At 33.2% G+C, this 144,179-nt stretch overlaps 2 protein-coding genes across 4 annotated transcripts; one reads left to right on the top strand and one right to left on the bottom strand.

The window, feature by feature from the left end:
• Positions 1–27,520: 27,520 nt before the first annotated feature.
• Positions 27,521–111,187, bottom strand: LOC146997585 (uncharacterized). Of its 3 annotated transcripts, none has more exons than XM_085815110.1 (5): positions 110,885–111,185; positions 93,570–93,833; positions 42,550–42,679; positions 38,389–38,483; positions 27,521–28,268 (listed from the first exon to the last, which is right to left on the bottom strand). In XM_085815110.1, exons 3-5 carry the CDS (start codon positions 42,667–42,669, stop codon positions 27,791–27,793), a joined length of 693 nt encoding a protein of 230 aa, XP_085671236.1. In that variant the 5' UTR covers positions 42,670–42,679; positions 93,570–93,833; positions 110,885–111,185; the 3' UTR covers positions 27,521–27,790. The 3 variants fall into 3 exon arrangements, with proteins under 3 accessions (XP_085671236.1, XP_085671237.1, XP_085671238.1); XM_085815111.1 differs by lacking the exon at positions 110,885–111,185 and adding an exon at positions 107,882–108,052; XM_085815112.1 differs by lacking the exon at positions 93,570–93,833 and having other exon boundaries at positions 110,885–111,187.
• LOC118202276 (B-cell lymphoma 3 protein-like) lies at positions 98,435–135,487 on the top strand. The gene is made up of 4 exons (XM_085814352.1): positions 98,435–98,459; positions 110,325–110,516; positions 126,790–127,037; positions 134,826–135,487. Exons 1-4 carry the CDS (start codon positions 98,435–98,437, stop codon positions 135,099–135,101), a joined length of 741 nt encoding a protein of 246 aa, XP_085670478.1. The 3' UTR covers positions 135,102–135,487.
• Positions 135,488–144,179: the final 8,692 nt, after the last annotated feature.

Raw genomic sequence — 144,179 nt, 5'->3', positions numbered from 1 at the left:
AGGATTGGCACACAAAATAAAAAAACTGCTAGCTGATAGAAAGAACGTTTGTTGCAAATCTTGTATGCAAATGGTCCAGTAAAATACATGCAGAACCTTATCTTGAATAACCCTTTTTCCATGTTAAATAATTGCCTATATTTCAACGTGACGGTAAATACCTTTGAAATAATATCCGAATTTACTAGATGAGCTGGAAACTCTCCCATACATTTAAGACTAAATTCTCTAATTTTAAAAATTTCAAAAAATTATTATTCTGTTTTCCAAACCGAATTTTTGATAGTGGCAATTGTTTCCAAAATTTGTACCAACGCGAAAGCATACGAAGACCGTTTATCTTAAAGATATTAAAATATCGTAACTCCTTTATTAATAGAAACTTTTAGAATGTTGAACAAAAGCAATTTAACAAGATTTCGGATGTTTCCCTCTTACACACTTACAATAATATTAAAAGAGTATTACAAATCGCGACAGCGAAAAAATTTCTAAAGCATCTCATTTTACAAAACATCTCGTCTAATTATACACGAAATTTTCGAAACAAGTGGAAAATAAAAAGTGTGTAATGCAAAAATATCAATTGCAATTACATAGTTAATGACAGATTTTCACCATCTCTACTTTATTGATGTTGTTAGTGAAATAAATTACGAAAATAAATTATATATATTATGTTGCTACTGACAAACCAACATGGTCTGTATGTGCTGTATTTCAGAATACGTAGTTATTTCATACATATATTTCAATGCACAAACACATTCTAGATTTCTTTAAAAAACATTCAGTTAATGGTTCGATCAATGTTATTTTGTAACCTGGGAAAATAAAACACACTCCTACTTAATTATTTGGGCAAATCTCGTGCACAATTAATGCATTGAAATCAGTACATGTGCACAAAAAAAGATAATTAAAATATTCTCTGGTTAATTAAGAACAAGAATTTCCACGTTGCATAAATTTACGATGTAATAAAGCAAAACAAATTTTCCACGGTTTTAAGTTATTGTTTTAAAGAATAACATTTAAGTACACGATTTAATATTCGTAATTATTAGAGTTTTTCATTTGGAAATTCAACAAGTAAAATTAATCGGGCGAATAAATTTCCCTTTTATTTCCGCGAACTATTGAGCGAATCAATTTACTAACTAAATCTAGTACATTTGATAAATTATACAAGAATGCTACACTTCCTTTTTTAAAATTCGCTTGATTAATAAAGACAGGAACATTTAGTAATAAAGATATAATTAAAAAATAAGTTAATGTAAAACTACAGCAAAACTCATATTTGAAAACTCAAAATGACAGCCAATTTCTACACAGACATATGTATTTTACTAATAAAATGTAATATGTAAAACATACCATGTTGAATTTTCTCTATCTATAACAGTTCTTTCTGAAGTTTGGAAGCACTGAATTTCCTAATGACACGCCTCAGATTGTAGGTACGGGATAAAATGCCTTTATCAAAATAAGGCAAACTATTTCGTGCAAGTCCCGGAGTAAAGTAGGACCAAAGAATATGAAGTATCAATTCAAATTCTTTGTTCAAACCTGGAATGTCTTCTTTTGTTATGCGGAAGAGTCCAAGATTTGTAGGTATGTTAAGCAAGGAGGTAAGAAAGGAAGGAGGGTCTAAATCCACGAGTGAAGCCGTCACCATCGAGATAGATAAGGCCTGCGCACTGAAACGAAACTGGCTTGTGACGTCACGGTTTAGGGACCTCAGCAAACTTTTTGTTGGCTTTTATAAGTTGTAATTTTTTATTCATTATGTTTTAAGAATTGAATTTATGTTTACTTTTGACATCTGAAGCATCATCCCTTGTAATAATTACTAACACTAGTAATATAAAAATTGTCAGCAAAATTTATGATTATTTAATTGGAAACTAATTTTATATGAAATAACTGTCCTAAAGGGTTAAAAGCATTACACTTATTTCATTACATAATATGTAGAATATCAAATGAAGAGTAAATTTGATTCTTGACAGAGTACTGTGTTTTTAAATTTAAATATCAATGTTTTTTGCAAATCGTTAAATATCATTTTATCATGATGAAACTTAAATGCATATGTTTAGCTAATATAGCTTCTGTTCACTTTTATATATGTTATTATCATGCAATCAGTTTGCTTAAAATTTTTATGCAATATAAATCTTTCTGAGAATGACAGAAAAGTTTCTGAAGTAATGTATGTAAGATTCATATTAAGGTAATTAAATTGCGAAACTGCAAAATGAAATTTTAAAAATGTACAGTTATTGAAGAAGCAGTAGTAATTGAATTCATATGTAGACATACTTGTTTTCATTGTATTTCAATTCAATGCAATTTTAAAAACAATTTTTTTAATTATCTTTTAAATTACAATCTTTAATTTTAGTACGTGGCACCACCAAAAGCTATGTTAGTTAAGTTAAAAAATTGCTTACATTATACAGAAAAGTTTTGAACATGATGTTAGGATTTATATTTTCTTTTCATGTGGATATTAATAGAAAAAAATATTTTCAGAACAGAGTAACGCTTATAGTTAAATAGGTATGATGTAAATATTTGCAAGAAATTTCAGTTTCTAAAAGTTTTTTAAGTATTTTGTATATTTTAAAAATACTTTCAAAAAAATTGTGTATAACTTTATTTAAAAAACTTTTTTCCTGTCTTATTTGGAATTTTAATATTGATAGGCTTCAGAGCTATGTAATAAACATTATCTCAATTTAACTACAGATTCTGTCGAATAATTATGTAGCATTAAGAGGAAAACATTAACTGTAATCTGATTAACATACAATATGTAAGTAAGAAATAATTTTAAGACTAGACTATTTAGTAATTTATTACATTCAGAAAAATTTTCTGACTGATATAGGGCATTTAAATGTTAGTCTAACTATTAAGTAGTCTCTTGCATTCGTTTGATGTTTTATAATCTTGCTACATTAATATGATAGATATAAAAAATATGCAATAATTATAGAATGAGAGATAACATGTGTTCCCACTGGCAAACATTTTGTTAAAGTAGTGGGTGAAGCAAAAAAATTTGATGCGGTGATGAGAATCAACGAGAGACACAAGGACAGTGCAGAAAAATCAAAGTAAAAATTTTAGCTACTTGAATTTTAAAACCAATTTTTCTTCAAAGAAATGATTTGCTTTTAAAAGCACCACACCATTCTCAAATAATTTTGTTTTGATAATAAATACCAACAAAAGAAAATGAAAATATTTCATATTCGTATAAGCTTTGTAAAACATTATATTGCCGCTTGTAATTTTGTTTTAGACTGATTTTATAGTATGAGATACCAATTTCATTGTTTAGCAAGGAAGCTAAACTGCGCGAAGACCGGTCCTCTAGCAGTGACGTAGTAACTCAGCGCGCAGGCCTTATCTATCTCGATGGTGACGGTGAAGCACGGCTTCCAGCTTCGGCATTCGGTCTCCAGATGTGTGTTTTTTGTTCACAGTCAGAAGCTCCCTTGACAGTGCTTTGGCAGTATTTCGACACACGAAAGTTCCAGACAGATAAGAAAAACAGGACACTTCCGCATAAAAGAAATATTCATTGTGTGATGGATGATAGCAATTTGTATAGTTTAGTGACATTTACGCAAAATCACAACTTGATTAATTTTGGATAACTAACAACAGCGATTTTGATTATGAATTTGTTTTATATAATTCTAAGCTGATGAACTACAAAAATATAGATTTTAGCAAAAATGTTATGCTTAAAGAATGAAAAATACCTTACGGTACCTTTAAAATTGTATACGTCTTTCGATATCCTTGATAAAGTATTCGCTACTTTTATTTTATGCTCCAAACGCCAAAATATAAATTTTTTTGTCATCCGCATATTATTGTAACATGTACTTTTTAAAATTTTTTAGAGGAGAGGCTTTATATTTGTTCATTTTAAACTCATCATTTTATTTTTATATAACTGAAGAATAATCACTGCACTTTTTACTTATTTGGGCTAATCGAAAAAATAAAATTACCACCAAATGCTTCAGTCCTAGTCAAAATTAATAAATATACACACAGATATGCCAATATGTTAACTTTTCCTTGATTTGTAACCACACATTTGTGTAAAATTATGTACAGTTTTACACAAATGTGTGGAACAGAAGACAGATACATTTGCCAATTCGGTGACTAAAGCAATATTACGCAGAGTAAGGCAATCAAGATTGCGATCTGATGACAATGCGGTTAATCTTTAAATATGAACTGGATAGTTATTATTTATTCGCAATGCCCAGCACCCTTTTTCCATCACTGCACTATCGACACGCCCAGCATTTAATTGCACAGCCCCCAGCGAAATCACCCCATATGCGGTCCGGTCGTAAATTTACAATCCCTTTTTTCAGGGGGAGAGCTGACAAGGACGGGACAATCTTGCTCGGGGTCTTGAGAAAATGTGGGGGTTGTTTAAACAACTAACTTCTCTACATTCAGTTTTATACAGAGGAAAATACAAATTGAATTCTTCGAATGAATGCAATTTTGTACCATGAAAATGTATTACTTAACGATAAACTGTAAGATAGATAACATCTTTTTTTAAAGCCATGGGTGTAGAAAGACAGATATTTGTTACACGAAGGAATTTGTAGTAAATATTGAGTTTTTCATTTCGAATGCTATGTTCCATGTATGCGAAGTAGTATGTGAGATAATAGACATAACCGAATGGCTTTCAACCTTTTCACGGCTAAAGGACTGTTTCTCAATTACATTGTGGTCGCTGCTTTTTGGTTAATTTTCTAATGACATATAAACAACAATTGTTTTGATTTGAGACTTATGAATAAAATAACGCAAACTAGACTTCAGAAAATTCTTAAGAATGAAATTAAATAATTACTGAAAAATACATTATTGATGCACTTTTGGGTTTTATATGTAGTAGTATTAGCTACTACTATAATCCTTAAATGGAATCCTTAAATTATATATATCTACGTATAGGTATATATAAATGCAACCAAATATAGAAAAAGGTATAAAATATCTTTATTATACAATGTTCATTACCATACGTATATTTACGTAATATCAATATAAATAGTTAATTAGGTTTCGTACATATATAATTTATTTTTATATTTTGTATTTTTTGTATTATATTCAGTATTGTATACGTATCTGAAGTTTAATTTTACTTGTTCTCTTTTTGGGTTACGACTTTAAGTGAGAAAGAATTGTTAGGGCCTTCATAGGAATTACATTATATACAATCAGTTAGGATCCGACTTTTCCTTTCTTTTAATCATTATATATATTTAAATACTACTTGTTAAGTATACATAAAATATAGCAGTTTTTTAAGCTACTTATTTATATATCTATTGTTTGGTCTGGTTTGTTTGATTATAGCAAAGCATTCGACGGTTATTTGCTTAAGTGTGCCTCGTGGAGAACTTTCTAAGCAAAACTGACTCTTATGCACGTTACACGTGGGGAAAACCTCGAAAACGCCAATACAGCCATCCCCGTCGAACCGGATTCGAACCCCGGATCGACCTGCCAGAGTTCAACGACTTTACAGCTCAGCCGCTGGTGAGCCACACACATACACACACACACACACATCCACACATATACATTAAATAGTATTTACATGTCGTTTATAAAGTATAATTGAGTGCAATTTAATTAAGAGTTAGAAAATATTCTACGGAATTACTTCACTTCGTAGACTTTTTGTTAAGCTTCACCATATTTCTTAAAGAGAATCTCAATGCTAGTTGCATTTCCAAGCTGTTTATGTACCTTATTTTTCATGCTTTTAATTATATTTAGAAAAGTATTTCACTTGGTTATAGCTGAAAATGCAGTTTTTTTATTGAAGAATTTAAGGGTAAGAAGAGAATTATGCCCTTTTCTAATTATTCTTGAAGCATTAAATTTTTTTTTTTTAAAAAGCGCACATAATACGGATCACTGAACTAAAGTGCTCGATACAGGACAGATTAATTAGCTACTAAATTTTGATTTTCATTGAGTAAAAATGAATTCATCTGCATTCTATAAGAAAGTAAATATTAAAAAAAATGTTTTCTTTTTCCTATTCTCGCAGTCATAATATTTTTCTTAAATATTCAGCTAATTCATATTCAAATATTCCAATCCATTACAATTAGTAATAAATCGATAAAGTAAATAAATAATTAAAATCAATTAAAATTTGCCATTTTCCCTCTGATAAACCCCTCTTTAGAGTTCAATAGCAGTCGATCAGCTTTTGTTGGGGTTCATTTTTCTTTATGGATATGCTTACGTTACATATGTATGTATTATGCATTGCTCATACTCGTCAATTGTAGCTTTTAATATTTTTTGGAAAAAAATCAATATGAGAATCCAGAAAATGATTCTTAGCGACGCTAAAACTATTATTACTAGGCACTGTCATGCCACAGTGTTTAAAAAAAATCCCATTGTTTAAAGGTAGATTCTATGCTCATATCCTAGTCTAAAATTAAAAGCTGCGAGTCAAAATTAAGGGGGTTGCTCTTAGAAAACCTCAATTAGAAGTAGTTATAGGAAATACTTAAACACTTATTCCCTATTTGATCACGTATATGGCAAACAGATATTCGTCATTCATAAAGAAAAGAAAGGTGAATCAAAATGAGTTTTCAAGCCCTATTGCGTACATTAGCAATACTTATTCTCGTAATAACAGATACGTATGTGTTATTCTCTTCGTAATTTTCAGTACATATATTTATATTTATAATTAAGAAATCTTTTGAAAGCAGCGTCAAACAGCTGTCAAAATTATATTTTAAAATTATTATTTAGAAATGCGCTTATAATGGTTTTTACATTTACGAAAGATACTTCCCGTTTACTCAGGCTCACTGTATTCAAGTCGATAGGACCAATTGAATGGAAAGATCGATTTGTTAATTCATTTCCAAGTTTCAAATCTTATGAATGGACTCGCGAATAAAATGGCACATTAAAATACGGTCACTGAACTACAGTGAGCTATGAAAATTTTAACAAAGGTTTCGTACTTTATCTTATGAAAACAAAATATCAGAATCTAATTAAATGTTTCACTAATTAGAAAAATAGAAAATATAAATATTTGTGAATAAAAAGAAATTATCTTTAAAAAATAAAATTTAAATGAAAAAAAAAATAAAAGAATTACAAAATATTGCAGAAATTACATTGAAGGAACCCTACTGCAACGTACCACTTTGCGTAAGCATTTTCGTGGATTTCCATAAGGTATGTAAATATGAGCCCATTTTCCTTAGAAAATTCTCCATGAAATTATGCCTAGCCAACCCTCATATGTTTTGCCATATTCAACACAAAATCATTTTTAAGATGATTAAATTAATTAATTTTATGTTAGATGATACGAAGCTTTTCAAAAACTAGGATGCTTTCCGTAAACAATTAGTATTAATAAGCGCTGTTCAACTGGAATTGGGTTGGATTATTTGTTTATAGCAGTGCTTTTCAGCCGACTTACATGTACCTGTATGTATTGCTTAGAGGGGGGTGGATGGAAATTCCTGAACGAAAACAATGTAATAATGAAATGTTAATAAACAAATAAATATAACTTTTCGTATCTTACGTAATTTGTCTCCATTCTGATACCATGTGCATAATTTATTTCTGATATACTAATACTGAATGAGACCTAGAAACACTTTTTTGTAAAATATATCTCCCCTTATGATCCCTGACACAGCCGTTTACTTTCCCCTTCCGTAATTAACGTCAGTCTCCTGCTCTTGACCGCATTTGCCAAGCCACCCCAAAAAATCTAGGTACAAAATTTATGAACTTAATTTTGCGTACAAATAACGTAAAATTCAATAAGATTGATAGTACGTGATGCTCTGAAATAAACAAGGTAAAATTAAACAAAATCTGATAACATTATTTTTTTTTAATTTAATGACCATTTTCAGGCAGTGATTTCCAAAACTATAATAACATTACAAAACAATGATTTATTTGATTATATCATCATTAAACTATTAACATTAAAGTGGAATATTTATTTTAGTAATTTATAAAATTCGAAGCATAAAATTTTCTGAGTGTAATGAAGGGTAGGAGGTAAAATAAAATTTAGAAGCACTCAGATTTTATATTACGCCCAAAAGGAGCCTTTTTTAACGTTTTGTGTGTTTCCTATATTTATTGAATATCATGTTCTTCTCCCGTAAACCACATACATTTGAAAACAGCATATCTTTAGAATTTCCGCACTGGAGATAAAAATATTATCTTCCGTACAGTGTTACGATTCCTCGCTTTGAACTCGTTGAGCTTATTAATCAAAAATTCGTTAAAGTTTACAAAATATGAAATAGATTAAAACAAATTTGAAATTCAACCGTCCAGATGCCCATGTTCGAGTGGAGAATTACATTATTCAAAATTTGATGGCTCTAGATACTGTCATTTTTGTCACAGTGCGAGGAACATACATGTATTTATGCAGATTCTTCATTATTTAATTTCTTTAAATATAATACAGGGCGATAATATTTGGTAAGAACAATTTGCAAGGAGACACGCACATTTATAGTAAAACAGCGCAAAATACCGCTTCGATATTAACAGCCTTTCTAATTATGGGTGCATTAGGAAGTTAAAAGTTTACTATTTTTTTTCTTTTTAGCCATAGTTTAACGAGTTGCTTATAAGCATAATTAATATAGAATTGATAGCAAAAAAGAAGTAAGTGTGGTGAAATTGTGCGGAGAGAACTCTGAAAATGCACATCTGGTCGAGATCAGAGCGAGTTGGTGACTGACATCCTGAAAGATAAGCAATAGCATTGAAACAAATTTGGTGAGAGGTTATCAAAAAGTAAAAGGCCTGCAAAATCTAAAATGTGAGATGGTAAACATACACTAATAATAATGCAATTAGGATACAAGAACATTGATGTTGAGGACAAATAGTCCATCGGTATGCATTCGTAGGAACAATTTGAGAGACAGCATTACCGAACAGATAAGGTAACCATACAAAATTATTGTGTAAGGTGAGGTAAGCAAAATTTAAATATAAACAATAACAGTTAAATAATATTGTCACTCAGAAATGCCATAGGGCGTTTTACATTTTCTGGATCGTTAACATTGTAATTACAGATTTTCGTCACAGAGTTTTGAATATTTCTTTGCCTTTCGAAGAAGTTACGTGCAAGTTTACAGTAGACAGTCCTAAGTTGATCAATTCTAAGTTCAATGTGAATACGGTTGTTGCGAATGTACCAGGGTGAATTGGTAATTTGTCTTAAAATACGGTTTTGTGCAATTTGAAGTTTTTTGCGAACAGTTTTACAGGAGTACGCCCAGACTGGGCAGGCATAATGAAATAAAGTATGAGACGCAATACGGATTTGTAAATGAGGAACTTGTTGTCAATAGATAAAGTGCTGTTTTGAGCAATTAAGGGGAATAGTTTTGCTTTACGAGCTCGAAACTTATGCAAGATAGATGTTACGTGTGGGGTCCGTGTGAAAGAATTACTGAGGATCACCACGAGATAGGGGACCTTCTTAGCCCAGGGGATTGAAGCTCCATAAAATTGCAGATGTTTCTCGATTTTCTTGTTCGTAAACATGATGGCCTGAGTCTTTTCAACATTGACGAGAATTTTCCATCTGTTCAGCAACCTCTCAAGTATGTTTATGTGTTCTTGTAACCGTTGGATGATTGATCCAACAAATGCACATTGCGTCAGGAACGCAGTGCCATCTGCGTGCATTGGGAGTGTCTGGTTGAGTGTAGTGGGAATTTCGTTCATATATATATTAAAGATTGTGAGTACCAAGAGGGCCCCCTTGAAAACCCAGCCGGTATAGTGATTAGTGATCTTGTCTGCCATAGCGATGGGCCCAAGCTCAAATCACGGAGGAGGCATGCTTGTAATTATCCATCATTTCGTAGGATGTAACGGTAGCCACTTAGTAGGGCCTTTCACAATGAAATGGCCGCCAATTCCAGACCACGAAGTGGCGCAACGCTAATGGCTATTTAATGAAGTGCCCGGCATTTAAAAAAATGCTTGCGATGTGTAGCTGCAGCTGCAGTCTGCCTGAACTGGAAATTTAAAAAAAAAAAAAATTAATATTCCATAAGTAAGTTTGATTGTAATTTATGTTATTGTTATTTTTATTGATCTTCTGTCCATTTTACTTTCTTGTACAAAGCAAATGAAGTATTGTAATCGTGAAAAATTTCGAGTATCATATTTTAAAAGAAATATCAAATTTAACCGCTCTTGAATCCAAGTCCAAAAGACTTTTTGATTATCAACGATTGAATCATCTTGTAGAGAAATTAGGTATTTTTGGAATTAGGCAAGATGAAAAATTAGCAACGCCTTAGCCGGAAATCGAACCGCTGACCGCTCAATTACGCGCTGAGCGTGCGGACCACTACACCACGAACGCTCGCTAAGAAGGCGGGAAAAATACCTTATAATCTAACTAATCAAAAATTCTTTTACTGTTAATTTTCAAAATCTCTAAATCTTCAATTTGTTACACATCTAAATCAAGAACTGAAAACTGTGCACAAGACAGATATTAAATAATTTTAACTAATTAATTAAAACAAACCAGTGCCTGCTTTAGAGATGACTGGGCTAAAAAATAAAATAAAATATAAATAAATAAATAATGTTTTATTATAACGTTATCATATTAGCAGTAAATATTAAAAGTATCAAAAGTTTAGAGTTAACATATCTTAAATATAAGTAGATAAAAAGATCTGAAAGCTTTCAGATTTTATATTACACCCAAAGGGGTGCTTTTTAACGTTTTGTGTATTACCTTTATTTATTAAATATCATGTTTTTTGCACTTAAACCATAAAATTGAATTCAGCAGCAAAATATTTAAAAGAGCATCTTTAGAAATTCCGCGAGCGCGGAAGATAATTCCCCCCCCCGTACAGTGTTGCCATTGCTCTCTTCGAAATCGTTGAGTTTCTGAATCAAAGACTCATAAATACTTTACAAAATATGAAATAGATAATAAAACAAATTCCAAACTTGGGCTTCCAGATGCTCATATTCGGGTGGAGACGTACGTGATTCAAAATTTGATGGGTCTAGGTAACGTTGTTCTATTACGATGTGATAAACATACGTACATTTATGCAGATTCTTCATTATTTAATTTCTTTAGATATAATACAGGGCTCTAATATTTGGTGGCAACAATTTAAAAGTGATTCGCCGTTTATAGTGAATCAATGCAAAATACCAAAATGAAATTAATAACCCTTCTGGGCTAACGCCCCTTGGCCTAAAAACTTTACAGTTACTTTTATAGTAACTGACTTCATGTAATACTTAGTCACTATACCAAAATAAGAGTTTTAGTAAATATTAGATTAAGATTATGTAATTTCGCCAAAACGTTATGCTTTGACAAAATTTTAAACAAGCATACAATGCATAAAATTTTGCATTTTGAAGTATGAATTTCTCTTCGAAATATTACTTTTATTTCACTAATTGACAAAAATAAATCTGTGTTCGATAAGATGGCGAGCATAAATATAAGTCGTTGCACGATTTAAGGAATAAGCCAGCGGAGCATATCTAGATACCATTGAAAACCATACCATGATTAAATTCTTTCCTTTTGAAGACATTCCGGAATCCTTCCTTTTTATTTCTCTCACCTCCGTAATCTGAACTCGCCGAGCTAACAAAAAGGAGCCGTTCCAGGAATGACGATCAACTCTCAGAGCGATCGGAGAAATTTTCTTTCAGTTCAAATTTTCATACATGCGGTCAGCGACAAAGAATGTGTATTGTAGACATGGACGCATATTGCAGACATTGACGCATGACCAAAGTACATAGACGTTCTTTGGTCAGCGAGTCCTGTTGCAGAATGCATGTACAATACGACCTGCCGCTTTTGTTACCAATCAGCGTTGTTATCTGAGCTGTCTCTGAGTGTTATTCGGAGATTTGCGATGATTTTCATGGTTTTGGAATTATTCTCCATCATTTCACATACATACACATACACACAAGCAAAACAAAAGAAAAATAATGTGCATTGCAGTTAAAACATACAGAATTCTGTATATGTTTTAATCGAAGACACATTACTAACGATCATATAACACATTGTTACGAATTTTGTCCATAGATAGACAATTTTAATGAAATTATATGTGAAATTGTGTTTTTCTGTGTAATGTAATATGAAAAGTTGAAAGAAATGATGCTCTACGAGAAGAAAGCGAATGCAGTCTATTTATTATTGATTAAATGGTTATCTCGCCAATTTGGCAAGATATCGCCATGCTGGCAATAGTTTTGGCGACTGTTTTTTGTCACCAAATTTAGCGAGAAATCGTCCAAAGTCGCAAAACTTGGCGACATTTTGGTCCGGTCCTTGTATAACTGTACATAGTCATATGACCGACACCAGCGTTCCTTTGACCACGTCTGGCATGAGGGGCTTATTTACAGGCTGATAAACTTTGATATTGATAGAGATATTATCGAACTTATTGTCTCTTTCATTAGCAATCGAAGTTTCGTGGTCTCCATTGGAATGGATATTACTAATACACGAAAGATTAATGCTGGGGTCCCCCAGGGGACCACTTTAGGACCCATTTTGTATCATCTATATGTTGCTGATTTTCCCCGGACACACCTGGACCGAAATAACTCCTTAGGCTGTTACGCAGACGACACAGCTCTAACTGTGAGGTCTGCTAACGCGTACCACGCAGTAAAGAAACTACAAGACATTATGCCAGAAATTGAAAGTTGGTGTACCAAGTGTAGAATTTCTATCAATGCCCGAAAATCCCAGTTGCTCTTAGTTAAAAGGAAACACACTCAGACTCAGCTCAAGAGAAAACTCTACTTGTTCAACGAAGTGGTTCCTCAAGTGTCAAATGCAAAATACCTTCGGGTTACACTTAATGAGGAACTGACCTGGAAAAATCATATCACAAACGTCAGAAAAAAGGCCTTCACAGTAATAAATAGCTTAAAGCCCCTGCTGAACAAATATTCTAGATTAGACCTACGCAGAAAACGGCTTGTTTACATCATGAACATGAGGCCGATTTTAACGTATGCATCAACTGCCTGGAATACGGCCAACAAGAATGACTTATATAAGCTTCAGATACTGCAAAATAAGATTCTTTGACTGATCACAAATGCTCACTATTTTGTTAAGTAATGCCATGTTACATAAAGACCTGAAGTTAAGTACCATAGAAGAACATCTTCATAAATTGAATAGAAGTTTTTACCAGAAGGCCATTAACTGTGCACAACTGTCAAATCTGAACACACTCAATTATGTGATTTTGGAGGAGGACTGTAATATTAGACCGTTAGCGGCCCACCTCACCAAAGACTGAAATTTTCCTACTTAGGATTACTGGTGAGTAGCTGCATGTACATAGTGTATATATTGCATATAGACTTCTTATTGTAAAGTACTATTCTATTTTTCGGGTTTTTTTTTTTTTTTTTTGTATTTGCTTTCCTTTCTCACACAGAATTATGACGGTATACTCACCCCGTTTTGTCTGTTCATGTTCGCTGGATTTTCGACCGCGCGATATTCCGATCCCCTTTTACCTACCTCCTCATTACCCTACGGGTTTAATGTACTCACAGTCTAACGTGATGCGCCCATGTGGCAATAAATTGATTGAGCCGGAGAAACCTAATCAGTCAGTCAGTCACCGACACCAGCGTAGCATCGACAAGGCGTAGGATACACATAGCACAGACTCTATACCGGCATATAGTCGTTATCGGCGCTGCATATTAAGTTTATAATTAAAGAAAGCGCATAATCTAGAGAGTAAGAGTTCCATAATTTTTACTTCCTCGTACGAAGTACAGGAAGTTTTGTAATCGATAAAAATTTCGGCTGCCATATTTAAACAGAAATATCCATTTTGACCGTTCCCGAACCCATTTGGAAGATTTTTTATTTTCCTTCTTGCGTGACGCCTCGTCGTACGAACAGAATAAACAATAATTTTTCCAAAATAATCCCAAAAGAGATATTTTTGTGACGTCTGTACGTATATACTTACGTATTTAGCTCGCATAACTCAAAAACATTTAGCCTTAGAGCGTTGAAATTTTGTATATGAGACTGCTCTTTATACACATAAAGAAGAATGTCTATTTGCGTGTTTGTTCCCGATTAAATCAGTCATTACTATAGCTATCATCACCAAACTTTCTATGATTCTTTGCTGGGTCCTGGAATAGGTCGACGCCCACTTCCCTTCGCTCCCCAAAAAAGCTAAAATCAAAGATATTAATTAAAAACTCTAAAAACGCTTATTTTCTCCCCACGCTGGAGAGAAAAATATGCTTTATTTCGAGAAATGTTGCCACTGGTCGCTTTCAAGTCGTAGAGTTTGTTAATAAAAAATTTTACAATGAATTAAGATAACATTGCCAACAAAGTTCTGAGGAACACTACCACTTTCATATCACCTTTTTTAACTTTGCTGTTGTCTTACTTTTCGTAATTTATCGACTGAATTACACATTATATACGTCATGTAAATATCAAGTTATAATTTACCACGTCATGCTTTTTAAACCTGTCTTGTTATCTGTGGTAAGTTTTGAAATAGGATACGTCACCGATTCTCATCCTGTTGTAAGCGTATCCCTAGGGATACGTATTACCATAGTGAGAGGTACGCGAAAAAAATTGTCAGCAATGGTTAAAAATTACAACGTGTTATAATAATGCTGATAAAAATCCAAATATTCGGAAAATTTAAAATTAATATTGATTAGAAAGAAAATGAATTTTACTAATTCCGATGTGAATCTTACTATCTGAAATGTGTTTAAAAGTTGTAGGTAGTCCCGTTTCTTGTTCCCTCACAGCGTATCGTATACGACGACTGTATTTTCAGCATTTAATGAATAACCAAGTCAGTTATGTAGCTCTCTTCTTTTAAACTGTAAAATGCTATTCAGCTTGAGTGTGGAGCTTTGTTTTAAATTCGTGTTTCTTTTAAAGTTGTGACCTGTAAAGTACTGTTTATATAAAAACGAATAAGTTATTAAGAAGTAGACCTTTGCACAACAGAAACTACTTGTGGCATACAATTTGGGCGTCTGTGCACATCCAGTTTTGGAAGACCACCAATTTCAAATGAGTGATAATGTGAATGGCTTCAAGAACCTACACAACTATTCAATATTTTTTCTAAAGTAAATTAACTGAGCTTAGAATTACCGAATAGTCAATAGTCATTCTATTAGTTCAGATTTAAAATATTATTTTCTAAAAGAAGTAGTTACAAATTTCCTTACAGCATAGGTAAAGCTAAAAAAATATCCAGCCCTGAAAGCACGCAAAAGCTTTATAATTATTTGGAACGTTAATTATGCATGATAAATATGTTAAATTTTTAAAAATCAATCTCAATTTCAAAAATAAAAATATGTAGAAATTCTAATTTGTGAAATGAGACGCTACAACCAGCTTTTTCTTGAGAATTATATACGCTGCAATAGGCAACCACTGTTAAATTTCTGCAAGTCGTCCCTACTCCTTTGGATGTGATCAAGGTGACGGCCGGGAACGCCTCAAACGAGGGAGAAAACCAGTTTGGGTTAGTCTATTTCTTATAAGGTCCATGGTCACCTCCCTATTTCCATCTCCGACTCCCCCCACTTACCCGTCCGGACTAATCAACGTCACGTGCCCATCGTCAGGGCTAAATATCATCGAGCCGGACACGTCGCATCATAAATGTGATATTTTGGCATAACACATAATGAATGAATGAAAAAGAGAAAAAACTTTCCTGTTTAGAGCTATGGGCATGTTGGCCTGCTAAGAATGATCATTCCTCGTGTATAATGCATTAGAGCATTTTTCCTGTAACAAAATTCTGAAATTACGGGACTAAATATATTTAAGTCCCATGTTGTCAAGATATGCAACTGTTAAGGTTTTCATCTTATTAAAATTCATGTTATTGTTAAAACTTGAGTTTAAAGTTCATTTCAACCCTGTGTCACAACCCAGGGTTTGCGTAGCGGTTTCGGCCACTATACCAAAGGGAGGCTAAGTTTCTGCTCTTTCCGAAGAAAACTGTTCTAATCTTGTTATTAAAAAACGTCGTGAAAACCATGGTTTTCGATATCAAAATCAGCAATAAGTAAAATTGTCAGAAAAAAAGGTAAAGGATGTCAAAGTTTAGCCTCAAGTGGAAAAATTTTTCCAAATGCAAGGAAAAACAGAATATTTGAAATGTCGCAAAGGTAAGCAGAGGTGATCTTTGAAAGAAAATCGCGCAAGTCAAAGGACAGTTGCAAAATCATTAAAATGCTCGGTCTCGACTGTAAACAAAGTGATTAATTCTGATTTGAATCCAAAAAAAGGCAAAAGAACGTAATAAGCGTCGTTTTTCTACACGACTTATCGCCGAAATTAAAATGGGTTGCGGAATTCTTTATGAGAAACATTTATCCTGGCAAAAATTGATAAATGTTGTCACAGTAAAGGAATCTCGCATGTACTGAAATAACTGCAATAAAAAAGATCCACTTATTATCTCAACTAGTAGAAAAAAGTCTTATAACATGGTTCAATGAATCTAAGAAAGTTTTTCGAAGAGATTTATGATTGTTGTTGATTTTTCATCAACAGCAATCAGAAATAAAGACAGTAAAAAATATATTAAGATTGTAGAGCTGCACTCTTTTTGGGAGCATAAAATGTAGACCCTACTGAAGATGTAATTGCGAATTCTCGCTATGTCTTAGAAAAAAAAAAAAAAAAAAAAAAACAGATGACTGCCGACGAAGGTTATAATAACCTATTTATTATAACTAACTAAACAAAACATGCATTCATTCGGAGTTCACAATTTAACCACCAATTTTAAGTTAGCTGCTGTTGTTAATGTCGCTAGTTCAGCGTGAGACCGGATTAGCTTTCTCTTGAGATGTACTCTGCATTGCCTTGTGTTTAACGTTCTTAGTAGTTCGAAGTGTAACTACTGATTGTACTCTGTGATACTGTGTACACAGTACACCTGTACACGAATATTTCTGCGAAAAGTTAGAGAGTTCTGAAAACTAATTTTATTTGGTAAAAATAAATTTTATTAACCTATTATTGGATTTGTGCATTCAATCTATTTTGATGAACGCACGCAACAATATGTTTAATTCCTCTTTTCTGCATTCGTACCTTTTCTTCTAGCGCTTGCTGCTTATATTTTAAGCACGCGTTTTAACAGAAAAATATTATTAACTATTTACCTGTATTTTTCATATAATCTGAAGAATAAATTCATTTTTCATGAAATTTGTTGGTTTATAATAGTAACTTTTCAATCGATCTACAATAAATAAAGTGGACTCATTTTTTCAGACTGGGCCTAGTTATTTTTGAAGCCGGCTTTACCCCTGATTAATCGGGTGATAACAATATATATCCATGCAAAAACATTATTAAAGGTGCTCAAAACTATGTCAAGAAATGAAGAGGATAAAAGAATTTTGAAGTGGCGAATAGCAGGAGAAAATGTTTTCAGATTGCTAGACTTTACAGTACAAGTAGCCCTCCTACAACACGACATACTATAACACGATATCGCTATAACACGTTTCATAAATTGAGAGACACCTTCTAGAACAGGGTTTACATATAACACGGTTACGTTCTAACACGATAGTAAAACTATTCAAGCAATCCGAAGAAATGTAACGAATTCTGCGTGAAGTTTTTCTATATTGAGCAAAGTACCCACATAGTCATTTAACACAGATGAATCCTTGTTTCGTAATTAGTCCTGCCAGTTGTCTTGTTAGATCCGATTCCTGTAAGAATAAATGTCTTCAGGGCGACGATCCACGTTGTGGAGAGCGATTGTTGAATTCTTAACCGGCAACGTAGCAAAATCGTTTCCCATGACCTTCAAAGCACAATAACACAATAGAAACAATACCGAGTCTCAAAAAGAGTACTATCACCAGATAACACTGAAGAAACCTCACTATCGCAGAAGGTGAACAATATGAGGTCACAATTTGAGCTCCAAAACGCACAACTTGCACGTTCGCCTTCCAAAATTCGAATCCTCGTCCCCGTTGCCTGAAAGCAAAAGTTTCTCACGCCGGTGGTCGGCAGTCTGCGTCGAACCAAGAAATGTTAAATGATAACACAGCGTGTTAAAAATGTCTATTAAGAATAAAGTCTATTAAGAATAAGATAAAAATGTCTTTAAGACATTAAAGTTTCTGTCCCAAAACATGTCCGATAAAGACTAAAAAACAGCGTTTAAGAGGAAATTTATTTCTTTAGAAGTAAAGATACAAATATTGGATCGTCTTTTAAAAGCAGAAAAGGCATCTCACATTGAAAAAAGTCTTACTTTGAATGAAGCAATAGTCTGGACTATTAAGAAAAATGGAAAAGAAGTAAGAAGTGCAGTTGCTGCAGGATCTTGTACACTTGGCAATGCGTGCAGCTTACCCCTGGGCGCCAATAATTGAGAAGATGGAAAAGGCGCTCCGCATTCGGATTGTTGATAGGTGTTAAAAAAGAATTTCGTTGGATGGTAATATCATTAAACAAAAAGCACTTAGAATTTACAAGCATCTTAAAGAACACGAAGAATCTTCTGTTCAGCCATATTTTGCGGCAAGTAAAGGTTGGTTCGAAAGTTTCAAATAGCTCTTTGCAATTCATAGCATAAGAATTCAAGTAGAATCTGCATGGGCTGATAACGAAGCTGCTAGAACATATCTGCAAAAATTCAGAACGTTATAGAAGAGCAAGGATACACAGCAGATCAAATTTTCATTGCCGATGAAACTGGGCTTTGGTGGAAAAAAATGCGCAGGCGAACATTTATATCGAAAAAAGGAAAAAAAAAAAAAAAAAAAAACGCACCCGGATATAACGTGTCTGAAGATTGTCTAACGTACTTTTGTGCATTAATGCGTCGAGGGACTTTGTGACAAAACCTTTGTTAGTTTATAGAAATTTAAATCCACGTGCACTTAAAGGCGTGAATAAAGGTACATTGGAAAGCAAACCCAAGAGCTTCGGTAACTGGAAATTTATTTAACGATTGGTTTTTTAAATTGTTTTGCGTCAGACGTTGAACGTTATTTAAGGCAGAAAAGTTTGAGCCTCAAGGAGCTATTACTATTAGATAATGCTACATGTCACCCACAAGATTTGAATCATCCCAACTTCAAAATACTGTTCCTACCACCTAATACTACTTCGTCACTCCAGTCTTTGGATCAAGGTATTATTTACACCTTTCAAACGTATTACAAAAAGAAGAGCATTATAGTGGATTTTAGAGGTAATGGATTCAAAATCAGTTAATGTAATGGAAGCTTGGAAGAAATTTTCAATCAAGCACTGTACAGACATCAAATCTTAGTCGCTGAATGAACTGAAAGCATCAACGCTAAATGCATTTTGGAAGAAGATATGGTCCTCTTCAGTTAAAATAAAAAAAAATGCGCGTGAATCGTCAGAAGATGAAACTGGTGGCATATTAGGACTTTCTAAATCAATCAGAGGCGAAGATTTTGTGGATATGGCTGTTAAGGAGGTTCAAGGTTTATTAGGGGAAGAAATTGACGAAGTAGATTTGATGGAAATGACATCCGAAGCTGCAAATCAAATCGATTCTGAGGACACTAGCACTGATGAAGATCGTGCAGTTAAAAATTTAACATGAAAAAAAATTAAAAGAAGGCCTAAGCTGAGTTGAAAATAAAGAACCATTTTTCTTGAATGCAGACCCTTACGCTGAAAGAAGCCGAAAATTCGAAAGGGATCTTCAGAACTTTCCAGCTCCATATCCAGTTACATTAATCTGGTAAGAACTAGTAATTGAAGTACAATTACAGACTTTTTTAGAGAGGGAAGATGGTGCCAGAATTTTAAATGTAGAAAAAAAATTCTGAAAGTGAAAACGATCTCATTTCACCCAAAAAACGCTCTTGGTTGATTATACTGAGCAATGACGACGAAGAAATTTATTAAACTAAAGTTGCGTTAAATTAAAATACATATTTTTTGTGTTGTACATGCATATATACTTTTAATAAAAATTAAGTTGTTTATGTAGCATTGAAAATATATATTTGTTTTTTAATAAGTTTTCGGAACGTAACCCCCCTTTTTTGTACTGGCTCTGGGTCTCATCCAAACGGCATTTTCTAGGAACCTATCTCCTGTGTTACACGAGGGTTACCTGTATTAATTACTTATTATGTTTAAAACGAAAAAGAATGAATTCAGTATTCCGTTACATTTTCTTCTTCCCTTGTAATTCATCTATTTGATTATTAGTTCAAAGGGTGCTAGTCTGGAAGGGCTATTAATTTCGTTTTGGCATTTTGCATCGAAAACTTTAAATGTCTGTTTCACTTTTCAAATTGTTGCCGCCAAATATTATCGCCCTGTGTTATATTTAAAGAACTCCAATAATGAAGAATCTGCATAAATGTATATATGTTTCTAGCAGTGTGATAAAACAACGGTACCTAGAGCTATCAAGTTTTGAATAACGTACGTCTCTTCCCGAATATGGGCATCTGGTAGCCCTAATGTGGGATTTGGAATTTGTTTTACTATCCATTTCATATTTTGTAAAACTTTAACAAATTTTTGATTAACAAGCTCAAGGATTTCAAACCGACGTTGCAACGTTGTACCAAAACAAAAGAAAAAAAAAAGTTTCTATCTCCAGCGCGCGAGGCTGTGTATCCGAAAATCTAAAGATATGCTCATTTAAAAAATATTTTGCAATATTACTGTGTAAGTGAATTTTATGGTTTAAATGCGAGGAACATGATATTTAAAAACTTTAAAAAAAGCCCCTTTGGGCGTAATATAAAATCTGAAAACTTTCAGAATTTTTTCGATGTTTAGCTCAAAACTCAAAAAATGCATTACAATAGGTTAAGGATAGAAACCTCATACAATTAATGGTATGGTAGATATATACAGTAGGTTAAGGAAGATAAAAGTACATCACGTACGCGATATAAAGTATTTTTTATGATAAAAGAACATTTTAAGATATTAATTAATACACAAGGGAAATATCTCACTCAACGCAAAGATACAGGTTTTCTTTCTTTAAGTTGGTAACGGAGTTTTTGTTAAGCCTTGTATAGTTAAGTACAAATCGATCATTTCACCTAAGTTATTGTTAATTGTTATAAATACATCATATTTGATATGCTCCAATAGAAAATAAACGCGAGATGTAATATCGTATGATTTTGTTGCCATTTGCAAAAGGACACATCTTCAACATTAGCACACGCATACCAGCTGCGGGGCAGGTGTTTAATTGTCTTTTGTTAAAAGATATTAAAGTAACAAATTTTGATATTTTTTTTCATACGTTTTGGAAGTATGGACATATTTTTTGCGAAATACATATCATTTTTGTGAATGTTACTGGAATTAACTGAATAGCCACGAAGGTTAAAAAAAGTAAAGTCTATTCATTTTGTTTCATCAAATTTTTTATTTTTATGTTAAGAAATATTTGCTTTTTTTAGAAGAACTTATGTTTTGGAAAACAAATTGTCATATAGCCAGATGAGAAGAACATCGCAAACAAATTGGAGTTTGATATGTTTTTGTTTGAGGTGGGAGCCAGCGGAAAATGAAATTCTATACATTTTCGAAGCTTCGCTTTATACGTTGAGATTTTAAAGTGTAGAGACATTAGATTATTTCGAAGCAGGAGTCGTTAAAAATGAGCAATGCCCTGGCCGGGAATCGAACCACGAACCTCGAATACGCGTCGAGTATGCTGACCACTACACCGCGAAGGCATACTAAGAAGGCGGAAGAAACACCTTATATCCTTTCCCTTTTAAAGAGCGACTGGGGATTAAGGGACCCAATAGCCAAATCCTGGTGGTGGTGGACTTTTAGTTCGGGTGCCAATGTAGAAACATTAGGATTTTTCGGAAGCAAGAGACATGAAAAATGAGCAATGCCCTCGCCGGGACTCGAATCACAGACTTCTCGAATACGCGTCGAGCGTGCTGACCACTACAGCACAAAGGCAAGCTAAGAAGGCAGGAGACATACCTTATAAAACACGCATCTTTAGGTCCCTTAATTCATTGCTTATTATATTCATAAATCTGAATAAATCTGAATGTTTGGTTCCAAGGTATTTGCATTTATACAGCGCGGAAAATTCGTACCGTACAGAAGAATAGCAATTCCTTGTTATAAAATCATTAGCTTAACTTCATAAATGTTTGGATAAAGGATTGCGTAGAATATAACTAATGGATTGAGATAAAAGCATAAAATAAAATCCTCTAATTAAAAACTCCTAGAAACTGAAATGTTCAGACTAGTCCTCACGAGTACGCTTCCCATGTATTTGATACATTGTTTTCCGCCGGCGTAAATTCATACTACGAACTTGTAAATGTGGAATCGCTCTTGTGCAGCTTTTTTGCTGTGCCATAACACAGAACATGATGAGAAGGAACTGTTCGTGTTCACTTCTTAATAAAGCTTCGAAATTACATAACAATAGCTTTTATTCGCAGACACTGTAATTTGTCTAGATGGAGGAAGAGAAAGGGCTCATGTGGATGAATGGTAAGGAAAAAGTCAGAACACATCGTGGTTAAGTGTATTTCGGATATTTCAATGAGATACTTTTTCTGACACGCTAAGATATCAACATTTTATATATTTTTTCATAATTATTTATGATTGTAATGTTCTCTTTTAGTAGCAACCATGATGTTTAGGCAGAAATGGCTGAAGAGTATTAAGGAGAGAATGCAAGGTCTAAAAAAAAAAACATACTGAGTTTGCGATAAGATTGGACATTTTGGATTTGTGTATTTATATAATGATGCATTATTATTATTATTAATGATATATTAATCATTAAGTAATACTGTACATTATGTCTTTATTTACTGAATAATGATATTGTGGATCATTATAGAACTAGATAAAATAACAAAAAAGATCCTCCCCAAAATAGTGTTAGTTATGGAATTATATGAAATAAAACTTTTCATTAACATTATGCGTTCATTCAGCTTTGTTGGTTGCAAACAGTGCAACAAACAGTGCTCAGTGAGATTGAATGAAAAATTTTATACTGTTTGCAAATTATTTTAATATTTTATGATCACTATTAACACATCACATTGTAAGGATCCTAAGTTTTACTAACGTATATTTTATTTTAAATCTTTACTATCACTTCTTATTTTCTACTTCCGGCCAGAATTAAAAGCTTTAACTTATTTATGCAAATTTGTCTTGCTAACGCCAAGTACTTAAGTTGTGGCTTTTTGCCAAGCAAGAGAGAGGAAGGAGTTATTAGAAGCAGGCCACTTGCCATAGTAGTTTTACTCGGTTGCTGGTTGCCTTCAAGGCCAGAGGTTTAGTCCTCTTGATAATTTCAAACGTATCGTAGTTTTAGCAGCTCTCTGTACTACACACGGATTTTGTTAAATAACGGCCAATCTTAAAGTTAGGCACTTGTATATTAATCCAAAGTTAGTTTTAGTTAGAGTTTTAGTTAGTAGTTTTATATTCTTACGTTCAGACCACAAGTGGTTGGTCTCTGTATTCCGAAGTTCCGGAAATCTCTGTAAAGATAGAAAAAATAAAGGGTTTCGTATACGCTTCCTGTGTGTATTGTCTACTTCACAATTTATTGAACATAGCTCGAGTAAGCTCCCTGTTCCGAGTCAGGACAGTTCATGTTTCCAAGGCAAGTAAAGAGAAATACAAGTCCTGATAACATAAATGTATATTTTAGTATTTTACGCATGTCAAATACTTACGAAGACTGAATAAATTATTTGGAAAATTCATAAATATAGTATATGCAATTCATAATAATATTATTTGATTATATTTTTGTGCATTTATTATTCATAATAACATTTACTTTTTATTGTTGTTTAATAATTATTTTAAACTAATTTTAGTACATTTCTTGTAGTGTTTTTGATACTGAATTCTGAAAATTAATGGATTCATATAGAGTCATTCTGCGATTAGAACGTAAATTCTTACCTCGCGCTAACCTAGTATATGCATAGGCAAAGGCGATAATGTTTTCAGTCCAAAAATTCGATAATGAATTCTCAGTGAATAAGCACGAATTAAAGACCACATCAGAGATTTTATTACTTTTAGCATAATGCAAACTATGTGTATGTGTGTGACGAATTTTTCGTCCATGAATACTCTCATATGAAATTTCTAAAAATTTCTTTATTCCGTATTTAAGCTTTCTGCATTCCTGATCAGACTTTGGGTAAAACTGGACAAACAGAAGTAGTACTTTACATGAAAGCCATAGCAGCTTTTAATTGGCAAACGAGAGTGGTAGTTGAAGCCCATAAAAGTTTTAAATGAAAACGGTATTAAAATATAATCCAAAACCTTCCAGTTTCAGTATTTTAGACTTTTGTATCAATATGAACAGATTTGGACTTAAACTTACAAACCGGAAGTGATACTTTACTTGAAGCTCTATATGGATTTTCATGAAAATTATATTATGAAATAATCCAAAACTTCTCAAAATTGGTGTTTAAAGCATACATGTGACTGAGAACAACAAATTACATTTATTAGCATTAAAAGTATCTTGGAATTATGCAAAATTCAATAGTGTAAACTCATTTTGAAGATAAGCTTTCATGATGAAGCAGTTAAATGTATTGCCTCAATCCTCAATTTTGTGTCTGTTTCTGTATCGTGTCGATTACTTTTCAAATAAAAGGATGCTGCCATTAAATGCTATAGCTATGTATTGTTTTTAAAGAAATTATATAAATGGTATAGAGAATATAAAATATATGTATGGCATCGCTTAACACTCTACTGGGAATTTTAAAGATGCACTGCTTTTAACGATTTTCTAATTTTGTTGTTAAATTTTATGTGGTGTAACAGCCTAAAAAGTGATATTTAATAAATAAGGCTAAAAGAAGTTATAAAAAAGTTGTCATCTTATTAAAAAAATGGACCATTGATATAATGAACTAGAAAAAAATGGCAATACTCAACACTCTAAATTCAGGAATTATAAAGATATGCTGTATTTAGAAATTCTGTGATTGTTAAATCATTGATTTATGAAACCGAAACACTATATAAAAGAGAATATACTACGATCGATGCGATATTTTCAAATGAAAGCATAAGAAAGGATGTGTATATGAATACGTATAGTTACCATTTTCTATTGAATGAAAGAACAGAATAATCAAAAACAGGTTGTTGTGTGTTGTGACTTATCTCACTTGTCTGACAGTAACATCAGAAGAAGCCCACGGAATTTAACCTTGGCAAGGAGAACAAGATGTGTGTTGGCAAGAGCGTTGAACACCCATACAGGTGACAGTACGACTTCGCTCAGTTCTGCTCCATCCCATCCCTCTTCCCGTACAATCAATCTCTCGAGAGGACTTTCGGCTCACTATATATTTAGTGGCCCCATGCCGCAAAGACACTATACATTTACAAACATCCATGCTTTCTCCGGAACTCCAACCTCGGTCCTACAGTACCGCAATACGCTCTCCTAGCCACTATAACCGTCTGGGCGGCTAGAAGCGAGTAGTACTTGTAATTCCATGGTTCATTCAACTACATGGTTCCATTCCATTCAACCAATTCCGTGTTTTAAAGAGAAAACGAGCTTTAATCAATTGATACTTAGTTGTGTTAATTATCTGCAACTGAAATCATTCGCTTTGTTGCTGCAGGCTAGTTTCACAAATTGAATGTTACGGAGGGGGGGGAAGAAAGAAAGAAACCGGTTTGGTTTTACTTAATGCATTTTCCAAAAGCGTCTGTTTAAAACGGTGTTATTGTCAGGTGCATTGCAACCAAGAGGAGCGGGATATTGTATTGTTAACTGACGATACCAGATGAATTCTGATTTAAAAAAATGTTTTGATCTAGAGGGAGCACAGAACACGCATCGAGAGGTTCTCTTGCTCATTAAAGATTGTATTTCCATGAAAGTGGTTTCAAGTTGTTTTCTTTGGGGGGGGGAGGGAGGGTTATCACCTAAAAGAGCTGCACATCTTTAATGAAAGTTATGTAGATGAAACTCTCAAACCCACGCAAGACAGCAGAAGTGCTGGTAAGCTATTTGTTTGCCAATAGATACCGGCGTTTATCCATATTAAGCATTTCTGGTGATAGAATATTTGGAAGCAAAAGATAACCGTGGAATGATCTGCCCAGTCTACTCATGGGACTTGGTTTCAATTAAGCATGTGTGGAATGCCTTAAGAACAAAATTAAACCCAAATATTTCCCCGGACCCTCCAGGACCTGAAAAGTACACCTTCAGAGGAATGGAGGTCAATTTTTTAAAACATGGTCAACAGTGTGATAAATTCGATGCAATCAAGATGTGAGATTTGTATTTCTGTCAGAGATAAACTTGTGAAAGAATGAGTTCTTGCAAAATAGAGATTACTTTTCCATCACTTTTTACTTAATTTGAATTTGACTTTAAATTCAGGATTTTGAGTTTTAAAAAACCGGCAAACTTATTAATTTTTATTATATGGTGTTTTATACCAATTGCTTTTAATCATTACTCGATAATGGATGGTTGAGTATTATTTTTGTCAATATATTTTCATTCTTAAGAGTAGTAAAGGTGGGCTACTTACCATTTTATTACATAAAAATATATTACGAATTTATTTCACAAGTTATTATCTGGTTGCACAGCTACTGAAATATATTTGAAAATATGAAAATCTTTACTCATTTCGATGTCCACGATTTGATAATAACAGTTAAATGTGTTATCATTAACTGAGACGCACAGAAAAGGAACTCTGTAACCGTATGGAATGTACGGACCACCGTTGGCCATTACCGGCTTATGCATTAATGAATTCTCAAATCTAGCATAACTTTTTCTAACGTACTATATTACACTTATTTTCAGAACAGAACCTTGAAAATTTTCCAGCTTATCAACTCATTATTACTATTCATTTTTTAAACATCATGTTTTTTCTCCTTTTCCTGGAGCTGTTTTAACATAAATCAAAACACTTCATTCAGGACTGATTGTGTTATTTAACTTTGCTTGATTATGTTAAACAGGATTAAAATGACAGATACCCGGAGGAAGGTAAATATTTACATCAGTGGGTAAATTTACTGTACAGTCGAAATGTGCAGACAGCTGGGACTTGTACTCGGTAAGTTTTAAGCAAGTTCTTATAGTTCAAACCAGAAGAAACTTTTAATTTTCTTTTTCAGTAAAAAGTAAACTTTTAGAGATATATCTTCTAGATAGCTGAAATAAATGAGAAATGAAGTAATTTTGCTTGTGAATCCATCCGTGTAATCGTAATGTCTTTGATTATAGAAGTGCATTAACAACAGCGCATATAATTAATAGAATAATTTTTTATTAATATAATAATTTTAAAACTAATTAGAGCTGGATTCACAATTCCTAACTCACATGAAATAATAATAATTAACCAGAAAAGAAAAAAAAAAAAAAAAAAGAAAAAAAAAGAAAGAAAATGATTCAATCTAAAACATTTTGAAAAAGTGGAATTTTCATTTCAAAAAGGAGCTGCTTTATTCTCTGATTCTCATTCGAACCCATTCAACATAGAGATGATTGTTTTCATTTCCCGAAGCAAGCAATACTTATATTATCGCTTCAACATTTTTGATTATCGCTTCAACATGTTTGATTTTATTCTGAATTTCTTTATTCTCCGGAAGTACTTGAAAATTCTTGACATGAGGTATTACTTTCTCGAGAGAGAATATTTGATTTTCTATGTGAGTTACTTGATCTTCGAAGGGAACTATTTCAGTTTCGAGGGGATTCGTTTCTTTTCCTAGCTTCATTGCATCAATGGTGTAATTTATGTCAAGACCGATGTGTGATATTCTCTTCTCGATGTGCTTTATATTGTCCGTTAGATGTCCACCTACATGTCTAGGACGTGTAGTAACTTTGCAATAATTTTTCACGCTCATTTTTTTGCATACATATCGATAGGCAGATCTCTTTTCTCTTAAAAGCCGAGAGTGATAATCCTTGCAAGGCTTATGATTTCCACAACTCGTTATCATGTCTGCATCAAACGTGCACTCAGTGCCTTCTTTACATTGGCATCTATGAAAAGAAATAATGTAATTAAAATAAAGCAAATCTTTTATAATTATCAGAGAAGTAAAATACCAAACAAGTATAGACATTATTTCATTTCATTACATGCCAGAATGATTCATAACTCTGTCCCAAAATTTTTAATGAAATAATTGTCCTATAAGACAGACGAAAATCTAAAAAGTAGGTGCACATTAGAGTATAATAATATTATCCGTTTTAGCACCAAATTTTAAAATATAACATTGCGACTGGCCTATAATTGTGCACCCAGACTAATGGATTTTATTATGGAATATCTGCATTCATATAGTTCCCGCATAGCTAGGTTCTTAAAAATTAAAGAACGTCGGTGAGTTACGCAATATGATGAAGGCTGGAGATGATTTTCCCCTTTATATAATTTTTAATTTTTGTTCTCTTTCCTGCCAGATGACATTATTGAGATATTTTTAACAGAATTGGTGGTGAGTGTATTCCTAAAAAAATATCTTTTTAACTGACACTAAAAAAAGTGATATTTCAATAAACTGCAAGTTTTTAATATTTGCTACAGTTTACACATAATATTTTAAATAATATAAACTACTTTAATACGTTAAATAATTTATAATTTTAATTATCGGTTCTCATTTATGATTAGAAATGAGCCAGAAGTCACCCGTTTTTTTCAATGCTTAGTCTTGGATAATTACCGTAATTTCCGGAAGAAAATTACGGATTCCGCGGCGTTTACGTGTTTAAAACTTAAATTTTCAGCGGGTGCGGCGTTTCTACACATGCGGCGTTTAAGTGCACTAAAAATAAAATATTTCCTATGATGGTCATTGTACATAGTTTGGATGGCCTTGTCATTGTGCATGCATAGACTGGTGCTGTTCCCACACAAAAGACCACTCAGTTGCCTTTTGCGAACGTTATTTTCTTTACATTCTTTTCCTTGAACGGACCTACATGCCTTATTCACCCTAAAAGAGATCTCAGAACAATAACATTCTTCCCCCTTTCAAATCAACATTGTCATCAGTTTAAATAGTTTCTTTCCTCTGCCATCCGATGAATCTTCCATTACCCATCCTTTCCCCACCCCTGCCTTTTCTGCAATTTTTTCAAAGGCGGACAAGACTCCACCTGCCTCGCAATAACGAATTCTGACGTATTTCCCCTTCAGCATGAATCAATTTTTCTTCGCATTCTGCCAGATACAGATCCCATCAGTTTGGGTACAAGTACTTGTTGGATAGTTTTAAGTAAGAAGGGAACGGAAAATTTTTGAAAATGTCACCTAAACGGCACAGAAGCTATACTGCTGGTTTTAAGCTTAATGTAATTTCACGTGCTGAACAAATTGGAAATCGAGCAGCAGCTCGAGAGTTTGAAGTGGACGAGAGATGTGTTCGACGTTGGAAAACTGAAAAAGAACTTCTTAAAAATATGCCACAACATAAACGAGCCAAAAGAAGTGGTACTGTAAGGTGGCCGAATCTAGAGGACGACCTTGCGAACTGGATAAAGGAGCAACGAGGAAAGGGAATGGCAATTTCGACTGTAAAAATTCGCTTACAAGCAAAATTTATAGCAAAACGAATGAACATAAATGATTTCAAAGGAGGTGTAGCAGATTTCTGAAAAGAAAAAATATTTCTGTGCGTACTAGAACAACAGTCGGGCAACAATTACCAATGGACTGGCAGGATAAAAAGGCATCTTTTCTAAAATATATGACATATATTATTGACAAAAAAAAACTTCTTCGGTCACAGATAATAAATATGGATGAAACGCCGTTAGCTTTCGACTCTCCTTCAAACAGAACTGTTGATGAAACTGGTGCAAAAACTGTATCTGTGCTTACGACGGGGCATGAAAGAACGTCATTTACATGTGTGTTAGCTTGTGCCGCAAACGGTGACAAGCTAAAGCCGATGATCATTTTTAAACGAAAGACTATTCCGAAGGGAGATTTTCCTAATGATGTAATTATTTGTGCAAACGAGAACGGCTGGATGTGCGAAACAATCATGCATGAGTGGCTACAAAAAGTTTGGCAGTGTCGTATGGGATCTTTTTTCCAACCAAAAGGGTTATTGATAATGGATTCCATGCGTGCTCATTTACTTGAGTCAGTGAAAACCAGATGTCAAAAATTGTCTACGACCGAAGCAATAATTCCTGGTGGTTTGACAAAAATCTTACAACCGTTAGATTTGTCAGGTAATAAATCCTTCAAAGCTGAAGTCCGAAAGCGGTGGGAGTGTTGGATGAGTGAAGGATTGCATACGTATACCAAAAGCGTTAAAATGCGTAGAGCATCTTATGAAGAAGTTGCAAAGTGGGTAGGAAGTGCGTGGAAATCGGTAAAAACATCGTCAATAATAGCAGGGTTCAAAGAAGCTGAAATTATATCCTTAGATAAAGAGACTGTAAACCAAGAGGATGAATGTGACGATCTGGAAGACTTAGATCAGGATTTACTAAATCTTTTTAATTCAGATGGTGAAGAATCAGATTTTGATGGCTTCATATGATGTATAGTTTGCTGTAGTTTCTTTTGTAAGTAAAATTTAAAATTTCCTTTTGTCATCCAAATTTAATATTTCGTTACTGCAATTTTTTATAATATAGTCTGAGTATTACAAATATGGACTTCTTTAGTGGGTAAATATAAGTATATACGTGAAGGTAAATATATTTTCCATATTTCTTACCTTTAATTTATTTTTGAGTTATGGTTTCATTTCATGCATTTTTCTTAACTGGTATGTCATATATCAGGACTTAGGTTGAGATTTCGCATCTATACGGCCCACGACGATGTCACGCTCTATTTAATCTATTGCGGCGTTTACGCTGATGCGGCGTTTCTGTGTAATTTTAATTTTTTTCCCGCCATTTTTCTCGAGTGCGGCGTTTACGCTGATGCGGCCTTTCTTCCGGAAATTACGGTACGTAAAAATTATAAATACAACTTTTTTTTATTAAACGTCTTTGGGCGTGAAATAAGACTGGAATATAAATGGCCGTTTGTGGAAAAGATTATTATTTAAATATGTACAATTGTTACGCATCCAGTAAATATCTCGTTTTTAGATTTAAATATTCCCTTTAATAAATAACTAGAAAAATTAAAGTCACCTATGTGCAGTGTTTATAGTTGAAAATTAAAAGTATTATTAATTAAGGCCTTAACATATTGAATAAATTAAATCATCATATTGAACAAATTAAATTAACAGATTAAATGGCTTCCAAACTCAGCGCAGTTTTTTTTTTTTTTTTTTTTTTTTCAAATCTTAAAAAATCTCGTTGATAATTAATTATGTTGCCGATAACATGTTTAGAGATACTGGAGTCCTTATTAATTAGTGTACTTATTTTAAAGTTGAACAGTCTTCTATTGTCAAAACGTAATTTATATAGAGAAAAGAAAGTTAATGCAAACATTAATAACAACAAAAACCATTTTTTAAACTAAAATAGCAAACCAAAAGAACAAATGATAACGCTACTATAGCAACAAATGAGTTTTCAGGGCTAACATTTCGGATATAATTCGAATTTTCTTCGTCATTTGCAGGACTGGAAATGATCAATGCGACTGTTAGCCGTTGACCGTGGCTTTGAAACAGCAATTTACCTGAATTTAGGAGAGCTGTAGGACGTTGGCGGCTATGTACACATAAGCGCTAAGTGCAGCCGCAATCGGCTAGAAAATTTAATCAATATGGCAAATTGTTGTGGCTACCATGGTGTTTTACTCTTCGATTCCATCGCAGAAGTAGACGCTAGCCCAAGCTGGTTATAAAAATTTACTGGCAGGCAGAGAGAAGATTTACTATAATGTAGTGCTAATTAATGGCTGTGGGAAACATGAAATGGAGAAATGCAAAAATCCATAAGTCTTTGTTGTACCCAGAAAAGGGGCAAAGGAATAACAATACAAATTAAATGCAAGACAATATACACTGCTGGCCACCCAAATTGCAACACCAAGAAAGACAAGAGATATCGCAACAAAATTTATTTAGTAGATAACATGTTGACCAAGCATCAAATGATTAAATTTATAGACTTCTGTGAAGTGTGGTTCCTTCCAGAATCAGTAGCCAGAGTAGCCGCCATTGTTGGAGATCACCGTTGCCACACGCCTCGGCATTGATTCAAAGAGACTTTGAATGTGTTCTTGGGGTACAGCAGACCAAGAAGCTTCCACACGTTGCCAAATTTGATCTGGTTTGGCAGCTTGGGATGTAATCTGGGTCAATCGTTCAGCAACCATGGACCACATGTTTTCTATCGGCGAAAGATCCGGAGAGCGAGCCGGCCAGGGAAGCAATTCAATCTGGCGATTGAGAAGAACACCTTGGACAATGCGTGCCACGTGTGTTCGCGCATTATCCTGTTGAAATATGGCTGTGGGCAAGCCCTGAAGGTAAGGAAGGACAACTGGCTCCAACACCTCGGAGATGTAGCGCTGGCTAATTAAAGTACGGACAATGCGTACCAGAAGAGTACCAGTGATATCCAATACCGCCCCATACCATAATACCCGGTGCAGGACCAGTGTGGCGGTGCATAACGCAGCTGTTCAGCATCCTCTCTCCACGGTGTCTCCAGACTTGAATCCGACCATCGTGGTGTTGCAGACAGAAGCGTGACTCTCAGTAAAGACAATTTCATTCCATTCTACCGTCCACATCCTACTTTCATCGCACCATTGGCGGTGGAGACGTCTGTGGTTCTGCGTCAAGGGTAGACGAAACAATGGACGTCTTGCGGACAGACCATTCTGCTGTAAACGGCGTCGAATAGTACGCGCAGATACTAAATGATGCGTTAAACAGACTGAATGTGCTGTGCTATGGTTTGTGATGTGACTGAGCGATCCGTCACCGCCATGCGCACAATGTTCCTGTCATCACGTGAAGTGGTTCACTGAGGTGAATGCGATCGAACACGTCGTTCCGTCGTACCCTCCTGCATCCAACGGTCACATATCCGCATTACAGTTGTTTGGTTTTGCCCAAAACGACTACAGATTTCCCTGAAAGATAATCCACACTCTCGGTAGGCCACTATCCTTCCTCTGTCGAACTCGGATGCTTGAACAAACGATGATCGCTGTTTACTACGAGGCATAATTGATCGTAATTTTGGGAAAAAAAAAAAAAAAAAAAACAAGAAAAACATAATTGCCGAACTTGAAATTGTCGAAGACTCCAAGCCTTAAATAGCGCTTTGAAGTGGCGCCACAGGCGCGCGTGATGTGCGTCTGCGCTGAAATTTTAATCATTTGCATATCTGACCTTCGCTAACGTATGTTGTAAATTTCCTGTTATTTGCATGCTTCCTTCAGGGTGTTTCATTTACGGTGGCCAGCAGTGTAGATACTAAGAAAGAACTTATGAAATACGCATACAGGTTCAATCAGAATGTAGATTAATATCCAGCATTGTGATCAATTGTGCGTTATCTTTTAAAGGTATTTTCGACATCGCTCATTTAGGATCGTAGTCTAACTGAGTAATCAGTGGCGTAGCTAGGGTGGGGCAAGGGGGACATCTGTCCCCGGGCGCAGCATCCAGGGGGCGCCAAATTGATGGTACGAAATTTTAGAATAAAGTGTTTTCCATTCGTGGGAAACAGAAAGGGGCGCAAAATCTCCAGTTGTCCCCGGGCGCTGAAAACCCTAGCTACGCCTCTATGAGTAATATGGGCATGAATAGTGTTAATGATTTTCTTGAAGAAAATATGAGAACTTGTAAGAATATAACCTTGTGCATGTGGAATTTCAAGATCTTGAAGGAGTCGTTGATTTTGTACAAACCACAGTGCGTTAGTGATGATTCTCAGAATTTTGTTTTGAAATATTATGATTCTTTTCTTATACAGTCTTGGTCGCTGTTACCACAAAGCACGGAGTAGAATAAAATAGAACGAATTAGAATAACATAAAAGGTTCTTCTGATGCTTAACTCTAGGTTTGAATTTCTCCTTATGAGACTGTAAATCGCCAAGTAAGCAGCGTTGGCTTTGTTTAAAGGACATATTACGTACTGAAATTAATTCAAATTGTCTAAAACCACTAATTATTTAATAGAGTTTGCATTCAGGAGAGTTTGATTCTAATCTTGAGGTTTAGATTTACTTGCTGGTTCTTCTTGTAATATTTAAACAGGACGACGCTGCATATATCTGCATTAAGTTGAAATTTCCATATGTCACACCAATGTTCAGACTGAACTGTAAATTATCATTAAAAATTTGCTCAATTATTTGAGCTGAAAACCATTTCTAATTGCAACTGCTCTTAAGTAGTAGTTGAGTTCTTAATCAAAAGCTGACTTGGAGGAGAAAACTTAAAGTATGCTAAAAACAACAGAATAGGCAAATAGATGAAGATTTCTGATACACAGTAAGGCTGAAGTTAGATGTAATTCGTGTGAACAGGATATCAAAGACTGGAAAGAAATTGGGTGTCTCAAGTTCAAAAGTAAACTGAACAGGAGGATCACTGGAATTCATTTATTGACAGGACTTTATTTAAATCTTCTTTATTGCCGTGATCTGTTGCACAGTAATAAAGAATGCAAACGTTCGTTGGCTACATCATCATAATGAAACGTTCATCATCATGATGAAATGTCCGGGAGAAAGTTATTGTATCCAATTATTAATAAAAAGTTATTAACAAACTCTATACATAAATTTTAATGGTTTATTGATATTAATTCTTGAAACTCAGAAGCTAGAAACTACATAGTTACTACATAGAGAGCAAGAGATAGCGATAAATTCGAAACAATGGGACGGAATGGAATACTGCTTTTATGAATTTAAGGAAGAGCATGGTGGAATTCCGCAGTCGGTGGGATAAGAAGTTTTTAGAAGTGATTTGAAAGGATTTGTGAAGATTTAATCGCAATTCTTATTTTTGAGAGGTTCAACGGTGAAAGATCTTTAGAGAACAAAATTACATGGGCCTCCATTTAAGCCTTTAGCTACACCATCGATGCAAGTGTTTTTTCGATGACAACTGTTTGGTAATCTTCATTGGTCTTTAAAATGATCATGTCTAAGCTAGAATAAATTTCGCATGAAGTAGCCTTTCCCTTGGGATAAAAACCGTTTATTGTTAAATTTTATTTTAAGGAGAATAGCATAAATAATAATTTCTTTCTGTGTTTCTGGAAACTTACTGAATTTGAAAGCGTTTTGAAGGGAAACCGAAATTTAGAAGATTTTGAGGATTGTGAGAAGTTAAAAAAATTTATTTGAGAATTTTTTTGTGCCCGTAAGCATGTTATTTTAGTTCATATTGAATTCGTTTCAAAGCAGATGATTATTTTCTATTCATTGTCTTTGATTCTGTGCTGTTTCTTCTTGAGGTGTATTCACTCGAGTTTCCATTTTCTTGAATTTTACTTTCCACGTTTGCCTGAATTTTACTTTCACCGAGTGAGTTTTTTTTTAAAGTTTGATTTATACTTTACCCGCTTCGAAATGGTTGTTTTTATTTAATTAATGAATTTATTTTTGCTTAGTTTTTCTTCTCCTTTAGAGTTTCCGTTGCTTTAATTTGCTTATATGTTCATCTTTTCTTTTCTTTTTTTAAATTAATACTGATTTTTTTTTAAGTTTGATTTTATTGGGTACTTAATTCAATATCTGCTGATATGTTTCTTTAATTTTCACCTAGCCTTCAATTATTAAACGTTCTCAAAGTCTCAATCTACAGAAGTTTCTAAATCATCTTCATTTCCCCTTGTAGAGACATTAGATTTTTTTTTTTTTTGAAGCAGGAAAGATGAAAAATTAACAAAGCCTTCTCCGGGAATCGAACCGCGGACCTCTGGAATACCTGCCCAGTGTGCAGACCACCACACCACGAAGGCACGACAAGAAGATGGGAGAAATACCTTATACGCTTCAAGTGTAACCGGAAACCATTTTCCCAAAATTTCATTCATATAAAATATAATTAAAAACCAACCTATGGTGCCTTCAAAAAATCTTTTAATTCTTCCAAAATTGAATGTGAACTACACAATTGCCACCTGAAACTTGCTAATTTGTACCCAGAATTAGCTGTCATAGAACAAACATTTTGGTCTAAAATTTAGATAGTGGTTACACGCCATAAAAACGCCTTTGATTCGAGATTTCAAAACATTCTTCCGCGGTCCTCTGATTTAAGTATTTCAAAACGTCTTCCCATTCTAAACACTAATCGCACAATCAAAATTTCTAATATTAGTTTATCTGAAGAATAGAAGACAATTCTCATGTATTCTGTTTATTTCTTTCAAATTTCAAAACCTTCTATTCCAAAATTTTGATTTTCATGAAGAAGCTTTGAAATTCCGTAAAATTTCGATATAGAGACAGAAATGACTAAACATTTTAATACCCTTAATATGAAATTTCAAAATTATAGCTAAAAGCTAAAAGTTATTCTTGTACTTAAATATTATGTAACTTAACTATTACTTTTTAAAGTATTTTCCTTTCACGTTTTTGGAAGGAGTTGCGTCTGAAGCCGTTGTGCAATATGCACGAGTAATGTTAAGAGCAAATGGCCTTTGGATGGAAGACAGATGTTTGATCTTTCGCCCCTGCATGGGGCGAAAGATGACCTGAACCACCCATCTGTCTTGCAATTTCAGCATAGGAAAGACCACTTTCTCGTAACACAATAATATTACATTTCTTTCTAGGTGTCCAATCTACTCTTTTATTTGATGTCATTGCTTCTTGACTAAATATTAAAAATTTTTACAAAAATTCCTACTTGTAATTGCAGTGTATAAGAAACAGGTTCTCCTTCTACAGAACAAAGCAAAATAATGAATTACTTCAAGTGTAAACATGATGTCAGCTTCTACTGGCAGTTACATTTGATTGGTTCTCAGAACAAGAACATTGATTGGCCAGGAAAGCTAGACATTACAAACCACTTCATAACTGTGTTTTTTATTTATATTAAAGTACATATAACTTTTTTTGTATTGCAAATAATTGAATTTTGTGTTTTGTATTGAATTCAGTAATAAATTTTCTCTAAAATGATATATACAAATTTTCATTTTGCGAAACGTAACATTTTCTATAAGCATACAAAGCTCAAAAACATAAAAATTTCCAAAAGTGTCCACAATTTTGGCCACCACTGTATAATAATCTTAACATTGAATTTTAAACATAAATTGACATCCTGTTGACAAATACTTTAAAACTATTTAAGCAAGAATTGTTCGTACTGGAAAGCAATCTGTTAAAGGGTATTGTAAAGCAAATTCTTTGAGATGCGTATTTAAGAAAGTAATAAAGAGTTTTGTTTTGGAATATATATTGTGGAAATTAAGGGTAAAAAAATCTAATAAGTATAATTAAAATAATTATTCCCCTTACATTTTATAATAAGTCAGTTACAAGTTTTAAATAATATTTAAAAAATAATCCTTACTTTATTCCCTTTCAGAAATATTCAGAGAAAGTTAAGTACTATTTAAAGTATTTCGCTATTAAATTAAAAGGTGCTCTAATTTGAAATGGACCGCATTAATAGAGCATTAATTATAAACTGACTTATAGTTTTCGATTTAAAAAGCTAAAAATTTAGAAGCTAAAAAATCATGTCATATTTGAGAAAGTATTTGAGGAAGAAGCTCTGTAAATATATATTCTACTTTATTATTTTATAACTAAACTAATTTCGCAGAATTTTGCGGAATATTAATAGTATGTAATTAAACTTATTTCAATAATTCCTTTATATATTATATATGTTATTATTATTTCAATAGTCCATTTATATTATATATATATTATATCAATAATCTCTTTATATATATATATATATAAGTATATAGATACATACATATATATATGCTTATTCTTTTATAAAAGTAATATTATAAAATTATTTTTCATGAAAAAGTTTAAATGAGCTTTTGAGATCTATAAATGTCAAAACCGTACTTAGTCAAGCATGTGTTTTTAAATGTTCTCAAAGTTAAAAAAGTTTCCAAAATTGATGTAGTGCTGTTAATTTATGTGTGAAACATTTCACTAACCTGAATCTACCTCATGAACTCATTCTGTAACTACGTTAATATGCACTCACCTTCTATAATGCATCATAATTTTTTTTCTGTTTCTCATCTGATATACCATTAAGGCACATTCGTCATATTCGTAACAAATCTCTGATTCATTCCTCTGTAAAATACAATTTAAAACGGTTACTACATGCAATGCCATTTTTCTCGATGAGAAATCTAATATATTTACATGAAACAGTGGTCGAAGAGAATTTATAAAAATCATTCAAATATCTGAATTTTCAATTATTCTTTAAAGTTTACAATTAAAACTATTCGTAATAAAAATAAGCTTAATGGTATAAACACTAATTTTTACTATATTTCAGAGCTAATATTGTTAACGTTTAAGCTTAAAGTATTCTGTTCATAAAAGAACACGATATTTTTGCAGTCCACGGAAAAAAAAGAGTAAAGAACGTTTTTAATATGAAGTGCATGAGATTTGTGTGTCTCTGAATATATGACTCTTCACAATAAATGAAATTGTATGAACATATATTTATTTTATCCAATTTGATGGCATTTTTTAGCGTTTTTAGCTGTGTGCAAAAGGATGTACCGGGGTGCATTCTTTTACAATGAAATTTTTGGAATTATAATGAACAACACTAATATCACAGAGATAAAAACGACGAGAAGAGGCAGTTGTCTCGGACAAAGAAATTGAATGCGCCGAATTAACTAACGGAAAAAACTGAAAGAAAATTCTTTTAGTTACGGAAGTTATTGCTATGTAGATACACTTGAAATACCCAGCGTTTTCAGTATATAAAAGACGGTGGTGTTGATATTATTTTTTATTTTATTTCTTTTATTTTTTCTATCTTCTATTTTTATTTATTTGTTGTAAAGGGTTCGTCTAGCATCATTTGCCTTTTCCTATTTCATTCAGCAAGTAGCTATCGATAGCAAGACATCGATCGCATCAGTTACTTCGTCTTGCCTTTGAACTTTTACCAAAATTTAAATCATTTTGTATAAATTGAAAACATAATTTCCGTTACATAAATACATTTAGATATACTTTTTTTAGGAAATCCGTTGGAAAATTTTGTTCTTCAACTTGAGAAACGCTAATTTCATCGTCTTCGTACAATTGTTGTTCTACTGATTCTTTAAAAGCTTGTCGGTTGAAAGAATTTCGTCAGATATAGCGTGTAATAATTCTTCAGTATCCTTCAGTATTTATGTTATCTAACCCTGTTTCGGTAGCTAATTCGATAATTTCGTCGACATCGACAATGGATTTTCTTCTGTCACCGGTCTTAAACTCTTCCATACTCCTTTCAGACTTTCTCAGTCATCTCATTCGAGGAAAGATTGATGTTGTATACAGCTGTGTTCTCAAACTCGTGGCATCCGCAAATAAATTTTGATTATGTATCTATTGCAGATACGGTACTTAACAGTTTTAGAGACATAAAAGATATAGGCGAGCTTTGCGCGACTGCTATTGAAGGAAAAAAGTAAAATGAATTGAGCTTTGTTTTTTCACTACATGCTTGTACTTCAAGCTACGACAATGTGGGAAAATTTCCCATTAGTACAAGCAATTTAATTGGCAATCCAAATTTACTCGGCACAGTAAATTTCATTTGCCCGTCGATAGCTCGCAGAACATCAATATTCTAAAATTTCTGTTTTTCCGATTAAAGTCGGTTATTTAGTGATTAACTCAACATATTAGAATTACTTGAAATAAATGCTAGTCTAAAATTTAATGTTTAGCCTTCAGTGCATTTGAATTACAAAGTATAACGAATAGAAATTTATTGTGGGTATTCGGTTTAAAATTTTAAACTTCGAATAATATAAATTTGAATGTTTTCCTTTGCTTTATTATTGTTATTAATTACATAAGTTTTGATAAATACCTAGTAAAATTTAAAATTTATTTATGTAATTATTATTTTTTCCTTTAAAAATGTTTTTAAATTTTATTTTAAAAAGTACTCTGGTCCGTCAGCTACATTCGGGTGGTGCATTCGGTCGAATGCAATTTGAGTTGGAGTCTACTGCTCTGTAGCATATACAATATTGTGGTTTTTCCAAAGATCTCTAATATATATTTATCTTCTTCACCGGTTTTTATCCATCAACTGTCGGAATGTTCGCCGCAGATAATAAGTTTTATAATTTGATATTACTACCTGATCCGAACGGAGTTGTTTCTGGCGGCAGGAAAACCATTTCTGCTAAAATGCATTCTGTTGAGCCAAATACGTTGAATGGCTCGGAGCATTACAGCTTCCGGGTTTAGTTTTTTAAAAATCCGCAGAAGCGTTTAACAGAGGGCGAAAATGTTCGGTGAACCAGTTCTCGAAAGTTTTTATAATGATTCAAACTTGTAATTGGATTGCCAAATTACTGGCAAATATGATTTTAAAATTCCCTTCAACGATCTTGGGGTTTTGTAATGATAAACAAGCAGTGGTTTTAACTTAAAGCCTCCATTAGTGTTAGCCCTCAGTAGAAGTGTTAAACGATCTTTTGCAGCTTTAAATCCTAAACCAACTCAGCAATTCTGATATCGTGTGCGAATTCGAAAAATACCAATAATACTGCAAAATACTGAAATAGCATTAAGCACAGTTTTACCGTATACATGTAACTATAATAATTATAAAACTCTAATAAAAATATTTTACATAAAATTAAGTATATACAGATTGCTTTTATAATTATATTTAATTAAATAATAATAATAATATATAATTATTGCATAGATATTTACCTCATTATTTTATCTCAATGAAACATATTCAGGCAAAATTAAAACATATTATCTTCGTTGATTGTAATTTTAGATAGAATTAAGCATTCAAGTTTCAGAACTTTGAAAATAAACTGCTAACTGAATTCTACTCAAATTAACTTCTAAAACCAACTTTATAATAATTCATCGTTGATGGATGAAGGGCACAAAATAGTGCACGCAAAACTTTTCTATTAAGGATGGCGACAAGTACTAAATATGGCCTTCTATGAGGCATAGTTATTAGTAGCCTCAGAGCATCTATTCAGTTATAAATAATAAGGCTCATAACTGCCGATAAAATGTTAAAATGCTCGCTGAATGAAAGTTTTCGCTACTGAGCAGTCGATGAATGAAATTCAGTGAGAGAAGGCAGTTGATGGAAAGAGATATTTATTAAGTTCTGACTTGTGTAATACTAACTTAATGTTTTTCAGACTTGCGATTGATCACTGTCTGCGGAAATGCGAGAAAGTTCTATGAAGGTCTTAAATAAACCTTTTTATTTAAGGTTGAACTTTACCAAAGCACAAACAATTTGATTATAGACCCAATTTGAAGGCACAACTTGTACATATGATCAAATTCTACCACTTGCGGACATTAACAGAACACTGAATTTACAATTTAAAACGGATTCGTAGTGTGTCAAATCTGTCTAACTGAGCTTTGGTTCAAAACTTTTGATGGCTTGATTTAATTTCGGCTAGTTAAATGGCTAATGCCGTATACTAACGACTGGGCGAGAGGGAGTAAAGCAGCGAGTGATGCCAAAAGCTGTATCTAAAATTCTCAAATCTTTTTGCCTTAAATAGGCATAATTCGTTTGCGTCCTTGTGATGTTTAATGAAAAGGAGAAGTTATAGTACAGATTGAAATTATAAAAATGGGCTAGTTAACATAAAATATACTCTATAATTTTGATGTGCAATAATGTTTCTAGAACTAAATTAGTTAATTTTGTTGAAACAGTTTTCGCTGATATTAATTGTAATTAATAACGTGTAGAGCCTTTTTTTTTTTTTTTTTTTTAGTCCGAAGGGGAGTTTTGTCCCTGAAGGACTATTGTTTTCGTTTTGCGATTTTGCGTAGAATCACTATAAACGGAGAATCACTTTTCAAACTGTTGCCACCAAATGTTAGAGTTCTGCATTATATTTTAAGAAATTAAATAATGAAAAATCTGCATAAATGTAGTTATATTTCTCGCATTGTGATAAAACAACGGTACATAGAGCCATCGAATTTTAAATAACGTAATCCTCCTACGAATATGGGCATGTGGAAACTATAAATTCTTCAAGAAAGCAAAAGCATTTATCTTTACGATCATGCTTTTATCATTTATTTATTTACCATCTTACTTTATCATTTGTATAGCAAAGCATAAAAGAAGTTATAATACAACACAAAATATTTTACTTACTTCAAAGATTAAAACCGTGGGTACTGGCCGAGAAAAATCCAAATCTTGAAGGGGAACATCCGCAACCATTATATTGCAAAGAAATGCTACAATTGTCACCAAAGTAAAGATCAGCTTCATTATGGAAAATCTAAAAAGCAATAAATAACACAAATGTTGTTAATATATATTTAAGCAAATTCATGGGACTTCTGAGTAGCCAAATTTGCCAATGGAAACATATGGTATTTTAATGCTGAAGCAAGAAGCTGATGCACAAACACAAGAATGCTTGTAAGAAACATTAGAAAGTAACATAAGAAAATACACAGCTTTAATCAGAAATAATTACAATAATTTCTTAAAACAATAATGCACAAAAGCAGTGATGGAGGGGTAGCAAATTCAAGTACATCACTCACAGCTGCAATAACAGATGAAATTCTGGTGAGAAGTTGCTTATCAGACAGACAGAGAATTTCAAACATGAGCCTTCTGACATGTCATTAGGAAAAGAAGTCATGTCGTGACAGATTGAGCAATAACGGAGGCCAATATGGAACTACCTCTCATTCAATTCATGTACCTGAAAGTTTATGTGCAGATAGTTCCTCACGTAATGTCAAAAATGAGTTTGCGTTCCATTATGCTAGAATCACTTGAGCATCCGCATAGCTGCTGGAACATTCTCCAGCAATTCTAGCAATATTTTGTGTAGAGAAATATTTCATCCTTCAAATAGGTCTGACATAAAATATGTCCCAGTTAGAGGATCGTGGATGATTCTTGCCCAAACCTTCATGGAAAATTTTTGCTGACATTAAAATAGGGGGAATTGCCTACAAATTGATGCTCACTCATTTTCGTCCCTTGTGAATGTTAAATTTCCCGTCATGTGTTAAAGTGAAGGAATTCAACAGATTGATCCCTTGTTTGATACCAAAGAATGATATTATGAAATTTTATTTAAAGCTATTTGAAAGGTTTTTTAACTTTTAAATAAGTTGAAACAAAATGTGTAGCGTATTTAGATGAGGTTCTACCTACTGATATCCCAAAATTAATAGCAAGAGAAACATAAGAATAATATCAAACTTATCGATACTTTAAGGATCTGTTGCTGAAAAGGTTTAAAATTAATGCTGATAAATTTAAATAATAATTTTATCAGCAAACACAAAATCCCTGCTAACATTTAAGAGATATAATTACTTTGGAATTACTTCTTCGTGGAGTGGCTTTCAGAATTTGAAATGAATAATTTGGATCAGTTGAAAGACCTTATTATCGTAGATCGAACAGAAACGAAACCCATCAGAACACAAAGATAGCTTTATTTTTGACTCGATTACCAAGAGTTCATTTAGCGAATTGCTAGATAAATTGCACATGTATGAAAATATAAGAGACGCAATGCAAAACAGTCCTCTACCTTCCATTAAAAAGAAACTTTTCGCTGGAAGAGAGAGACTTCCACGTGTAACTTCAAGAGAAAGGATTACAACGCATCTAAAGTCATAACATATTACAAAAAGCATATTATGGATGCTGTAATCCCAGATTTATTGAGGAAAAATGTCTCACATGCATCATTCTCGCTGAAAATAAGGAATGAGTTCGTTTCGAAAAACCAACTGAATTCTTATATATCGATTGGAATTCAAGCTGTTGTCTTGAAATTAATGACAAATGGAATTTGAAGAATATCATGCTTATCATGAAGCTGGCTTTAGGGCGAGCTATTTAATTGTAAGAGAAATTTTATACAAAATATATAAATAATATATAAATAATATATATATATATATATATATATATATATATATATGGGAATCATGAACGTCCGATGCTGAATTAGAATACCAGGATTATGACGTCATCAGCACCGCTCAGCGCAGTAAGAATCATCCGGGACAGCGGGAGATCGCTTTCAGACGTAGATGTGAGCAGACGGCTCACTCGTCTTCAAGGGTTGCATTAAACAGACGGTCTAATGCTGATTTTCGCCTTTAGCTGTGATGACTTTAGATGATCATACTATTTAAAACTAGCTGAACTAATATATCCCTATCAATGCCGGAGGAACTCTGTGTAAAGGACTGTCTGTGCATCATTATGTTAATCCTGCATACCGTTAACTTCATCTTTACTTAATTTAATTTTTCTTATTTTATTTCTTATCTTTAAATAAACCATATTTAAATCGTATGATGCTGTTCTTATGATCTAATTTAAAAAAGAATTCTACAAAAACTTTGGCGACGAAACGTGCGGCCTCGAACTCGAAATGTGCGAGTAGCAGAACTGTGCTTTGAACTGACTGAGTGAACTGTTCTCACAAGTTATTCGATTTATTGGATTACTCGTATAAAGTGTGGATTACCCTTATTGACGATGATCATCTGTCGGGTGAGTACAAAACTTTCTTTCCAATATGAAGTTAGTAGAAATTCCAGAATTGGAAGCAGCTTTAAACAATAGTAAAAGTTCTGAAATCAAAGTTTGCATAAGCTTATTTTTAATACTGATGGAGATCGAAATAACCGGAAAAGATTACGTGAATTTTCTGGCTTTATATTTAAACCAGATTCTGAAGAATTTAATAAGAAAATAGATGCAGTGCAGAATAGTTTTACTTTGAATGAGTTAATTAAAGTTTGCAATGTATTGTGCATAAATTCAGAAGGTTTAAAAACGGAAGTCGTAACCCGAATTGTCTCTTTCCTATGTGATTTATCTGTATTATTTGAAAATATTTTGCATGAAGAAAATAGTGATATTGAAGATGAAACTATTAATAAAATTTCTGAAGTAATGCTTGGTGATAATCAAAGAGACAATCCTGGTTCTAACGAGTCTCAAGTAAATAACAGTATGCAGCTTCCAATTCAAGATCATTTTAAACCTCATCTTAGTTTTTCGGATATCGAAAGTATTGTTAATCCTTTTTCTGGTAATGCATATGAAAATGTTGATAAATGGATTGATGAATTTGAAGATGTTACAAATTCTTTGAAATTGAGTGATTTGCATAAATTAGTTTTTGCTAAAAGATCGTTAAAAGGTAAAACGAAACTATTTATTCAGAGTGAAACTAAAGTTAATGACTGGTGTAAGTTAAAAAAGCTTTAAAAATCTGAATATGGTAAAGCTCTTTTAATTCTGCTGAATTGCATGAAATGTTATGTAAGCGTAAATTAATGCCTAATGAATCTTTAGATGAGTATTTTTTGAAAATGAAAGAAATGTGTTCGCGAGGTAACATTGAAGATGCTTCATTAATTAAATATGTTATTGATGGTATTCCCGATTCGGTGGTGAGGAAAACTATACTGTATGGTTGCGAAACAATAACTGAATTTAAACAAAGGCTTAAAATTTATGATAAAATGAGATCGGACAATGATAAGTTTAAAAATCCGAAACCGAAAGTAGACACTCAAGTTAAAGATAGTAGTAAGCTTTCGTCATCAAACCGAAATCAATCTAACGTTAATAAGGTCAAATGTTTTAATTGCTAGGAATTTGGGCATCTATCAAAGCATTGTGTAAACAAATCGAAGGGTATAAAATGTAAAAAGTTTGGGCATTATTCAACTGACTGTCCAGAGCAGACCCCCGAGAAACAAGCTTTAATTCAACGAATTTTTGACAAGGATAGAATTATGAAGACTGTAGAAATAAATAATCATTTAGTTGATAGTCTAGTTAACACTGGTTCAGATGTAACGATATGCAGCGTAGAGTTACACAAGCAGATTGGCTCTCCTAATTTAAATTGTAGCGATATTACATTAAACGGAATTGAATCAAAGCAAACGTACCCCATCGGCTTTTTTATTTCTGATATTTCAATTGATAGTTTTTCACTTCGTACGAAAATTTATATTGTTAAATCATTATTTAATCAAATTGTATTAGGTTTGGATGTATTGAATCAGTTTAACTTCTCTTTTACCCAGAATGGCCTTCAAATAATTTCTCATCGGAATAAAGGTAATGTAAACTTGATAACTGCTGAGTCATATCGAAATTCTAACGTTCCTTGCGTTATGTTAAATTTGAATATTGCTGTGTCATTGAATAATGTTTATGATCCTTCTCAGTCGTCTGACGTCTCCGTTAATGTAAACAAAAACCCCGAAAGCGGAAGTAGATCGACGTTTACTTACCTTTCCGCATCTGGTGAATGTTATTTCTGTCAACGAGATTGATTTATCGCATATTTCGAATGCAGAACATAAAGAAAGACTGTGTAATTTAATTAATTCGTACCAGCCTCGGAAAAATAGACAATCTGACTTCAAGATGCAAATAAATTTATGCGATGATATTCCTGTCTGTCAAAATAGAAGATACATGTCTTCCGCGGAGCAAAAAATTGTTGACGATCAAATTAAGGAATGGCTGAAAGAAAAAATAATAAAACCTAGCAGCTCTAACTACGCAGCTCCTATTGTTTTGTGTAACAAGCGTGATAAATCGAAACGATTATGTGTAGACTATCGGAGATTAAATAAGATTATTAAAGACAAATTTCCACTGCCTTTAATTCCGGAAGTACTTGATCGTTTAGAACAGTCAAAAGTCTTCACAACACTAGATTTGAAAAATGGCTTTTTCCATGTAGGCATAGACAAAATTGCACCAAATATACCGCTTTTGTAACACATAATGGTATTTACGAATTTCTTAAAGCTCCTTTTGGTTTATGTATTAGTCCAAATGGTTTTCAAAGGTATATGTATTCAGTATTTCGTGACTTGTTAAATGAAGGTGTACTAATTATTTATATGGATGATATAGTCATATCGGCTAATGATGAAGTTGAATGTTTAGACAAATTAGAAAGAGTATTCAAAACTGCTTCGGAGTATGGATTACAAATAAATTTCAAAAAGTGCCAATTCTTAAAACGTAAAATTGAATTTTGGGGACATGTAATTGAAAACGGAACTATTCGACCATCACCTTCCAAAACTGTTGCTGTTCGAAACTTTCCACAACCGCGTAACTGTAAACAACTTCAAAGCTTTTTAGGACTAACGGGATATTTTCGTAAATTCATTCCTCAGTATGCTAAAATAGCTAAACCTCTTAGTGACTTACTTAGAAAAGGTATTGGTTTTAAGTTCGATTCCGAACAACAGGAAGCGTTTTGCAGATTAAAAGAAATTCTCTCTCAAGCACCTGTCCTACACATATTTAGGCAAGGATATCCATTAGAACTCCATACTGATGCTAGTAGTCAAGGCTTTGGTGCGGTATTACTCCAATTGTCTGATGATGGTAATTATCACCCAATCCAGTATATGAGCAAGAAGACTTCACCGCAGCAAGAGAAACTCTGTAGCTACGAACTAGAAGGCCTTGCAATAATAGAAGCTCTGAAGAAATTTCGAAACTATTTGTTAGGGACTAAATTCAAAATTGTAACTGATTGTAGTGCTTTTCAGAAAATTTTAGATAAGAAAGATTTAACTCCTAAGATTGCGAGATGGGCAATGTTTATTGAAGAATTCGATTACGAAATTGTACATCGTTCAGGAAGCCAAATGAAACATGCTGATGCTTTAAGTAGAAATGCTTTAATTTTAACATCATACATCTCCGATATAACTGAGAAAATTCGGTTAGCACAACAACAGAATGAAGATGAACATGTGAAATTGATAAAGAATTTAGTTGAGAAAGGAGAAGAAAATGGATTCTTCGTGAGAAATGATATTTTGTACAAATTTGAAGATGGTAAAGATCTGCTAGTAGTGCCAGAATCCTTACAGAATGAAATCATACAGAAGGTACATAAAAACGGTCACTTTGCCGTAGATAAAACTGTGAATGCCGTAGAGCAAGAATTCTATATTCCCAGACTGAAATGCAAAGTTGAAAAAATAATTGCTAACTGTATAGAATGTATACTGTACAACAAGAAGCAAGGAAAAGCAGAAGGATTTCTTCATCCTGTACCAAAAGAAAACGTTCCTTTGAGTACGTACCATATCGACTTTATTGGACTTCTTCCATCAACGAACAAGAGATACCAACACATTCTGACTGTGGTTGATGCTTTTACGAAATTTACTTGCTTTTATCCAGTGAAATCACCAACAACAGACTGTATTTGGAAATCCAGCCAGAATCATTTCAGATCGAGGTAGTGCTTTTACATCGAAAGAATTTTCAGCGTATTGTGCAGAAGAAGGTATAGAACATGTCAAAATTACTACCGGTATTCCAATAGGTAACGGACAGATTGAGCGAATTCATAGAATTTTGATTCCTGTTTTGTCAAAATTATCACATGAGCATTAAACGAAATGGTTTAAGTATGTTCCAGATGTACAGAGGATAATCAACAGTACAACTACGAGAAGTACGAAATATTCACCGTTTGAGCTTCTCATAGGCACGAAAATGAAGAATAAAGAAGATCTGAGAATTAGTGAGATATTGAATGAAGAATATCTAAAGCAATTGATGCAAGAACGGGGTGAAATAAGAGAAGATGCGAAAAACAACATTTTGAAGATACAAGAACAGAATCGTAAGCAATTCAACAAGAAACTTAAGAAACCGAAACTATACAAGATTGGCGACTTGGTAGCCATTCAGAGAACTCAATATGGGACTGGCTTGAAACTACAACCAAAGTTTCGTGGACCGTATAAAATCATAGCTGTAAGATCAAATGACAGATATGAAGTCGAGAAAGTAGGATGCCATGAAAGACCGAATTTGACATCTACTGCGGCTGATCATATGAAGCCATGGTCAAATTGATTTGATGTTTATATCAGCTCAAAACCTAAGGACCTGATACTCATTTTTCTTTTTTTTTCTTTTCTTTTTTTTTTTTTTTCTTTTAAATTATCTTTGCAGGTACATGATAGTGATGTCCATTCAACAGACATCGAGGACGATGCCTCTTCAGGCTGGCCGAAGCTGTGGGAATCATGAACGTCCGTGGCTGAATTAGAATACCAGGATTATGACGTCATCAGCACCGCTCAGCGCAGTAAGAATCATCCGGGACAGCGGGAGATCGCTTTCAGACGTAGATGTGTGCAGACGGCTCACTCGTCTTCAAGGATTGCATTAGACAGACGGTCTAATGCTGATTTTCGCCTTTAGCTGTGATGACTTTAGATGATCATACTATTTAAAACTAGCTGAACTAATATATCTTATCAATGCCGGAGGAACTCTGTGTAAAGGACTGTCTGTGCATCATTATGTTAATCCTGCATACCGTTAACTTCATCTTTACTTAATTTTTCTTATTTTATTTCTTATCTTTAAATAAACCATATTTAAATCGTATGATGCTGTTCTCATGATCTAATTTAAAAAAAGAATTCTACATATATATACAGCAAATACAAATATCATATTAAAACAAGGAGTGAACTTTCATAAGACGAGTATGACGATGTCATTGCCAAGACATTGTTTTAATGTAGATTCTATAAGGGCCAACTAGGAGGATAAATTTTAAGTACTTAGTTGTATTGCCATAGAAAAAGAGTAACCGTAAGCTATTACGATCAGATTTCCTAGAAGTTAGAATTGATTTTCAAATGGTTCTTTCAGAATAAACTATGTAAGATATTTGGTTTTGCTGAGGAAGTTATAAGGCATTTTTTCCCTCCTTTCCGCATACCTTCGTGGTGTAGCCGGAAGCACATTCAACTTGTATTTGGGAGGCCCGGAGTTCGAACGCCTGCGAGGACAGTGCACATTTTTCATGTCATTTTCATCGAAAAGGCAATGTCTCTACAAAAGAATCTTAAATAGCTTGAAGATTCATATATCAGCGCTGATGTTTATTCCTGCTTTTGGGTCAAGGTAAAGGAAAGCATTTAACTGAAACACTGAAAGGAAATCTGAACGCCCTGTCGAAAAGAATATGAAACTGTATTCCAACCAAGAAGCGAAGCAACACCTTATAGAGCTCAACATAAATACCGTAAGGAATTCTCTTGTTTCTGTACTGTCATACTTCATGTCTCCATTCAAGAAGAGATTTTAAAGAAGTAATTTCATGCCCGAGAATTCATCGCTGACAACGACACAAGGAGATATAAAAAGGTTTTCCCTGAGAAGAGCGAGAACTTTTCTGCTGGAGCTATGTGCATGTTGGCCCGCTAGAACTATCACTCCTCGTACATAATGCGATAGAGCATTCTTCCTGAATGGTGGTTGATGAGTCATAATTTCTAAGTTGTTTCGTTTTCAAGTTGGGAGTCAGGTTGGGAGAGCATTAGAAATGGCAATCAAAACTTCAAGATTTCACAAAACATAGAAATAACATTTATTAACAATAAACTTAATGATATAGTATGTTACTTCCGCCTATAGCGGTGATGAAACATAATCAAGCATAAAAAAAGTATGACATGCGTCATTCTTCATGTTCAAGCGTCAAGTGGAATATTTTTCATCGGCGCGCAGCAAGAGCGCCACCTATCTACAGAAAAGACGGAACATACTCCGCCCCGATGAACATTGGTTCCTTACAACAGTATTATAAAGATCTTCAATTTTAGATTTAAACAAGTTTCCAAAACGCTCAACAGTATATCATATAAAATAACAATGCATAATGACAAATTTAAATTGAATAACGTTAAATTTAGCACAAAATCTACAAATAAAACATATTTATAATCTCTAGAAGGAAAACAAAATAATGAAACTGCTAAATTACCATAATCCACAATTGTGGTCCATTCTCTGAATCTGAAACATAATTGAATTAATAACAGTAAAGACACAAATTATGAATATACAATTAATGTTTTTTAGAGTCTTATTCACTCAATGGTAAGCGAGGAAAGTTTATGTATAGGACGCTTCATTTCGCCCAATAAAGTTTTTAGTTTCACAACACGACCTTTTCCATCAGCACCAGGATATAGTTCAATTACTCGTCCAAGTCGCCACTTTAATGGAGGCAAATTTTCGTCCTTTATTAAGACTAAGTCATTGAGGGCTAAATTTGGTTTATCCTTCAACCATTTGGTACGCCCTTGTAATTGTGAAAGATAATCTCTAGACCAACGTTTCCAAAAGCTTTGGAAAGTTTGCTATGTCAATTTCCATCTTTCAGCAGGGGTTAGCTTATTATTTGTAAGATCAAGTTCAGGAATTGCTGTTAATGTAGTCCCAATTAGGAAATTTCCAGGTGTTAAAGGATTAAAATCTTCAGGGTCACATGAGATGGAAACTATTGGCCTGAAATTCAAACACGCCTCGATTTGTGTAATTAAGGTGTGAAATTCTTCGTATGTCAGAACCTGGGTCCCAATAGTCCGCTTTAAATGAATCTTCATTTGTTTCACTCCAGCCTCCCAAAGGCCTCCAAAGTGAAGGGCAGCAGAAGGGTTGAAGATCCATTGAATATTTTCACCGCTCAGGTAGTTTTGAAATGCTTCCTCAGAGGAAAATGTAGCTATGTATCTTCTTAATTTTCGATCAGCCCCAACAAAGTTGATTGCTCTATCTGAAAAGATTTTCTTGGGTTTTCCTCTGCGCGACACAAATCTTTTCAGAGATGCTAGAAATGCTTCAGTTGTTAGATCACTGACTACTTCTAGATGAATGGCCTTTGTGGTGAAGCATATGTAAAGGCAAACATAGCATTTATATCTCGTTCCCCCTCTTTCTTTCCTAGCTTTGATTAAAAAGGGGCCTGCAAAATCCAGTCCTGTATTCGAGAATGTTCTATCCGGCAATACGCGAGAAGCAGGTAGGTCGCCCATTATCTGACTGGATGTGCTTGTTCTATTTTTAAAACATTTTATACATTTCCAAATTATTTTTCATACAATTTCTCGGCCATTAACGATCCAATATTTCTGTCGCAGAGCAAATAATGTTAATTTGGCTCCTCCGTGAAGGTTCACTTCGTGAAAGTGTGTGACTATCAATTCAATAACTTGGTGACTTTTGGGAAGAATGATTGGATACTTTGTGTTTTCTGAAAGATTCGAGTTACAGAGTCTACCACCGACTCTAAAGATTTCTTCTCTATCAAGAAAAGGATTTAATTTCAGGATTTTACTGTTAAGATTCAATTTCTTCCCTCCTTTCAAAAGTCTAATTTCTTCTCTAAATTCGGAATTTTGTATGATTTTAAAAATCAAATTGCTTGCCTTATCTAATTCTTGAACTGCTAAAAAAACCCTTGAGTTTTAAAGATGTAGGTTTAATATTGTAGCAGAATCTTAAACACCATGCAGTTACGCGTTTCAATTTTTTCCAGGATGAAAACATGGATGTCAATTCAAATTCAACCTCTTGGCTAATAACAGAATATACAGTAGTTTGACGCTGTTCTACCTGTACCTCTTCTACCATAGGCTCGACCAAATGATCAAAAGATGATGAAGGTAGATTTTTCTCTTTTAACCACACTGGTCCATTGAACCAAAGTTTATTTCCCACTAGATCAGAAGCACTTAATCCACGTGAAACTATGTCAGCCGGATTGTCATTTCCCTTACAGTATTTCCATTGCGAAGGTGATACAAGATCTTGTATTTCACGTACACGATTAGCAACAAAGTGTTTCCATTTATTAGCGGTACCCCTGATCCAGCGAAGAACAATTTTAGACTCACTAAAACAAAATACATTATCTTCTTGGATATTAAACAATTTCCTTAAATATTTAACTATTCTTGCGGCAATAATGGCTCCCATAAGTTCTAAACGAGGCAAGGTTAGTTTTTTAAGTGGGGATACACGGCTCATTGAAAGCACAAAAGACGTACAGCAAGAATCAGGATCACGAAAATATGCAACAGCTCCATATCCCTTGAGGCTGGCGTCACAAAAGACAAAAAGCTCTATTTTATCGAAATTTACACATTTATCATTTAATATATATTTTCTAGGAATGCACAAGTTGAGAATAACTTCAATTTCAAAGTACGAAGTTTTAAATTTTCCACTCAAATAGCTGGGCAAAATTGTGTCCCAATCAATACCCAATTCCCATAACTCTTGTAATAAGAATTTTATTCTGATAACAAAAGGTGCAATGAAGCCAACTGGGTCATAAATTTTTGCAGCAATCTGTAATACCTTTCGCTTTGTAACGTGTTTCCAATCAACTGGTTGTAAAAGTTCTTGTACATCTAATTTCAATGTGTCCTCATCCAAATCCCAAATTATTCCCAGCACTTTTAACGTTTTCTTATCCAAACTATCTTCCTTATTAATTAAACTAATATCTTGCCAATGATTTTATAAAGATACGGAATTTGATTCAAATTTTCTTAAGTTCATACCAGCGTCTTGAAGAATTTTAACTGCATCAGTTGATAATGAAAAAACTTCGTCAACGGAGTCTACTCCATGGATTAGGTCATCAGCATATAAGGACTTATTTAACATGTCAACAGCTTTGCTATATTTCGTTTCATAACCCTTAATATGATGTTTGATAGTGTCGGACAAAATAAACGGACTTGTTGTCATCCCAAACGGCACTCGGCACATTCGGAAAAACTTAAAAGTATTGTCACTATCGTCATAAGAATGATCAAACCACAAGAACCTTAAAAAATTTGTATCTTCACTATCAATTTGAATTTGGTGAAAAACCTTCTCTATGTCTGCACAAAATGCAACTTTATGTACGCGAAATTTTACAATTATATCCAACAGGTTAGGATTTAAATTAGGGCCTGATATCACACATTCATTTAACGACTTAGCTCTTTCAGACCTAGAGGAGGCATCATAAACTATTCTTATTCTTGTTGTTATTTTTCCTTCACGTATAACGGGCATATAATAACATGAGGCATATAATAACAGTTAGGTTCATTTTCAACAAACTTACATTGTTCAATAATCCCCTTTTCAACTTGATCTCTAATTATATTATCATATTCATTACATAGGAAATTATTTTCCTTTAATTTATGCTTTAGGTCTAGAAATCGTTGTTCAGCAACGAAACAATTATCAGCGAGTTGTGATTTATTGTCCTTTCAAAAGAGTTTTGTTTCGTACCTGCCCTTATTAAATTTCAAACGTCGTTAAAATGCTTAATAGTATCCAAATCAGTTTCCGAAAATGTTTTGTTTTCATTTTCAATTCCTATCGAATCCAATTTCCAAAATGACTGCAAGTCAAATGTGTTTCCTTCAGCGGTAGATAAAAACAACGCATTAATTCGAGTATTATTATTTTTGACTTTTGTATCCAAATATCGTCGGCACTATAAACAAACCATCATTTATCATTGAATTACTTCTTGTTTGTATATACCAGAAATGCTCGGCGCCAAGCAGAATATTTATTTTCTCATTAACGGGACTTGTATCCGAAAGTTCCAAACCCTTTTTAGTCATAAATTCTTTAATGTTTTGACATGTGGATGGTGCCTGGAATTCTATTGATGATATTAATTCTATCCAGATAGCTGCTTCTACAACAAGGCAGCGATCATCGTTTTTATTTTTTATTTTTAGACTACATACATCAAATTCTTGCGAGTTACCACGCCGATTTCCAAACGAATAAATTGTTAGAGATTCTTTTCTAATGACTTGCAATTCTTGCACTTGTGGGTGATGAAGTTTCGTTCACTACCTGAATCAATTAATAATCTTACGATTCTCGATTTATTTTTGCTTTGAGCAATAACAGAACATGTCTGTAAAAGCACACTATTTTCAGGTTTTAGAGTATTACAGTGAGAAGTAGATACTAAAGTTTTATTTTGCGTATCTGCGGATTTAACATCTTCCATTTCTTTCGATTTCAAACGGCAGAAAAGTTTATTATGATTTTTCTAGTTACAATTTTCGCATTGTTGTATTTTTGACCAACAATTTGACAACAATGTTCGATGACAAATGTGATTTTAGAGAACATCTGTAACAACGACCTTCCCGTTTTTAATTTGTTTCGTTTTTGTTCGTCGGAAAATTTCAAACATCCGGCAGATGTATGTTCGTTTGATTTGCAGAATATGCAAAACATTTTTACCGATGTGTTAAAAGCAGAAGCTTGTGATTTGACTTTATAATTTTTGAACCCTTGTTTAGGATTAACCCCTGTGTATTTATTACGTTTTGAGCTATTAATCAACATACTTGCTTCTCGGCATTCAGTTTCGATTTTAATGAAGTCACTTCACTTACGTCTATATTTTGGTTAGATGCTCTTTTTCTATGGAAATCAAGAGCTAAATCTTCAGGTAACATTTTAAGAATTATTGGGTTCAATAACTGTCCGTATGAACCGCTAGTAATATCTAAACTACTTAAATTTATAACACAGATTTGTAACTGATCATAGAGCTTTTTTAACTCAAAAACATTTGAAGAACTTTTAACTGGTTCTAACTGTAACAACATCTGCATGAATTTTGATATAATAACATCTTTAAGACCAAACCTCTCTTCTAAACTTTTAATACATATATCATAATTTTCTTCAGACAAAGCATATCCAGATACGCAATTATATGCGGAGCCAGATAATAAACTTTTCAAATATGTAAACTTATCTATTTTAGATAAACTTGGATTAGAATGAATAGTATTATCATACGAATTAAAGAATTCCAGCCATTTACTGGGATCACCAGCAAATTTTTCAATATTTAATTTGGGTAACTTTACTGAAGCACTACTTGTAACAACATTGTTACCATTCGGAGTACTACTAATACCATTACTAGTTGTACGTATACTTCTTTCAACAACTTCATTACTGTTAATTTTCTTTACTTTACTAACAATCTTAGCTTTAAACGTCATAAATTTTTCATCATACTCTTCACATGCAAGTAGTTCGTTATCATATTCTTTTTCATCAATTATGATGTAGGGTTTATATTTATTTTAACTAACATTTACTTTAAGTTTAAACTATCTTTCCTGTCAAGCCTTACTTTCCCCTGGAATTGCCAATGCCAGAGTATGTAAATTTTAGTAGAACGCGCAAGGATTCAAATTGTCAGCGGAAGTAATCTGAGTTAAATAGAAGGGAAACGAGTTCGGAAGAGTGCTTTCTTGCTTCACGAGCGTGGAGGTGGCTAGTTAGAAATTGAAGAACCACGCGTTTCGGCCTGTGTGCTTGCCTCGGCAGTTTGTTAATCTTTCAACGTAATATTCAGAAGTTTGCTGAATTATCAGCGGTATTTTAGAACGCGGTGAGGTTAGTTACGTTTAGAGAGCCTCGTAATTAGTCACTTGTTACTATTCTTTTCTTAGTTTCTTATTTTTATTTTACCGCCGGGTCGGCGTAGTTTGTGAGCGTCAAGAGCACGCATTTGTAATTTCTAAAGTTGAATAAAAAGGGATTTAAACCCTTCTCAAGACTTTGGTCTACTTTCCAGTTCTTAGCAGTCACCACTATTGTTGCGTGCAGGTTGGAAGCGCGCAACATTACATTGGCGCCCGAACACTTGTCGAATTGAAATGGCCGAAAATTGGATGGAAGCTGCTGGACAACAACAAGAAATGGAAAGCCAATTGGAAGGATTTGGATACCTGGTCCAGACGATGAGAGCGTCAATTAAGCCAAACGTCAATTTCAACAGAAAAAAATTCGGTGGCGATATTTCTAGAAAGCCTCGACAATCACTTCCAGCTCTACCCTGTGCCTGAAAGACAAAAAGTTGCCATCGCCACATCTGCACTAAGAGGACAGGCCGCACTATGGTGGAAGAATATAGGCAAATTTTTATTAGGGGAATTCGGAGGCCAGACATATACATTTGAAAATTTCAAAAAATCGTTATTAAAGGCCTTCCCCATAGTGAAAGATCGAGCAAGGCTAGAAGCCGAACTATATAGTTTTTATCAACGGAATATAGAAGAGTTGACGGACTTTATTCTGCGAAAAATTAAGCTGACGGATATGCTGTTTGGGAAGAAACCCGACGCGGAGATTACTGAAATAATCTTACCAAGATTGTTACCTGCTGTTCAAGAATACTTCGAAATTAGAAACCCAAGCACATTGCAGGAGCTCTTCGAATTGGCGGTCAGGTTTCAAAATCGCAGAATAGCGGAAAAAGCTAAAGGGGAATCGTATTCTCAAAGTATCCGAAGGCAATCTTCAAATGAGCAGACCAGAAATGCAAACCGCTCTTATGGGGGAAAGAGCTATCAAGCTAACTCATCGAAGCTCGAAGGTCAAGGCCCAGAAAGGAAATTCGAAAACAACCGTCCGCGTACCCAGAAGGCAGAAGTTGAAAGTAAAGCTTTAAACGAGAGAGGGGTCTGTGAAAGCGAGGGTCCAGACCCCGGAAGTTTTAAAAAAACCCTCAAGAAGACACTTAAATACGGTCATCGTAAAGAATTCACAGTTACCAACTGTACAAGTCCTGGTTGACGATGTACCAGTAGAAGCCCTCATCGATACAGGAGCAGAAGGTAATTTTATGAGTGATATTTTTTTTAAGAACTTTAATAGTTTTCGATTATTTAAAAATGAAAATACAGAAATCATAGCAGCGCAAGGACAAACTTGTCAATGTATCGGAAAACTATCTTTAAAGATACAGGTCCAAAATGAAAGCCTTAAAGTATTAATTTTTGTAGTAAAAAATTTGCAAAATCCACTTATTTTAGGTATGGAGTTTTTAAAAGCCGCGAAGGCCAAACTGAATTTTCAGGCCAGTTCTATTGTGCTGGAGATGGACCGGAGGGTGGTGGAACCAGTGGAACAACCGCAAGTTGACCTTAGCCATTTGAATGACCATGAAAGTCAAGCCATTCAGCAAGTGGTGAGTACTTTTTCAAACTTGTTTTCAGAACGGCCTAGTAGCTGTCAAATAGTTACGCATGAGATACAATTAACTGCCGACAAACCCTGTAGCACTAAACCTTATCGCTATGATAAACAGAAAGAGCTAATCATAGAACATATTCAGGAAATGTTAAAGAACAAAATAATAACGCCCAAAAATAGTGAGTACGCGAGTCCAGTCGTACTATGTAGGAAAAAGAACGAGTTTCCTCCTTCGGAAAAAAGGGCTTGGAGGTTTGCTATCGATTACAGAAAACTGAATAGTATTACTAAATTCCCAGTTTACCCTTTGCCGGTTATAGAGAAAATTATTAGAAAGATTAAATCTACAAGATACATGACTACTTTCGACTTAACGTCTGGCTACTATCAAATAGCTATGAGACCCGAAGACATACATAAAACCGCGTTTATAACAAAATCGGGCACTTATGCATTTTTACGCATGCCCTTTGGGTTGTGTGGGGCCCCATCAACATTCTAGAGAGCTATGGACATTGTTCTAAAGCCTGTCCTAGGAAAATCGACTTTAATCTATCTAGATGATATAATTATAACGAGTAGTACGTTGGTACAACATATTAAAGATCTAGAAGAAGTTTTTAAATTATTAAAAGAGGCTGGTCTTACAATTAACGCCTCAGAATGCAAGTTCGCAACTAAAGAACTTAAAAATCTGGGTTATAAAATTTCGCAAAAGGGTATAGAAACTGAAAATTCAAAAATAAAAGCAATCAAGAATTTCCCACCTCCCAACACCGCCAAGAAACTTTCTTCTTTCCTTGGGTTATGTTCTTATTATCGTTCATTCATAAAAGATTTTGCTAATATTGTTGAAACCTTGTTAGTAATTAAAAGAAAGAAAAGTAAATTCACGTGGACAGCAGAAGCAAATACCGCATTCCAAAGGTTAAAAGAAGCGCTCATCAATGCCCCTGTTTTGAAATTCGCGGAGGGGGACGAAAACCTGGAAATTGCAGCAGATGCGTCGGACTATGCTGTGGGTGCGGTTCTTATGCAAAATGGCCATCCTTTCGCATTTTTTAGTAAAACGTTGAATGATACACAAAGGAATTATACAGCTACAGAGAGAGAAACATTAGCCGTATTAATGGCTGTACACAAATTTCGAGTTTATTTCGGCAAAGCGCCAGTAACAGTCTTTTCGGATCATGCGGCTGTTGGTAGACTTTACTCGGGGAAATACCTAACGCCCAGGTTAATAAGATGGGCTTTAAAACTCCAAATCTAATAATCAAATAATATAATAATCATAATAATAATAATCTAATAATCAAATATAAACCGGGTAAGGAAAACAATGTAGCTGACGCACTTTCTCGTATAAAACTGGACGATGAAGGCAATGAACTTAAATGCACTATGTTGACTTCAAAAATTTTAGATTCTAGAGATACAATTATTGCTGAATTGAAAGCTGATCCTGAATTTGGAAGTATCTATGCATATTTGAAAGACCCCGAAAGCTTTGAGCACACAGATATCGATGCGATAAGAAATAGAGCAGAAAACTATGAAATAATAGATAATTTATTATTTTATACGAAAACAACAAACGAAAATCTCGAGTACAAACCAGTCATCGCAACCTCGCTTCGATTAAGCATTTTGAAGGAATTACACGACGCGAAAACAGCAGGTCATTTAGGGGTCAGAAAGACTTAAAAAGGTACGCGAGGCGGTATATTTCCCGCAATTATACAAAACAGTAACTGCGTATGTCAGGTCCTGCAATCAATGTCACTTAATAAATGATATTAATTACAGCCCGGCCGGGTACTTAAATAGCATTCGCGCTACATTTCCGAATGAAATTTTAGGCATAGATCTTCTTGGTCCTTTCCCCCAGAGAGAGTTAAATAAAAATCGTTTTCTTTTAGTAATTGTAAATCATTTTTCAAAATGGACAGAAATTGTTCCACTTAAACGCGCGTCAGCCAAAACAGTCGCAGATGCTTTCTTACACAGATACATTTTAAAATACGGTGCACCGATAAAAGTCATTAGCGATAACGGTAAACAATTCGTTAGTCAAATATTTGAAAACATATGCACTGGACTTGGCATACGCCATATCAAAATGGTTCCGTATAGACCACATTCAAACATAGCAAAAAGAGTTAATAAAAACATTGTAAAAATAATTCGAAGTTATGTTAGCACACATCACAAGCGATGGGATGGCTACGTAAATGAGTTAGCTTATGCTTTAAGAACGGCAAATCACGATACCACGGGAAAAACCTCAGCAAAATTAATTTTAGGACGAAAGTTAATTACGCCATTAGATTAATTATTCTTTGTGCAACAAAGAGAGCAAGAATTTAAACAGAACGATGTGCAAACACTTATTGACCAGGCGGTTAAAAGCTCGGATACGGCAAGAAATAGACAAAAGTTATATTATGATAGAAAACGCCGTGAAGTAGATTTTAAAGTTGGGGATAAAGTGTTGAAGCGGAAATTTTCTTTATCAAGTGCCCCAGACAATTTTACTGCAAAGATAGCTCCAAAATTTGAAGGCCCCTATGTAATTCAGGAAATCAAGGGAGTCGTATTGCACCTTAAGAACGAGAGAGGGGAAATCTGTAAAGCAAGTCCCGACCAGGTGAAAAAATATTATAATCAAAATGATTTTGAAATCCTTAAAAGTTTCTTGCAGGACTCAAGCGTAAAAGAAGTAGAAGGTCTAGAAGTAACGTCCCCCGTTCCACCATCCAAGAAGCAGAGAACTGAAGAGAAACCTAGCCCTTCTACAACCCATGCGACGGTACCGAAAAGAAGAAATGAAAACTTTCAGACTCCAGCATTTAAGAAATACAAGAAAGCAGAGCCGCCGTGTAAAGAAACCTTGGTAAAGAGGAAATCACCACTTACAACGTATCGCAGTAGAAATTCTACATCGAGGAGCACGCTTCATGGGCCAGAGAGTCAGGTGCAAACAAGGCCGCCGTTCCCGAGAACGAAAAGACAGCAGGAGGAACGAAAAGACCAGCACCAACAGAAGAAATTCAAGCATGACTCCAGACCGGAGGACACCAAGACCAGCCGTCTAGGGGAAAAACGAAAAAGACAGCAACCCGACGACTACCACTCCAAGAGGCCAGCATGCAGAGGACGAAAAAGAAAAAGCAACGTGGACGACACTCGGAGGACACTAAGGAGAAGACTGACGTCGATGAAACCTATAACGTGGGAGCAGTTCTGCCACAAGAGCATGTCGGAGTTCCAATCATCGAAAACTCAAAGATAAGTTAAAATCCTCTACAAAATTTTTTTCTTTTGTTCCGAAATGTTATGCGTAAATACGAAGTTCTATGTTTTGACGGAAATCAATGTGTCTCGGTTGAGACTTAGTTTCTTTTACTTTATTTGGCTAAGGCGAAAGTATTATTTTGTTTAAGTATCAAATCTAAGAACAAGCAGTTTCTGTTGGTCGAAAGACTAATTCTGTTATGTTAAAGCCAAAATTTGTCCGAAGATAAAAATAACTTCGTATTCTTGTATTAATAAGAACTTTAGTTTCAGTGCCGCCAGCTTGGCGAAGAATGAGTAAAGTAAAAATTTATTTTTCTCTTATTCATTTTATGGTAAATTGTAAAAATCATATGTATTAGAATTTTCTAAATATACGTAAATACTTGAAAGTTATGTAAAAGTAGAATTTAGTCTAGAAGCATAAAATTTTAGATGCTAAAAGTAAATGCTCAAAAGCAATGAATTCAAATTTAAGTATTAAACTGTAGATAAAATCATGCTTTAGAGCGAAAGCCAACATGTCTAAAGATGAATGAGGGGGAAGTTAGAATGAATGTTTTTTGTAGGGTTCTCCACCTACACTTGAATTTTAAGAATGTTAATCCTAGCTCATCGAGTTGTACAATGTCGAGTAAGGTGTGTCTATTTGGTCGTTGAATTCTAACAAATCATTGTGGTTAGGGGAAGTGTTGCAATACTAAAACACGAATATTCCCGCTTAACACCAACATGGTGAAGAGCCAGGGTAAAGTTAAATTCATGTTTGAATACTTGAATGAATGTCAATTAAGCAGTAACTAAGGAAAATAAATCGTTCAAAAACAAAAACTTATTCAGTGTCAAGAAAGTGTAAATTATAATGTATTTAGAAAGATACTGATTCCTTCCAGATGCTGGAAGGAAGAGAACAGATTGATTGCTGAAGTCCAGGAAAGGTTGCTGTAAGAAGAGAGAATTAAAATAAGTATCTACAGAAATTTATTCTACCTTTTGTGAGATAACAGATTTTTTTTTTTGTGCAAACGAGACTCTTAAAATTTAGTTCAGAATTGTGGAAACTTTTCGACAGGTCGTTTCTAGGACCTGCTTCCAAGTTTACCAAATTCTGGCAGCGGCAAATGTAGGGTTTATATTTATTTTAACTAACATTTATTTTAAGTTTAAACTATCTTTCCTGTCAAGCCTTACTTTCCCCTGGAATTGCTAATGCCAGAGTATGTAAATTTTAGTAGAACGCGCAAGGATTCAAATTGTCAGCGGAAGTAATCTGAGTTAAATAGAAGGGAAACGAGTTCGAAAGAGTGCTTTCTTGCTTCACGAGCGTGGAGGTGGCTAGTTAGAAATTGAAGAACCACGCGTTTCGGCCTGTGTACTTGCCTCGGCAGTTTGTTAATCTTTCAACGTAATATTCAGAAGTTTGCTGAATTATCAGCGGTATTTTAGAACGCGGTGAGGTTAGTTACGTTTAGAAAGCCTCGTAGTTAGTCACTTGTTACTATTCTTTTCTTAGTTTCTTATTTTTATTTTACCGCCGAGTCAGCGTAGTTTGTGAGCGTCAAGAGTACGCATTTGTAATTTCTAAAGTTGAATAAAAAGGGATTTAAACCCTTCTCAAGACTTTGGTCTACTTTCCAGTTCTTAGCAGTCACCACTATTGTTGCGTGCAGGTTCGAAGCGCGCAACATTACAATGAGAGCATCGATTTTGGAGTCAAGACTTTTAAGTTTCTAATGGTATTCAATTAACAATCCATATGATGAATTTAGATCTTCTAGATGTTCTTTACTTAATTCTTCTGATAATAATTTCTCAAGTTTATTTTAAAGTGTAGTAACTTTACTACGTACAATAGCACGTTTCTTTTTCTCTTTTGCTAAATCATCCATAATGTTTCGTTTTCAAAGATCGATACCAAGAACAAATAAATCAAAATTCTTACCTTTCAAAAGGTATTTCCCCTTTTCGCGGGTTGCAGACACCAAAATAAATGGTGGTTCATGAGTCATAATTTCTAAGCTGTTTCGTTTTCAGGAGTCAGTTTGGGAGAGCATTAGAAATGGCAATCAAAACTTCAAGATTTCACAGAACATAGAAATAACATTTATTAACGATCAAGTTAATGATATAGTATATTACTTCCGCCTATAGCGGCCATGAAACATAATCAAGCATAAAAAAAGTATGACATGCGTCATTCTTCATGTTCAAGCGTCAAGTGGAATATTTTTCATCGGCGCGCAGCAAGAACGCCACCTATCTACCGAAAAGACGGAACACTTCCTGTTTTCTTAAATTACCGGACTGAATGTATTCAAGTCCCACATCGTCTGGATATGCACTTGCTAATGTTTTTATGTTATTAAAATTCACGTTATTGTTATAACTTGAGTTAGAAATTCATTTCAACTCTGTATTGTCGCGAACGACGCACTTTCCGCTCTTGGGGAACGGATTGAGCCTCCAGACCGACGAGAATTGAAAAAGAAAGTTTGTTTTTTGAGAACTGGCAACGATAAGTGTATGCTTTTAGAACAGTGACGCAGTAGACTAATGACGCTGTTAGATATGTAGAACAATGATGCTAAGTAGTTAGATGTGTTTTTTGATAGTGTAATGATTTAGATATTGTTCAACTTTGTGTCAAACGTCAAATAAAGTGATTCATACAAAATAGTGCCAATTTTAGATGAGTTTGGAACCAAATCGGAGTCTACAAAAGCGGCGGACCAGAATCGAAGAACGCGGATCATAAAGGTAAGCAACCTTTCTTCATTTGCTTATCTAGAATTTTGAATGATCTGTTTTTTACTGAATTGAAACGACATGTATTACAACCCGGGATTTGCGCAGCGATTTCTATTACACCACACTCGGAAAAAATTCTTTTTTAAAGAACTTCGCTAGTCTCCAGTATAAACATATTGGCGTATTAATCCAAACAAATATGTCATGGATTTAAGAAATATATTTAAGCATTGTGTAACTCAGGGATTTCAACTTGTTTTAATTTTAAATTAAGCTATTGCTTCATATGCTGTTAAGCTAGCATTGGAAAATATGTGTACTTATATGTTCACTAGCACTGGAAAATATGTTCACATTTGTTTAAATTCTTAACAGCAGAATCCCGTAATGACTAAATTTTACAGCTGGTTGATTTCCATACACCATTCCTTCCATTGCTACGGCAAATCATTAGGCAAAATTTCATTCTAATCAATTCCTCTTTCAAAAAGAGACTGTAATGTAAAAAAAAAAAAATGTGACTCTGATTGTAAAAGATACAGTCTAAAACCGATGGGATCAAAAGCGTTTCCTCCAGTCACTTAATACAGTGGGTTTCGTACCTTGTGTTTCCCCGTAGTGTTTGATCTTCCTTAAAATGCTGGATAAATATATTTTCAGGAATTTTTTATTATTCAATATAAGTAGCAGCTTCAGTGGTATATCACTGAAATTACAGACTGGCTGGCAGTTAACGGATACAGATACAAGTGGGGGGGACACCAGAATTCCTCCATTGGTCATACATGTATAGTCCCAGCATACAAACTATGCAGCTCCGCTCCAGTTTTGATGGAGAACTCCCAGGAGGACGGTCCAAATTCCAACATTCATATGTCTATAATTTCGTGAGAATTCTTGGCAAATTTACATAACTTCATGCTGACTTCCGTCATTATCTTTGGCGATTCAGAGAACAATGGCAAAGCCTTCTTGACAGTACCCGCTCTGTAAATTAAATTTACGACATAAAGATTATGCAACATCTGTCAAGCTTCACTTTTACTATCTGTTTATTTCTTTAAACGTGGACTAATAATAGCCGGAAAGAGAAATGGGCTGTTTAAGTACCCACATAAAACTCTCGCAAAGAATGAATAATTTTAAGCCATCTACTTGATAATTTTAAGCTTGGTAATGTACTTGGTTATTCTTAATTCACAAAAAAAAAAAAAAAAAAAAAAAAAAAAAAAAAAAAAAATTAAACAAAGAAAATCTGGGTCTACTGCACTAACTGATACATGAAGGAAAGTTTTCTCAGTATTCGGTACAGATCCAGCTTAAAATTTTTAGAAATTCAATATTGCCTTAAGCCAGTTTTGAAGAAAATAAGTTCCCAGATCAAGATTCAATTAACTACTTAGTTTTTTATCTTCAGATAAAGCATCAGACATAAATAAGGAGTTTTTAGTGGTGGATTTTTCTTCTGTCATAACTGCATGAGATGATAACTCGAATTACCCAGTACGTGAAACCGAAGTTCTTTAGTTATTCCTTCGTTTAGCTGCTCTCTTAACATTTCATTTATGTGCTAGAATAATACCAGAGAGTTTTTTAAATTATTTCCAAGCCTAATGAGTTGTAACAGAACTATTTAAGTGTAATTGAACTATTTTATTCAACGCCGTGAACTCATGAACTGTAACCGAACTATTTTATTTAAACGCGATCTCGTGGCGATATGAAAAACCGTCAGTCGACCTCCAGCCGCCATGATGATAGTTTACTATGTTATGTTGTTCAACTGTTTGATGTTCCATTTGGTATATGTTTCATTTTTATGTATATTTCTTTGTTTGTAACCGTTCCTGTGTGCTCTGTTAATAAATCCTTTTAAAGCTAGCAGGCATTAGTGTCTATTGAGGAACGGCTACATCACATTGGCGCCCAACTAAATTTGAATCCAAAATGGCGCAACAAAATGTTTAGAATTTCTGTTTGGCTTTAACAAGCCCTTACTCCCGAATTTAACTTTTAGTTGCTGGAGATCGGCTCAGTTTCTTTATAGATGTGGACTATTGGTCAAATATTCTGGAAACCAATTCTGAATTAAAATTGTTATGCCGTGCTACTAGCACATCGAATCATCCACTGGACACCTTCAACGGAAAAGATAAGTTTCGTTTGAGTAAAAATCCTTTCCTTATTTCAATATAATGGATATTGAACCTTGTAGGAAGAACAAAGCTAAATTTTCCGAATGAACAAAATATTTTTTATTTGAATTTTTAAACAGAACCAAAAAGTAAATACTGCAGCTCTTAACTATCAAAATTTTAAACTCTTAACTACTTCAGTTCAAAACTCTTACAACTATTAAAAAATACTCAAAATCTTAAACTCTCTAAACAAAATATATAAAAACCTTCCGAATCCTCCTCTTGTTGCCACACCGTAAAATGCAAGTTCTTGTCCTATTATTTATATTTCACGTTCTCTTTAAGTCACGATCTTTACAAGTCATGATCTTTACAAGTCACGGTCTCTACAAGTCATGATCTTTACAAGTCATGATCTTTACAGTTTGCATTATCGTTTAATCTGAGTTTAAAGTTCTTTTAAACTGATTATTTATTATAAGCTGCTTCTTAAAGCAAATGTAAATTCTTTACTGAAATCTGATTTCTTGATACTACATAAGAGTATTACACGAAAGCAAACGGTTTTCAGCACGGCTTTAGTATAGCCCACCTGGAATTTTAAACAAAAAAAAATATCACCAAGAGCGGCGATAAATGATATGATCTGGTAACCCATGCTATTCGCCAAACGCAATGTAAACAAGAGGATATTATTACGGTTACAGCTAATTTAGTAGTCAGTTACATTTATTCAATTTCAATACAAATTACCGACATATCCGTTTACTCAAAGTTTAATGCACGTGCCCTGTATTCTTACTTTTCCGGTATAGATTTCTCTTAAAATTTGTCTCACGCTGCGTTGCAGGAGGAAATACAACATTTTAAATTAGAATTTTACTATAATTAATATCTAAATACACAATTCGTAACACTTTTATTGGCGATTGTTTAACGCTCAGATACCGTGAATACTATTTTGTATATATATTTTTGGCTACTTGAGGTGATATTTTTGCGTTTAGTTATTGCTTGCTCTAAAACTGCTGTTAGTGATGTTGTAATTAAATATCAGGAGATTATAAAGGAAAATTTAAAGTGGGAGTTTTGAAACAAGCGTAAAATTTTGGGAACAGATATTTTATGTATGAATTAACAATAGAGTATGAACTTTTCAGAGGATTTTTGATGGATTGTCGATTATTGAAGGATAACGTTTTCTGTGAAAAATGTAAGATACCATGCTGGTTAGTTAGTCAGAAAAAGTCATCGAATGGTAGTATTTGCAAGAAATGTACGGCTGAGAAATCAATTAGGCTAGGATCTTGATTCGCCTGTGGTAAGCTCAATTTTTCTAGAAACTTTTTTTTTTTTTTCCAACGCGAATGAATGGAGTTGCTTATACGCGAATTTCTGCAATTCTCCGATTTCTTTTAAGTGAAAGCAGATTTCTTAGTATATGAGCAATGCAGAGTTTATTCAATTTCTGATTTTTAAGTAAAAAGAGATCGCTATATACATGGGCAAAACCAATGCAGTGCGCAATGCTGAGGTTGTGCGCGGTGCCTAGTTTGTGCAATTCTAGGATGTTTTTTTAAGTGAAAATAGATCGATGTGTACATGGGCAGAGCCAATGTAGTGCGCAATGCCGAGGTTGTGCGCGGTGCCTAGTTTGTGCAATTCTAGGATGTTTTTTTTAAGTGAAAATCGATCGATGTGTACATGGGCAGAGCACTACAGACCAGGCTTCCGGCCTCAGGTATAACCAATCGGAATAGTGCCTGACCTGTAGAAATTATCTACTATCTACTTCCGCCACTGCCAGGGCGAGCCCCGCAAACCAGCGGCATTTATTGAGTCTAAGTCAGAAGTTACCGATTCACAGTAATGGTTGTTACAATGGCACCTTTGCAGACGTTGTCTGCTACATGAAAAGATGTAAGTGCTGTACTGAGCTGAGTATTATTCATACGCGCGTGTAATTACAATTGCTCTGATTGTGTAATGTTCCATCGGCAGTAATGGGTTAAGAGCACTGCATGAAATTTAGTACATTGAGTTAGTAAGGTGTCCGGACTTCACTACAAATCGTTATTGGTGAACTTGGCTTAATCTATGCTGCGTATCTGTCCGTGTCACATACTAAAGACATACTGTACATACATACATACATAACATGATGATATACATAGCATGAAGATTATACATAGCACTAAAAATTACACATAGCACTAAAAAAATATACATAGCATCAAACATTATTACTGTTTTGCTCAATGAACAAATTATATAACTTACTATCCGCACAAATATTGTACTCATTAGTAGCTGTGCACACAGAATATTATAAACATTAAATAGGTCCTAGCAGCTACACGTTATTTACATATTACATAATATATGCGTTTCATAATATGCGCTTACATAATATATAGGATTATAAGATAAATAATTAAATACTCGAATGCAGAACATTGCAAATTTGAATAGGTAAGTAAATGAATGATACTGAGATACATTAATAACGATTAATAGTGAGTAACTAAAGAATAGTATTTAATACTAAAGCTCATAAGTGCATAACAAAGTTCGCAAATAGTACTATAAGTTTCAAAATTTCTTAATTTAATGCAAAACATACAGCTGTGTTTCAGGAATTTTGTGCAGAATTCGAAATGATGCAACTATCTTATAACTATTAATACTAAGTAAGCGCATGATAAATTCTAGATTAGATATGCTTGCTTAGTAGGTTACACGATTTGCAATAAGGCATAATTACATAGCAGTAAAATAATAAAGAATATAGGGAAGTGCTATGGCTGACATGACTTAGTGCGCATTTTGATTACATGACACTTCTTGGTAATATGCAATAAAAACATAAGAGATAAAAATGGCAACATACTGAGATGAATGAGTACTAAGAATGAAGTTTCTGAGTACAGTAAGCAAAGCACAGAATACCATGGTACAATAATTAAACAAGCATGAAATTTTGTACAACTGGCAACACATATTATTGATACGCATACAGGATCTTGCTTACATTACTTATGGCAATGCTTAAATATACATAATATAATACATTCTTAAGATAATTTGCTTATGAAACATATTTATAAGAGTGTCAGTTCATTACTTAATGCTGAGTACATGGGCAAAGCCAATGTAGTGCGCTATGCCGAAGTTGTGCGCGGTGCCTAGTTTGTGCAATTATAGGATGTTTTTTTAAGTGAAAATAGATCGATGTGTACATGGGCAAAGCCAATGTAGTGCGCTATGCCGAGGTTGTGCGCGGTGCCTAGTTTGTGCAATTATAGGATTTTTTTTAAGTGAAAATAGATCGATGTGTACATGGGCAAAGCCAATGTAGTGTGCGGTGCCTAGTTTGTGCAATTCTAGGATGTTTTTTAAGTGAAAATAGATCGATGTGTACATGGGCAAAGCCAATGTAGTGCGCAATGCCGAGGTTGTGCGCGGCGCCTAGTTTGTGCAATTATAGGATGTTTTTTTAAGTGAAAATAGATCGATGTGTACATGGGCAGAGCCAATGTAGTGCGCAATGCCGAGGTTGTGCAATTCTCTGATATTTTTAAGGTGGAAATAGATGGATGTGTACATCGACACCGAGCTTTGATGTTTTTCGGGCGAATACGGATCGTTGTGTACAAAGGAAAACGAGATAATGTGTGATGACGAGCTGTAATATAACGTATTTTATATGCAATGTTTAACATATCGTTTGTGTATTTTAAATTTGTATTGTTGTTTTAATTGTGAATTATATTTAAGACATCATTTTTCATTTAAATTGTATTTTAATGTTTTGGTTTTGATATGTTTATAATGCTTTCCGACTTACGATATATATCGATAGCCCGACGATCTACTCAACAGTAGCAAAACTGTAAACTTTGACCCTATAAGTAACTTTTACCTCATTATTATAATACGTAGTGTTTGCAGTCGTAATCGCACTTGATAATATCACTTCTTTGATAATACAGTGTCTCACAAAAGTGATGGGACATTTGTGCTTTACAAAAGGAAACTGTAATAAAATAAATTAAAAAAACATATAAAAATTTTTTGTGGGTGTGTTTCATACTTAAATTTAGTAACAATTATTACATCACATACATTTTCTCAAAATATTAATTTAATAAAAATACAATTGTTTAGAACGGAGCAAAAAATGGTTCACATAAGTGATGGGACACCATTAGATACTACTACGTACTATGCAATAAAAATCGTCTGAAGTAAGCAATAAAAATATTTTTGGGGTTTTTATTTTTACTCAAAGCAATTGGCAATAATTTATCGCAATCGTCTGCAGTATTTCTCTCCAGTTTGTTTTGGAATTTTTGTGTTTTTTATCTCTGTGCAGCCATGAATGCTAAACGAAAAGAAACTTTGCTTTCGAACTTAATAACTAATTTTCGAACTTTGAAATTCGAAAATTAGTTATTAAGTTGCATATTGAACGTGGAAATTCTATTAGAGAAACTGCTGAAACCGTTAACCTGAGTCATTCAACAGTTTTTAATATCATTAAACGATATAAAAAGAATCATATGATTCAGGATAAAGAAGACCTGGCCGACCATCGAAGCTATCCAATGGACTAAAGCGAATTATCGTTCGAAATATTAAAAAAAATCCAAGAATGAGTGCTCCTAAAGTTGCTGCTTATTTACAAGCATTATATTTTCGCAAAATCCAACATAAATAAGAATTCTGATTACTGGAATGAAGTTATATTTGCTGATGAGAGTAAATTTAATATATTTGATTCTAACGGTAAAATCTTGGTGTGGAGAAAACCCAGGAAAGAATTTCGCAAACACACCATTTCTTCAAAACAACAATTAAAATCGGTGCTTCATGAAGAATGGGGTAAAATCACTCCAGAAATCGCAAAAAAATTAGTCGAATCCATCCCAAGATTAAATCATGTTTTAAAAGTAAAAGGAAATCCAACAAAATATTAAAACCTTTTCTAAAGTAAAATTTTTGGATAAATATTTGATGGAAAAGAAAGTGTCCCATCACTTATGTGAGCCATTTTTTGCTCCGTTCTAAACAATTGTATTTTTATTAAATTGATATTATAATATTTTTAGAAAATGTATGTTATGTAGTAATTGTTACTAAATTTTTAAGTATGAAACACACCCACAAAAAATTTTTACATGTTTTTTTTAATTTATTTTACTACAGTTTCCTTTTGTAAAGCACAAGTGTCCCATCACTTTTGTGAGACACTGTATGTGCGTGTGTATGTGAAGCATTGCTTAGTGTTCCTATTTTTTCGTATTTATTTTCTTATAATATTTTCTTTCATTGCGAGAAATTACATTTTTTATTTATTTATGTGTAGAATTCTAGTATGCCTGCCTACAGAGAATATAATGTGATTTAGAAATTTAAGAACCTGTTTTTCATTAATGTGAAGTTTAAAATTTTTAGAAAATAATGAAAATTGTCTACTTACTGGTATATAAGGGATTATGTTGTTACGTAGCAAAACGTTAATTTGTAAATATGATAAAATTGATATGTTCCAGAGTATTAATTTAAAAAAACTTTTTTTTTATTTGTATAAATGCTAAAGCTTAAAAATCTTTGAAAATATGGAAGCTGTATGAAATACAAGTATGAGAGACTGTGACGTTCTTCATCGTTGTAATAACTGGTAGAATTCGCTTACTGTATCATGATAATTTTAAATATAAACAATTTATTATACTTATTTTCAGTTACGCCTAAGCTCAGAAATGTAAATTTAAAGAATTTGATGTTAATTTACAATAATAAACAATTCATTATTTTTTTAAAGAGAAAATACAAATTACGCGTAGCATGAAGAATAAAAGGTGAAATAGCTAAAGGTTTCCGGTATTGTTTTTAAAATTACATCCTTTTAACCTTAATCATTTTTATTAATCATTTCTTAATATTTCTTTTTCTTAAAATCGTGTATAATAGTCGTAAACTTATTTCTATTATCCACGATTTCTGGTGAAATCAAGATGGCCACCATTTTTTGAAACACGGAGTTTCGTCGAAAATCTGGATGGCAACCATTTTTCAAAACAACGTATTTCATGTGCTTTGGCGCCAAACCAAATTCGCCAAACTTTGAACGCCAAACTAAAGCTGTTCCCGGTTTTCTGTTAACCAAACATTATTTCTTGAATTGTAATTTGTAATTTTAAAATGTTAATGCGCATATTAAATTAATTTGTGGATAATATGGTTTCACTGAATACATGTTTTGATGTTAAAGTTTGAATATATTCATGGACGTTGTTCATTAGAATTTATTAGTTTCGATTCTGACTTACACCAGCAGATGCTTTTCCCCCCGCGGAAATGTTTAGACTAGCGATGATTTATGATGTGTTTACGTCAAATCTTTTATTATTTTTATTTCCTTTGAGTTCCTTTGAGCCAGGCTGTTGTTCCTCATTAAATGTTTTATTCTACATAAAATAAAATATTGTACTTGTTGATTTATCTTTCGACGAACATTTTGAGAAAATGATTCTAGTATAATACTTTAAGAAAATACGATGGTTTTCCTTTAATGAATACGTGTCTTGAAAAATATTTTTTGAAGCGAAAGAAATAATTATGAATAAAATCGAATGACTATTTAATTAAAGTAAAAGAATTACTAAGTGTGTGTTGCTTAATTAGCTTTATATTTTGTTAAGATTAAGATTTCGAAGAATTCAGCTTAAATATAAAAGCTTATGGTAAGACATTTATGTATGTTTTTGTATGTTTTGCTAAGTAGTAAACAATTAACAATTTTTGAACAATTTATTATATGTTATTTTCTGGATACAAGTTGAATTTATGAGGGCATTTTATGATATTTTTACGACTCCGAAATGATAAACTTTGGGAGTATTATTGTTTACATTTATAAATGCTGTTTAATAGTTGTATATAAATGTACGAGTAACATTGTTTACATTTATACATGCTGTTTAATAGGGGTATAAACATTTTACTTAAAGGTATAATTATTAATTCTAAAATACTGTATTGCGAATAAAATCGAAATAACAACAAATTCAACTTCATCTTTTCCCTCCCCCCTGACCTCTCATATAATTATGGCTTACCTTGCCAAAGCACGAAAAGAGGCTTTAAAAACTCTCGCTACAGAACTGGCTTTCACTGTAAACGACACTATGCGAGTAATAGATCTTAAAGATCTTATCGTCAATTCTGACACTTATGATGAGGCTTTTACCAGGAATCTTCTGGGAACTTTAATCGAAACTAGACAACAAAAACAACGTGAAAGCAACGATCTAGAGACACGCCAAAGAAAAGAACAAGAACTTTTATTAGAACTGGAACGTTTAAAATTAAACCTGGCAGCTGCTAGCTCAAATCCTAACTATGCCGCCTTTGCTTCAACTGCAGCTATTGAAACAAATATTCAACACCTAATCCCTAAATTTACAGGAACTTCTGACATTGCAACCTATCTGCAAATTTTTGAAAGACAATGTGAGAAAGTTAATATAAAACAAATAGATTACATCACTCATCTCTTACCTCTTCTGCCTATAGAAATTTCGCAAATTATTTTAAGAGAACCAAAAGACAAATTAGAAGATTATTCTTACATCAAGAAGATTCTGCTACAAAGATTCAAATTAAATGCTGAATCATTTCGAATTAAACTTACTACACACCAAAAACACCCTGGGTCCTTATGGAAAGATTTTGCTTACGAATTAAATAATTATCTCTAAGAGTGACTTCATAGTCTCGATGTTAGAGACTTTGAATCACTCAAAGACTTGGTCCTGACGGATCAGCTTAAAAGAAGAGTCAGTAGTGACGTTAAGGAGCATTTTATTGATACTTGGGGAAAAATAAAGAGTTCATCTGAATGAGTACAGAAATTGGATGATTATGAAGCTGTACGTGTTAAAAATACGAACTACAAAACTTCACTTCCTGGCAGGCAAAACTATTCTTACAAACCGACTAATCCATCCAAACACAAAGTATAAAATCGAACAAGTGACGTACAGGGAACTCATAAAACCTTTTTAAATCGTGGTCAGCAACAGACAGAGGAAAAGCGACCTCCTTTAACATGCTATGGGTGCGGAAAAACTGATTTTATCAAGTCTAAATGTTCAGACTGTAACCACCCAAAGACTTCAAATTCATCAAATTTTGGCACTATCCAAATCCGATCCTGTTTATCTTCCACTCGGACTGCTGTATTTCAATTAGTATCGGTGGTGTTTCCGGTACAGCTTTCGCCGACAGTGCTGCTAGTCACTCAATCGCAAGTGAATTCCTCTATCATATTTTGCAGAAACAAGATGCAGTATTTGAAAAGACAACACTACAGGTATCTTTCGCTGATGGTTTGGTATCTGAAAAAGAGGTACTTCGCACCGAACAAACTATCCTTCTCGAAGGCAAAGAGTTCAAAACTCCGCTCCTTGTGTTGCCTGATGCCAAAAATAACTCGACTCTGTTAGGAACTGACTTTCTTCAAAAAGCTAAAATTGTTTTAAATCTTGCTGAAAATAAGTGGAACTTTTCTGATGAACCTCGAAGAAAATATAGCTTCGTGAAACCTCATCAATCCCAAGTACTGGAAGAAACCCCAGTTGTAAACAACTGCCAACTACGAGAAAATGAAGGACAACAATTAACTACAGCCCAACGGCTTGCAACTGATGCATTGCTTAACAAATATCACACTGTCTTCAAAGTAGGGGGAGAAGCCACTCCATTCATTGAACATCATATTAACACAAGAAACAGCCCCCCTGTTTCAGTCTCTCCATATCGGATGAGCCCAAGTAAGAAAGAACTGTTGAAAAAGGAACTTGATTCCCTTCTAAAACAAGGTATAAAAGAATGTGAAAGCCCCTATGCCTCTCCTGTGGTTCTGATTCCCAAGGCGAATGGAAAAGTACGGTTATGCATTGATTATCGTAACCTAAATGCTCAGACCGTTCCAGACACTTATCCTTTGCCACGTATAGATGATCTGTTGAGTGAAGCAAAACCGACACCTTATATGTCAACTATTGACTTAAGATCCGGTTATCATCAGATGAGAGTAGCTGAAGAAGATCAAAATAAGACTGCTTTTGTTTGCCCTTTTGGTACATATAAATTTACCCGAATGCCCTTCGGATTGAGAAACGCTCCTGCCACTTTTTCTAGATTGATAGATAAGTTCCGCTCTGGACTTAATAATGTGTTTGCTTTGACATATTTAGATGATATCATCGTGCTGTCATCTAACTTCGAAAAGCACCTTTTTGACTTAGAACAAGTTTTCCAACGTCTATGGTTATTCAAGCTCAATGTTAACCGTGAGAAGTGCCACTTCTGTTGTGAAAAAGTGAAATATTTAGGCCATTACATTACTAACCATGGTATAGCTGTTAATCCCCACAAGACTGCTGCCATTGCTGAAATGCCATCACCGAAAACTGTTAAGCAAGTGCAATCGTTCGTACAAACGTGTTCCTGGTATCGTCGATATATTCCAAAATTTTCTCAAATAGCCAAACCGTTAACGGATTTAACAAAGAAGAAGGCACTGTGGAAGGGGGAAGCACAACAAGAAAATGCTTTCCAAGAGCTGAAATCCAAATTAATTAGCCCGCCCATTCTTAAGCAAGCTGATGGAACGAAGCCTTTTATCATTCGCACAGATGCTAGCGATGTGGCCATTGGAGCAGTGTTGCTACAAGGGGAGAAAAATGAAGAACACCCTATAGAATATGCCAGCCGCTTGCTGAATACATCAGAATGAAACTATTCCACCATAGAAAAAGAAGCCTTAGCAGTAGTATGGGCACTCAACAAATTTAGAGGATATGTCGAAAGCCAGTCTATCACAATCACCTCTGACCACCAACCATTGAAGTGGCTGATGTCTTTAAAGTCACCAACTGGTAGGTTCGCAAGATGGGCCTTACAAATCCAATCCTACAATCTGACTATCAATTACATTCCTGACGATTGAACTTTATTGCTGATCTATTCTCTCATCCTATTTGTGAACACTCAAGTACAGATTTTTGTCAAGTCTGTGCTGTCTCTGTCGAAATCCCTACTATTAGCCCTGCAGAATTAAGACAATCACAGCTAGAAGATGATGATCTTCGGAAGATAATCGAAACTTTTGAGAGTCCACAGAAAGAAGCAGACTGTGCAACTTGGACTGGAAGAGGCTACGTTATGAACAGAGGAGTTTTGTACCGATATTCCCCTGATTCGGAAGAGGAAGAAGCTCAACTAGTTATACATCAAAAACGAAAAGCAGAAATCTTGAAAGAATATCATGATTCGCCAACGGCCGGTCACTATGGATCTGAAGGAACATTTTATCGAATAGCAAAAAGATACTACTGGGTTGGAATGAGAAAGTATATAGCAGAATATGTCAAAAGCTGTCTCGAATGCTGTCGTTATAAAGCCACTAATCAAAAGCCATCTGGCTTACTTCAAACTCCAGTCTATGCTCAACGTTTTGAGACTTTGTCAATTGATCTTTTCGGTCCCCTTCCTGAAACACCGTCTGGTGCAAAATGGATTTTTATTGTGCAGGACTGTGCCACGAAGTGGACATAACTATTTGCTTTAAAGGAAGCCACGGCCAGAGAATGTGCCACTATTCTTTCATAGGAAGTCACCCTGCGATTTGAGTTACCCAGGAAAATAATAAGTGATAATGGTACCCAGTTTACTAGTGCTGTTATGCAACAACTATGCTATATCTTGAACATTGATCAAAGTCTTACTCCTGTCTATCACCCACAATCTAACCCAGTTGAAATGAAGAATAGAGATCTGAAACCACGTTTAGCAATACTTGTTGGTAATGACCATCAGTCATGGAAGGATAAACTGCCATTAATAAGGTTTGCTTTGAATACAGCCAAATGTGATTCAACTGGACATTCTGCTGCTTTTCTTCAATTTGCACGAGAGTTACGAACCTTAGATGATGTAAAGCATGATATAAAAGCCGTAATTGAGAACGATAATTTTGTTCCCGAGATTACTCCATATTTGAAACGTTTTGCAAGAAATGTACAACAGGTACGAGAAAGAGTCGAATTGCATCAACATAAACAGAAACGTTATGCTGACAAAAAACGAAGAGAAACACCGAAATTCGTTCCTGGAGATAAAGTTTGGGTCACCCTCCACCCAATCAGCAAAGGTCCATTGAAGAAAACTGCTAAATTCATGCCCAAGAGAGATGGTCCCTATGTGATAGTGACTACAAGATCTCCAACCACTTATGATATTGCCGATCCTCACGAACCAGATAAAATTCTCGGCAAGTATCATGTTTCAGCCTTGAAACCATATCAAGATCGAAATAAGATTCAGAACTCAGCTTATGTAACTCCAGTGGTTCCCTTAAAGAAAAGAGGACGTCCGAAACGTGTAATACCATCCGAATCTGCACCTGTTGCACAAGGTGCTGGTGACGCAAAATCTACTCCTCGTCAAACTGGAGCCCGTCCATCTGATTCTCCGCCCGCTGCACAAAGTAGACAAATGTCAGTTCCTGACTTCTTGCCGAGACCTCTACGAAGTCAGAGGGGGAGGATGTAACAGAACTATTTAAGTGAAGTTGAACTATTTTATTCAACGCCATGAACTCATGAACTGTAACCGAACTATTTTATTTAAACGCGATCTCGTGGCGATATGAAAAACCGTCAGTCGACCTCCAGCCGCCATGATGATAGTTTACTATGTTATGTTATTCAACTGTTTGATGTTCCATTTGGTATATGTTTCATTTTTATGTATATTTCTTTGTTTGTAACCGTTCCTGTGTGCTTTGTTAATAAATCCTTTTAAAGCTAGCAGGCATTAGTCTCTATTGAGGAACGGCTACATCACAGAGTCTAAATTTATGATCTCATAATTATTACCTAAATTCCCATGATCCTTTCTTCCCAGAAGTTTTCTTTCATTGCTTGTACCATTATAAGCATGCATAATATCTTCATTGCATTATCTACTCGGATTTTTAACTATTCAGAGATTCGTTCTCATTCAGTCTTTACTTACACTCATTGTAAAACAGCTTGACTCATTAAATATTTTTTCTTGAGCAACGAAGCTGACAATACTATCAGTAGCAATTAATCCCTGCTTAATCTTACTGATTTATCATACAAAATCTCATACAAGTAAGCGCTTCCTATTAAAATATATACATCCGAATGCTTTCCAATATATTCTAATTCAAAGTTTTTGGTGAGCACCACTAATTCCATTTACTTATAGTTGAAAATCCTCTTTGCTCATTTGTAATTTTCTTTGTAACAATAGCTTCAGTTGCAATAGACTGAAATATTAGATTTGTTATGCAGATTCGGCTGAACTACGTCGTAAACCAAGATAAATTTTAACCCTCTAATTCATATATTTTAATATATTTTTTAGAACCACTTCTAGCGCTAAACCATCAACAGTTTACTTTTTACAAAAGCATTGCTGAGATTGATAAACATACAAACTCCTACCAACTCCTGATTTCTCACCACTTTTAAAATAGCTCTACTGGTTGATAGAAATGTGTTATATTTCTATGAATAATATAAATTAGAAACTGAATTTGATGTACTTTGCCGCGGTAAAGCATTTCCTGCTAAATAAGGTTTTAAGTAACTGAATTTCTAGATCTTTGTCAAAATTTTATTATTATGCATCGCTATTTCATATTCCAAAAATCTAGCCGCGCACTATATTCCCCTTAAAATTTAGGTATTTATACTTTAGGCAGTTTAAGAGAATTTCTAGTACTTCTGTTATTAAATGACAATGATTAAATGAGTAACAAACGGAATGTGAGAAGTTACATAATATGAAATATTAAGATTTAGTTCAGTTCTAGGATAAACTTTAGAAACGGGATTTTATACGTTTTCTCCCGTCACAACACAATGGTTTACAAATTTTTAAAAATTTTTAAGAAAGCATAAAAGATTAAAATATTTAACTCCTGAATACAGAAACAATGAAAATGTCTCGGCATATTGATAAGTAAAAGACATTATCCCTTTACAGCTGTATAAAATAAGTTGATACATTATTAGCAAATTTTAACTCAATCATTCATTTGTGATCAGCTTCTATTTGAAGAAAAAATCCGATGTGGACAGCATATGACTTCCTTGTACGGCCAATTGCAACTAAAAAGAGAGGTGCACAACTACATGTTATAGCAGACCCATATATAAAATTTCAGAGGCTACTCGTTTTTGAGTTACACGACATACATACTATACGTGAGTAGAGATGTCAGGAAAAAGTCTATTCTGAATTCATTTTAAACTCATTTTTCAATCCGTTTTGATAAAAGAGTCCTTTATTCTGTCCGTTGGTATAGATGTCAAGCAAAGACATGGTTTAAATGGATTCGAGAGAAGTCAAAATAAGTATTTTCGTTGAAATATTACACACGAAATTTTTCGCGGTTACAATACTTTCCTTACTTGGTGCAAGGAAGGATCTTATTAATTTTTATTCGTACTTGTCAAGAAATAAATAAGCTCAATTATGAATTTTTGCGCTAAGAATAATCACATAAATATTTCGGAATACGTTTATAATGTGAACAGCGTTTCTTCTCTTCAAGGCTACAAATTTAGCACAATCGAAATGTCATCATACGTCAAATATTTTCAAATAACTATGCATTTTTTTATTTAGACGTAGAAAAAAATTTTGATAAATAATAGAAAGACACTATGTTGTAATTTATTTTCAACTTTTGTCCTAATAAATTTTCTTTGAAAATTTAGAAAGTTTTCATATTTTTTTAATTTTTAGTTTAAATTAAAGTAAGTTATTTAACGATTAATTTTCATATAGAAAATAAATGTGAATCGAAATTGTTTCTTTTGCAAAGCTATTATTACTGTTTATTTATCTTTTGATAAATATTTAGTAAATGAATTTTAAAATGTGTTGAAAATATTTTTTATTTTCCATATAGTGGGCGATTCTGCACTTTCTTCCAATTTCGCACCTAATCTTCGTCATGATTAAGCACTTTTGTTCCATAAAAGTTCTAGCATAAGCGTAATTCGGCTAGCAGATTGTTGGAAAAAAAAAAAAAAAGTGAGTTAAAAAAAAAAAAAAAAACTATGCCTTTACTTCGTGAAAACAAAATAGCGTCCAAAAAACACTAGCAGGTTGCTGTAGCAGGGTTGGTCGCCACATTTTCGCCAAAAAATCGCCAAATTACCATAATCCGAAGATTAATCAATTTTAGATATCACGATACTTTTGTTCTTAAATTAGTCAGATCTAATATTTTGCATTGGAATAAATTTGGCAAACACACAATTAAAATATTAAATTTACAGTGTCCTAAATAATATTTTATTTTCTATTACATAGTGCAGTGATTACATAGTGACTGTGCCGCCAAATTTTTTTAAAAAATTCTTTATTATGAAAAAAAAAAAAATAAATAAATAAAATTCGGAACCGAATCATTCCGCCATTGTATAGAAATAAACTAAGAGTATTCGTGGTTGCTTTCGTGGATAGATGGCAGCACATCAAGTCAATTTTTACCAGATGCTTTGGTTCGCCCAACGAGGAGTTTGCTCCGAACGACTCGAAATTCAACTACTTTATTCAAACCGATTACCGTACAAACCCGCGTATTAGTCGATACCGCGTATAAGTGCCCCCCCCCACTTCGACATAAAAAATTCGTAGAAAATAAGAAACCCGCGTACAAGTCGACCCCCCACTTCCGAAATCGATCGAGAAACTTCGAAAAATTTTTTAAGTACTACATTTATTCAAAATCATCTGAGAAAAAAAAGTAAATATACGATAAAAAATACCTTGGTAAATAAACAAAATTAAAATCCTTCAACGTCCGATTCATGGTCAGATTCGCCAAACATTTCACAGAACTCTTCTGTCGTCATTGGCTCGTCATCATACATATTTTCAGTCTCGAACTCTGTATTGTTACAATCACTACTAGAGCCTTCGTCGTCATTTTCACTTTCAAAAACAGCATCATCTTCCGTGCCGTCTAGTTCGTTGCTAATACAACATTTTTTAAATGATTTTATAATCATTTCAGAGGGTATTTCGTTCCAAGCATCTTTAACCCACTGAGCAATTAATGTAATATCGGACTTTTTAATGTTGCCTCTCTTTGTAAATGTTGGTCGACCGGAACTAATCCACTCTGCCCAATATTTTCTAACATTTACTCTGAAGGGCTTATTGAGGCAGACATCTAGGGGTTGAATGACGGATGTCAATCCTCTCGGAATTACGCCCACAGTCGTTTTCAGGTGTTTTGTTCCTGAAGAAAACACCTGAAAATTTCTTCAGAAAAGTGTCCACGAAAAGAATCGTATGCTAAAAGAGAAGGTATTTTGAAAGCTACTCCCGGTCTTTTATCCCACACATTTTTAAGCCAATCGACTGTTCCGTCAGCATCCATTCATCCCTTTTCATTCGTCCAATTTGAGTGCGGGAAGAAAACAACTGCATTATATACAAAAATTTTTGGAACTTCCGATTCTTTTAATTTTTTATGGCCCCGCGTACAAGTCGACCCCCCCCCCACTTTGAAGTCTTTTTTTTTTGTCCAACATATCTCGACTTATACGCGGGTATATACGGTATATACCTTCAGAGATATTTATTTAATAAATTATCATTTTAAAAGAGTTTTAGACAGTCGGTGTAGTCGTTAAAAATAGTAGAATGAAAAATTAATAATAAACAAAGAAAATATAATAAATGAGATTTATAAAATACATCTCTCATATAAAAAGACGTTTAAAAAATTGAATGTTTGAAAACCTATAATTTTATACTTGTATTTAATATTTGGCAATCTCGATTATGCGCAGTCTAGCATGCTTCTCATAGTAGATCGTTAGTAAGTATTAATTTAGAAGTCAAACAACAAAAATCAGAGAAAATGAACGAGATAAGATTTTAATGATTAGATAAGATAAGAAAACCTGGACAGGATATAAGTCACTGGCGCCATCTGCTGATGAAACCATAACTAAAACATAATTTCTTTAAAGGCTGAAGGCAAAGATGGATTGGAATTAGGGTCGTTAAATAGAACAGAAAAATTTTTTGAATATGAAATGCCTCTAGAAAATCCAGTTCACCAATGGAAGATGTTTTTTGAATAATTTTGGCAGCAGAAAAATTTAAAGTGTGATTTTCGGACCAACAATGTTGGACAACAAAAGACTTCTGTGTTTCCTTTTTTGAACATATGCCTCACGTTCCTTAACGCGAAATTTTAAGGCTCTCCTAGTTTGGCCAATGTAAATTAAGCCACACTGGCAAGAAATCCTGTAAATACCCCAGGAATTCATATCCGGGATGGGGTACTTGAGTATGGAATTCGGAATTTTATTGATGGGAGAATAAACGACCCGAAATTTAAATTTCTGCAAAATACGTGCAACTTTATAGCTAATTGATGGAAAGAAGGGAATGACAACAGAATTTTTATAATCTCCTAAAACAAGAGTGTGCCTCTTAGTGTGTTGAGATGGGAATTTTCTAACTGCTTTATTAATAATGTTGGGGGTAAAGCCCCTGTCAGTAGCTATTGCTTTTAAATAATTTAGTTCTTCATCAAGAGATAGTTTGGAGGAGCAAACTTGAAGATCACGGAAAACATAGGAATAAAATGGGGGGGGTAAAGCCCCTGTCAGTAGCTATTGCTTTTAAATAATTTAGTTCTTCATCAAGAGATAGTTTGGAGGAGCAAACTTGAAGATCACGGAAAACATAGGAATAAAATGAAGCTAACTTTTGTTTAGTCGGATGACATGATTTGAAGTGTGGTGAAAGGCAAACCGATGAAGGTTTGCGGTAAACCATAGTACTGAAGTTGGATGTGTTACGTGTGACCAGAATGTCGAGAAACGGAAGAGAATTGCAAGTCTCAAGTTCAAAGGTGAGCTGAATAGCAGAAATTCCATTGATCCTGCTATTCAGTTCCATTGATCCTGCTGAATGAATGAATTTCATTGATCCTGCTATTCAGTTCACTTTTGAACTTGAGACTTGCAATTCTTTTCCGTTTCTCGACATTCTGGTCACACGTAACACATCCAACTTTAGTACTACGGTTTACCATAAACCTTCATCGGTTTGCCTTCCACCACACTTTAAATCATGTCATCCGACTAAACAAAAGTTAGCTTCATTTTATTCCTATGTTTTCCGTGATCTTCAAGTTTGCTCCTCCAAACTATCTCTTGATGAAGAACTAAATTATTTAAAAGCAATAGCTACTGAAAGGGGCTTTACCCCCAACATTATTAATCAAGCAGTTAGAAAATTCCCATCTCAACACACTAAGAGGCACAAACTTGTTTTAGGAGATTATAAAAATTCTGGTGTCATTCCCTTCTTTCCATCAATTAGCTATAAACTCTGATTCAGAAGTCAAACAAGAAAAATCAGCGTTAATTCACAAAATTTTCACAGGACTAGTTTCGATGGTTTTACCGAACCATCATCTTCAGCTGCAAAACCGCAAATGAACAAGATAGGAAATAATGTTTAGATAAGATAAGAAAGCCTGGACAAGAATAAGCAAGTGGCGCCATCTGTTGGCGAAACCAGAACTAAAACATAATTTCTCTAAAAGCCGAAGGCAAATTTGGATTGGAATTAGGATCGTTAACTAGAACAGAAAGATTTTTATGAATGTGAAATGCCTCTAGAAAATCCAGTTCTCCGATGGAAGATGTTTTTTGAATAATTTTGGCAGCAGAAAATTTGAAAGTGTGATTTTCGGACCAACAATGTTGAGCAACAGAAGACTTCTGTGTTTCCTTTTTTCTAACATATGCCTCATGTTCTTTGACGCGAAATTTTAAGGCTCTCTTAGTTTGGCCAATGTAAATTAAACCGCACTGGCAAGGAATCCTATAAATACCCCAGGAATTCATATCCGGAATGGGGTCCTTGAGTATAGAAGTTGGAATTTTATTGATGGGAGAGTAAACAACCCGAAAGTTAAATTTCTGCAAAATATGTGCAACTTTATAGCTAATTGATGGAAAGAAGGGAATGACAACAGAATTTTTATAATCTCCTAAAATAAGAGTGTGGCTTTTAGTGTGTTGAGATGAGAATTTTTTAACTGCTTGATTAATAATGTTGGGTGAAAAGCCCCTGTCAATAGCTATTGCTTTTAAATAATTTAGTTCTTCATCAAGGGCTAGTTTGGAGGAGCAAACTTGAAGAGCACGGAAAACATAGGAATAAAATGAAGCTAACTTTTGTTTAGTCGGATGACATGATTTAAAGTGTGGTGGAAGGCAAACCGATGAAGGTTTACGGTAAACTGTAGTACTGAAGTTGGATGTGTTACGTGTGACCAGAATGTCGAGAAACGGTCGAGCTATAAAGTTGCACGTATTTTGCAGAAATTTAAATTTCGGGTCGTTTATTCTCCTATCAATAAAATTCCGAATTCCATACTCAAGTACCCCATTCCGGATATGAATTCCTGGGGTATTTACAGGATTTCTTGCCAGTGTGGCTTAATTTACATTGGCCAAACTAGGAGAGCCTTAAAATTTCGAGTTAAGGAACGTGAGGCATATGTTCAAAAAAGGAAACACAGAAGTCTTTTGTTGTCCAACATTGTTGGTCCGAAAATCACACTTTAAATTTTTCTGCTGCCAAAATTATTCAAAAAACATCTTCCATTGGTGAACTGGATTTTCTAGAGGCATTTCACCTTCAAAAAAATCTTTCTATTCTAGTTAACGACCCTAATTCCAATCCATCTTTGCCTTCGGCCTTTAAAGAAATTATGTTTTATTTATGGTTTCTTCACCAGATGGCGCCAGTAGCTTGTATCTTGTCCAGGTTTTCTTATCTTATCTAATCATTATATCTTATCTTGGTTATTTGCGTTTTTGTAGCTTAGGATGACGATTCGGTAAAACCATGGAAACTTGTCCTGTGAAAATTTGAAAATATAACGCTGATTTTTGTTGTTTGACTTCTAAATTAATATTTCTTCGGCGTGTTATTGTATCTTAATGGTTAGTAAGTAATTTATCTTTAAAAGAATAAAGTAAAGTTAAAAATTAATTTTAAATAATTCTCTTGCGCCATTGCCGCAAGGAATGAAATTTGAATTTAAGAAACATTCTCTATTCGTAAAAAGCAAATTTAAAGTTAATAGATTTAAATCAAATTAAATGCAAACAAATAAATGATTAATTATTGTTGCGAACTAATCTACAATATCATTTAAATTCTGAGAGCATATGTAAATCAAGTGCAAGTACCAAAATCCATGAATAAATATAAAATTAAAATTCCAAAAATTATTTAATCCTAAAAGATTTTATTTATAAAAATGCATAAGTGAATGATTGTTGAGCAGGCAGGAGACAAACTTATTAAGGGGAAGTTGCCTCCTAACCGAACTCTTCAATCATTCAATTCGTGTTTCGTCATCCATGTAGGCAAGGGTTGTAGTCGAAGTCAAAACCAAAAGTAATACCAAATGTGGTGAATTACTAAAATGAAATTTAAACAATTGGAATTTTGAGAAGTTAGCAATTAAAAGATTAGAATTAAAATTAAAAAATTAATAAATAAGAGTAGAAAACCAAAGTAATTTAGAAACTCTTGCTTTCAGAAACTTCCCCGACACGAATTATGCATATAAATCAAAAAGAAATTATACATTATCTATAAAAAATAATACATAAATTATACTTAAATAATGCTAAAAAGGCAAGTAAAGAGTAAGTTTTAATTTAACTTACCAACTATAATTGTTTTTGGGGAGTGGAGAAGCATTGCTAAACTAAGTGATTGTTAAGAGTGTGTTCTGCAAACTTTAAATAGAGGGTGCTAATGTAAGGTTGAGTGTAAAGCTGCTATCTGTGATCAATTTAAAAACCTATTCTATAAACTTTTAAGTAATGTAAAATGTGTGTTCTGTTGTAAAAATGGGTAAAAAAATTGTAAAATGCAAACTGTAACGTTATGTGAAAAAATTTTGCATTATGTGAAAAATATAACGTTATGTGAAAAATTATTAAGGATGTAAAAATTGAAAATGTTTTTTAAAAAAAGTACGAATAAAATTTTGAAGTAAAATTTAATTTTAATTTAGATTTTGAAAATCTTTTTAAAATGTTATATTTAAAGAAAGAAATTTATTGTAAAATTCGAAATTTATTAAAAATGGATTTCAACTGGTTTAATCAAAACTTTACTAAATGCTGGCCAAAAGTAAGGAAAATTAGAAAAAGATAAAAATCTTCATTCAATTCGGGCTATAATTGAGACTTTTGAAAAGAGTTGGCCCTTTATTAGTAAAAGGAAAGAATCCAGTATTGATTAAATACACATATTTACAAATTTTTACAATACATTTTTACAAGATAATTCCCTTAACTCTTCAAAATCCTCCATAACCCTCCAGTTAAGGTTTAAGGTAATATTATCTGGGACTCGGCTATTGACTTGAACATTAATTAGCTTTATTATTTCTTCCTTTAAATTATATTCTATTTCAGTACATATTATAATTTATCTTTAATATGTAATTAATATATCTTATTGCTTTTACCTGATATAATTGAAAAATTATTAATTTTTTATAATGTATTATATATATATATATATATATATATATATATATATATATATATAATGCTTGTATTATTTTACCACAGTTCTGGATTAAACCCAAACAAAACTTTATACTAGTTCAGTTTACTATTTACATGTTTATTGTGTGGTTGAATTTATAAATTTATATATATACTATGCAGTATGGTGTCCTCAAACTTTACTAAAAGGTAATACATGATTCGGCCTTTTTTAATAATTTTTTGATAAAATTATTTTTATGTAAAAAGAACTTTCTCAAATGGATAAATAATTAAAAAGAAGAAAACGTAACGGTGATAATAATAACTATGTTAGCGATCAGGGCCGGTACGAGTAAAGATGTTTCCTCCTTCAAAAAATACATTGTTTATCGGAAATATAATGACGATTTCTTAAAACGTGGATTTACATCTATTATAGAAAATGATACAGTTGTTCCTGAGTCTCTGGTATGTGGTAACAAATTATCAAATAGTGCTATGGTTCCGAGCAAGCTCCAGCGTCACTTGCTGACTAACCATCCTTCGCTTACAACAAAAGACAAAAGCTATTTTCAAAAATCATTTGTTGAATTTATCTTGTTTGAATTGAAATTTTTTGAAAAACAATTAAGTGTGTCTCAAAAAGCTCAGCTTTTTTTGTAAAATAGCCGAATTAATTGCAGTCAAGTTAAAACCTAATAATTTGGCCGAAAAATCATATTAACAGCTTGTCGCAAAATTGTAAAAATAATGATAGGTGGATCAGCAGATATTGATATTTGTAAAATACTACTTTCAAATGATACAATTCATCGGAGAATTAAAGACATGTCGCGAAATAGTGAACAAAATACTGCAAAAGCTCTTGCAAATTCAAACTTTGCTCTACAAATAGACGAAACAACATACATTATGGGAAAGCCAGGATTAATTTCATTTGTTCGATTCGTTCACGAAACTGATATAATTAATTAATTTTTTATGCTGTCGTGAGTTATCTGATTGTGCAACCGGAAAACATATTTTGGATGTAAATAACTCGTATTTACAAGAAATTAACGTTTCGTGGAATTTATGTATTCGCATTTGTACGGATGTTGCACCAGCTGTGACTGGTCATATAAAAGAATTTGTGGCACATGTGAAAGAAATATATGCAGATATATTAGTTACAGATTTTTTTTTTCCATTGGGAAAAAAAAAAAAAAAAAAAAAAAAACTATTATTATTACAAAATATCTGCCATCAGAATTGAAAATTGTGCTGGAACAATGTGTTAAAATGGTTAATTATATAAAATGAAAACATTTAAAAAGTCGCTTATTTGGTAAATTAAACCAAGCTAAATGCGAATCCTTGGTACTGCACACGGAAGTAAGGTGGTTGTCCAGAAGAAAAGTTTTATCTTGCGTGCTTGAATTAAAAAAAGAGATGAAAATATTTTTGAACAGGATAAAAATTATGGTTTTGTTCATTTGTTGGAAGATAAAATATGGTGGGCTAAACTAATTTACATATCTGATATTTTGTTATTTTTAATAACATAAATTCATGTATGCAAGACCGAAAGAAAATATTTTAAACTGAACAGATAAACTGGTGGGATTCAAAAAAAAAAAATGTATCTTTATGGAAGAAAAAAAACGCAGGAAGGTACAGTGCTTAAATTGCGCCGGAGCCCACCGGAGCCCGGCTCCGGTTCTTCTTAATTTTTAAGATAAATTACAATTTCAGCTGGAGCGCACCGGAGCCCTAAATAAGATCAGTTCCGGTACTTCTTTTTATAAAACTGAACCACAATTTAAAGGGAAAAAAAATTAGAATTCCTAACGTTTTAGTTTAACAATAAGCAGACTTTGCAAAACTCTATTTCCCTAGAAATACGAACTCATGAGAATATGAGACGTTCAAGTAAAGTTCCCTCACTCACATGCGGAAACCTTTCCCTTTAAGAAAAGCAATAAGTTTTGGGGAGTTTATTTAGGAACGCCTAAATTTCTCGCCATGCGATTGTACGTAGTGTATTGTTATCGATGCTTACAGTTAGTTATCCTCGCAGGAAGGAAAATTTATTTTCTTAAATGTGCATTAAGTGACAGCGAGTACAATAAGGGTGAAATACTGAGATAAACCGCTCATGCACGTCTTATACATCGTCTTCCCACAGTATCTACTAATTGGGGGGGGGGAAGCGTAACCAGCAACTTTACATTTAAGCGTCCGATTCAGGTCTCATTTACCCCTGCCACCCATCTGCCTGATGGCTATAATTATATCAGTAGAGAGCAGCGGTCAAAGAGAACGTTCTCTCTCACTAAGATTACCCTCATTTTTTTGTTTCCACCCACTCATACCCTCCTTCTGTTTCGCCCTGGAATTTTCATCAGCTATACTTTAAGTATATTTAATTTTTGTGATGATAAAAGAACTCCCCCCCCCCTACGATCAGAACTTAAATTGGGCCGGAACCCACCGGATCTCGGCTCCGGTGCTTAGTTTTTGTAATAAATCATAATTCTAGCAGGAACGCACCGGAGGCCTGAATAAGAAGGCTGCGGCACTTCTTTTATATAATTGAATAACAATTTCAGTAGAAATTTTATCTCGAAAATTTTATTTTAACAATAAAATTATATTAAAAATCGCATATTAAAATTCAATTTATCTCTTTACAATTTATTTAATTTTAATTAGTTAATTACTTCAATCTTTAATTATTTCAATAAATTATCAATTAAATTATATATAATTAATTATATAATAATTATCAATTAAATTATATATAATTAATTATATAATAATTATTGATTAAATAACAATTTATAAACATTAATTAAATATGTATTAATTAATTTGATAATAATTAACTATTTAATTTTAAAATTATTAATGAGTTTAACAGTCATTTTATTTATTTATTTACTCTTCTTCCTCTCTGCTGACGGTCTTCCATAGGGCTCCGGCACTTCTAATCTTAGAAATTAAGCCCTGGGAAGATAATTTGGAAAAGTTTGAGTCAGTTCCAAAAGACGCCTATAAAACTATTCATAAAATTGTTATTGACCATTTGACAACACTAGAGGAGAAAGTTATTCATTACTTCCCAAATTTAGATATACAGAAATTTGACTGGATTCGTAATCCATTTGTGATAACGGATACATCTGTATATGAATTAAATTTGAATGAAGAGGAAGAACTTATTTCAGTTCAATCTTAGTATACGGTACACACGAGATTTGGTGACTGTTGGCGACATTATGATGAGCAGTAAACGGGTCGCTTTGGTGTTGGAAGGCGGTTTTTAAGTTTAAACGGAGCCAATTTTCAAAATCGTGCCAAGGCCGTACCGTATACTAGGATTTTACCCTAATTCGCTCTGTAATAATCGATATTTAATTTCAAAACATTCGGAAGAGTCAATTAATTCATTTTAAATTAAAATTAGAGGCGTTGTCCCATAATAGCCAAAAAAGCTTTAAAAATATTGTTTCAATTTTTCTACACCTTATTGTGTGAATTCTGATTTTCAGCATTAACATGTAGAGTCCAGTAGGTAAATTTCTGTATGAAAACTGTAGTAGGAAACTACACAAGAGAAGGGTTAAAGTACCCCTTATTAAATCTGAAAATTTTCAATGCGTCAACTCGACGCTAGCAAACTTCGCCTTTGCTTGGGCGGTAAATGAAAATCAAGTAACGAAACTAAAATTTGAAGATATTAACAAAGAACAGAACTAGACTACAGGGCTCAGCGAGATCCCGTAACTTAAACCCCCTTCGAAGCTAGTGGCAGCAAATAAATGCAATTTAAGCCACTTGAACCAGCAATAAGCAAACGTATCTACGGGCAGAGGTGGTGGCTAAAGCTTAACTCTCTCTTTTCTCCTACCGAAACACGGCTTTTAAATATTTTCTGAAAAGTAGAAATTCGCATTCCTTCACGCGCGCTACAAAATTTAACTAACTATTCTAGCACTGACAATTAGGAAAATGAAGACTTATAGGAAAGTTTTTTTAAATAAAAGTTTAACTTGTTAGTTAAAATAAATATAAATCCCTACAAACAAATATAAAGATGGAAAAAAAAAAAAAAAAAAAAAAAAAAAAAAAAAGATCGAGACTTTTACATATACACCCATATCCATAAATTAAGGATAATTCGGAGTCACGCGGAAATCGAACTCTAAAATAAATATATCACCTGTAAAATCTCTACACACATCTTCAAGAATCATATGCAAATTTCAGGAAGTAACCAGATGACACCGATGGTACGTCACAATGACGAGAGTGTAAGAGAGTGATATATAAGGAATACAGGCAAAGAAGTAAAATTGTTCGCAGGCGCTTTATAAGCATTTTAGTGCAATAACCGAATAGTTATGACACAAAGGGCGCATTTGGATGATTTTTTACGTCGTAGAATTATCGGCCGTCTGGAATGTGGGCGTACCCAACTGGAAGTATCACACGAACTTGAAATTGCCCAGAGTGTCATCTCCAGGCTTTGGCAATGATTCCAAGATGATGGTAATGTTAGTAGACGTTACAGCACAGGTCGCCCCAGAGATACAACGCCGAATGAGGACCGGTATTTGGCAGTTACTGCCAAAAGAAACAGGCGGAGCACAGCCTCAGACTCGTCTCGTCAGCTCTCTTCAGCCACTGGTACGACAATTTCAAGGCAGACCGTGTACAGACGCTTAGGACAGATTGGTCTATATGCTCGCAGACCTGTCAGATGCGTTCCACTTACTGCAACTCACTGTCGCCTGAGGTTAGCCTGGAGTAGAGAGCATGCATTGTGGACACCGGAACAGTGGGCTTGTGTGACGTTTTCCGACGAGTCCAGGTTTAGCTTGCAGTCTGATTCTCGCCGGACTTTCATATGAAGAGCTCCAGGTACCCGTTACCACCAAGAAAACATCATTGAACGACACCGTTACGGTGGTGCAGGAGTGCTCGTTAGGGGTGGAATTATTCTGGGTTCCAGAACTGACCCGCATGTTCAAATTGGAACCGTGACAAGCCAAATCTATCGGAACGTCATTCTGGAACAACATGTACGTTTGTTTCGGGGCGCCATGGGCGCACAATTTGTGTTTATGGATGACAACGCCTGTCCTCACCGAGCAAACATCGTAAGCGAATGCCTTCAATCGGAGGGTAGCACCCGTATGGACTGGCCAGCATTCTCACCGGACTTGAATCCAGTAGAACACGTGTGGAACATGCTTGGCCGACGAGTTGCAGCCCGTCAACCTCCTCCTACATGTCTACCGGAACTTCGGAGATCATTGCGTTTTGAGTGGTGTAATATCCCCCCAAGATCAAATCGATAATTTGACACTCAGCATGCCTAGGCGTTGTATGGACTGTATCGCATCGTCTGGGAGACATACAATGCATTAACAATCATACCAACCACGTAATATTGGTTTTTGTCGTAAATAGGTTTTTTTTTTTTTTTTTTTTTTTTTTTTTTTGTAATTTGCTCCAAGGAGAAAAAATTGCTAATTTTTTTAATAATATCAAACATATAGCATCTTTTTTTACTCTTTACCTTTTGTTTAATAAATAAGCTTTACAAATAATTCAAATTTGTTTTGCTTCTAACTCTTCCTTTGCCTGATTTTGCATTATCATTAATTTATGGACATGAGTGTAGATGACGAAATGAGAGTGACATTATCATTCTTACGGCCAAATGTAAACGAAATTATTAAAAATCATCAAGCTTAAATTTCGTATTAAATGTATTCTTATAATTAATTTGCAATTAGTTAATAAACATTTTGCTGTTTTTGTCGTATTTATTATTTTATTTAATATTGAAAATTATTATCATAAACTATTTTACATAGTGTATTACAGATTATTATATTTTATTATATTTTAAACTTATTTCATTGCTAGTGTGCCGCCAAATTTTGAAACTGTTAAAAGCGTACCGGGGGAAAAAAAAAAAAAAAAGTTGAGAATTACTGGCATAGTGCATCACTAATTCTAAATTTATTTTAAACGGACCTGTTTACTTGGTTATGAATCAGCATATCATTGCAAAAATTGGTAATGAATCAGCATATCATTGATTACCTGATTATTAATCAGCATATCATTGCATTATGAGCTATTTTCAGGATAGTTTCATGTATTTCTCATACGTTTTAAAACTTAAAGTGTCAAAAAATTTCCAAAGACTAATTTTGTGAAAAATGAAAAAAATCAACGCGATTTCTAAATTAAGAATTAAAGGAGGCTATTAATCAATCTGACCAACAACTATTTCTGAATTAGGAATGCGAAAAATTGAATTTAGCTTCTGGTTAAAGAACATTGTAGAGTAATGTAACTATGTACGTAACATAACGGTGAAGATGATTTTGGGAAGGACAAATATCGAAGTTTTACTTACGTGACAAAAATTTATTATTTTTCTTTTGCTGGTAGTAACTAAGACACTGTAGTACGCCTATGAATAAGATACGTCGGTGAATTTTTCCGATATGCTGTAATTCTGCAGGATCTTTCCAAGGATACCTAATAAACAGAAACTTTGTGACGTGTCCTTATAGAAATGAACCACGGTGTGTAATGTCAGGTGGTCCAGTTGCAAATCATCAACCGCCAGCAGTGGCTGTTGGGAAGCAGATGTTCCATTGAACATTGTTATCACCACCTAAAATGACAAATAAATCGACATATAAAGAAAACTGTCCACTGAAAAAAACTTCTATGTTCTATGTTCTTTTACTAATACATACTAGATGTCCAAATTTGGTTGATTTTTTAACTACCGTATAATTTAGAATATAGTTATATTTTGTCTCTTGAATAATTTATGAATCAAATGAATATGCGAAAATGACCTAAAAATACATGAAATATATTTCGTAAAATTTCACTTAAATTTTTTTTTTTTTTTTTTCAAGCCAATTGTAACTTGCCAAAATATTTTGAAAGATAATTATAATTTAGCTCTTTCTAAAGGTGTAGGACAAATAACGAGGTAAACAAAAATTTCTTAAAAGATTTATAAAAAAGCAAGACCTTATTATCTATGCCAGATATTATAATGAAACTTTCTGTAAAAACATTAATAACTGAAAACTTATTACTTGCTATTTCATTGAGGAATTTAAATAAACTGTTTAAATCTGACAAGAAAAATTTATATTTATATATTTATTAATTAAATAATATTATTATATCAATGCATTTATTTTTTATTTACAAAAGACATTTTGCATATTGGAGAAAAGTGATTTTTTGACAGAAGGGTGTGTGTGTGTGTGATTATGGCAAAGCATCGAGGGCTATCTGCCTAAGGGGAGGACTTTTTTTTCACAGAAGGATTTTGCTAACTCATAATTTTGTCTCCTTTATTTTTCAGATTTCTTTTCTCTTTTTCAGATTCTAGAGGATGAAACTTGAGTGTTACGGGATAACTGTCGTGTGGTCTAAAAGAATAAAATGAGAGTTACAGAATGTGAAGATGTGAAAAGCAGCAAAAAAGAGACCAAATACTACATGGGCAAGTCAAAATTTTGATTTTTAATTAGAAATTCATTGTATATGTCACTATGTAATTATTGCCTGCATTAAAAGTAAAAATAAATAAACAAATAAAGTTATTTTTTGAAGTTGATGAATTGTGACGCGAAATATTTAGAGACTTAACTTGGTAGGCTAGATATCTTCAAAATTCGTCTTATGTTCTAAATTTGAAATGCAAATAGAATTAATTCTAGATCTGGCGGAATAATTTTCGCTTTTCTATAGAGTAACTATTTACTTCGGTAAAAACCATAGTGGCTGTGGACAAAAGAGAAGAAATTAAAATTTTATTCGCGTTTTAGAGCATTTATAAATTATCTGCCTACAGGTAATCAGAATATTCTTTCTATACTTGAATTCGAATTATTTATCAACCATTCTGAGATTTACTCATTATGTGCAGTATCCTTATCATTAGATTTTTACCGTATTCCTTTAAAAATTGGTAACAAACTGTAATGTAATGCAATTATCATGACTAGTTGACCTCAATCCATGCTAAATCTTTAATGTTCTTAGTGTTAAAACATTTGTTCATTTATACATTACTATGAAGTAACTATAACAAATAAATACAATTATTTCTTCAGCCTTAAAAACAGAAATGTATCCGCTCTTCGCTCAAGAATAATTTATTTATGAGAAATGCGCAAAGTATTTTCGCTTATTTAGATTATTATTTTCTTTTAAAAAAGGAACAACAAGTCTTCTTTTAATTAACTCGACTTTCTTTATCCAGGCATCAAGACTTGTTTCGAATTATTTAATTTTTTCAGTTACAGTAAAGCTTTATTTTAAGCAAACTATTTATCTCACTATTGTAGCTTTACCATAACTTCTTTTTCGTTAACTTTCACTAGAATGCAAATTAGTAAAAATATAAATAAGGTTTTAGGTTCTAAGTTTTTCAGAGGGAAAGCGTTTGGCAGCATAAGCTGGCCAACACACTGGTTTAGAGTCTTCGCCATTGCAATTTAACTTCCTACTAGCTTTCACGAGGACTTGGTTAGGAGGCAGCTTAAATTTAGTTAGAAATGAGCAGCATGAAGCAGCCAGTGCAGGGCTAGGATTTCAAACGCAATGTGTCCCAAGTGCAATGTGCAACAAGTCCGCAGGCAGACCACTTAACCAGATAATTGATAAGGGGATAGCGTGAACGAGGTAAAAGAAACAGATTGACTGGTAAGTAGCCGTCGCAGTTTGATAAGAGATCAGGGGTCCTAGTCTGGACACCGTCGAGATAGAAGAACGGGTCGTTTTTTGCGATCTACTCGACAGAGAGCGAGTCATGTGTCATCGTCTCGATCAATACAGAGATCGACGCGTCGGAAAATTTTCCGTCAGCTGGACAGCTGCCGTTTAAGTTTCTGACTGTCGTTTTAGAGCTAAACTGAGGACGACGGAGGTCACGGATTGTTTTTGAAAGTGTACGTAATAGATATTTTAATTTCTTAAGATTTGTGAAAAACTCGAGTATTTCGCTATAGAAATAACGCATTTGATGCTAACGATTCTACATTATTTATTTATTCTACTTTACCAATGCCTTAGTTAAATTTTAGTGAAAATAATATATTTGGTGTTTTCCTATTTCACATATAAAGAAGGAGTGGTTACTTTTAATTTAAAATTGTAATTTTTAAGCTAATGTACATATCAATGTACTTAATTTCATGTTTGATGAGTAATTTGTAAATTTTGAAATTTTATGTTTTAAATTATAATGTATTAGCTTCTACTTTTATTTTAATTTGTAGTGTATAAAAATTTAATACATTAGAATTAAAGAATCTGCAGTATATAATTCAAACTATGCACATCCTAAATTCAACATTTACATTAAATTGCTTTGAGTTAAAAAATTTATTTAAGTAGTTTTAACTGTACCGATATCAATGTCAATTTCGAATAGTTTTTAGAATCTCCTGTATAAAACAAGTTAAATTCCTGTATAATTTTCGGTTAAATTCTTGTCAATATTATAATGTAAGATTTATAATTAGTTATCAGATTTTTTAATGTGGTCTACTTTTAGATATTACATCAGTTTTGTGTATGTTTATTCAGATCTAAAAAGTGCATAGTTTTTGTTTTATGTAATTACGGCACAGCCTCGAGGGCTATCTGCCTAAAGTGAGGGTTGCCTTAGTGGAGGACATTCTAAGGAAAACTAGCTCGTATACACGTAACACATGGGGAAACCACGAAAACGTTCATGCAACCAGCCCGTTCGCGGGATTCCAACCTTGGACCGAACTTCTAGTGTTCAGCGATTTTACCGGCCGCTGGTGGGATCGATTTAAGAAGGGTATAAATATATATGTACTGCAGTTTCTTTCACTGCATCTGTTAATATATTTATACAGTTATATATATATATATATATATATATATATACATATTTAAAACAGATTTTATGTGCTTTAAACTTCTATGCTTCTGGAAGTTACCAATGGTATATCTGTCATTAATCAAAATCGTAAAAACAACCTTGTCTTTAGCGTAAGTATAATGAAACACTCAATCGATTTCGAGGGCAGCTAAAAGTCCCTCCTCATCAGGAGAAAGAAATACCTAGAAAGAAGAATTCCTTTCTCCTGATGAGGAGGGAGTTTTAGCTGCCCTCGAAATCGATTGAGTGTTTCATTATACTTACGCTAAATACAAGTTGTTTTTTACGGTTTTGATTGTCACTTGAGCGTGTTTCTCTTCTAGTCTATATCTGTCATTACTAATGATAAATTGGTATCATTACCATTGATATATTGGTAATGACAGATACATTGGTAATGACGCCCATGCTTCCAGTCCGTTCGCGCGATTCGAACCTCGGACCGCACTACCAGTATTCGGAGATTTTACCGCTCGGCCTCTAGTGGGATCGACTTAAAAAGGGCATAAATAGGATATGCACTGCAATTTCCTTTCACTGCATATATTAATATATTTATAATACATTTATATATACATATAGTTATTTATTTAAAACAGATTTTTGGATGCCTTAATTTTTATGCTTTTGGAAATTACGAGAAATGTGTTTTTAATGACAGATATATTGGTTATCAGAGATATGTTGGTAATGCAACAAACCCGTTCGCAGTATTTGTACCTCGGACGGAACTACCAGTGTTCAGCGATCTTACCACACGGTCACTGGTGGGATGGAATTAAAAAGGGTGTTGAAATTATTTCTTTTCCCTCCGATGGATTCAGTTTTTCTTTTATTTTTTATCGTCTGTCGCCGACTAGGTCACGTGACTGGCGGCAGAGAAGGAATGTAATACTTTTTTAGTTAAGCTTGAGTGCGACGCTTGAAATGATCTGTTCTTGGCCGCATAGCGGTAATCAACAATTATAATAATTGTTCTTGATAACCTAATCTTGGCCCTATGATGGGGAAATTTATATTATATGTATATTTTGTGCTTTCAATAATGTAAATAATGTACATAAGCTCTTCATTAAATATTTCTGTGTTTCAACTGGAAGTTCTCATTTTCAAGTTGAGTCTTTACGTGAAAATGGTATATTGACTCTTGATTATACTAGTATATTCTTGATTAATTTGATGCTCTCCCAACTCGTGAAAAATAGAATCGTGAATTAGTGATCAAAACGTGACAATTTTTATACACAAAATTTTGGTGCCGAAATTCCCGGACCTTTAGATACTTTAAAATCGAAACTGAATATAGTTGAATATAGTTCTATGCTGGAATAATGGAAGGATACCTGAAAATATCAGGTAAGCCATTTTCTTTCATTCTTGAAGTATTCAACCTTGAAAAATAATGATTGAGTTGAATAAAAGTATTGAATATTTATGTTGTTTTATTGAAATATTACTTGAAAGAATAATACTTCATTGATGCTTAAAAAAATAATTTATCTTAATCGAAGGAAATTTGTGGACTATAAATATATTGTTTTTAAAGGAAGTGCTTAAAATATTGAAATACTGTACTTTAAATTTTGTTACAATTATTTGTTGAATTTTATAAGGTTATATTCCATTACTTGAAATATGGAAAATATAGACAAATTAAAGTCGAAAAGAGCTGCTATCAGATCTGCAATCACTAAACAAATAAATAAAGCAGAAGATTTGCTGGTAGCAGCGATTGAAAGAACTGACACAGATTCCTTGTTAGAGTGTCAGGATATTTTGTCAGAAAAAGAAAATTCTTTAAATGAAATTGATAAAGAGATAGATAAATTGATTGAAGATAAAGCTGAATATGAAAAAGAATTAAAATCGGTTGAAGAATACTCTCATAAAATTTTGAGTATGAAATCCAAAATTAAGAATAGGTTAAGAAAATGTAAAGCAGATACCGAAGTTAACGTAGTTCAAAATGTACCTGTAACTCCTGTAATCGAAAGTAAATTTGTTGCGGCAGTTAAGTTGCCGAAATTAAATATTGAAAAATTCTCTGGTGATCCCAGCACTTATTTAGAATTTATTAACTGTTTCAAGAATGCTGTGGATAACAATGACTCTTTGTCAAAAATAAGTAAATTTCAATACCTGAAATCTCTTTTGACAGGTACTGCATATAATGTTGTATCAGGGTTTGATCTCACTGATGAAAATTATGATGAATGCCTAAAATTGTTAAACGAAAGATATGGTAGGCGTGATACAATCATAAACTGTCATATAAATAAAATTTTGAACTTAGAGCCAGTAAAATCATCAAATAATATAAGGGGACTTAGAAATCTGTATGATAAATGTGAAATACATATCAGAAATCTCAAGTCAATGGGGGTAACAACAGGTTCATACGGGCATCTACTTTTGCCTATACTGTTAAAATTGTTACCAGAAAGCATGGTTCTAGAATTTCATAAGAAAAATAATACAGAAAATGAGTATAAGGTCAATGACCTATTGGAATTTATAAGAGAAGATTTACGTGCCCGTGAGGCCACAATATTAGTAAATAATTCTTCTAGTAATAAAATACATGACACTTACACTAATTTTAATTCCAAACAAAAATATAATCAGAACTTTTCTTCTAAGAAAAGTGTTCCTTCGGCTGCTGCCTTGAACACTTCTATAAAAATATTTTGTGTATTTTGTGACTCTTCGGATCATACAAGCTTGGGTTGTAAAAGGTATACAGACCAAGAGAAACGTTTTAAATTGAAGAAGGGAGGACGCTGTTACAAGTGTTTTTTAAAATCACACCTGTCTTCTAACTGTAAAAGTAAATCAACCCCATGTTCGAAATGTGGTAATAAATTTCACAATGAGCTGTTCTGTAATAAATCAGAAAAACATGAAAGTCCTGAAAATATTAACGCAGATAAATCCACAACCTTAGTATCTTGCGTTTCTGAACAGAAAAATAAAACTATTTCTACATTACTCCAAACTTGTATTGTATGTGTCTCTGGTGGTGAAAACAGAATCCATGCAAGGGTTTTGTGTGATAGTGGTTCAGAAAAATGCTTTATAAAAGAAAATTTAGTAAGAAAACTGAATTTAAAGCCTATTAGAAAAGAAAATTTATTAGTATATTCATTTGGCGGACGAAAACCACAAGAATCATCATTTGACGTAGTTTCTCTTGAATTACAAAATGTTTCGCAAACAAACAATTCCATAAATATTGAAGCCTTGGTAGTTGAAAAAATAACTGGCGCTACAGTCAAAATTCCAGACAAAGGTTTGATTCAACGCTTGAAAATGAGAGGATTTAATCCTGCTGATACAGGGCATGAACGGGAAATAACTATTTTACTAGGGTCAGACTTTTTATGGCAAATTCAATTAGGTATTGTGGGAAAAATTGGGAAGCATTTATACATTGCAGAAACTATTTTCGGACATACAATTCAGGGGCAGATAGAATCAAAAGATAGAAGAATAAATTGTTGTAGTGTATCAGTTGAGAGTGAAAATGATGAACTGAAGAAATTTTGGGATTTAGAAGTCATGGGTATTGTTGAGAATAACGAAAAGAATTCTAGTGATTTAGAAATCATAAATGACTTTCAAAATAATTTGAAATTTAAAAATGGTCGTTATGAGGCAAAGTTACTATGGAGCAAATCTCGCGATTTATTGAGAAATAATCTTGAAGTGGCTAAAAGAAGATTTGCTAGTCTAGAAAATAAATTTAAGTGTAATGAAATGTTATTTGAAGAATACAACAATATTCTCAGGGAACAAGAACATTTAGGAATTGTAGAAGTATGCCCTGAAAACAGCTCGACACTTAATTCTTATTATATGCCTCACCATCCTGTAATTAGAGACGACAAAACAACAACAAAGGTACGCATCGTTTACGATGCTTCTTCAAAATCAAATGATGCTCTTTCTCTCAATGATTGTCTTCACCCAGGGCCAAATCTAAATCCAAATGTTTTGGACGTTATTTTGAAATTCCGCGAAAATAGGATCGCCTTTTCGGCAGATATCGAAAAGGCATTCCTTCAAATATCAATCGCAGAAGAAGACAGAGATTATCTGAGATTTCTTTATTTTAAAAACCTTGATAGAAAAGAGAGTGTAATTTCTTACAAAATGACAAGAGCAACCTTTGGTGTAACTTGTAGTCCTTTCATCCTTGCCTGCACAATAAAACATCACATTGATAAGTACAAGAATTCTAACTTTAAGACTTTTGAAATGCTTAACTCAAATCTTTACGTGGATGACCTATTTTCTGGAGCGACAACTGTTGAAGAAGCGCTTAATCTATCAAATGAATCTGTTAAAATTCTTGCTGAAGGAGGTCTAAATCTAAGAAAATTCGAAACCAATTCTCTAGAGCTTAAGCAGAAATGGCTAGAGGAAAAGTTAATCTTTCTCAATAGTGACACTCCATGTACATCCTTAAAAGTACTAGGTTTAATATGGAACAATGATGAAGATGTCTTAGGACTAGAATTAACACCCTTACTGTCCTCTATAAACACTGAATGTACCAAACGTAATGTATTAAAAATAGCAGCCAAAATTTTTGACCCATCTGGATTTATCGCACCCTTTGTAATTCGAATTAAATGTTTATTGCAACAGCTATGGCTTCAAGGGGTACCTTGGGATGAGATCTTTTCTGGAGAACTCGAAAATGACTGGAAAATATGGCTCTCTGAAATAAAAGAACTTAAAATGTTGAAAATTCCCAGATGTTATTTTCATGTACCAAATTTAGACAGGGACACTGTTCAGTTACACATTTTTAGTGACGCTAATCCGAATGCGTATGGCTCAATCGCATACTTGAGATACAGAACTGATGAAGATAAATTTGAAACTACATTTGTTTTGGCAAAATCACGTGTTGCACCATTAAAGAAATTAACGCTTCCCCGCCTTGAATTGATGGGAGCACTGGTGGGTGCTAGGGTTGCCAACTACCTGAAAAATATTCTACATATTTCAAATGTCATTTTATGGTCAGATTCGGAAATAGTTCTACATTGGATTAAAGGTACAGCTAAAAGATGGAAACCTTTCATTGCTAATAGAATTTCAGAAATACATGAAATTTCAGATCCTTGTTCATGGAGACATTGCGAAGGAAAACTCAACCCTGCAGATCTAATAACAAAGGGTTGTTCTGCAAAAGAACTGATAGATTCTTCGAAATGGTGGCATGGCCCTGCATTTCTTTCGTTACCTGAAAGTCAATGGCCAAAATCCAAACTATCGACGTCAAAATTACATGATGTATCAGAAGAATCTCGAAACTCGGAAGCTATCCTAGCGTGTTTGATCAAAACAGACAAAGCTGAAAATGTTCCACTCATGAATTTGACAAAATTTAGTTCCTTGAAAAAACTTTATCGTGTGACTGTTTGGATTTTCAGATTTATATCAAATTTAAAAGTAAAAAGGGGAAATAGAAATTTTGCGGAAATTTCAGCAGAAGAAATCAGTAAATCTGAAACCTTTTGGTTAAAACAAGCTCAAGAAGATAGTTTTCCTGAAGTTATAAAGTCTCTAAGAGAAAACAAACATATTCCAAAAGATTCAAAATTGTTCGAATTAAATCCCATATTATCAGATGAAGGTCTACTTTTGGTACGAGGTCGGTTACAAAAGTCAAACCTACTATTTAACAACAAACATCCAATAGTAATCCCTTCAAAACATAAATTAAGTGAATTAGTAGTACGAGACGCTCATGAAAAGGTTTATCATGCGGGTGTATCGGATACTCTAGTGCATATACGTGAAAAATTCTGGCTCTTAAGAGGAAAACAATACGTCAAATCAATCCTGAGTAAATGCTTAATATGCAAAAAATATAATGTACGTCCTGGACAACAAATCACTGCACCTCTTCCAGCGGATAGAGTTAATGAATCTCCACCTTTCGCAATTTGTGGACTCGATTTTGCAGGTCCTTTGTATGTAAAAGAAAATGACAACAAATACTACATTTTATTGTTTACTTGCGCTACTACAAGAGCTATTCACCTTGAGCTCGTAAAAGGCATGAGCACTGAAGAATTTTTACTTGCGTTCCGCAGGTTCGTATCCCGAAGAGGTTTGTGTTCCACTGTGTACTCGGACAATGCTAGAACATTTAAAAGAGCCGAACTTGAATTAAAGCAAATGTGGAAATTAACCACCCTGAAGTTAAAAAATTTTATGCTTCGCATGGAATCACATGGAAATACATTGTGGAACGTGCTGCCTGGTGGGGCGGTTTTTATGAACGTTTAGTTCGCAGTGTAAAAACTAGTTTAAGAAAGAACATTGGGAAATCATCTTTGACTCAAAGTGAATTAGAAACGCTTTTGCTTGAAATAGAAGCGATGATAAACTCGCGTCCATTAACATACGTCTTTTCTGATCTTGAAGAGCCCTCCGCACTTACTCCAGCCCACCTGTTGATTGGTAAACGACTCTTGAGTTTGCCAGCTGTAAGGAGGAATGACTTGAATTTACCAGGTTCCAGAGAAGTAATGTTAAAACGTTTCCGTACACGAGAAAATCTAATAAATCACTTTTGGAACAGATGGAAAAAAGAATATCTCCTGTGCTTGAGATCTGCTCATTATACCGGTCAGAAGAAACCATCTACATTCAACGTGAATGATATAGTACTTTTTCATGATGAAAATTTACCTAGAAGTTGGTGGAAATTAGGAAGAATAACCAAAACCTTTATTGGTAGAGATGGAATGATCAGATCGTGTGAAGTGAAAACTGGTAATTCGGTAATCAAACGTCCAGTGCAGCTATTGTACAATTTAGAAATTGATGATATCAGTAATTGCAATAATCAGTGACTGGTTTAAAAAAATTGGACTGAATGACTGATAAACTGAAAAAAAAAAAAATGTTCTTTTTCATAATGTTTTCATTTATTCATTATTATTTTCCTTGGTTTAATGATTTGTGGTGATCTTGAGAAATGTTAATTTAAATGTTTTGTTTTTTCTATAGTTTCAGAAAAAATTTTCTTGATGTTAAGAAATTATTGATATAATGTGACCTGTATATGTAAGTAATTTTTATTTGTTTCTTATTGTTATAGTAATATTGTAATAGTTAAATTTATGATGAACCTATTGTTCATCGGGGGGGAGTTTGTTGAAATTATTTCTTTTCCCTCCGATGGATTCAGTTTTTCTTTTATTTTTTATCGTCTGTCGCCGACTAGGTCACGTGACTGGTGGCAGAGAAGGAATGTAATACTTTTTTAGTTAAGCTTGAGTGCGACGCTTGAAATGATCTGTTCTTGGCCGCATAGCGGTAATCAACAATTATAATAATTGTTCTTGATAACCTAATCTTGGCCCTATGATGGGGAAATTTATATTATATGTATATTTTGTGCTTTCAATAATGTAAATAATGTACATAAGCTCTTCATTAAATATTTCTGTGTTTCAACTGGAAGTTCTCATTTTCAAGTTGAGTCTTTACGTGAAAATGGTATATTGACTCTTGATTATACTAGTATATTCTTGATTAATTTGATGCTCTCCCAACTCGTGAAAAATAGAATCGTGAATTAGTGATCAAAACGTGACAATTTTTATACAAAGGGGTATAAATAGGAATATGTATTTCAATTTCCTTTCACTGCATATGTTAAAATATATATATATATATATATGTGTGTGTGGCAAGATAATATGTTTTATGATTTAACCTATAGTTATTTAATTTTTTTATTTCTCTTCCTATTACTTTTGTTAAAAGTATGTTATATTTTTACTCACTGCTTATTGGTATCTACGATACATAGTATATTTGTAGCTACGTGATAGGTATAATTCCTGAATAAATAAAATTATTGATATAATAATGGGTTGCTAAAAATTATTTTTTTTTATTCAAATTCATTTGGAATATTAAACACGCGTACGCGTGTTTCAACGAATCATATTTCAATGATTTCACTATGATGTTGTTGCATATCCTTTTCAGACAAAATAATGTTTTAATCATAAAATTCCTGTTAACAAATAGTTTACAAACATGTAACCTTTTAGAAAATTTCCATTTTGCAAAAGATCATACGTAAAATTATGTTTACGTTTCTTCACATACCTGAAGTTTTAAAAAGGCCATTTCTTTCTGCGTTTAAAATATCCATTAACGTTCCCCATTTCTTTTTTCCATACTCTTTACTAAATCCAGCAGCGTATTTTTTCGAAAAATTTAACCATTTACTCGAACTCGATTTTTTTTTTTCTACCGCCATCCTCAGTAATAATCACGTGCGAAACAGCCCCTTTGACAACAAACTACCCCCTTCCCCTGAGCCTGGAGCTATGTAGAGTAAGGCTCCTCTAAACCAGGCTGAATCACCAACTTTTCTCTCTTGGCGAGGGAGTGAACGCGCTGCCAATTTTGGCGCGTTTATCGCACACGCTGGCTGAATGTCTGCTGTTTTTTTAAAGATTTATTTTATAGACGCGCGGCATTCTGCGCATATAAACTTTTCGGATAATTTATTAATTCTCAAATAGTATATAGACGTCTTCACTTAAATAAAAATTTCGCGTATATTTTGTAAACATATTCAAAATAACTTATTCTTTAGATGTTTCAGTTTCGTTAGCAGACTAAAATAAATAAAATATGAATAAAAACTTTCAATAGTGTCAAATGGGGAAATAGTTAAAGCGTAGAGTGTGCAAATAAATTTATCTTAATGACATTTTAACAAAAATTTCCATAAAAACACTGTAAATTAATACTAAAAAAATAACTTAAGTATATGTTGTCATTTAAGTCTGAGGTATATGGAAATAATTGTGCCAGACTCTGAAGAAACACTTTCTTTTAAATGTGTGAAATATTTCATAACATATATGGAAGAAGAAAGTACAGCATTCTGCGTTTTGGATGCTTTTCACCAAATGTAATATAAATACGAATTAGAAACCGTAATAAAAAGTCCTTCCTCTCCAATCAGATCACCTTTGTGTTGCATTGTATTTGTAATACTTCTAAAAATCCAATTTTTACCTAAATTAAAAAACAGTTATTCCATAAAAGATAATAACTTTGAACGTATATAGAATGAATTTTGTAATTTGAGTTATGTTACAAAATAATTCATAGTTTATATATTTTATACTAATAATTTAGATAAAACCTGTCCAATTTAAAAATGTGTGTTAACCACATTCTTAAATTGTAATAGGACGACTTAACCACATGTAATTCATTTCAAAGCATAAAAGAAAGTTTATTTTTTATTTTACACAGCAACAGCATTTTCATGCAGTCAAGTTTTTTTAACTGCTAGTTATTAAACATAATACTTAATTTTAAACCCATTCTTATTAGAAAGCATAACTAAGAAACTTCTTTTTAAAGCACCACAGTGATTGCAAAGAATGTCGTTAAATTTACAAAAGTATTGAAGATATATTGAACAGCATTATAACAAGAAAGTACTGTACAAAATATGTAAATTTAGCATAACTTCTTTTTTAGTATTTGCATAGTTATCATGCTTAAAAATTATCATGCTTAAAAAACAGATATACCATACCAGTTTTTTTCCCCTTGTTACCCTTTACATTGAGAAATAACAAACAGTACAACACTGAAAAATACTATCCTTGAAATTTTGTTTAAATGAAGAAACACACACCATCTTTTTATTTAAGCATTACACTTCAAAAACAGATACACATACCAATTTATTTTCACTAGCCTTTATACTGATAACATGCCGTATAAAAATGAAAAGAATTATCCTTGAAATTTAGATAAAATGAAGTAACACAATGGGAAAATTTATGCACACAGACATCTTTTTTTCTATTGCATGTTGTCTGACATGATCCACAAGTGCCTAAAAATGTACCCATAGAAACGCATTTCAATATTAACAAAAAATTGTTTACAGATTAAAATTCATTCATTTCATACCAGTATTATAAAGATCATGCATGAAACAAATCTGCTTTCCCATACTTTTAAGTAAAACTTAACTGAAATTTTATACTGGAAAATAGACTATATTTCTATATATTAGAAACAAGAAAATAATAATTTGAATGTTCTAAATTCATTTCTAAATCTTTACTCCATTGCCAAATTGTATAATACTGTGATTATAAATAAACTTGCACAATCCTTGCAATTATTGAAGTCAGATTATATATGTTTTGTCTCACACTATTCAATTTATTCTATTGACTTCAGATGTCAATGTCAAAATTCTGGAAGTTATTTTAACCAAGAAACAGTAGTGGGCACCGTGCATAAACAACTCATCTAACTTTTTAACAATAGTGATTATAAAATAAAGAAAAAAATTATATATCATTCCAACGATATTGCAACTATAGTATAATGTTACGTATATCTTTAGCAAACGTTCAGATTTTATCTTGACTTTCCAAATTATTATTTATTTTTTAATAAATTTCAATATGCTAATGATTTTCATGTTACATTAGTATAAATTCCACAATTAGCACAGGAAAACAAAATCTACGCTTTATATTAGAAGAGAAATTTCTTTTCCACATTCAAAACATCCACATTGGCGATGTTTGGCGACGGGTACATTAACCCTAGACTAATTTAATTATAGCTATTATTACAGAAATTAGCAGATACTCAGGTTATCGTACACAAGAATTTCACTTTACTTGCACATTATAAACATCAGAGAAGATATAAACTCTAAATGAAGGCGTAATTAACATTATACTTACTAAGCAAAGTTCAGCGCCTGGACCAGGTTTCCAATTGTCTCTTCAATTATTTACCCATATTTTTCTTCTTTCTTCATTTTTAGGAAATTTTACCAGTGTATGACCTTTCCGTGAATGATTTGAACAATTAATAGCTGTACATCCGCCCATTTTACACAAAAAACACAAAACATTGTTGCACCGTAACTACACAGCCGCCATTAAATCTCCCACTTGGGATCGCGAATGCCTGATGATTCAGCCTGGTATATAGGAGCCTTAATGTAGAGGTGAGATAGACTGGTTGCTATGCAATAAACGTCACTTCCGCACGGAATTTCCACTTCACTTTCCGCCGACGGAATTTGAAGGGGCCAGACTCGCTCTCCTTTCTGCTGTCGAGTGGAAAGAGAATCCCGACTGGTTTTCCGATATCGATCTCGACCGGTGTCCAGACCAGACCCCCAGGTGTTTGGAAGTCTGTTACTGACTTTTCGTCATTAATTGCTATCATGGAGGTAAGAAAGGAAGGAGTGGCCAAACCGGCGCTACAAGTGAAGCACTGCTCCAAGGCTTCCGCCTTCGATGTCTTTTGTTTACTTTCAGAAGCTCCCTTGATAGTGCTCTGATAGTATTTCGACACTCAACAGTTTCATACAAATCGAAAAACAAGACACTTCGGCATAAAAGAAACATTCATACTGTGATGGATAATAGCAACTTACTTTACTGTCAGGCGGCCCACAGGGCTGTTATTTCAAAGAGCCAAAACACGTCATACAAATAGTATGATATTCGCGACATATCAGCGGCACTTGGACTTGAATTCCACATAAAAGAAACATTCATACTGTGATGGATAATAGCAATTTGTATAGTTTAATGACACTTACCCCAAAATCACATCTTAGTTATTTTTCAAAAGCTAACAACGATTTTGAATATGAATTTGTTTTATAAAATTCTAAGCTGTTGAACTACAAAAATATAGATTTTAGCAAAAATGTTACGCTTACAGAATGAAAAATACCTTACGGTACCTTTAAAATTGTATACGTCTTTCGATACGCTTAATAGAGTATTCGTTACTTTTATTTTATGTTCCAAACGTCAAAATGTTTTAAATAATTTTTTTTTTTCGTCCACATATTATTGTAACATGTACTTTTTAAACATTTTTCGAAGAGAAGCATTATAGTTGCACATTTTTTACTCATCATTTTATTTTTATATAACTGAAAAGTAATCACTTTGAGCTTACACGTTTTACTTATTTGGGTTAATTACTTATTCGGATTAATTAAAAAATAAAATTACCACCAAATGCTGAAATCCTGGTCAAAATTAATAAATATACACACAGTTATGCGAATAAGTTAACTTTTCCTTGATTTGTAACCACACATTTGTGTAAAATTATGTACAGTTTTAGACAAATGTGTGGAACAGAAGACGGATACATTTGCGAATTCGGCGAATGAAGCAATATTATGCAGAGTAAGGCAATCAAGATTGCGATCTGATGACAAACGCGGTTAATATTTAAATGGGAAATCGATAGTTATTTATTATATTATTATCAGAGAACTATTAAACTGCCTAAAATCGCTAAAAGGGGTATTGAGTACTCTGTCAAAATATATTTGCTAGAAGATTTTAATTTGACTATGAATGTATCCTAAAACGTGTTTTAAGTCAAAAATTTGAAACTTGATGGCTAAATGTAAGTATAAAATTATGCATGTTAAAATATTTGTAATTAGGCACATAGGTCGGGTTAAATTTTTATTAAATAGAGTAAGGCATGCAAGGGTTATCTGCCTAAAAGGAGAGATGCCGTCGTGAAGGAATTTCGAAGAAAAACTGACCTTTGAGTGGGTATTAAAAATAATGCATGTAATTTTCATTCAAATTATATTTATATATATTTCTTATGTAAAAATTTCGGGTATATTCTAAATTATGTAAATTACTTTACTCGAAAAATATAGTGAATGCATAGAAATTAAAGATCTGCACATGCCGAAAATAAAAAATATGAAATAAGTATGGGTATTTATGCATATGTTTGCAAAAAGCATGTAACTGCCTTTAACAAAATACGTAAATATTTTTAAATTATTTATAAATGTATTTGGAATGAAGGATTTATTCATTCATAAACTCCTGTTAAAGTTACTGTGAAGAAATCTATTTATTAAAGGTATCCAAATTTATAATGATTCTATGAGATGCGTACTTAAATAGCATTTTCTTATAAATGTTTCCATTTTGTGATCAGGAACAAAAGAAAGTATCGTAAAATCGTCCTTTCTAATGTAATATTTATGTAAAAGAGCTACAAAGATTTCAGAAATTACTGTACTTTGATATGAATTTTTTTATAATCTTTTAATAAATCATGTATGAATTCATATTTACGTACTATCTAGATGTTTTCATATTGAGCAATTTTTATTTTCAGAAAACTTCGCATATCCTAATTATTGGAGTTCCAATTATGATGACGTCTTAGGGAACATTCTGCTTCAATTGGCCGTAATTATTTTTGATTACGACTTAACTAAGTTGCTTCTAGAAAAGGGAGCATATGTAACCAGCATAGACATAGAAGGACGTACAGCTCTGCATATTGCTTGCCAAGAAAATTTTATAGGTTTGGTTAAAATATTTTAAATATGTTTACATTTCCCCTCATTAACACAATGAAATAAATTGTACGAAGAGCAATTGATATACCGAGTACCTAATTAACAGAAGAGTAAAGGAATTAAATTTATGGAAGGTTATACTGTTACTATTATACTTACATCAATAAGAAATTTCAGTTTTCTTAACCTTATTGCCATTTTGCAAGTAATTTATGTTATCATATGTTATTTTAAAATATCTGCATCAGAAAATACGAATTCAAAAAGCTCAGAAATAAAACAAATTATAATAAGGATTATTTATTTGTAAAGGAGTCATTTTTTAACCATACAAGAAAGTAATCAAACAACTTTAACAAGGGCATTTACTCACCAACGTAGATGGAGCACACCAGCTGCTGAGCAGTGAGATCATTAAACTGTAGTTGTTCGAGCAGCGTTCAAATCGCGGCGAATGAACTGGCTTAGAGGTTTTCTTCAAATCTAACGCGAATATGGCTTTCCACAAAGCTCCTTCTCCTTCGCTGAAAACCTGATTTCTTTGGAAAAATCCAGATAATTTAATCTCTAAAGATGTGAACATGCATTTTTGTTCGTGTGCCTCTGAGGAAGTCTAAGAGCGAGAAACTGAAACCGCAAGGGTGTTGTAGAAAAAAGAGATAGAGGGCGCTGCGCCGCCCGTATGTTTAGCTAATTAAGAGTTTTCAGCAGAGAGGGTTGAGAGGTTGATGAGAGTGGTTGAGAGAAGTATAAACTAGATACTCTGTTATCTGTGCTGTATATTATTTGTACACTGCTCAAAAAAAAAAAAAAGGGGACAGTGCTATATCTCCCGTTCTACTGGGCCGATTGACAAAATTCAAACTGCGTTTTTCATGTCTCGAAAGCGCGACTTAGGATATATATTAGATTTATATATAGCACTATTCTAACATAGGTATTTTGACACAAAATCGGACTTTTTCTGAAATAACATACCAATTTTTTTTTCCATATTTCGATTCTACGGCTCAAATTATGCCAGAATACCAAGTTTTGTAAAAATCGTACGAGTAGTTTTTAAAATATTAGCTCTCAAAATTTTAGCTCCTCAATGTTAATTGAATTTGGCAAATATTTATTAATATCTCTTTTTTTACTAAACTTTTTTTTATTTTTTCTCTCACATTTCGAAATTTAGGTTCATTCCAAATAAAATTTACCCATTTTTTGTGTTTTATTTTTTAAATTTCTATTTTTTTAAATAATTTTTATAAATTTTTCGAAAAAAATTTTGAATTATAACCTATAAAATTTTTACCATCATCATAAAGTAGGTGTATTTTTAAGCATATCTGCAAAAAATTAGACTTTTTTATTCAAAATTTTCTAAGATATACACGAATTTACATATTTTCGCGTTTTGAAATTTGGCATCTTTTTTTTTGAGCGATAATAACGCCAAATGTGGTCTATGGATTTTTGTTACACTGAATTGCCACAGCTATTTTTAACCTTAAATTTCAAGTAAAATTTTACGGAGAATTAATTATATGAAATTTTTTCCCACAATAAGACGCAATAAATATTTATTAATACTATATGTAAATCTATTTTTTAAATTATAGATGATATTATTCAAATTTTTAACAATTTTTTTAAATTTCTCTCTTTCTTCCTTTTTTTTAAAAAATAAGAGTACGTTTTTCTAAGAGTAAATTTTTACCTTCGGCGTTTTATCGTCTGCTACTTTACTTCGTTTAAATCGAATTGTCTAAAACTGAGAATTTTCGTTTAATGTTTATTTGAATTTAATGAAAATATTTTATGACATTAACTGCATAATTTATTTCTAAACAAACTGTCGCTTTTGAAGTGGCTGAAAGAGCGGCAGATACTATCATCCATATTTTTAAAGCATAGTATATTTTTATAGAAATATAAGATTTTGAATAATCATTTTTATAGTCAAATTATGATATAAACATACAACCCTGTAGAGATTGAATTAATGGAAGTTCAATGGTTATGTAGAAATGATCTGCAGCTACTTAATGGCTGGATAAGTCAGCAGATTCTGTGGACAAGCAAGAATAATTATATAAACGACACCCAACATTCTGTATTTTTGTATTTAATGTCAATTTAATCTGTAAAAATGTATTTTTGTGCGTAGCTTATTTTCATTATATCCTTAAAATTCTAATTTAGAATGTAATTGTCAAGAACTGAATCCTAATCATCAGTAATATAATAAGTAATTATTACGGTTATTAATAAATCCTTCTTATAAAGTAATTGCAGATATTTCAAAAAACTTTCTGTCTGAATGCAAATATTTTTCTATGCAAAATTTTTAATTTATATTAATCAAGATTGCACACGATATTATTTATTTGCACTTCAATTTTTACCGTCAGCTCTAGTAGAAGTTACAAATCAATTATATTTAATTAAGGATTGGATTGGATTGGATTATTTAATTATGGCAAAGCACACGAGGGCTATCTGCCTAAAGGGAGGGATGCCTTCGTGGAGGACTTTCTAAGGTAAACTGGCTCGTATACACGTTACACATGGGGAAAACCACTAAAACGCCCATGCTGCCAGCCCGTTCGCGGGATTCGAACTTCCGACCGAACTACCAGTGCTCAGCATCTTTACCGCTCGGCCGCTAGTGGGCTATTTAATTAAGGAATGACCATCTAAATTTAGAAACAGCGTACCGTAACAGCAATTCAATTATTGGCGCCGTATCTTTCATGTTACTCCTGATTGGCAAGCTACATGATTTTTAATGAGTATTCGGGTTTTGCAAGCAACTTCATTTGGAAATCGCGCTTAAACTAGGTTAGTTGGTTATTTGAACATAGAAAGAATGTGGGACCTATTTGGTTAAGATGCTTTCATAGAGAACCTTTGTAAAGAGAACCTAGAAAACTACGAAAACCAACCATGCAAAACCCTGGGTTAGACTTCGCAACAAACAGTTAGTGTTTAACAATCTTCAAATGCTAGGCAACTGGTGAGGCTCCAATTAAATCTCCGATTTAATATTTTATTTGTAAATATTTAAAATATTGTTGTATACTTAGACACAAAAAGCAGAACTACCAAGCCGTAGTGCAAATGAATATTCATTTTCTTTTGCAATAATTGTATTCACTTAATATTCTTGGAATATGAGCTAAAGATGGAACGTTCTCGGAAGATTAAAGAAGTGTTTAAATCCAGTGATATAAGGTTTGTCTTAGAAGCTCAGGATCAAAACGATTCTGCAATTGCCCCATTAGTTGACTTGTAAATGGTTGTGAATTAAGCAGATGACTTTTAATCTTACGTTTTCAGTCAGACAACGTATTCCAAATGTTTTGTATTGCATGATAATGCATCTTTTCATTATTCAATAACCAGTCGGAGAACCGCTTGTGTTCCGAAAATAAGTATGTGTACTCCTTCGTCCTGCATGTTTTTCAAATTTGTCTTCTTGTGATTTTTTTTCTTTCCCAAAAACTAAAGTTGCCTCTCAAAGGAAAGTTTTTTGATATTGAAGAGACAAAAGGGGTATGACATCTACTTTTAGAGGCATGTCAAAAACAGATCTCTACAAGCCTTCTCTTCCATTACATGTTGTGCAGTCAGACAAAAAGTTGCATCAGCGTAAATTCTATAATCTATTTTTATTACACTCTGATTACTTTACTAACATACAGTGAATATATACTAAATATTTTACTTCAGCTTAAGTAATTCGAAATTTTGACGGAATTGTTGTCGGAACTAAGAAGATAAGTCAAATTAAATATTTCCATAACCCAATAAATTCAAGGTCGAAGTTTCAATATTTTATTTTCGGAGGGAAGGGAATTTTTTTCAGTTTTGTTCCATTATCCTAAGTATATTTGCTTCGATTCTTTATTTTTTCTATAAAAGCGGAAATCTTACGCATGGTATACATATAACGCATAGCTTCAATTAAAATTTAATAATATACAGGGTATTTATAATTAAAGTTCCACATTGAAACGGTCATAAAACAAAAACTACTGGATCAAATGTTATCAAACCTGGTAATCGTGTAAAAGAGATCATAGGAATTTATTTTCCGCGAAAAAAGGGAAGTTCCAAACCTCACCACCAGGGGGAAAATGGCGCTGTATGCAATATTTTTAAACGAAGTATGGGTCGGAATCTAACTTAACCTTTTGTTACACGGGTTTTATATGTTGCATACCCTAAAGAAATTTTGAAGTAAGAAAATTACCATTTAAAGGCGTTAAATTCGATAAACGTCGAGTGCGCCATCCGTGTAAGTGAGAAATTCGTCCGTGAAAACAACGAATTAGCGATTAGAAAATGTGAGATCGCAAATCACTCGCACAAGTGTGTACAATCTGGAAATCGTTTTCTTACAGATCGCTAATTTGTAATTTTTGAAGCCTGAATTCGGCCCTAAAACATGAAGATACTGATTCAAAACGCTTTTAATCGATTTGGGCCAAAAAAATCCCTCATGTTATCTATCTAGTTCCATTGCCTTCTCCTACTGCATTCGATTGCATAGCAGTCATTCCACACGGTGTGGAATGACAGCTAGTTTTATAACTGAACCATTTTTCTCTGAAGAACAGTCGACAGCTGGACAACTGTGATTGCAGTTCATTTAGAGTCAATGTTAAAATGTTTCGTGATACATGAACTGCAGTAACGTGGCATTTTAGATACTACGATTTTTATGCACGGCTGGGCCCCACCTCACGTGTGTCGCACAGTTACTTAGGCAACACTTCACGAATGAACGTCTTATACGCCAACACTTCCCCTCTTCCCACCAGACCTCAACCTCTGTGACTTTTAGCTATGGGGTTTTCTCAAAAGCACTGTTTATGGTGATAATCTAAACAATTTGGCAAAAATGAAAAATGTTAAACACTGACATGTCCGTAACATTCCTCCCGATATGCTAAGAGCTGCTGTTGAGAATGCAGTAACAGGATTTAACTTGCTTTCGGAAAATGCTAGACACTACATTGAACATGCTTTGTAACACGTTTCGGAAAATATTAAACACATTTTAAACAGATGTTTTCGTGTCTTATTTCATTTAAGAATCTTGTATACAGCGCCATTTTCACCCTGGTGATGAGTTTTTTTTAACTATTTTTTTCCTCGCTGAAAATAAATTCTCATAACCTCCTTTATACGATTCCCAAGTTTGATAACATTTGGTACGGTAGTTTTCCTTTTATGACCATTTCAAATTGAAACTTTAATTATAACAACCATGTAAATTAAACTTTAAATTAAATTAAAAAAATTTTACAGTTTGGTTCAAGTCCCAGCTTTGAAAATATATATATAAATATAATCTTTTATATTAATCCTCTTAGAAAAAATGTTTTAAGAAGCTAATTTTTCTCTCGCGTTATAGATTGTATAAAAAAACATAATCTTTAATATGATTTAGATTGTTTCAGCCGATATAAGAATCGGGTTACTCGGTGGTACAGAATTAACCCTGCTGGACTGTTTTATTTCTTTGTCATTTAGCAAAAATCTTTTAATTAAAATATTTATCCTTTGGAATTCGCTTTTTTTTTATTTATAGTTAAAATGACTAGAAAATGAAAAGCTGTCTTCAGCTGAAACGCAATTCACGTAATTGATATTTTAAAAAATTGACCAGAAAGCAAAATTTATGGAAGTCTAGCAATCGAAAAATCTTAATTTTCTTGTGTGTGCACTGAAAATAACTGTAGAAGGAAAGAAGAAAATTAGGGAGAAAAGTAAGCAAAAATTTGCAGGGAAATTTGGCTGTCAGACATACCAAGATGTTTCAAAAAGTTGGACGCTTTTGAAGATACTTTCAGGATACTTCAATGAATTTAGGTGTTCAAAGAAAAAACACTTGGACGTGTACACCAGCAAATACCATTAATTGAGCTTGTGGTTAACAGAAAAGACAATATGGTTTAGACTATATGGTTGTATAAATTTAAATTACGTTATAGAACATCATATCGTATCATAAATGGAGAATTCCATGATTTTCTCATTCGAATTATTTGAAGATTCAGGAGTTTATCCAGTGATGTATGCGGATATCACCTAAAGATGTTTTTTTTTTTCCTCCTGATGAAACAGCGGCCGAGCGATAAAGTCACTGAACGCTGGTAGTTATGTCCGAGGTCCGAATCCCGCGAACGGGCTGGCTGCTTGGGCATTTTCGTGGTTTTTCCCATGTGCAACGTGTATGCCAGCCAGTTCCCCTTAGAAAGTCCTCCACGAAGGCATCCCTCCCCTTAGGCAGATAGCCCTAGTGTGCTTTGTCATAATTAAATAAACCAAAACCTCTTAATGAAACCAGTCTTTCCTTTCATCTCATACCTTCAAAATGTTTAGCCTCTAAAGACTGATAAAAGCTCTGACCAAATATTGATGAAATGGATTGAATTGAATTATTAAGTTACGTCAAAGCAGGGCTATCTGCCTAAAAGGAAGGATGCCTTTGTGAAGAACTTTCTAAGGGAAATCAGCTGGCATACACGGTACACATGAGAAAATCCACGAAAACGCCCATGCAACCAGCCTGTTTACCGGGATTCGAACCCCGGAGTGAACTATCAGTGTTCAGCGACTTTACCGCTCGGCCGTTTGTGGGCCTTTCCCGATGAAATGGAAGGAGATAACTTTATTTAAAATGATTGTCAGAAATATAAAGATATTTCGAAAAGTTGGGTGCTTTTTAATATACTTGCAGAATGCCTAAAGAAAAAGAGCAAGAATAAAGTAGAATGCCTGAAGAAAAAGAGAAGAAAAAATAAATTTTTGCGTAAAATTTAGTATTTTTTTTAAAACCTTTTAATCTTATGATATTTGATTCTTGCGATTTCAAAAATAAAATATTTGACTAAAATATGGATAACATTTTAAGAAACCAAATGTAGGATAAAATTGTGTAAAACAATGCGCACAATGATAAAACTGTTTAAAACAGTGTATGCAAGTAATCCTAAGTTAAAATGTCGGTTATACATCTCTCTTATTTATATACATCTTTTTTGAACGGAACATTGAAAGGCGTGTTAACTGTGCTTTACTGTATTTTCTCTTTTAATATATGCACATTTCAAACGCATCGTAGTCTGGGTTACAAAGAATTCTTCCGAAAGAAACGCAATTCAAATAAATAAAATCAAATTCTGGAAAATTTATATTAATAAATATATTTAAAATGCTCAATTCGAAGGAATAAATAGAAAATTTTAAAACAATTATCTGAAGAGACAATGCAACACAAACAATTAAAATAAAAGTACAAAAATTTTAAAATTACCTAAAATAATAACTATGACAAAAATATATATAAAGAAAACTAATTGAAAAAAAAATAAATAAATAAACGCTGCACCTTTATTTAAGCAGTTCGAATAGGTAAATAGAAATTTTTAAAACAGTTATTGGAAAAAAAAAAAAAGTGCAACTTAAACAATTAAAATGAAATTCGAAAAAGAAAAAATTACATAAAATAATAAGTTATAATTAAAAATATAATATAAAGAATATTATTTGGAAAAAAGGAACGATGGTGACTTTTTTTCCGCTTACAGGAAAGGAAACTAGGTTGCCATATATTAAGAAGTTCGCCAAGTGAAGTATTCTTGGCGCAAACTGACAAAAAAGTGCCAACATAAATTTGTGAATTTCTCCGTAAATTTCGCTCCAAATTTTACAAAATTTCATATTTAGGCGTAATTTGAGTCGTAGAATTGAAATATGTAAAAAAATTGGTATGTTATTTCAGAAAAAGTCCGATTTTGTGTCAAAATACCTATGTTAGAATAGTGCTATATATAAAACTAATATATATCCGAAGTCGCGCTTTCGAGACATGAAGAACGCAATTTGAATTTTGTCAATCGGCCCAGTAGATCGAGAGATATAGGACTGTCCCATTTTTTTTTTTTTTTTTTTTTTTGAGTAGTGTACATAGTCTTCTCTTTATTAAATAGATTTAGTTAAAGGAAGGTGTCTTTGTTTGGCCAATGCATCGGCCGGGAAGGTGAGTCATTTCATTTTATCTGCATGCAATTTATCTTTTATAATGAGTTTTGAAGAAACCGTCGAGAGAAATAGAAAAATTATAGGTTCGGTTCGTACCAGTGTAACAAAATTAATAAGGAAATTGGATGAGGAATTGCAGAACGAGAATCCGAACCTAGAAGTGTTGCAGGAATCACTTTCAGTGTTAATCGAGAGAGAAACTAGCTTGTTAAAATATGATGAAGTTAAAATATCTGCATCAGAAAATATGATGAAGTTAAAATATCTGCATCAGAAAATGCTCAAAGCACAGTTCAGGAATTAGAGACAGAAGTAGAACATTGTTTAGAATACAGTGAATCCATCATTAGATGTAAATCGAAAGTCAATAGATATATTCAAAATGTGGGTAAAACCGGAACAACTTCACAAGTTTCGGAAATCAAAGCTAATTATAATACTAAATGCCTCGCATTACGTTAGAAACTTTCAGCGGCGATTTATGTAAATTTACTGAATTTTGGGCTCAGTGTAAAGCTGCCATTCACGAAAACAATACGCTTCAAGATGTTGAGAAGTTTAACTATTTAAGATCTTTACTCACCGGTTCAGCTGCAAAAGCTATAAGCGGATTGCCATTAATAGGAGAATATAAAAAGGCCATCGAAATCTTAACTGACAGATTTGGGAAAAAGGAAATATTAGTTAGCGCGCATATTGAACGTTCTCCAAGCTTTGGAGCCACTACGTCGTTCAAGTGATGTATCCAGTTTAAGAAAACTATATGATGAAATAACAGTTCAAACAAGAAGTTTAGAGACATTAGATATTAATTTTAATTCTTACGGCAATCTATTACTTCCTATTTTATATAAGTGTATACCGCAAGATTTAGGGTTACAGTTTAGTAGGAAGCAAAAGGTCGGTACAGAGTCAACAGTGTCAGATTTATTGTTGTTTCTAAAGAGAGAAGTAGAAGCGCGCGAAAAGTCATTAACTCTGGGTCTTAAACAACAAACACTTTCGATAACCAGTGGAAGAAATACCGACTACTATCGTAAGAGTGTTGCTTCAATTAAAAAGAAAATGATATCAGCGGCGACGCTTAATACATCAGTCGAAAATTATATGTGCGACTTTTGTCTTAAATCTCACCTCTCAAAAGACTGCGACTTAAGTATTTCAGAGAAACACAAAGCATTATACGATCAATTTAAGTGCAAGCGCTGTTTAAAAAAGGGTCACAAAAAACCCATTTTGTAAGGCAAAATGGGTTAAATGTAATATTTGCAAATCTTTGTCGCATTTAGAGAGCCTGTGTGATGCAGATGGGCAAGAAAATAAATCCATTAAAAATACTGCGAGCGCAGCAAAAGAGACAAACGTTAGTTCACTATTCCTCGAAACACTGAGCAAGCACATTCCTAATGACGTGATTTATTATCAAATATTGAGAGGTCAACTGGTAGGAAATAATTCCACATTTAACGTTAGGTTGTTATGCGATTCTGCTTCCGAAAGATCTTATGTTTGTCAGTCTATTTCCAGAAAAGCAAGTTTACCAACTATTGGTAAAGAAAGATTAAGAATTCATACATTTGCATCTTCGAATCCTCCAGTGAGAGAATTTAAAAGAAAAAGACTTTCTTTAAAAAATAAGACCGGGTTCACTCTAATCATCGAAGCACTCGAAGTAAAAACCATATGTTCCAATGCATTACCCAGGCCATCTGTAGAAATTATAAACAATCTTCGCCAACAAGGATATCACTTATCTGACAGCTGCGATAGTAAAGTGGCAGAGGTACAGATTTTAATTGGGAATGATTATTTGAACTGCATTTTAACGGGGAAAACACATCGGTTAACAGAATATTTAGTATTGCATGAAAGCATATTCGGTTGGACGTTGAGTGGTAGAGTGGGGGGAAAGAGTAAGAAGCTAAGTTCAGGGTCAGACTCCACCGGCTTGTTTATACACATCGATTCGGAAGAGGAAGGCAGTTCGAAAGGGTGCAGCGAGAGTTGAAAGGTAACAGCTTTGTGAGGGAACAGTTTATGGAAATAATTAAATTTCAGACACAAAACAACATTATTCAAACGTGTGAGGATACGAGAGAGGGGTACTTTATGCCATTCCGAGGAGTGGTCCGTAAAGATAAAAAAAGCACTCAAGTTCGGATGGTATTTAATTGCAGCAGTTGCGAAAGAGGAAAGCTATCGTTAAACGATTACTTAGAAAAGGGCCCAAACCTAAATCCGAATATTTTGGATATCATTCTTTCCTTTCGAAAATTTAAAATTGGATTCTTCGGTGACATAGAAGAGGCGTTTTTGATGATTGGGATAGCAAGGGAAGATAGGCAATATTTAAAATTTCTCTGGTATCCTGATAATGACAGTGAGGACTTTAAAATTATGCAAATGAACAGAGTATTATTTGGATGTAATTGTTCACCGTTTTTATTGAGTGCAACGATCAAACATCATTTAAAGAAATAATCGGAAACAAACAAAAACTGTATCGAGATGTTAAATAGCTCGTTGTATGCAGACGATTTGTGTTATGGAGGGGAAAGTGTAGAATCAGCTTTCAGTCTTTCATCGGAGGCGGTATATATTTTGAGAGACGCGAATTTTAATTTGAGAAAGCTAAACACTAATTCTAAAGAGTTGTATGACTTGTGGGTTCAGAAAGGGTTGTGTGAAGAAAGTAGGTCTGAGAGAGATAGTAAGTTGAAAGTGTTAGGCTTGGTGTGGAACTTAGAAGAGGATGGTTTGAGAGTAGATGTTACATCATTGTTGAGTAGTTTAGAATCGTTGAGAAATAGCAAAAGATCGGTGTTAAGCACAGCAGTTAAGGTGTTTGACCCAGTCGGATTTATTTCTCCATTTGTGGTGCGAGTTAAGAGACTAATGCAGGAAATACGGGAGAGAGGTTTGGAGTGGGATGCAGAGTTGCCAAAGGAGTTACGGTGCAAATGGATAAGGTGGTGCGCTGAAATTGAGGAATTAAACGCGTTGAAAATAGAGAGGTACTACTTTACAGAAGTTCTAAGTAAAGGTCAGTCGGTTGAAATTCATATTTTCAGTGATGCATCAGTAGTGGCATATAGAGCGGTGGCATATTTTAGATATAAGAATGAGGAGAGGAGAGGTATGTACGTCATTTATAATGTCGAAGAGTAGGATAGCTCCGTTAAAAAAGTTGTCCCTCCCTAGGTTGGAATTGATGGGGGCTGTAGTTGCAGCTAGGTTAGGGAAATATTTATTGAAAATGTTTCAGGATTTGGTAGGTAGGTTAGTTCTGTGGACGGACTCCGAAATTTGCTTGTGGTGGATAAAGGGGTCAGCGCGTGAGTGGAAGCAGTTCGTGTCGAATAGAGTTGCAGAAATACAAGACTGTACCTCGCCTGATTAATGGAAATATTGTCCAGGGTCGGAAAACCCAGCAGATAAATTAACTCGTGGTGAAACAGCAAATGCATTGGTGAAAGATAATAACTGGTGGTATGGTCCCTCATGGTTGAAAGATTCTAAAGATCAATGGTCTGAGCAGAAGTTTAAAGTAGAAACTGATACTCAAAATTTGGAACGTTTAAGCACTTATGTTCAGGTGACTATTCCAGAAGAAGAAAATGCGTTAGACATTAAGAAATTCAGCAGTCTCGAAAAACTGTTGAGAGTTACAGCTTGGGTAAAGCGGTTTGTCGCCAAGCTAAGAAAACGTGTCTGTGAAGAAGGTCCTCTTACTGTATTGGAGATCCAAGAAGCTGAGGAGTACTGGATAAAACAAGTACAGAGAGCGAATTACTTTTCGGATATTCAACAATTAGAGAGGAATAATCTAATAACACCAGATTCTAAGCTTTACAGTTTAGCACCATATATGGACAGTAGAGGTATTTTGCGTGTCAGAGGTCGTTTGGAACAAGCAGAATTAAAAGATGACGAAAAACATCCCATTATTCTGCCCAAAACGAAGTTCACCGAACTAGTGATATTTAGTGAACACATAAAAGTATTCCATTCAGGAGTCATGGCAACATTGTCCAAAGTCAGGAATAAATTTTGGATACCTAAAGGAAGACAAGTAGTAAAGAAAGTTATTAGCGCTTGCCTGGTGTATAAAAAATTCGCAGTGAAGTCCGCCAAACAGTTAACGGGTCAGTTACCCAGAGATCGTGTAGTCCAAAGTAATCCTTTCACAGTTGTAGGCATCGACTTAACGGGAGCAGTTACTATTAGAGAAAAAGCGGATAACCACAAAAAGGTGTAAATAGCCTTATTTACATGCGCCGTCACTCGTGCTGTACACATTGAAGTGGTTTCAGATATGTCAGCAAAAAGTTTCATTTTTTCATTACGACGTTTTTTAGCAAGAAGGGGGAGCTGCAAAGTGATTTATTCAGATAATGCCAAGAATTTCCGCAGCACATGTGAAATAATTAAAGGATTTAAAAGAATCAAAGCAGATCCAAGTGTGAGTGATTTCTTGACATCCAAAGAGGTAACATGGAAATTCATACCTGAGCGTTCCCCATGGTGAGGAGGGTTCTGGGAGCGTTTGATGAGAAGCATCAAGGAACCTCTGAAGAAAATCTTAGGGAGAGCATTACTGACTTTCGAAGAGCTCTCTACAATATTAACTGAACTCGAGTGTGTGCTAAATAATAGACCTTTAACATACGAGAGCAACGAGCTGGGTGAACCTCGCCCGCTCACACCTTCACAGTTTTTATTGCCAGAACGTGGTACATTTAACTTTCCCGAGCATTTCTTGGAAATTTTTAATAAGATATCTGACAAAGAGACTTTAACTAGGAGGAAGCGTTACCAATCTAAGCTATTAAAATTAACATGGATCAAGTAGAAAGAACAATATTTACTCCATCTTAGAAATGCGCATAACTTTGCTAATCCTAAAACTAAGCGGAACATTAAAACTGGAGACGTTGTGTTGGTAGAAGGACCAAAACAATCCAAACTACTTTGGGACATGGGTGTAATTGAAAATGTGATTATAGGAAGAGATGGACATGTTCGAGCGTGCCTTGTTTGCACGCCCAAAGGACAATTCAGAAGATCGATCCAGATGTTATATCCTTTCGAGATTTAATTTAGAACTTTTGATATTATTGAGTTTTTATTATATTATTAATTATTATGTTCATTTGTGGCTTTAATATATACGAGTATAGATTATTCTTTTATATTATTCATTTGTATATGTCGTACTATTTAGTATTAATCCATTATTAATTAATGTTGATATTGTTATGTAAGTAAGTTTGTATACTCTTATTAAAGAGTACAGGTGGCGAGTGATGTAGAAAAAAAGAGGTAGAGGGCGCTGCGCCGCCCGTATGTTTAGCTAATTAAGAGTTTTCAGCAGAGAGGTTTGAGAAGTTGATGAGAGTGGTTGAGAGAAGTATAAACTAGATACTCTGTAATCTGTGCTATATAATATTTGTACATAGTCTTCTCTTTATTAAATAGATTTAGTTAAAGGAAAGTGTCTTTGTTTGGCCAATAGAACACAAGAACCACCGATAAAAAAAGATGTAAGTAAGTTATTACAGGTGTAAACAGGGGAAAAAACGCAGTATGAATAGTGTTGTGTGTGCAGGGTTTCGTAATACACTGAATGCACACAAGTCCCATGATAGGTTAATAAACTTCATTATATAAAAAGAAAGACTTCAGAGTTCTGAAAGTTTACACAAAAATACTGGTACAGCTCTTCACAACATCCCAGAGCACAATCTGTAGTTACACTTGAAACTACTAGGTACGTTAAACACAACAGAATGCTAAACCCATCTAAAAGGCGAAACTCTCCAAAGTCGCTCCAAGCTAACAACTGCAACAACTGAGAGCAGATGCTTTCTCCGGTCTATATACGTTTCACCCGACCACCGAGGTATTTCCAGTACTTTCTGCTTCTCGAAATTACTGCAAGGAATATGAGGGCCAAATACGGTTACGGTTACGGTTATGCAGAGTATCAATTACAGTTATTCAGCTACAATACCGATTACAATTATACAAGGATGGAACACAATGTAGCCAAACGATTAACAAGTTTGGCAACTTTTGGCGATTTCTCGCCAAATTGGTGAGACAGCCATTTACTCAGTGATACTTGCCCTTGTATTCTTCTTTTTGCAGCAGAACATTTGCTCCCTCAGCTTTTCATGCTACGTTATACAGAAAAATACAACAATTTTACGCATAATTTTACTAAAATTATCTATCTATGTACAAAATACATAACATATATTTGGAAAATTATGATCTTTAAACACGATTTTTGGAATTTGAGCAAATAAGGCTCCCGTCAGTAGATACATGTGTGAAAACATATGGCATTTCTCTTAATTATCCGAATTAAGTGATATCTACACATATTTCAAAAACCTTTGGAAATGATGTTCTTCAACTATATAGACACGTTGATGTAAGCGGCATATGGATTTCCGTTCCTTTCTTCCTTTAACAGTATTTAAGTTCTTTGGAAATGAATTTGGTCCTTTAAATCTAAAATTTTATCCAAAACCTCCCCCTTAATTTTTTTATTTGATGTTTGTATCTGTTTTACTCATTTGCCATTTGGAAGTACTATATTGGCTGAATATGGAATTCAAACCACATGGTTTATTCAAGAGCCTCACAAACTGCAGTGTAAACTGTAAGGAACAATTGGTCGTTCCATAACGAAATTTTTGTTTTCCCTGAGTTACCGAGTTTAAAGCTTTCAAAACAGGAGTTTTCATCAAAATCCTATCAGATTGCATTGAAAATAGGGAATATATTGGGTTTTGGTCTTAGCCTTAACCTTAAGGCTGTGCTTCACGTGCTGTGACGAAAATTCAACCTTCAAGAACGCCGAAGAATGATTTAGACGTACAGATTTCTTGTTCATTCTTGATAAGTACTATTTTTTTGTAATTTTTACGAAAACTCTTCAAATTTTATAATCTTATGAGTGAAATTAATTTCTTATGAATTTTCTCTCTTCTATAAAGGGGCGAAGACGTACACCTTGCACAAAAAAGGACATTTTTATAATTCGCATTCTAAAGACCTATTGACGAAAGTTAACTTGCATTTTTCATGTCTCGAAAGCGTGACTGAGGATATATATTAGATTTCATATAGCATAGTTTAACTTAGGTATTTTGACTCAAAATCGGACTTTTTGTTAAAAACCATGCCGACATATTTTGATTCTACGGCTCATATCATGCCCAAATTTCAAATTTTTTTTAATTTGGTGAGAAACTTACCGAGAAATTTAAAAATTTATCTTGGCACACTTTTTTTCAGTTTACGCCAAGAATAATTTACTTTGCGAAATTCATAATTTATAGCAACATATTTTCCTATCCCCTTTTTTCTTTATGCGCGAGCGTAAAAAGAGATATATCGTTCTTACTTTCAAATAATTTTAACAAAGTGCGTAAATCACATTTGATATTATTACAAATATGCATCATTTCAAAATGTAACAATGTATAAATTCTCGTATATCTTTGGAAATTTTGAATTAAAAACCAATTTTCTGCAGGTATGTCTAGAAATGCATCTACTTTAAAATGATGACAAAAATTTGATGGATTATAATTGAAAAATTGTTTTGAAAATTTTTTTAATTACTCCAAAATACAAATTTCAAAAACAAATCAGAAAATAGCTGCGAATTTTATTTGGATTGAACCTAAATCTCGAACTGTGAAAAAGAATCAAATAGGCTTAATCAAAAAAGAGATATTAATAAATACATAGAAATTTCAATTAAAATTGCGCTGCTGAAACAGTGAGAGCTAATTTTTTAAAAACTGTTCGTGTGATTATTTTACAAAACTTGGCACTTTGGCATAATCTGAATCGTAGAATCGAAATATGGAAAAAATTCGGTATGTCATTTCAGAAAATGTACGATTTTATACCTATGTTAGAACAATGCTACATATCAAAGTTTCGAGACATGGAAAAAGTAAGTTTAATTTCGTGATTCGGCAAACGTAGAACTTGAAATATAGAATAGTATGCCCCCTTTTTTTACGAAAGGTGCACTTACTTGGCAATTCCTCTCCAAACAAGTTGAGGCTAATGCATAAAATGTTTCTAAATTTTATGTTGCTACTCCATAAAAAGGAACCCAATTCACATGTGATATTAATATTGATGATATTTTTAATGTTTTTGAATTTATTATATGATTAAAGCTAATGTATGCAATTTTTTTTTCAGAAACTGTAAAGTCATTAACTGAGAACTCGCCAGCATATCTTCTTGACCTGCACAGCAATCTTGGACAGACTCCCTTGGACGAAGCTTGTAGATATTGTTGTCCAGAAGTTATTCAATACCTCTTGCAAAAAGGCAGTAGTGTGGTTGTTCATGAAGACCTGCGATATGTTCCTCTATTAAATGCTGCATTTAACGTTGCAGAAAACGCAACACCAATTGCATCTCTTCTTTTAGACGCCGGTGCAAACGTAAGTAACAGAATCAAAACCGTGTTTAAAATGAAAAATATTTAGTATTAATTTTTAAACAAAATATATATTTTTCTCAGGTCACTACACAATTCAAAATTTACATTTTGACATATAAATTTAATGATAATGAAAGCAACTTTAGCCAGTTTTTTCTTAGAAATGAATTAAAAACAAATTTTCTAAATAAATATATAATCTTATTTTTCTAGCACGAATTTCAGTAGTTCACGAAATTTATATTTAAAAGAAACTGTAGAAATTAATGTAACTAATTTTAGAAGTAAATCTGTCATCTATACTTTTAAAATGTCTCCTAAATTTTGTTTCGGGTTAGGATAATTGGCACGATATGTTATTTTCACGTTATTTCTTGTATTGATATTGAGTAAAAGTTGTTATATCACATTAAATTTAAGTCGTGACCTCATGCGTATTAACCTGAAGTGTCAATATTTTTTGTTTCGTAGTTTAACAACAACAAAAAAGAAAATATTCATGAATTGGATTATGCTTGGAAAGAGAGAATTGATTTCACTTATACTGAAATATATTTATATATTTTCTTTTCAAATGTACATAGAACGGGTGGGCTCCAATTGAGCGTATGAAAATCCTCTCCCCGTCCTGCTTATGGTAGGGTACGAACTGCGCCAAATTTGATCGAAAATCCCCGTCCCCCTCTTTTCTAATCCACGAACTGCGCCACGTTACCTGTCCCCCATTTCTTTCCAAGAAGATTGGTGCTACAAAAAGTCGTTTATCGCCATTAATGGAACATTCTATTGAGATCGCAAGCCTTTATTTTCCTTTATCAATATTGTAAAAATTGTGCATTTAACAAATATTAATTTTAAAGTCTGGCGTGTGCTAAAAAATAAATTTCTTTTACACTCATTTTAAAGTTTTATGATGCTTAAAGGAATGTTGAGCCAGATCTTTTTTATTCTCTGTAAGAATTAAAAACTTTCCAAGTTCTAGATTTTAGTCGCTGATATATATATATATATATATATATATATCAGTTTTGAATAATAAAATGGATAGATTAATGACATACACAAAACTGATACATAATCAACGCATCAAATATTGGATTTGTAGCTCACTTTAAATAAGTTTCTTGTCTAGATAAATATTAACAAACCTTCTTAGATAGCAGAATGGTCTTAACTTTCAAATTTACCATTTTAGGTAAAAAGTTCTAAATTAATTATAAAAATTATCTTTATTAAATCTAAAAATTGGACTTCTTAAGTCGTTCTGAATTCACACTAATATTATTGCAATGTATTTCCGTATTAAGCTTTCCATTTTTAATCATTGAAGTTATTTTAAGGTTATTTAACTTTGTTACAAATTCCATATTTTAAAACTAGAAACGTTTAAATATTTATTCTATTTTCCACCTGATGTACTTTGGCATACATTTAATTTCTAATACACATTTAATTAATAAATTAATAATTATGAGCGTCATCAGAATTTTCATGATTAACCAAAAAAAAAAAAAAAAAAAAAAAATCAAACTCCCTTATATTCATATCCTGGGATTTTCAGTTCCCTTTTAATCCATTCCTTTTTCACATATTGTTGCACTGTACTCAAGTTTTCATGTATGTAAAATTTACATACTTTGTATTGTATTTATGCCAATTTATATCTAAATGATAATTTTTACAAATTCTTGCATCACAACTCTAGTTAACAGAAAATGTTTCTAACACCTTGGCAAAGCTTAATCTTCAGCATGTAGCTTATTTTCTAACCTAGTTTCAGGCTGAATTATTTGTAAATTTAATTACTTGAAATTATTTGTTAACAAAGATGGTCGCTAAATCACGCTAATAATATTACTAACTGTTGTAATTTATAATGCAATGAGTTCATGTGATTTATAATATAATTCATTTATAATTTTTTCAGTAGTATTGAAATTAATAGCAGATACTGATAATGATATACATTTAGATTAAAATGATTTAGATTGCCATTGCCTTCTTCACTCATGCTTTTATGCTACATTCCTAATATTTCATAATGGCATACAGGTACATTTAACTCATTCACCAAACATGTAAATCTCTAATTCAGCCCACTTTTGTTCTTACGTGTGCTGTATCTTCTATTTTCTTTAATATATTGTTCAGCCTAATTTCAAAAGGTCTTATGATCAAGCAGAAAAGTCACTAAACATTGGTAGTTCGACCCGAATTTCTAGTCCCAGTGATCCCCTAGCTCTTTCTTTTTTTGTACTTCTCTTTACTGTGTAAAAATGTATAGTAAAAATTTCAGTTCGTGAAGTAGAAATACTTATAAAATTTATTCTTTAAAAATATTGCAAAATTTTTCACCTTAGCGTATCTTTTTACAAATCCCTCTGATAAGAAAAAGTAATGAAAGAAATTAACTTGTTTTCGGTGATTGATACCTCAGTGCAAATTATGTGTAAATTTTTTCAAAAGCATAGAGTTTATATGGATATCAATAAATTATGGATTATTTCTCCTCTAATTTTCTTAACATTTTTATTCCAGAATTTTCCTTTCACACTGTGGTGTTTAACTTTATGCGTTTTGTATAATAATTTACATTTGTTTATAATTTTACGCGAATGAAAGTGATTATTTAATTGTATAAGCTTTGCTGAAAGATAAACGAGAAAACAAAATTCTATCACTTGCGGTCAAGAGAGTGTTTGATGTAATAATTCTTATATATTTTCTTTGTTAGTTTTTACTTAATTTCTTTCATTTATGCCTTACTACATAGTTCTTTTCAAAAAATATTTTTCTGTGCCGCTATGTCCGTATTTCAGTTTCAAGGAATGCGTACTCCGTGTAGAGTATATAATGCTTAATAAACTTATGATATGAAAGAGATATAAATTTTCTTCTCATTTCTACTGTATTTTTTAAATTTTAACCCCTAGAAATTTACTCTAGAAATCGTTTTCATGATTTAATATTTTATACTTATTTATTTATTTTATTCATACTTTAGCATTATCTTTAAGTTTATTCTTTATCATGCTAACCTGTTTTTAAATATTTTTCTCAATGCTTTTGTAATTTAAAATTATTATATTTATTATATTTCACATTAATTTGTTTGAATACAATGGATTGCAATAATTAACTTACAATTTTTGGGTAACATGAAACACGTCTTAGGAATTCTAATCGTGAAATCATTACATACCTGCGCTTGTTAAGTAAATCCTCGATTCTTTCCTTCCTGTTTGCGTAATTCCTGTTTGTTATTTTTTTATGCTGCTTCACACCATTTATTGCAGCGTATATATCTATCTGAATTTGACGAATTACATCTGTGAATACAAATATATTAGGATGGGAATGATAAAAATTCGCTCTGAATTTTGAATGAAATGCTTCACATGCATTAGTTGTTCTTTCCGATGAAATATCAGCGCAAGCCCAAAGTATCGGGGAAAATTTTGCATCCTCATCTAGGTAGTTCTCGGTTATGTAATCAGTAAAGCGTGTGATGTTTGCATCCCGTGGTTGCTCTGACATCAGATCTTCAAGGAAGCTATCCGAAACTTCAGCAGCATCCAAAAAGGGTAATCCAAATACCAGTCGAAGCCATCTGCCAATTTCTGAATTACCATTCCGATATTGTTGCTGCAATTTGCACTGTTGAAGTTTTCGCCACCAAGCTTGAGTCAAGTGGAATCTACATCCTGTAATAGAACATTCAAGCCACATTTTTCTCACAGCTTCAAGGATTGCATATGCAAAATCTGCCACCACAATTTCTGGCTGAAAATTCAACTGCAAGTTAGAACAGAATTCTTTCAGTTTTTGAAACATAGTTTCGTATATTGCCGTAGACTTTCCTGGTAGTAAAAAAAATACGAGTGGGATATAATGTCCATTTTCCACTGTATGAAACGTAAACATCTGAAAGAAAAATTTTGGGCAAAATGTGAAAGTGCCATCAACAAAAAACTTTTTTTTGTCGCATAAGATCCTTAAATTTGAATCTGTTAAAAAAACAAACTATATTATTTTTATCGTCATTAATCTGAAGAAGATTTTCATGTTGATAAGATATCAGATATCACTTGCATTACATTTAATGCAGAATGCACATCAGAAATACATTTTGGAAGTGAAGGTAGGACTTTCCTTCTCTGTCGGTACATATTTCTCCGAATACAGTGAACATCATGGCTGCTAACAATATCTGAATGATGAGCTGCAACACTAGTCAATTCTTTCCTGATTAATTTCTGAGGTTTTTCAGATGTATCTTCCGCTGCTTTCTGTTTAACACCGTTTGAAACAACTTGTCTAGAAATAGTCTTGCAACGCTCATGATTGTGACACAGATAAGATTTTGATAACACGTTATTTGTCTTATTAAGATAAAGTGCTGCTTTGCATTTTTTTCTTGTACAACGCCATTTTTGGTACTCTGCTTTTCCACAGTCCTTATAAAATTTATGTCCTGAAAAAGAACGAGAATTTTTCCTCTCTGACTGTGAATAAACCCCATCATATGTAAACATGCTTAAATAACGCCAATTTTAATTCAAGGTTGAATTTATAGCAGAAGCAAATATATTTTTTACCAAGGTAGTCAAAGAATCGTTCGGAACTGATTGAAAATTTAGCTATTTAAGGAATATACACTGACTTCCGATTGTAGGGGTGAAAAAGGTCAGAGCCAATAGTTGTGCTCATGAAGAATGCCTTGTAGCCCCACATGTTGTTACAAAGATGAATTTATTGCCTGCAAGAGTATTACGAAACCTTCTGCAAGTCCTCTGAAAATTTCTTTTGTGTTACACAGCAATTAACAAAAGTAAATCTAAAGCGATGTATAAAAGAAATTAAACAAACAAAAAAGAAACGATTTTTCACAGACAATTCAGTGTTTCTCGTCAATTAATTCAGTTCTTACTTCACGACAAGGCAAAAATACATAAAAAGTCAAAATATCTGTATTAAAAATTACGAAGTAAATCTTAAACACTTATTTCGTGGAATAAATTCCAGAAAGGATTAAGCATGACTTAATTCGCAATAATAATAAAAGAAGGCGTTATCTCTGTTGTTGCCGAAGCTTAGTTCCTCTAGATTGGCAACAAATCCACTATTCATTTATAAAAAATATATTTCTTTTTATTTTCCTCTTGGCTACAGTTGGCTTCGAAAAATAAAATTGCAACCTTGTAGGCAACGGGGGAAAGAAATTTTGATCGGCGCAGTCGGACTATAGCAGGACAAGGGGGGATTTTCATCAGCGCAGTTGGAGTACACCTCTGCTTATAGTCCAACTGCGCGAATCAAAATTTCTGTCTCCCGTTGCCTACAGGCTTACAATTTAACTTTTCGAAGTCAGTTTTACCCAAGAGGAAAATAAAAATAAAGAAATATAATTACATATCAGTAATCAGAAGAACAAGTAAAGAATATCTAACAATCAGGCTAATTACTTGAATGACAGTAATAAATGGGAGAGCTAACGAAGAAAATAAAAGTTTTTGTAAACATACAAATTAGCATTACAAACATCTTTCATTAATAACAATATTAGAGCAAAGAGTATTATAATAATATCATAAATTAAATAATTATACAGCATACCAATTATATTTTTTATAAATTACATCAATAATAGTCAAGATGTCTGAACTAAACCGGAAAATTTATTATAATTCACTGGCGTGCAACAGATTATTCCGTATCAAAGTGTGTTAAAAATATATTTCGTTAATTAGTTATCATGTAAACGTTTGCAGAAATTAATAGTTAAATTTAAAAAAAGCTTAGCATGAAATCTATTGTAACAACATTACTATGCGTTTGGAACACTGACGTATCAATTACAAATAAATTTAAATTGTTATGCCAAGACGTTTTTACTAAAATTTATCTAGAACAAAAGAATTAGATAAACAGTACTCCAAATTAATATAATCAATCAGTACTCTCAATAAATAAAAGCTAATAACTAAAAACTAAAATTTGGTATGCAAAAGTTTGTGTAATATGCTTGGAAATATCTGAACATATAATTAATTAGAAACGTACAATTAAATTAATAACAAGCTAATTAACAGTAACATTAAGCTTAATTTCATTCAATCTGAAACAAGCAATCGATCAGGAGCTCCGCATAACTCAAGCTTTATTGCTATTTTACGTAGATTTGCGTACAAAATAAATATTTGCACTCGTGAAACAAGTGAATAATTGTACACTCATAGTCAACATTAATTAAAATACAGTGGTTAAAAATATAACTACTTGTTAGAAGGTATGCAAAGTTACCATAACTACACAAATTGAATGATTTTAGAAAACTCATAAAGTTAAACGCTACAGTGTGTAAAGAAAATTCTGGAATAAACATGTTAAAAAAATTAGAGGGAGAAATAATCCTTAAGTTATTGATATCCATATAAACTCTATGCCTTTGGAAAAAGTTATGTATAATATGGGGCAAGGTATCAATCATCGAATCCTAGTTGATTTCTTTCCTTATTAAAGCGATTTGTAAAAAGATATGCTAAGGTGAAGATGAAAATTTTTGCAATATTTTTAAAGAATATATTTTAAAATATTTTCGCTTCATGAACTGAAATTTTTATAAGACATTTTTACACAGTAAATAAGTATAAAAAAAGAAAGTCTTAGGAAATTTCTGGGATTAGAAACTCGGGTCGAACTACCAATGTTTAGTGACTTTTCAGCTTGATCATAAGACCTTTTGAAATTAGGCTGAACAATATATTAAAGAAAATAGAAGATACAGTACACGTAAGAACAAAAGTGGGCTCAATTAGAGATTTACGTGTTTGGTGAATGAGTTAAACTTATGTGTATGCCATTATGAAATATAAAAATTTAGCATGAAAACATCAGCGAAGTAGGCAATGACAACCCATATCATTGTAATCTAAATGTACGCACTCCACAGTTTTGTATATGCAGCTTACGTCTCAGTTAGTAGAAAAAAGAAGTACTGTGAAGAGAGAGACTTTGCAGTAAGCAAGCGAGTTGTTTGAGTTTTGGACAACGATTGGGCAAACGTTTACAGAAATGCTGAGAAACTGCAGGAAAAGACTCATTGTAGACTTCAATGATTCACTGTAGATATACTGAAGGGAGTTGTTTAGGATTACAATGAGAACTTTAAAGGACTATTTCAATTTGTTTCATTTAAATTTAATTTGTTAATAACTTTTCGTCATGTTCTATGTCTTACACACACAAGTATATACATATGTATGTATAGTATCATAGAAATTTTTATAACAAAGATATCCCAATTCATTTCCACACAAAATGCTGCTGAAATATTAATTAATGATGAAAAAAGTAATAAATCTAGTAATAAATTTACAACCAATTTAACTAAATTTATTACTTTTTTGCCTATAATATATATATATATATATATATATAAATTATAGACAAAAAGTAATAAGTTTGGACAAAAAGGTAGGAAATTTTGTCAATAATTTATATATACGGGATTTCTTATAAAAAATCATGCTCATAATGATGAGTACGGGACATGTTGCCTCAGTATTTTACTTAATTCAATGATGGATTAAGTAATTTTAATCTTTAGACATTCTTTTATTTATTTTTTGCATCTTTAGACATTCATTCAGGTGAAGGGATTAGTTTTCTGTGTGAGTGTTTAAGTGTGAATTTACGGTTCACTAACTGCTTGGGATAGTTTTTTCTTAACTCTTGTTATTCAAATATTTTGAATTATATGATTTCTTATGTCCTCTGTCTTTCGCAGATCAACCATACCCACATTTTTGGGAAAACTGCACTGATAGCTGCTATAGAAATGTCTGCTTCCGAAGAAAATTCAAATACAGGACAAAATTGTTCATACAGAAATTTATGTATGCTGTTGATAGACCGTGGATGTGATGTTAATGCTGCTGTTTCCGACGGTCGAACAGCTCTCCACAAATTACTGATTTCTGGGAATGACATAGACAAACATGATGTAGAGGGTTTTACTCCAATGTTCTATGCGTGTATATATGGTAGACCGAAGATTGGTTGATTTACTCATAATTTGCGGTGCTAATTTAAGGGCCCAAAATTGGGAAACAGTCATCGAGCTGTTGAGAAGTTCGCAGCTACTCAATGAGCAAAATCTTGAGTTGTTTAATTACGTTATTTATGCATCGAAGCAGTGTCTTACGATGGAAAACCTGTGCAATATAAAAATTAGAATACACGTAAGACATGTGGAGAAAGATACTATTCAACTCAGATTACACTCGTTACTGCTTAAACGACTACAACTTAAAGACTGATGGGAAAATGTATTGTGATTTTTTGGATTATGCATAAAGTGTTAGAAAAGAGGACTCGTTACCTCAGTTCTAATTATGTGTAAATTTTATGTACAAATTATTAAGATGAAATATTTAATAAAAGGAATGATATATCTTAAATGTCCATTTTCGTTTTTCGGATAAACGAGAAGTTTTTTAAATTTATTGTTTGTCATTGAAATAATATTTATTGCTCTTTTCCGTAAGAGTTTTTCTACTAAGCCAACACAAACAAGCAATAATAACGAAGTGCATGTAGCGGACGCAGAGACAGTTTTTAATACTTTTTGGAAATTTTTTTGTATTTCTAAATTTATTTATATAATTCCGCAACTATAATTGCTTTATGTTATAGTATAAAAATATGTAGTATATTATATTAATGTGTAGTAGTTACTTGGGGAAATTCTGACAGACTTGAAACAAAGAATAACAGTTAACTTTTGATGATTATTATTACTTAGTATAATGACAATGAATGATGTCAATTGGTTAATAGCAAGCAAAAGTTAAATTATTTAACCAATCAACATTAAAGTCACATTCTACAAATTAAGCATTACACCCGTTCTTATTCGTCAGAAGCGCTGGCTGTATAGTCAACTCACTAAGTTGAGCATAACCGTTTATCTGTTTCAGACTTTGCATCTGAGCTCAAATTCCTCCTTTTCCTCATTTTATGTCTTTCTTTCTTTCTTTATTTATGTTGAGTTTTTTTAATCTTTATTATTATTATTATTATTATTATTATTCATTTTTCTTTTACCAACGTTTCCGTTTTGGGTGTATCAGTTACAACGGCAGAATTCCTTTTGCATCGGCCACTGTTAGACTATTTCCGAGGTGAAAACTTAAAAAGAGGTCTTCCCTTTGATGGTGAAAAATCAATTTTTCTAATTTGGAAAAGAAAACTATATAGAATAAAGTAATTTAAATAATCTGAATGCGGATATTTAAAGAAGAAAGAATTAAATTATTATTTAAAGAAAAAAATATTAAACTACATGAATGGACATCTCGGCGCAAGCTGCAATATGTTACAACTTGCCCCATCGTATGGTTAGGAATTAATTTAAATATTTATGTGGAAAAATTAAATAGTGTCACTCGGTAAAGAATGAGGATTCTTCTTTTCACCCAAGAACTTTTAGTAACTACAGCAGGTTAGAGTAAAATAAGGCAGTTGTTTCTCGCCTCCTCGGGCTAGTTAAATACAAATTTGCATCATTTGATGTTTAAGTACAGTTAATTGGCGCCTTTTTGCACTAACGGAATCAAAACAAAAATCAATAGTCGCCACATTCATGTGGTTCGACTAGTCTCTCTTGCCGTTGGCATCGTCTTTCAGGTAAGAAAGTAATGTTCTGCGTGTCGTGTAGGGCCCTCTGATGACTGCGAAACTTAGCGCTTCTACATGTATAAAAAATATTACTATTAATAGAAGAAATTAAAACACCATTCTATAATTTAATGTATAGAAAAATAAATAGATAAAACATTTTTAGGAAAAATCAAAAATCAATTATCTTACCTTAAACAAAAATTTACGAAAAATTTATAGGTAGTTAATGGTGAAACAAAATGCTCTCAGTATTCGATTCAGCGGGGTATTGACTGGACTTGCGTAAAAGAACTAGAGATGGATAAATCCTCTCCTTTAACTCCTTCACATCCAATTCGCCCCACACGGCCCTGCATTGAAACAACCAGAATCGCCCGAAAACGGCAGAGATTGTAATCTTGTTTTCTTCCCTCTTCCTAAAACATATGCAGTAGCAGGTGCAGTTTCCCCAAATGCATTGTATCAGTTTACTGCAGACAGCTTGTCCTAAGAAATTTCTTATCTTTTCTTTGATCGTGACATTTCGTTGTTATTCAGAGCAGAGAGAAATGAACAAGGAGGAATCAACTCAACCAAACCGCTCACTTCCTGGGCTGATTTTTTTCAACTGTACTTTTAAGATTCTCTAAAAAAACCTTTCTACATAGCACTACAATAAAACTCTGGAATAAAAAAGTGGTAAAAGTAAAAAATAATGAAAACTAAACTCACTTATGTTAGAGATTACATTATTTTATTAATGTAATTGATCTTTTGTTGCTACTACAAAGTACAGTCGGAAAATAAATTTTTAGATAGGAGGCAGATCCCAGAGAAGAGGAACTTGTCTGCTGACAGTACCGGCGATTTCCTCTTTCCTTTTATCTGATTTGACAAAAAGAAACCAAATATTGCTAAGGTTCTTCTATACAGTGGGGGTCTCCATTTTGTTTCGCAACGTTGAAAAAATACATTAGATGGAAGAATTTATATTTATAAATACTATATGACAATTCTTAAGAAGATTGAAGAGAAATTCACAGCTCTTGTTCGAAAGATATTACTAAAATAAGTAAATAAATAAAAGCATAATTTATTATTTTACATAAATATTACAGTAATATTGAATAAGAAATGTAATACCTAATACAGATAGCTATTCTGCGACACAGTGTTTAAAGAATCGAAATGAAACTCAACGTAATAGCTCCGAGGAAGCGAAAAGAACAAATAGTTAACATTCCGGAGGACCCAGATTTGCGGCTATGCAAGAACGATGAAAGAGGGAATACTCACGACTCCGACGGACCCAGATCTGTGATTAGCGTCGAGCGCTGACAGCTGGAAGTCCGAGGAACTAGTTCATATAATCTACATAATTTAACCAGCTGTTCTCAACCTTCTGACTATCTCGTACCAGATAAACAAACATTTAACATTTTTAGTACCTGTACTACATTTTACAATGAGTATTTTTCAGTTTCTCACTTGAAACATTAAAAAAATATATTTTGCCATTTGCACAACCTATTGGCTATTTGTATTAAATATGACGTAAAAAAACACTAGATTAAAAATTGGTTACCATTTTAATTATCCAAATTTAAGTTATAATACTTGAATTCCAAAACATTCTATAAAATTTATTTCTGTGATTTTCCCCGGGAAATTCATTTAAGGATCTCTCACTTTCGTCATGACTTCCGGGGACTCTCTAAGAAGCTGGAAAGAAGTATTTTATAATAGTACTGCTAGTAGATTGTCCTGTATCCATCACCTGTGAATCATCACTTTTCCTCTTTGTCCATCCTGGCCATTCCTCCATTTTGAAAATCTAATTTTGTTTTAATATGTTTTCACAAATATTTAAATGCACAATATATTCAGAAATAAACAACGATATTCTCAAATCACGTATAGAAAAGTAAGGAACACAAAGCAACAAGAAGACAAAATAACTGCTGTTAGAGACTGCAAATCGAAGTGTAAAATTATTCTGATTGAAAATAGAGCAATATGATGCCGGAATTGGTGGCGACATAAAATGTAGACATGAGAATAAATCACCCCTTTTATATAAATTAATAAGATAATATTATCTTTTCACAGGAACTTTTTTTTTTATTTCTCATTAAATACAACATCCATTTCTATTATTCATTTTAAAACATAATTTAGGATAAATGTTGTTAAGGCTATGGCTAAAAGAATGCTTTTGAAAATAGATGCGACAACTGGCTTTGAACATCGCTCAGATCGCATAAATGTACGAGTGTTAGACCTAAACCTAAACAGGTTGTTGGGATATTTAATTTTTGAATTTAATAGTTAAAAATACTTTGCTTCTTTACGTATCATCTATTTTTCTCTTGCGTACCATCGCCTGAGAATCGCTGCTTTAAACAGATCCTCGCCATGCCAGATGGGAAAAATAAGCTACAACAATCTGAAAACAAGGGTAGACAAGTTTCGCTGAGATGAAACGGTTTATTTAATGTCTTGTTTTTTAAATACTAGATGGAACAGAAGCAAACCCAATGCACACACATATATACATGCATAACACACCTAAAATCCAGGTCAGAGACGTTTCCAGTAAATAATAAAGGAAAGAATGCTAATATTTACATTAAAGAGGAAAGCTCCGCTGCAACAGCTCTCAGTTAACCGTCAAAGAACTGCCGTTCCGTTTTTGTCTGAGCGCTAATCGTTCATTCATTAAAGTGAGTAGTTTCCGGAGCGGATCGTTAATCTCTAAAAGGGATCCGTCATAAGAATAGTGATAAATGAAAATTCTGATAAAAAATTTTTTGAAAACCACTGCGTAAGTTGCTTGTTTTTATTTACTCCTGTCAAAACCAGCCCCCTGGCTTCCCTATTATAGATTTGCAACAGCAAAGCATTTCACACATGAAAATCTATAGATTTTGAAAAAAATAAAAAGGCTATCTGACTGATTATTAAGTAAAATAGCCCACCGAAGAATAAATGGTGGATATATTGAAGCAAACAAGATTCAGTGCAATTTGCATAAAATTTAAAGAATAATTACAAAGATTTCAAAAGACACTTATACCAGCTTTTGATCGCGTTAGAATCTTTAACCCACTATCAGACTCTTTTATATTAAAATATTTCTAGCAGAAAATAAAATTTGACAGCTGTTTTCTTAGAATTAAATCTATATAAACCGCAAGAGCAAAATCCATGTTTCACGGAAAGCAGCCCTCAAACACGGGCTCAAACAGTGTCCTGTGTTTTGCACTGTTCAAGAAAAGAAAACATCTGCAACATTTGTTTCTTTTTTTCCAATGGCAGACTGAACAGTTACAGTGCAACACAGTTCATTAATCGATACAAGGCCATATGTGGTAGTCTCTTTATTATGGAGGCACTTAATAGGTGGGCCACTATCGCCTCCTATGAAGGGACGGACGGTTATAACCATGGGATTCGAATTCAGGCCCTTCGGTATCGCATGTCAGGCTTCCCTAACCACTATACCGTCTGGAAATCTGCGACAATAAAGAAGAAAATTTTCATTTCTGCACGTAGGCGTGTATTAACAACCGGACACACACATGCACGGTTTGTGTTAGGTGTATTTCTTCAAACCACTAAGCTGAACTAAAAAAATCTACCATTGAAGAAAATATCTGTTCGCATCATAGCGAGAGATAGACTGTCGCATAGGCAATATAGGGAATATTTTTGAAAGATTTAGGAATGCTATTGCATAAATTATAATTAATTATCTTGCAAAAAGATAACAAATGATAAAAAAAAAAAAAAAGCCTTCAGGTTTTACATTACACCCAAAAGGGCAGTTTTTAACGTTTTCAGTGTTACCGTTATTTATTAAATATCATGTTTTTCGTACTTAAACCATAAAATTCAATTCAACAACAATATAGCAGAATATCTTTATAATTTACCATAACAAGTTCCAAATTTGGGCTTTTAGATGACCATATTTGGAGGAAGATTACTTTATACGAAATTGGTTGGCTCTAGGTTTATTTTCGTGTGCTTAGTACACCACGTAGGTACTAAGCACACGAAATCAATCTGTTTGCATACATATTGATCGCTTCTCCAATTTGGAATGTGTAGTTCATGCGAGTTTAGAGCGTTTTAAAATTTAATTGGAATTTTATATTTTTTGCAGTTTTAAATTAAAATTCATTCGCTTACTTAAAAGCATTATTTCAGCCGCATTAATCATGATAAATGTCTTGTGCATTGACTTCGCGATACTTGAGGCTATATGCATCGGATAAAAAACCCTTTTCGTTATTCGAGATTCCATCAGACCTAAAGCCATTTTTTATTTCTTACAAAACGACCAGCTTCCGGACGACGGTCAGGAATAGAGCGAAAAGGAAGAATTCTTCGGCGAAAAGGAAGAATTCTTCAAACCTGGTGTTAGCACTCTCAGTGACAGGCATATTCACAAAGCCTACAGACCTTTTATACTACGGTCTGCTGTCATTGGATGAAACGTCTGCTTGGCGGTCATTTTCGGAATGGCGAGTTAACGCCTTGTAGGTTTTTTAACGAACGCCAAACACTCCTTGTGGGCTTTTAGTACATCGAGGGGAAACAGCGTTAGTTTCAATAGAAAAATATTTATTTTATGAACGAAAGCTAAGGGGAATTGTGTAGAATAAGTTTTAAATAACCTACTGATCTTATTAACAGCTAGTTTGTATTTGGTTAAAGAATGAATTTAAACTGTTAAAAGTAATTGTTTTGCAAGAAAAGTGTTTACATGGAAATGGCTTATGTACCTTTTCATCATTTCTGTTAGAGTTTGTTGTGTAAACTTCCATAGCGCATTAATTTATACAAATAAAGGAATATTAAAAAGATTGAAATAAAATTTAAAGTCTTCACCTGCGAATGTTGGGCAGCTTTCAGTATGACTATGTATTCTAAAATGTAATTGCTCAAAAAAAAAAAAAAAAAAAAAAAAAAAAAAAGGACAGTTCTGCATTTCCCGTTTTACTGGGCCGATTGACAAAATTCAAATTGCATTCTTCATGTCTCGAAAGCGCAACTAAGGATATATATTAGATTTATATATAGCACCATTCTAACATAGGTATTTTGACACAAAATCGGACTTTTTCTGAAATAACATACCAATTTTTTTACATATTTCGATTCTACAACTCAAATTATGCTATAATATGAAATTTTGTAAATTTTGGAGCGAAATTTACACAGAAATTCACAAATTTATATTGGCACTTTTTTTTCAGTTTGCGCCAAGAATAGTTCACTTGGCGAACTTCTTAATATATGGCAACCTAGTTTCCTTTCCCGTGAGAGGGAAAAAAGTCACCATCGTTCCTTTTTTCCAAATAATATTCTTTATATTATATTTTTAATTATAACTTATTATTTTAAGTAATTTTTTCTTTTTCGAATTTCATTTTAATTGTTTAAGTTGCATGGTTTTTTTCCAATAACTGTTTTAAAAATTTCTATTTACCTATTCGAACTGCTTAAATAAAGGTGCAGCGTTTATTTATTTATTTTTTTTTCAATTAGTTTTCTTTATATATATTTTTCGTCATAGCTATTATTTTAGGTCATTTTTTAATTTTTATACTTTTATTTTAATCGTTTGTGTTGCATTGTCTCTTCAGATAATTGTTTTAAAATTGTCTATTTATTCCTTGGAATTGAGCATTTTAAATATGTTTATTAATATAAATTTTCCAGAATTTGATTTTATTTATTTGAATTGCGTTTCTTTCGGAAGAATTCTTTGTAACCCAGACTACGATGCGTTTGAAATGTGCATATATTAAAAGAGAAAATACAGTAAAGCACAGTTAACACGCCTTTCAATGTTCCGTTCAAAAAAGATGTATATAAATAAGAGAGATGTATAACCGACATTTTAACTTAGGATTACTTGCATACAGTGTTTTAAACAGTTTTATCATTGTGCGCATTGTTTTACACAATTTTATCCTACATTTGGTTTCTTAAAATGTTATCCATATTTTAGTCAAATATTTTATTTTTGAAATCGCAAGAATCAAATATCATAAGATTAAAAGGTTTTAAAAAAAATACTAAATTTTACGCAAAAATTTATTTTTTCTTCTCTTTTTCTTCAGGCATTCTACTTTATTCTTGCTCTTTTTCTTTAGGCATTCTGCAAGTATATTAAAAAGCACCCAACTTTTCGAAATATCTTTATATTTCTGACAATCATTTTAAATAAAGTTATCTCCTTCCATTTCATCGGGAAAGGCCCACAAACGGCCGAGCGGTAAAGTCGCTGAACACTGGTAGTTCACTCCGGGGTTAGAATCCCGGTAAACGGTCTGGTTGCATGGGCGTTTTCGTGGATTTTCTCATGTGTACCGTGTATGCCAGCTGGTTTACCTTAGAAAGTTCTTCACGAAGTATTTGGTCAGAGTGTAGCGAAGCGGTATCTTAACTTTAAATTAATAAACCTAAGAATACATCACTGCGAGTGGACTGTAAATTTAACCTTTATTCGGCGGTTTGAACTTTCGAACACAACACACAGCACAAAGTAAAACGACAGAGTTACAATTAGCGGTTTTAAGAATGCAAGAACAAAATGCGAGCTACGCATACAATCTGCGCATTGCGAAATAATATCTCACAGACTGGCAGAGAGCTCTGGTGGCCGAAACATTCCGCCCGGCGTTGAAACATCGTTTCAAACTAGCTTTTACAAAATGAAATTATCATAACAATATTAAATTATGCAAAAATGTATCATTAAAATATTCACAAGAAAACATAATATGAAATTATGCAATGAAACTAAATGTTCTCAAAACAGATGCACAGAAGCCTTGATACAATTCAGGAACTTAATTATAGCTAAAGCAAAGTACAAAGTTATAATGCTTTAGGAAAAAAATTTAATCATTGATAGGCAAAACACTAAGTTGTGAATTGGCCTTTTGAAAACTCCGGTAGCAGTTTTGATCTTCACGATACGCATAATATTATCTGAGCTAGGAAAAACTTCCAGCACTCTTCCTAATTTCCATCGTAGCGGGGGTAAATTGTCTTCCTTTATGATAACTAAATCATTAACCTTTAAATTAGGTTGCATTTTCAACCATTTTGAACGTCGTTGTAAATTAGAAATGTATTCATTGGACCATCTTTTCCAAAAGCTTTGAAACATTTTCTCAATAAGCTTCCAACGTTGCAATATAGGAATTTTTTGATCGTGTAAACTTACTTCTGGTAAGGCAGTTAGCGGGGTACCAATTAAAAAATGACCTGGCGTAAGTGCAGAAAATTCTGATGGATCTTCAGACAGTGAACACAACGGTCGCGAATTTAAACAAGCTTCAATTTGAGCTAGCAATGTCATAAATTCTTCTTGCGTTAGAAGTTGTTCACCTATGGTTCGCTTGAGATGTAACTTTGTAGATTTGACTGCAGCTTCCCATAATCCTCCAAAATGTGGCGC

This window comes from Stegodyphus dumicola, chromosome 4 (genome assembly GCF_044657685.1).
Source record: "Stegodyphus dumicola isolate Sdum_Otavi_A_Nest chromosome 4, ASM4465768v1".
NCBI classification, from domain to species: domain Eukaryota; kingdom Metazoa; phylum Arthropoda; class Arachnida; order Araneae; family Eresidae; genus Stegodyphus; species Stegodyphus dumicola.
Note: the sequence above shows the minus strand (reverse complement) of the source record. Positions and strands in the feature narration are given on the sequence as shown.

Coding starts and splice junctions, on each gene's coding strand:
- LOC146997585 (XM_085815112.1), bottom strand. CDS start 42,669: ATGAAGCTGATCTTTACTTTGGTGACAATTGTAGCATTTCTTTGCAAT. Junction 38,484..42,549: donor CCACGGTTTTAATCTTTGAA/GTAAGTAAAATA, acceptor TGTATTTTACAG/AGGAATGAATCAGAGATTTG. Junction 28,269..38,388: donor ATTATGATGCATTATAGAAG/GTGAGTGCATAT, acceptor TTCTTTTCATAG/ATGCCAATGTAAAGAAGGCA.
- LOC118202276 (XM_085814352.1), top strand. CDS start 98,435: ATGGAAGGATACCTGAAAATATCAG. Junction 98,460..110,324: donor AGGATACCTGAAAATATCAG/GTAAGCCATTTT, acceptor TTTTATTTTCAG/AAAACTTCGCATATCCTAAT. Junction 110,517..126,789: donor TTGCCAAGAAAATTTTATAG/GTTTGGTTAAAA, acceptor TTTTTTTTTCAG/AAACTGTAAAGTCATTAACT.